General features: G+C 43.5%; 1 protein-coding gene across 4 annotated transcripts; it reads right to left on the bottom strand.

Moving 5' to 3' along the window:
- Positions 1-32867: 32867 nt before the first annotated feature.
- On the bottom strand, positions 32868-118715 carry UCK2 (uridine-cytidine kinase 2). 4 transcript variants are annotated; one of them, XM_068541186.1, is made up of 8 exons: positions 118313-118402; positions 115813-116197; positions 60503-60662; positions 59582-59678; positions 52655-52797; positions 46588-46685; positions 44295-44343; positions 32868-42934 (listed from the first exon to the last, which is right to left on the bottom strand). In XM_068541186.1, the coding sequence occupies exons 2-8, from the start codon at positions 115822-115824 to the stop codon at positions 42795-42797; spliced, it is 699 nt and encodes a 232-aa protein (XP_068397287.1). In that variant the 5' UTR covers positions 115825-116197; positions 118313-118402; the 3' UTR covers positions 32868-42794. The 4 variants fall into 4 exon arrangements, with proteins under 4 accessions (XP_068397287.1, XP_068397288.1, XP_068397285.1 ...); XM_068541187.1 differs by lacking the exon at positions 118313-118402 and adding an exon at positions 118030-118051; XM_068541184.1 differs by lacking the exon at positions 115813-116197 and having other exon boundaries at positions 118313-118713.
- Between the last annotated feature and the right edge of the window lie 25464 nt (positions 118716-144179).

Below are 144179 nucleotides of genomic sequence, written 5' to 3'. Positions count from 1 at the left end.
CCATCTTTCAAAAAATAAACTCATTGGTGTATATAACAAATCTCACTTGAGCATCCAATCTGTGGGCCACTGAGGGACAAGATGAATAAGGCCTGGTCCCTGGGAAATGAACATGGAGCAGACCATTTCAGTGTGATATGGGCAATAAATGGGCATGTGAAGTGGGCACTCAGGAGTTGAAAGCGTCACGTCACTCTCCTGCACAAAAGCTTACAAGCGCTCTGCACATTCTCCGTAATTGCAGCAGTCAAGTGCTCTTTTCACCAGTATCCCTGCTCTCTTCTTTCCAGGTCCAGAGTGGCATTGTCCTTCCCTCCCCTCCCCATGACCGTATGACTTATCTTGACCAACAAAATGTAAGTGAAAGTGACATGTTATTTTTTGGTGGAAGCCTTTAAGTACTGGTGTGCAAATTTCCATATCCTCTTCCTCCTACCATAGCAAATTACAATGTTCTACATGGTGGAAACTCCATCAATATGAGCCCGGATTGAGGAGGACAGGGAACAGGTTCCTTGCTGACCTGAGATGGACTTACAGCATCAGTTAAAATTAAGCTTTGTTGATTTAAGCCTCTGAGATTTCAGTCTGGTTTTTCCTGCAGGATAATAGCCCATCCAGACTCCTTAGGCTGGCCTTCAAGGCCTTTCCATACATCAGAGTACCTACTCTTCTAAGCTTTTGTTTCATAATACTTACATGAATCTATACTCTTAGTCTATTTACCATCTTCCAGCCATATCCAGCACCATCTGACAAGCAGACCTTTTCTCATGCTAGTCTTCTGGCCTGAAATGCCACTCTCCCATCTAAGTCCTATCAGCCTTATAAAATCCAGTTTAGTAACTCTCTCTCCCGAGAGGTCTTCCTTGATGGCCTGAGTTAGAAATGAGTCGTACCGTGAATTCCAATAGTTCTTTTAGTATTCCATTCGTGGGTATTTCCCTTACAATTTTCTAGAATCTTTGGTCACTTATTGTCTGTGTCCCTGCTAGATAGACTGTGAATTCCTTGAGAACAGGGCTTGGGGTCTCATTGGTCTTTGTGACCCACACTCCATTTAACCTGCACTTTGAGTGCCTTATACATCATACCCCATGACCATTATTTGCACAGGCTAGAACACTCCCTAAGCCAGTTTTCATGAGTCCTTTTGTCTTATTCTATATAGAACATATGATGAGCTCTCTCAGTCACATTATAAATCTGAGCCACTACTAAATTCAGCCTCCCAGTCTTTATCTTAAAATTCTATCTTCTAGCCCACTTTCTTAACCCTCTTCATTTTCTTTTCACCTCCATCCTCAACACTAGTTGTTGCTTTCTTCTAGAGGCCATTTTTCACCAAGACACTAAGCTGTTATTTCATGAGTTATGACTTCTGATGGGTTGAGGCACAGGCACTGAGCAGTTCCCCAACCAAGTAGTTCCCTCTGCACCTAGCCTCCAGCACAACACAGATTCAGCCTCTGCAGCACTGCAGATTGCTACACACCACGGACCTCCAGGTTGCTTGAGAATAGCTGAAACTGTAACTGATAAATACTGTAATTCCCAGTTGCAGGGTTTTTTATGAGGGTTAGAGACAAGCCTGGACAATGCCTGCTACACAACAGGCACTCAGTAAGTGACAGCCATTGTTCTACAAGACAGCCTCAGTAAGGCCACACATGGACACTCACAGGTGCCCTAACATAGTGGCCATAGTGAGACCTAAGGCATGGCCAGCAAGGCTTCTTCTTCCTCACAATGCCCCACCAGCCCTGGTTGGTTCTCTCTCTCTTCCTCCCTCCCTCTTTCTCTCTCTCTCTCTCTCACGCACACACACACAGAGACTCCCCCACTCCCTGTATAGTACCTCAAATTCCAACACTAGAAATTCTATCATTTATGTTTGAAAATATTATATCTGTCCAGGAAAGAACCATAGGAAAACTAAAATAGTTTTATGTAGCAATGTAAGCCTTCATCATGCAACATCTCATAGATGATTCCATAACCAGGAGCCAATCCAGGGAGTGGGCCATAAGATCAGGCACACCTCCCACTGTTGGGATAATGGGGAGAGGGAGACCCAGAAATACAGAAAGAGAATCATTGGCCTTCAGATCTAAATCAATCTTGGAAGTCATTTAGGCCAACCCCTCATCACATATATGAGGACACTGAGTCCCAAGGATGTGAAGTGACTGTCCATAGTCCCAGACCCTTAGCAAGAATGCTGGTTCCCCATCCCAGACCTCCTGACCCCCTGTTTGCTGTTCTTTCTACACCATGCATCTCCTGGAGACCAAAGATGGAAGACGATTTTGCTGGGTCCCACCCTTCACCACCATCCTTACCTCCTTCTCTCCCCTGCCCTGGGTGTCCTCATCCTACAGAAGTTCACACACCCACACAGCAATCCCCTTTTCTATACTACCACCATTGACAGAAAATTCCAGCAATTTTTTTTTGAGTTGATGGGGAGTAGAGGAAAGAACCAAAAAAAGGGGTTTCCCACACATATAAAGCCCTGCAGTCCCCAGGGAAACATACAGCTGCTCTAGCTTTTTGATTTGAGCTGTTAGCAAGGATTCCAGAATTTCTGCTGCTAACAGCAGCAATGGAAGTCTTGCCTGCTCAGCCTCCCACATCTGCTCCTGGGCTCCAGAAGGAGGAGAGGAGCCCAGCCTGGGAGGCCTCTGAGCAGATGGCAGCTCTGTTCCCTGCAGATGACTTCACTGGAGTAATTATGACTGATGAGGGGATAGGGAAGCCTCCTTGCTGATGATAATTAGCCAGGATAAATAAACTGAGCCCTGTTCGGAGGTCTGGGAGAACAGGAAATATTAATATTAATGACTACTGATCACAGAGCACCTACTAAGTGCAAGCACTTTGCAAAACTTTTTTTGGTTAATCCCCACTATAAGCCTGTAGGTGTAGGTTTTATGATTTCATTTTACATGGAAAAAAAAAAAGAAACTAAAGTTCAGAAAATACTAAAGCAACAAGCACAAGATCACACAAGCAGTAGGTAACAGCTTCAGGGTTCAGACATGAGTCTGACCAGCAGGGGATCCTATGTTTTTTCTGGGGTGCGACACACATACCCATGATACCACTGGTGATCAAACAATGTGGGTCCCTTTAACCAATATGATTCCAGCCCCTGCTCTGTGACAGATACTAAAATAGCCCTGAGCATCCAAAAACAAGTAAGACACCATCCCTCACCCAGGGGCTCACAGTCAAGAGGAAAAACAAAAAGAGACATCAACAGTAATTACACCACCAAGTGGGAAATGCCTTTGCAGAGTTAGGTAGTCACTTGCATGATTTTTTTTTTAGTCTACTTCTTTTCCAATGTCCTCAGGACCCTAAAGGGTCATAAGGGCCACACATAAATAATAAAATGCTTTTGAGATAAAGGGGAAAAGATGTAATAAATTCAGGAAAGAAAGAAGAGAAAAGAGAATTATATATCTATGTGTTAGAATCCCCAAACTAAGCTAAGAAAATACAATAGGGCACTTGCCACAGTCACTCAGGTCCTAGGAGTGTTGGATACCAATGACCAGTGCCTCCTCCCATGGCTCAAAAACTTTTATAGAAGATAAGAGATCACTCAAATCAGACATCCACCTTTCTTGTTTGAAAACAGACCCTCACCTCATATCTTCCCATCGTTGGTCTTAAAAGGTCATCAGGCCTCCCCATTGCAATCATTTTTCCCCCTGAAAAGTAAGACTGGATGTACAGCAATTCCATACTCATATCAGTTCCTATAAGGATCTAAAGAGGTTGGATGGTCATCTTCCAGGATGGGACAAAAGACTTCCTGCACTGAATTAGTCAGAGAATTAAATAGTCTATAAGACCCCATTCCACTCCAAGGTCCTGTGCTATGTAAGGTGATCCCAGACAAAGAAAAGGATGAGAAAAAATCCAGTTAAGGCTTTGAAGTTATTGGAAGATGACAAAGGACCAAAAATAAAAAGGTGAAGAATGTCATAGGCCATTTTCATTTGTGAGTCTATTTACTGAGCACAATTATTTACCAGGCAGCAGTTCTTATGAGCAGTGGCCAGTATAAACCAGAAATTGTCACCCTCAAGACACACACATTTTAGTGGAAGGAAACAGACAATAGGCACATAAACAAAGAAATGTAATAAGGTAATTTCAGGCACCAGTAAATTCTAAGAAGAAAGTAAATAGGATAATGGGATGTAGAGGTATTGTGAAGCTGCCTAACTAGAAAGCACGGGTAGAGGCTTCCTGAGAAGGTGACATTCAAGTTGGATTATGAATGACGAGAAAGAGGTAGCTCAAAAAAGACCTGGGGGAAGAACATTGCCCAGTGACAGAATAAGGCTGGTGTGTTCAAAACCAATGCTGCTGGATCTAGGGAACCAGGAGGAACATGGAGAGAGAGCTAGGTGGGTGTCAGATAATAAAAGGTCTTACGGGTCATGATAAGGAGTTTTATTTTATTCCCATTACAATGGCAAGTCATTGGAGGTATTTAAGCAGCAGAGTGACATGATCTGATTTATGCTTTAGAAAGATAATTCTGGCTGCTATATGTCATTTGGAGGGAAAGAGTGGAGGCAGAAGGACAAGTTAAACTATTATGAGTGGGACTCTGTACACTAAAAAATCATCTCCAATGTTGAAGCAGTTTATCTCATAAATATAAGGATAGTCCAATACTAAGAAATCTATGAATATACTGTATCACAAGTTACATATGACAAAAGCATATGATTATTTCAATAGGTGTGAAAAGAACATTTAATAAAATTTGAATACACTTCAAATAAACAACATTTTAAGATGTGAGACTAGATGAGTTGTTTCTCAACATGATACAGAGATACTATTTTCAGCTGGCATCATATTTGTGTGTAAAATACTAGAGGCCCAAAACAAAGATGCCCACCATTTCTATTATGGTTTATTATGTTGTTTATAAAGTTCTAGACAATTCAATGAGACATGAAACATAATAAGAAGCATGCATTTGGAGAGCAGAAAATTATCATTATTGATAGAGAGTATGATTTATTTTCCTGCTGAGAATGTAACCCTTGGCATGAGCCTAGGTGCCATGTGCTTCTGATAATTTATCTCAGCAAATCCCACAACACATTAGGGGTGACACCTTTCTTCTCTTTTGATAGGTGAAGATAAGTAATCTTCCTAGCTATTAAGCTGAGATTTGAACATAATTTTGTGATTACAAAGTCTGTGTTCTTACACCATGTTGCCAAAACAAAAAGATAACTCAGAAGCTTCCAGCACTTCCTCTTTCCTGAGGTCCCAGAGCTGTGGAAATTTCAGCCCTGCTCTGGGATCAAGGTAGAAGCTAAAGCTCACCAGCATCTCAGAAGTCCTAGCGCCAGAGAAAGGATGGCTGGCAGCTGCCTCCTTCCCTGCATCCCGTGGGCCATTCCAACTGGGAAGAGGCCCCAGAGCCTCAGCTACTCAGCACAAATAATGCTGAGGAATTTTGCATTTAAGTGTGAGTCTTAGCCCTTCCAGGGAATATTTAAATTTTAAAAGAAGAACGTTTTTCGCCCAGATGAATCTACAATCGCTTGAATTGTGTGAACAATATTTTAACTGTGGGAGGGGTGGGTCTTTGGAGTTTCTCCTGCTTCCTCCAAGCTGCTGCCACAGTCACTTTCCCTTATGCTAGAAGAGGCTAGCACCTTGGCCTACACCTCTGGAAGTGTGCTGACCCTCTGCCCAGAAGTCATGTGTTGTTGCATAAGGTGACTTGAAGGAAGAGGCCAGGCTTTTGAGGTATGACTGCACAACTTGGCTTGTCTCTTCAGATGCAAAGGAGGCTCAACCCCGCATTGAGGGTTGCCAAGACTTGTCCCAAGCCAAGGAACTCTGATATCTGAAGCTCCAAGTTCCTGCCAGGACTATGGAACTTTCTCTTTCCATTCCAGATGATATCAGAATAAAGCATAACTCCTTCCATTTTCAATAAATCCTCAATTCAAAAAATTGAAGCCTATGGACTCTCCAAGACAGATGGAACTGACATCCCTACATTTTCCTTGTTACTCTTGAAATGTGATGTAATGTGTCATGGGCAACAGGCAGTTCAGCAGCTGCCTCATATCTGCCTGAACCCACAGTTTGTAAGTCCAAACTGGCCTCTTCCTAGTTGTCAGACTCCTTGAAGCTTTTCATTTTCCTTTGGATGTTTTCTTTCCTTCCACCATGAACAACACAAAACCCACCTGCAAGCGGCTGCTGCAAGCTGGCCCTTCTCCCATCTCAGCCCTCCATCATGGAACAGGTATGAAGCTTGGATATGGTAGAAAGGAGAGGGGCAGATGGAGAGGACATGAGGAGGGGAGGAAAAGGAGGGAAGAAGGGCCAAGAGGGTGCCAACAGAAGACTGAATCCACAGGGTGACAGCACTTGGCACCAGCCCTGTCTCAGAAGCATGAATCCTAAGGGAAGTTTCTCTGTCATAGCCTGAAGCACCTGTCACCGTACCATGAGGACCAAGCTATTCCCAATTTTCTCAACTCATATTCCAGCCAAGCACTGAGGAATGTAGTGTTTCCCTGCCCTGGATCCTCAGGAAATCTGCCCTCAAGGAGGCCTCCCATTTCCTCCTGGGAAGAAATGGCCAGCATTACCTAACTCTGTTCCCCATCTCAGAACCCTGGACAGCTCCCTGCAGGCTCTGCAGACCCTGCAGCCACGGCAGCCCATTCCTTTCAGAGATTTCCAACAAAACTACAGTCTGCCTCTCTTGTATTCCAGTCCCATAAACAATAGAGAGACAGACAGTCATTAAAAAAATAAATTTGTGGGGTGCTTCCCTGGTGGCGCAGCGGTTGAGAATCCGCCTGCCAATGCAGGAGACATGGGTTCGAGCCCTGGTCCGGGAAGATCCCACATGCCGCAGAGCAGCTAAGCCCGTGAGCCACAACTACTGAGCCTGCGCTCTAGAGCCCATGAGCCACAACTACTGAGCCCACATGCCACAACTACTGAAGCCCGTGTGCCTAGAGCCCGTGCTCCGCAACAAGAGAAGCCACTGCAATGAGAAGCCTGTGCACCGCAACGAAGAGTAGCCCCCGCTCGCCTCAACTAGAGAAAGCCCGCGCGCAGCAACAAAGACCCAACACAGCCAAAAATAAATAAATAAATAAATTTATAATAAATAAATAAATAAATAAATAAATAAATAAATAAATAAATAAATTTGTGGCCACCTAATCCACAGGCAGTGTTGAGTATTCTGCAGAACACCAAGTCTATTTAAACATGGCTCCCATGTCCCCCCCAAGTTGCCCTGTTTATCATTTATGACAAGATGTTTATTAGCAGCAGAGCAGTAAACAGTGAGTGAACATCTGAAAACAGGGTTAAAATGTTCATTGCAGCTCTATTTACAATAGCCAGGACATGGAAGCAACCTAAGTGTCCATCAACAGGTGAATGGATAAAGAAGATGTGGTACATATATACAATGGAATATTACTCAGCCATAAAAAGAAATGAAATTGAGTTATTTGTAGTGAGGTGGATGGACCTAGAGTCTGTCTGTCATACAGAGTGAAGTAAGTCAGAAAGAGAAAAACAAATACCATATGCTAACACATATATATGGAATCTAAAAAAAAAAAAAAAAAAAAAAAAGTCATGAAGAACCTAGGGGCAAGACGGGAATAAAGACTCAGATCTACTAGAGAATGGACCTGAGAATATGAGGAGGGGGAAGGGTAAGCTGGGACAAAGTGAGAGAGTGTCATGGACATATATACACTAACAAATGTAAAATAGATAGCTAGTGGGAAGCAGCCGCATAGCACAGGGAGATCAGCTCGGTGCTTTGTGACCACCTAGAGGGGTGGGATAGGGAGGGTGGGAGGGAGACACAAGAGGGAGGAGATATGGGGATATATGTATATGTATAGCTGATTCACTTTGTTATAAAGCAGAAACTAACACACCATTGTAAAGCAATTATACTCCAATAAAGATGTTAAAAAAACAAAACAATAAAATAAAATCCTGTAAATCACAACTCTGCATAGGCAGCCACCAGCCCTGGGACAATCCCTCCTTTCATGGCTCTGGAAACTGTGGCAGGTATCCATCTGCACTGGAGTCATTTACCCTGCTCAGGTGCTGCATAGTAGGATGTGAAGGGCTTTTTCCTAGGTAGACTCACTTTGTCCCCTCCTCACTTCTTTTGTAGAGTCCCTACTATGTGCCAGATGCTGCACTCAGTGTCAAGATCTGAAAACGGCCCTAGCCTTCAAGGAACTCATGATCCATGAGCAAGAGGCAGGGGACCAACACTGCAGTTGCATTGTTTGCTCTCTGAAGGACCCAGTCCCCCACTTCTTTCTGTGTTTCTGTTTCCTATCATCACCATGCCCCCTAAGCTCATATTTATTACACAGGACCCAGTTTGTATGTGTCCTGAGGTGAGCTTAGCCATGGATGGCTCAACATTAGTGATGACCTTCCAGATTCTTATAGGCCACAGAGAGGAGGGTTTGGCCATAGTTAAAGAACTATTCATTTAACTTCAATACTATCTTCATGGCAAAGGCCACATCACTATAGTGCTTTACCTACATGGCCAACTGGACCCACTGCTACAGCTGCTTCCAGTCTCCCATGTTGCTCAAGGTACAATGTTGCAATGTACCTCACATCTCACATGTCATACCTCCTGCCTCGTGCATCCCACCCCCGACACTGGGGAACCACTGAGCCCCGCTAAACTCCCGTGCATACACACTGGCTGGCCCACAAGATTTCTGCTGCAGGCAGGCAAGGAAGGAAGGTGTGACACTGGCCTATGCCACGACGTATGTCATCAGATCAGGCTTCCCCAGCAGCTGCCCACAGAAGCCAGATAATACAACCTAGGAATACAAAGGAATTAAGGCCCTGTGGGGGAGAAATTTAAGCTATCACAGCAGCAAGATAGGAAAAAATAGCGGATCAATTCTTCTCCCTTCCTCCTCCCAACAGACTATTACCAGACTCAGTATTTCTGTACAACCTCTCCAGAGACCTCCTATTTGATGCATCAATAGCTATGCTTTTTGGTAAACTGTAGCCAGTTTGGTAACACACTTCCTTGTATTTGCTTTCCCTTCCACTTTGCCTCATTTCCCTTTCTCCCTCACTATCACTTCCCTGGGATTGCACTCTTGCACCCTTATAGAGCATGAACTCATAAGTTTTTTTTCAGTCTCTGTTTCCTAGGAAACTCAGGCTAAGACACTTCTCAACCAATCTGGAAGCTAAAAATACCAAGATAAATATGACCTAGATGCTGACTTCAAAAAGCTTTAAGTCTATTCCACGGCACCAACACATTCATAGTTTTAATATGATTTGGTATCATAATAGAAATGCATATTGGGAGCAAAAAGGAGGATATCAGGTCTAGTGGGAATGCTGAGCTAAGCTTTGAAAAATTTGTGAGACTGTCTTATAAGAGAAGGCCATACAGGACAAGGGAATGGCATATGAAAAGGCTTGGAGGGGGAATTCCCTGGTGGTCCAGTGGTTAGGACTCCGCACTTTCACTGCCAAAGGCGTGGGTTCAATCCTTGGTCGGGGAACTAAGATCTCACAAGCCACGCTGTGTGGCCAAAAGGAAAAGAAAAAAGGCTTGGAGAGATTAAACCTTTCTAAAAATCTCCTGCCAAATATTTCTTCAAGTGTTCCTCATTCAGAAGTCCCTTGCTCAATGTCCATCAACAGATGAATGGATAAAGAAGATATGGTACATATATACACAATGGAATATTACTCAGCCATAAAAAGAATGAAATAATGCCATTTGTAGCAACATGGATAGACCTAGAGATTATCACATTAAGTGAAGTAAATCAGACAGAGAAAGACAAATATCATATAGTACCTCTTATATGTGGAATCTAAAAAAAAAAAGGATACAAATGAACTTATTTATGAAACAGAAATAGACTCAGACATAGAAACAAACTTTTGGGTACCAAAGGGGAAAGGGAGGGTATATAAATTAGGAGTTTGGGATTAACAGATACACACTACTATATATAAAATAGATAAACAACAAGGACCTACTGTATAACTTAGGGAACCATATGCAATATCTTTTTTAAATTTTATTTTATTTGTTTATTTTTATACAGCAGGTTCTTATTAGTTATCTATTTTATACATATTAGTGTATACATGTCAATCCCAATCTCCCAATTCATCCCACCACCACCACCCACCACCCACTTTCCCCCCTTGGTGTCCATATGTTTGTTCTCTACATCTGTGTCTCTATTTCTGCCTTGCAAACCGGTTCATCTGTACCATTTTTCTAGATTCCACGTATATGCATTATATATTCAATATCTTGTAATAACCTACATTGGAAACGAATCTGTGTTGGGCGCTCCTTCAGTGCTTAGCCAGGCATTTATTGTTCTGCCTTAGCCTTCACTTCCTGCTTGCATGGATCCTAATGGTCAGCCACAGGTGGAAGCATAGGGTCTTCTCAGGTTTTTCCTGAGCATGTGTCCAGCCATGAGCATGTGGGTGGCCTTCTAGATGCCCCAGTATATACGGAGAGGTTTTCAAAGTCTTTATTCTGCATCTCCTTCCCCAAGCCTCTTCCTTTCAGGATTTCCCATCTGTCTCTGCTTGCCCTGACTGTTCTCCCTTGCCACAGGTGGCTACAGCTAGTATATTCACCTTTACATGCTTTCAACAAACACCACCCAGGGAAGTCACTTCAACCCTGAAAAAGTTCCAAGGCAGGAGAAACAAAGGCAAGCCCTTGAGCCTATTTTCCAGGGAACCACAAGACAGGTCAAAACACACAGCACAGCTCTTTGAAAGAAAGGTCCACGTTGCTCCCTCTGGAACCAGAAAGCTTCTGCAGAAATGCAGATCACCGTCCTCACGGCTGCTGTCCAGCTGAGAAGCGGGGATTTGTAAGTGGGTAACTTAAAACCATAGTGCTCCCTTCCCCAACTTCAGCAGCTTCTTTCTTCATTAAGCATTCCCCTGATGATTGTAAGTTTTTTAGGAGATTCCAGAGTTCTGAAAAAGTTGATTCTGACAGTTTTTGTCAGTTTAATCATTCCTTTAGTGGAGAGACATAGTTTTTCAGTTCCCTACTGTCATTTTTGGTGACATGCTTACTCTGTATATGTTTCAATGTTTCTATAATAAAATGTTTTTGTAAAAGCTTCAGGTAACTCTGATAAATTATAATAACTTCATCCCCTCAACCGAGTTTTCAAAAATCACTAGTTTAAGTGAATGCCGGCTTTCTCTCTTCTCGTCTGAGCAACTTTAACTCACTGCCCCCTTGTGGTCCTTTAGGGTTAACGAACCACCCTTCATCAGTGTCCTCCAAGTCTCCAGACGCTTCATGTTCTTTTCTGTATCTACCAGGGCATCCTGTGTCAGCCATCTCTGTTGGTTCATCTGCAGCCCCTGGAGAATCTAGAAGTGATGAGACATAAGATAGTGTGCCTAGAACAAGACTTACTGGACAGGTGTCACTTTTCGTCCTTCCCCATTGTGAGCAACCTGTCTTCAGTTTTTCTCTGTCCTTGCATCATTTTTTTTTCGTATGATAAGCAGCACACAGAAATGATAATGAGGAAACTGCACCCAGATAAGCACATCTGCAATCTCAAGGACAATGCACTGCTAAACAAGGTTTGGTTTTATTGTTGTTATTTTGTCTTGCTTTTAACCACTGTGGAAGTTACTTAACTCCCACTCCCCAGAATCTTCACTAGACCCTTGGCAGATAGGCACCGAAAGGATTAGGCTTTTCTCTTCTTGAACATATTTCAAGGAAAGCTTTTCTAACAGCCACATACGCTGCTAAGCAGCTGAGTACTTTTGAATGCTTTCTCTGACTTCTCTTTCTCTCTCTCTCTTTTTTTTTTTTTTTTATTTAACCATTTTAGAGGATGTTTCTGGCCACCTAGAGGGAACTCTGAGTAACAAACAGATCTCCATGTGCTTGTTTTTCCTAAAGCAGATGCATGTAGCACCTGGCAGCTGAGTGATTTGAGGAAAACAGCTTCTTGTCACACCTCTCTGCACTCCATCAGCCCTGGGAATCATTAGAGATTTCAGAAACGGTGGCATGGAGCTTGGCATTGCCAGTTCTTACTTTTCACGGAACGATGGGGAATGTGAGCTCCTTTGATTCTTCTTTCTCTTTTCTACAGCTTCCTGGTTTCATCTCAGAAGAACAAGATGGGAGTACATGCCTTCTCCTTTGTTAATATCTTGTTAATGTGTGACTCTATACATCATGCTACTCTGTGCCCAAAAGAAACCAGTGTCTCCTCACTGCCAGCAAATTAAATCCAATATCTTTCCAAGTCTCAAACAACTGAACCTGACCTCTTTTCCTAATCCTATTTCACACTGTCTAGGATGCAATGATCCAGGCAAAATCAAACATCGTCCATTTTCAGAACTTGCCCCTCGTGATCCCCTTTGTGCAACTGCATGCATGTCATCTCCTCCACCTCAAGTACCCTCTCGCCGCATTGTGCCGCTGAGCAGCCCACCAGCTTTCTGGATGCAGCGCAAACCTCAGGCCAACTCAGGGCTCACTTCCCTCTTCCCCAAAGTGGATGCCTAATTTCCTACGTGTCACGTTCTGCTTCGTATTACAGCTATTGGTCAGCTACATCTGTCTCTTCCACTGTGTTAAAAGTTTCTATTAGGTAGGGAAGGTGGTAGAGCCACTTTTGGTGCTGACAATATGTCATAGACACTCAACAATGTTCTCCTGAATGAATGAATGTTAAATAAAAGGAAAAAGAAATAGCATGCCAGTCATTTCTCAGGCTTCCAGCAGCTCCCAAGTAAAGTTAAGCCAATATCTATTTCCTTCCGATACTCTACTGAGTGCCATGGAGACAGTGAGTTTCCCAATCCAAGTCCTAGCCAGCCAGTGTAGTGCTCGTGGAATTGACTGATCAATGCTAAGGGATTGGAAAGACTCCATTCCAGATGCCTTGCCTCTTCTCTTGCTAATTATCTTCAATGTCTCCTGAACAAACTGCTCCATAATCAGTGACTTCATCTTCTGCAGAGAAAGCACCAGGGTCTAACTTAAGATGTCTGAAAAACAGCTCCATCCTTTCCCACCTCCAACAGGGATAAGAGGGCAGTCAACAGGCCTGAGAATGGGGCCTCAACACTAAGTGGGTTTAACACACAGAAAGGAAGCCTGCAAGAGCTCAAAGGAATCTTTATGACTATCTGACCCAATGTTCTCCTTTCACACACAAGGAAAATGAAGACGAAGGATGGGAGGTGGTTCCTTAAGCGTAGAAATGGGACTGGAGCTCTGGAGTCCTGGTTCCCAGGACTGTCCTTACCATTAATTATGCCAGTGTTTTCCCAAATCAACCTGAGCACACAAATCATCTTTGTGTTAAGAATCATCAAAACTTTGTTACCCCTGGGTTATGGGTGATGCAGAAAATGCAGACTAAAAGGTTTCATGCTTAGGGGATTGGAAAAGGAGAGGGGCTTAAACAGAGGAAGGGAAATCACAAGCTGATGGTAGAATTGCAGAGGAGGGTGGAGAGGAGTTCAACTTTAGAAACGTTGACAGCTGCAAACCAAGCACCGAGCTACGCACTGCAGGCAACACAGAAGGGCAGCAAAACGTTTTATGATCTGATTGTTAAAAACTAGACTAGGGGGTGCCACACCAGTGGCTTGGAATTAAGCCCTACTGGCATTTGGAGAAGAGGAAATGACCATGATTACTAAATGATTAGTAAAGGCTTTCTTGGAAGAAGTAGTGCTTGAGTCAGACCTTGAAGAGAGAGCAGGGCTTACACGGTGCTGCAGAGGTGTGAGGAGCTAGAATAGGGGGAGGAGGAGCAAGGTGCAGGGGCGTTTGAGACAAGCCATCATCAATTAAGGGATCAAGGAGATGAGAAAAACTATCAGAGTTAGTTAAGTAAATTATGCCTCCTGGGGCTTCCCTGGTGGCTCAGTAGTTGGGAGTCCGCCTGTCAATACGGGGGACACCGGTTCGAGCCCTGGTCCGGGAAGATCCCACATGCCGCCGAGCGACTGGGCCCATGTGCCACGGCGGCTGGGCCTGCGCTCTGGAGCCCGCGAGCCACAACTACTGAAGCCTGTGCACCTAGAGCCCGTGCTGCACAGCAAGAGAGGCCCCTGCTCACTGCAACTGGAGAAAGCCTGTGCACAGCAACGAAGACACAACACAGCCAAAAATAGATAAATAAATAAATTTATAAAAAAGGAAAAAAAAATAAGAAATACACACCTAGGTATTTATAGATGAAATTATGTGAAAAAAAAAATTATGCATCCCTCCGCTGGTCTCTTTCACTTCCCTCCTCTTGGTGCCCCGTCCACAGCCCTGCATGCTCACTTTCCCACCCGTGTCGCCCAGGGCCTGCTCATGGACAGCACCCCACTTGGATCTGTCCTGCCCTAGACATCTCCCTTATTCTCACCCTTCTCAGCCCCTCTCCCCAACTCCTAGCATAAACCATACCTGTCCCATTGCTGATCACCTGCTGGCCTTTCCAAATGACTGGCTGATGAAACGATTACCAAAGGGTCAATGATAAAAAGTAACTCAAGATATTATTCCAATAATAACAGTTAGTTGACAGTTACCGAAGGTTTACTCTGTGCCAGGGCCTGTGCCCAACAAATGACACATAGCATCTCATTAGTACTCACAGTTTATACTTATATAATAAATAGTGTTATTATTGGCATTTAGCAGAAGAGTAAATGATGGGCTTGGTAGACCAAACAAGGCACCCCCTCCAAATTGCCCACATCCTAATCACCAGAACCTAGCAATATGGTACTTTCCATGGCAAAAAAAAAAAAAAAAAGTTAAAGATCTTGAGATGGAGAGATTATCCTAGATAACCACAAGGGTCCTTCTAAGAGGGAGGTAGAAGCACCAGAGTTGGACTGGAGGCGTGACGGTGGAAACAGAGGGAAGCTTAGTGCACCTTGAAGATGGAGGTAGGGGTCATGAGCCTGGGAACAAGGCAGCCTCTACAAGCTGGAAAAAGCAAGGAATTCCATTCTCCCCTTGAGCCTCCAGAAGGAACGAAAACCTGCCAACACCTTGATTTAACCCATAAGACCCATTTCAGATGTCTGACCTCCAGCCTGAAAGATAATAAATTTGTGTCATTTTGAGCTATAAATTTGTGGTAGTTTGCTACAGCAGCAATAGAAAACCAATACACTGCGTTTTCACAATACTTGCACTTAAACAGAGACCTTTACCATCTTAACTCAGTGCAGTTTCTTCAAACAAAGAAAATTTTGTAAAATCTGGCAGACCAGCAGGGGAGACGTGTATAAGTGTGTGTGTGTGTGTGTGTGTGTGTGTGTGTGTCAGTCTGTCTCGTGGAGTGTGAGCAGGAAAGTGTTATAAGGAGTAGGTGTTGGAGTATCTGGAAAATCGTCCAAATGGCAACAATCTGTCCTCCTGGAGAGAATTCCCTGGGTGGTTAATGTCACACCCAGAACGAGATTCTGATCCAGGGACCTAAAGAGCCCTGGGCAGGATGGACCACGAGGAGTCCTTACTCCTTGTGGGGCTTTCATATCATTCTCGCCGCCTTTGTGCTGGCATTGGTGACTGCCAGCTTTGTTCACCAGGAGGCTGCTGTCAACCTGACTAATTAGGGTGGTGCAAAGATCAAAAATGGGAACCGTAAAAGGAAAACTGCTGAGTAGTTGGCTGCTCATTAGAGAAGGGCTGTGTCTATCACTCCCCATTAATAAAGGAAAGGTGGGACTTTGTGTCAGATCTCAGCTCTAATATTGCCTGACTGGCTTTTATCGGCCATAGGAGACTCTGGGCAGGAGATGCTGGAACTGTTCTAAAGCACTTTACTACACAAGATTTACTTTGCACTCACCAGGGCAAGAGTAAAGTGGCTGTGCTGGTGGTTACCTGGAGTGGAGGCATCTGAGCATTTTTAATCAGTTATTGGGGGGAAGAAGTAAAATCTACCCTGTGATGTGATGAGACGCAAATGACACTTTACCTCTGTGGTTTTCCCCCAAAACTCATATCCCAGACTAGTCCTGAGACAATCATCAGACAAATCCCAATTAAGGGACAGTTTGCAAAATATCTAACCAGGTTTCCTCAAACTACTGCATATACTGGCAGCTACCGAGACTGCCATTCCCCAGAGTGTGTGAAAGCCCTGGCTCCCTGCTATTGGTCCCTTACCACCAAGGCTCCCCCAAAAGCCTTAGGATCCAGGCAGGCAGTTCTCCTAACTTCAGAAATAACCATGATAAGTGAGCACCTAGACTTGCACATTCAGGGCTCAGAAGACAGGAGTCATGACCTTAGGCAAGTTGCCCCCTCTGCAAGGCCATCTCCCCATATGTCAAATGAAGCAGTCGGTTTAGATCAGCACTTGTCAATCTCTAACTGCAGATGCATCATCTGAGGAACTTGTGGAGTATCTGAGGCCCAGAGTCTTCGTTTATAACAAGTGTCTAGATGAGGCCGATGTTACTGGACCATGGACCACATTTTGAGAAGCAAGGGTCTGGATCCATGGTTCTCAAGAAGAGATGATTTTGCCCCATAGGAGACATTTGGTCATGTCTGGAGACACATTTGGGTGTCACAGCTGGAAGGTAAGTACTACTGGCATCTAGTGGAGAAAGACCAGGAATGCTGCTAAACATCCTACAATGCACAACAAAGAATTTTTCAGCCCAAAATGTTAATAGTGCTGAGTTTGAAAAACTCTGGTCTAGATCAGTGTGATCCAGATCATTCTTAGTGTGGGTAAGAATCACCTGGATGACTTGTTAAAACACAGATTGTGGGCCCCTTCCCCGGCGTTTCTGATTCAGTAAATCTGGAGTGGAACCTGAGGCTTTGTACCTAGAACATGTTCCCAGGTGGTGTGATGCTGCTGGCCCCAGCTCGCACTTGGGGAACCACTGGTGTTGATGAAGGCTAAACTCCTTGCAGCTCTAGCATGCCTTGACTCTCCCACTGCCCACACCGAGGAGGCAGCAGCTCCTTACCTAGAAGCCCCACTGCAGTCAGAACTTGTTGATTCCAAGGTAGGAACTGGCATGGCTCCCCTGTGAGAACATTAGATCTAAAGATAAGGCAGCATTAAGAGGGTGGAGGGGGATCAACTCCATCTTGAGGAATATTCCTGAGACAGCTCGCCTCATGTTTTAGGTGGATCCACTTTTCAAAGAAACCAAGGACTGTCCTTGTTTTGAGGCTGAAAACAAAATATCGGGAGGACAGCCTACTTCCAATTTTACTGCCCCATTTTTTGTTGCTCACAAGTGACCCATTAAATGTCAGAACCACGGTATTCAGCTAATAGGCAATGAAAGTTGGCTGGCTATCCATCGAGGAGGACATCTTGGTGGGCCCATGAGATAGCTCACGGTGTCACCAAGCCAACCCAACCCTCCACCCTCTCCCCATAAAACAGCACAGAAAAAGCTATCCCGCTTAATCAGGATGACCTGGGAATGAATATGTGTGCTCTCACCACCCTGTTTGCCCACTTCTCTGTGTGAACTTAGGAGAGTCACTTCTCCTCTCTAAGCCTTGGTTTATGATCTGCAGATGAGAATGACACAAGTACTCCACAGGGCCATGGTGAGGATTCGTGCGTGAGGCAATTGTTATTGATTCCCTATTGTGTGCCGGCACCATTTTAAGCATCGGGGCTACAGCAGTGAACAAAACAGACAAAAAGACCTGCCCTGCTCGGTCACAGTAGGCCCTCAAAACTTTTTTATTGAATTTACCCAAGGAAAATGAATGGGGGCGCCTCTCCCTAGGAGATCTGTCAAATGCAGCCTCCAGTTCACTCACAAAGAAAAGCTCCGACAGGCAAGGCAGCTGAAGCAGAGAAACTGGAGCCCAGTGAGGCCGTCTAACCAGGATGATTTATCTTTAGTTCAATATGGTACAGGGCTGCGGCTCCTGGAGCTTTAAATATTAAGGGTTTCATTATGACTATTTCATTATCCCGAGCAGTGCTTTGGAGGAGACAAAGTAGCTCAGTGTGACCAGGCGGCAGGTGAGGCCCACTGGGGTCAGAAACGGGGTCGTGTTGGGCAGGGAATTGAGAGCTCCGGGCAGCAGGACTGTGTCTCGAGCAGTGATATGGAACAGGCCTCACTTTGTGCCAGCCACTGCCGGGCACGGGGGACATGGTAGCACTCGGGAGGGGTGCAGAGTGTTTGGCCCTGCAGCAGACTGCCAGACCCTGCTCGAGGATGGCTGAGAGCCAGAGTCCTTTCTGGGTGAAGGCTTCTTCTAGAGGACAGCCATGAGCTTCTGGCTGGTCAACACAGCAGATTGGTCCAGAGACTCTGCAGGCCCAAGGTCTGGTTCAGTTCAATGGGGCCAGCAGCCTAAGCAAACCCCCCGCCCTTAGCCTGCCTCCTGCCGTCCCTCACGACTCCCTTTTTAGAGGCCGACCTGGGTTGCTTCTCTTGTTACCTCCTCCCAAGGTAAGATCTCCCCCAGCTGTCTGGGCCTTTCTAGCCACATCTTTTGATACTTACCCAGGCTGTGTCCCTTTCTCTCTGTCCCCACTCCCTGCTATTCATGTCTTACTAGATGTGATCAGCTAGCCCCAGGGCTGGGGTTAGTAGATGCATCTTAACAGGTGTTGACCCTCCTGCAACATTGATTCACTAAGCATAAGTTTAAATATTTTCTACAAATCTTCTGGAGACTCTTAACCCAAGGGGATAACAGATGTGGAAATTTGTGACTATGGAAAAATGCAGGGGGATTAAAGATAAGATCGGAGGGAATTTACTTAGAGCTGCGATGGGCTGCTAAAGTCACAATTACCCTAAGAGACAGATAGTATTGACGCAAATTTTTACAAATGAAGAATCTGTGGATAAGAGAGCTCAAGGGACTTTCTCAAGGGTCACACAGCTAGCAAAAGACCCATCAGGATTTTCTGAGTCTAAAATTGCAAGCCCGGGGCTTCCCTGGTGGCGCAGTGGTTGAGAATCTGCCTGCCAATGCAGGGGACACGGGTTTGAGCCCTGGTCTGGGAAGATCCCACATGCCGCGGAGCAACTAGGCCCATGAGCCACAATTACTGAGCCTGTGCGTCTGGAGCCTGTGCTCCGCAACAAGAGAGGCCGCGATAGTGAGAGGCCCACGCACCGCGATGAAGAGTGGTCCCTGCTTGCCGCAACTAGAGAAAGCCCTCGCACAGAAACGAAGACCCAACACAGTCAAAAATAAATAAATAAATAAAAATTAAAAAAAAAAAATTGCAAGCCCATCACCTACCATGGGAAGAGGGAGAACTAGTGCTGATAAAACGTGGATGGGTGAGCCTGGAGAGACGAGGATTTCCCTTAACATCTGCAATGAATCCACTCTCGTACTATTTTTTTTTTTCTGATAAGGGGTTCATTTTTTTTAAATTTTTATTGAAATATAGTTGATTTACAGTGTTGTGTTACTTTCAGGTGTACAGTAAATTGATTCAGTTATATATATATATATATTTTTTTAATTCTCTTCCATTATTCGTTATTACTACTGCGCTATACCGTAGGCCTGCGTTGTTTTATCTATTTTATATATAGTAGCGTGTACATGTTAATCCCAACCTCCTAATTTATCCCACTCCCCCCCATCCCCACTTTGGTCAACTAAGTTTGTTTTCTATGTCTGTGTGTCTATTTCTGTCTTGTAAATAAGTTCATTTGTATCCTTTTCTTAGATTTCACATCTAAGTGGTATCATATGATATTTGTGTGCTCCCTCACTTTCATCCTAGCTCCCCAAAGCCCTAGACCCTGGGGCGGAGCTGAAGCAGTTAGAAGAGGAGGCCAAGCAGTAGGGCCCAGTCTGTGCCGATGGTGTGGATGAAAACAGTTCAGGTATTCCCTGGATCCAAGCAGCCGCCTCACCTGAGAGCTCAGAAGTCCAAACCAGCCAGTCTGACTCCGGGCAGCTGGCCCTCTGCAGAGCCGCTTCTCCAGCCTCTGCCCTGGGGGCCGACTGAAGCTCCGCTGGCCAGATGAGCAAGCTTCAGCCTAACAGCTGGTGGAGGCTTACAATGTCAGCCCTCCCGACACTGGCATTTTCACAGCCATCTTCACGTTGCCACACTGGAGAGAGGCAGACATGTTTGAGAGAGAAGCAGGGCCTTTCCTAGACCCAGAAAAGTTTTTGATTCCCCGAGCGCTCTTATTTCTTACGTAAGTCTCCCCACCAAGGCTGCTTCTCGTTTCTTCCCTCTGGGTGGGAAGAGCTCGCAAGGCAACTTAGCCTCAGCTGGGGCTCCTAATTAGGCAAGAGGTCTAGCTGATGGGCTCCCCCGGCTCTTCCCCAGCCCAGGCTGGAGTCTGGGAGGGGTCCCTGATGCCCTTTCTGCTGCCTCCCTCCTCCTGACTCGGGGCCACTCTCCTGCACCTCAGCCCCACCTCTCTCCTCCCTCCTCCCCAACCCTGCCTTGGATTTCTATGCCTCAGACCCAGTGCCTCTGACTATTACACTCCTGCCAGCTCCAGAGCAGATTTGCTAATCGTGTCCCCCACGTCCCCTCCCCTGGCATGTGGGATCATCACATCACACCCACACGTGCCCATGGTGAGAAGGAAAGGGCCTCGGGTTCAGAGCTACATGACCCAGGTGTGATCCCAGCTCCACGTGGGATCTTGTTAACTGTGTGGGCTTGCTCAGGACCCGTCATCTCTGAGCCTCAGTTTGCTCACCTGAGAAAGGGGGAGGAAAGTAAGACCTGCCTGTCTCTTAGAGCTCTTGTGAAAGTCAAATAACATCATGCATCTAAGGGGTCAATAAATAATATCCCCATCCTCCCTTCCTGAGCCTAGAACTAGTTAAGAAAAAAAGACAAAACTGAAGCAGAGTGAATTTTTAAAATCAGTTTAGGGGACTTCCCGAGTGGTCCAGTGGTTAAGATTCCACGCTTCTGCTGCAGGGAGAGTGGGTTCAATCCCTTGCTGGGGAACTAAGATCCCACATGCTGTGTGGCACGGCCAACAAATTAAAAATAATAAAATAAAATCAGTTTAATTGGTAGAGCTGAATTGGAGAATGTGGATTGAATTCGTGGCCAATCTGTGGCTAATATATCCCTCCTGCATTTGTGCATGGCACTCTGGGCTAAGGGATGTACCATTTTTATCTCCAAGAATCACCCAGGAGACCTGAGGCAGGTATGACTCTTACCTGTTACAGAAGAGGGACTAAGGCCCAGAGGGATTAGGAATCTTGCCTAAGCTCACACAACTAGTAAGTTGCACAGCTGGGTTCTGAACCTGAGTTAATCGATTGCAAAGCCCAGGCTCTCACCACCAGCCAGCAGGTGAGAGCCTTTCCTGCTACTAGAGGCAGAGGCACTGGACAACGGTCTCGACCTACAGATAACGCTTCCACTTTTCAGGGCGATTTCCCATGCCTTATCCCATTTCATTCATTCACCTATTCATCAAATATGTACTGAGCCTGTCTGTATGCTAGACAATTGGCTGAGGGTTTGGCAGGAAGCAATGCAAAGTCCCTGCCCACAAAAGCGTACATTCTAGTGAGGAGACAGACCCCAAAGAATTATCTATAGAAGGAAAGATAAGTAGGTGGATATAGGCCTAGCCATAGACAATCTCAATGAAATAATTAAATCAGGGTTAAAGGATAGACAGAGGGACAAGGATAGCTGCTCTGAGCGTCACATCCAACAGAATCCAAATGAAGTGAGAGAATGTGAGTATCAGAGGAAGGGCATTCCAGGCAGAAGGAACAGCCAATGCAAAGTTCCCGAGAATGGAGCAGTGCAGTGATCAAGGGCTAGCAAGTAAGACATTGTGTCTGCAAAAGAGCAAGAAGGAGGGTGGTAGGAGGTGAGGTCTTAGGGCTGGGGGCAGGAAGGGGGCTGCGAGGGGAATATGTAGCCTTGTTGGCCACAGGAAAGACTTTGGATTTTTTTTCTTAAATGTGTTGGAACCTGGAGGATTACAGAACAAGTAGGTGTCTTGATTTGATTCACATTCTTAAAATATGGCTGCGGCTTTTCTGGGGAGAACAGGTTATAAAGGGCAAGAGTGGAAGCAGAGTCCTAGCCCAGTTACAATCCTGATCCCAGCCGGGGACCTTGGCATGGGAGGCAGCAGAGCAGCACAGAAGGTCCGGCTAGAGGCTCAGCACCAGCCACAGAACCGTCCTTGGTTCCCTGCCCCTCTTTCGTCAAGATGGCAGGCCAGATGCACCATCTAACGCTTGCTGTGTATTTTTCGAATGACATTTCCCCAGTAGTGAAAACACCGCGTGCCACTTTAATGCAGGATGGTGGGACAAAGGCAGAACGCTGAGGGAGGCGCCTCAATTCGCTCCCATTCAGGGAGCTACGCTGTGTGCCCCACCAAGAGGCTGGGGACGCTTCATTTCAATACATGTTCCTGAGCACCTTCTTGCCAGGTGTTGGCTGGGGCACCAAGCTGCACATTACAGGGTGTTGTGCTCTTAGGCTGGTGGTGGGAGAGAGGCTGGGGGACACAAGAGAAGGAGTGAAGGATGAAGCCAGGAGTAAGGGAGAGGGACCAGGAGAAGGTCTTTAATGTGTGTGCCCTGAACAGGTCTAGGGGATGACCATGTATAAACAGAGGCAGGCAGGTGTGCAGAAGCATGGGCCCCAAGCAGTCCTGTGCAGGGGGAGTCCCTGTGGCCTGGACAACAGGAGCTGTAGCAGAAACAACTAATATTTACTGAGCAATGTGCCAGGCAAGCCGTGCACGAAGAGCTTAAAGGCAATTGCTCACTTGATCCTCCCAACACTGGGAGGCAGGCGGTACCACAGCCATATCATACGGGGTGAGGAAACAGGCTCTGAGGGCTTAAGTGAGTTGACCAAGATTATTTAGTAAGAAGAGGAATTTTAAAAAAAAATATTTTTAAGTTTTTATTGAAGTATAACACACATACAGAAAAGATTACAAATCCTAAGTGTTACAAAACAGAAACAGATTCACAGATTTAGAAAACAAATTTATGGTTACCAAAGGGGAAAGGTAGGGGGGAGGGATAAATTAGGAGTTTGGGATTAACATACACACACTGCTATATTTAAAATAGATAACCAACAAGTACCTACTGGATTTCACAGGGGACTCTACTCAATATTCTGTAATAAACTAAACAGGAAAAGAATTTGAAAAAGAATTGATATATGTATATGTATAATTGAATCACTTTGCTGTACACCTGAAACTAACACAACATTGTAAATCAACTATACTCCAATATAAAATAAAAATTAAAAAAATAAATTAAATTAAAAAAATTTTTTACTGAAGTATAACACACGTACAGAAAAGATTACATATCCTAAGTGTACAGATGGATAAATCATCACAAAGAGAATACACCTAGTAACTACCAGCCAGGTCAAGAAACCGAATCTCACCCTTCCAAAACCTCTCTCCGGCCCGTTCCCCAACTCTTCCTTTCCCTCCTCCCCAAAGGTGAGCACTATCCTGAATTCTGAATCCCTAGATTCGTTTTTGGAGTGGAGATTTGCACCCAGGTCTGCGGGACTCCTGAGGCCAGGGTTTTTTGTAGGCACAGGACTAGGTGGATGGACATCCCCCAGTCTGGCTGGGTCTGCACACCATTGCCAGGACTGTTTCCCTCAACCACATCCCATTCTGTGCCATTCTCCTTGCAGTGTCCTTGGTGGCACCGGAAGGCAGGTGACAGCTCTAAAGCGAACTCTGGAAACAGGTGTGGGAGCTGCCTGCATCCAGGCCAGAGTCCCTCCCTGGGCTCAGTGACAGGGATACGCACTAGACCTTAGGTCAGTGAGGTTGCCCACATCCCTTCTTCAGGAACATATGATTTAATGACAAGTCTGTCCTTTAGGAGAGAGCAAATCGATAGCCCTGAGCAGTGTCCTTGAACAGATATAACCATATTCTCAAAGCTAAGAGTTTTTATTTTGTGAAATGTGAAGAAAACTTGGGGTGGGGGGAGGGGGAATGGGGAGTTAGTGTTTAAGGCAGAGAGTTTCAGTTTAGGAAGGTAAAGGATTTGGGACATGGATGATGGTGAGAGTTGCACAACCATGTGAATGTACTTGGTGCCACTGAACCGTACAGCTGAATATAGTTAAAATGGTATGTTTTATGTTATGTGACTTTTACCACAATAAAAACAACATTAAAAAAAAAAGCTATATAGTCACTGCAGAATAAAATAAAAAGACTCCAGTTTGTCAACAGGACAATAAAACACACCCTCCGTTCCCCCACCTCATCCCCTAGTCTCTGTTCTGGTACAAAAACAAAAAAGAAGCGTAAACTTTGCTGAGATAGTGATTAGCTTGGGTTCTTCTGAAGCCCTGAGTAACACAAGCTCCAACCCATGTGCTGCCCTCTTCACCCCCAAGCATATTTCGGTCAGATCCTTAATACAGAATTCTGTGTTCCACTCCCCTCTTGACAAATCTTATTTTTCTTGTGTCCTTTCACTCAGGACAAGATGAACCCCTGACTTTCTCAGGCAGCACCCATCAAGGCCCTGCTCCCCTTCCCTGGCCGTCCTGACCAGAGGATTTTGGATGGAAACAGTCTAGTGAAGGAATATTCCTCCCCTCTAAGCCATTGTGAGCTCAGGGGGGAGCCACCTGAAGGGAGATGGGCCAAGCCACAGACCCGAGTAAAAGAACTGCGGGTGGAGTTGGAGAGGTCAGTGAAGAGGGACTTTAAAGTGCAGCTGTGATCGATACTGTCCCAAATGAGGATCTTATTGGGAACATGAGGCCCAGGCCAGGTGGCTGAGGTAACCATTTCCTGGTCAGGTGAGCAGGAAAACTAGCTTAGTGGAGAGCAGCGGAGCACTTGTAAAGCTCTCCAGGTGGGGGAGATTGGGAGGCAAGAACCCTGTCTTTGGGACGCAGGACACAGAGGAGGCAGCAGAGTGTAAGGTATAGAGTTGAAGCTCTGCAATCAGAAAAACGTGGGTTCCAATGCCAGCACCTCCATGCATTGCTGACTTGGCATAATTTACTTAACCTCTCCTAAACCTCAGTTCCTTTCATGGAAAGTGGGGTAATATAATCCACCTCATATGTCAAGTGAGATTTAAAATAAAATAATGTATTTCAGCGACAGACACACAGCAGAGCCTAGGTACACGGTTGATCAATGAAACGATTAGGAGAAATTTCAATTACGCCCCCTGGTGGAATTAAGCCTATCACATTGGAAAATGGAAGGAGCATTTAGGAGACGGCGTGTCTATAGGATGTCATGGTTAACACACACACACACACACACACACACACACACGCAGACACACTCACAAGAAAATGTCTGCATGGAAATCTCATTTTAACTAAAGTTTTAAAAACAGTGATTGTGATCAAATTTATTAACACATTGTTTTTAGACTTTTTTTTTTTTTTTTTTTTTATGCCTGTGTTGGGTCTTCGTTTCTATGCGAGGGCTTTCTCTAGTTGTGGCAAGCGGGGGCCACTCTTCATCGCGGTGCGCGGGCCTCTCACTATCGCGGCCTCTCTTGTTGCGGAGCACAGGCTCCAGACGCGCAGGCTCAGTAATTGTGGCTCACGGGCCCAGTCGCTCCGCGGCATGTGGGATCTTCCCAGACCAGGGCTTGAACCCGTGTCCCCTGCATTGGCAGGCAGATTCTCAACTACTGCGCCACCAGGGAAGCCCTAACACATTGTTTTTAAAATAGACTCTGGGGAACTTCCCTGGTGGCGCAGTGGTTAAGAATCCGCCTGCCAATGAAGGGGACACTGGTTCGATCCCTGGTCTGGAAAGATCCCACATGCCACTGAGCAACTAAGCCCCTGCACCGCAACTACTGAGCCTGCACTCTAGAGCCCACAAGCCACAACTACTGAGCCCATGAGCCACAACTACTGAAGCCCATGCACCTAGAGCCCATGCTCCACAAGAGAAGCCACCGTAGTGAGAAGCCCGTGCACTGCAACGAAGAGTAGCCCCCGCTCACCAAAACTAGAGAAAGCCCGTGAACAACAGCAAAGACCCATCACAGCCAAAAATAAATAAATAAAATAAATAAATTTATTAAATTAAGTAATTAAATTAAATAGACTCCGGTGGCAAAGAAATCCAAGAATCCCCACAGGGGTGTTCCTTGATGGGGCAGGAAGATAGCATGGTAACATGTCTCCAGGCTGTCCTCCTCTCCCCTCTTTCCATGGACCATGGGAAGGTAACTTGAGTCTCCCGTTGGCTAGAGGACTTGGTCCCCTTCCCTCAGCTGTGAGTGTGATAGGAAGGCCCGCACTAGCCACAGGTTCCTTTATCACATTTGTCCCGAAAAGTGACAGAGGATTTTCCTTTTGGAGCTTGTTTCAGGGATTAGGACAGAGTCACACTCCACCCACACTGTCCTACTTCCCCCTCGATGTCATCTTCCTCAAGGCCCCTGCGTGGGGAAGGAAAAGAGCCCCTCTCCTCAGGCTGAGGCAGACCCCTCCCACAGAGCCTGAGACAGGAACTCCTGCTACAGGAGACCTCCCTTCTTGGATGTCAGGCTGCATCAGGCCCAGGGAACATCAGAGCACGAGGCTCAGCCCATCACTTCACTGACACTGCTGTTTCCTTGGCTCCGAACCAGCTGGTACACATCAACCAGCTGTGGGCCTCCTTTTCTGGAAGAGCTTACATTCTTTTTTTTTTTTTTTTTCTTTTTTTTTCTTTTGGCTGTATTTGGTCTTTGTTGCTGCACACAGGCTTTCTCTAGTTGTGGCGAGCGGGGCTACTCTTCATTGCAGTGCACAGGTTTCCCATTGCGGTGGCTTTTCTTGTTGTGGAGCAGGGGCTCTAGGGCCCGCAGGCTTCAGTAGTTGTGTCACGTGGGCTCAGTAGTTGTGGCGTACGGACTTCATTGCTCCACGGCATGTGGGATCTTCCCGGATCAGGGCTCGAGCCCGTGTCCCCTTCATTGGCAGGTGGATTCTTAACCACTGCGCCACCAGGGAAGTCCTTACATTCTAATTCATTTAACAAATGCCCAAGTGGGCCTAACCTTCCCTGAAGGAATTTTAGAGAAATTTATATGAACAATTATTTTAATGCCTCCTAAGTTTATGGCACTTATGAATTTTCAAAGCATTTTAACCTTTAATACTTCACTTAAATGTGACACCATTCTGGGAGGTGGTAAGGACCGATATTATGATCCCTAAATGAAATTGAGGCTTAGAGAACAGTTAATCCAGGGTCACATAACTAGTCAACTGCAAAGTGAGGCCTAGGAGGAAAACCTGATGGGAATGATAAGATATATACACACGAAACAACTGTAAGAAGAAGTTGGGTGAGACTGGGAGGGGGTGACACGCTCCTGGAGGCTCCTGTCTCATAAACTGACCAATCTGAGTCCTGCAGGGAAGAGGTCAGTGGTTCCTCCTTCTTAAGACTCCCTGGGTCGGGCTTCCCTGGTGGCGCAGTGGTTAAGAATCCGCCTGCCAATGCAGGGGACACAGGTTCGAGCCCTGGTCTGGGAAGATCCCACATGCCACTGAGCAACTAAGCCTGTGTGCCACAACTACTGAGCCTGCACTCTAGAGCCTGCAAGCCACAACTACTGAGCCCATGTGCCACAACTACTGAAGCTTGTGCACCTAGAGCCCGTGCTCCGCAACAGGAGAAGCCACCACAGTTAGAAACCCGCGCACCACAACGAAGACTCGCTGCAACTAGAGGAAGCCTGTGCGCAGCAACAAAGATCCAACACAGCCAAAAATAAAATAAACAAATAAATTAAAAAAAAAGACTCCCTGGGTCTAGGAACTTGAATGTGCACATACCATTCCGCCTCGGATACATGCTGTGTCTATACGTGAGTGGCCACTGGCCATTTATGAGGTCCCTGAGGGCAGAGAAGGCTTGGCACAGTATCTGGCACATGACAGGCGTTCAATGTTTTTGAATTGACTGCCTTCCAGCTGTTCTGAAGGTTAAAGCAGGACTTGACTTGCTGTGGCTCACTCTTGCCATCTAGTGGCCAGTTCTAAGAGAAACAGACCACAGATGGAGCCGAGTTTCCCAAGCCAGTCTGGCTGCAGCATAGTCACACCTAGTATACAGCCCATTTTTCTGGTCAGGACCAACTCAGACAGATTTCCGTGACACTCTTTAAAAATATGTGTGCATCTCATGCTAACACTGTGCCTGGCTCCAAAACAAAAGTCAAATAAATGGCCAACTATTAGGCACTGATTATGTGGACAAGTATTGTATGTGCAGGAGCACATGAAGGTACGAGAAAAGCACATTTCACAGTTCCTGAACTTAAAGAGCCTACAGTTTAACTTGGAGTAACACACTCCACACCCTAGGCATCCCAGCACACTCACGTACTTAGAACAATGGAAGTTTTGGAACTCCCAGTAAGACTTGATCCTGTAGACAAAGCAGAATTTTTCTGGAGGAAAAAAGTTTGAAAGAAACCAATGGGATACTTTTATTTTTTTCACTATTGTGAGTCAGATAAGCAGAAAACCCTCTTGCTATAAAATACTAGAAATTCTAGATAAAATACCAAAAAATGTCTTGCTTAATGCATAGTGGAGTACATAAGAAAATTAAAAATTTTTACAGGGGCCAAGAATAGAAATTGAAAACATAAGGATAAGATACTGTAGAATATCAACAAGCAGATTTGTAATAAGATGAAATAGTTTTTCTAAAAGCTAAAAATATGGTCAATGAAATTAAAAACTCAATGGATAAGTTTTAGACAACAGACTGAACATGGCTAAAGAGACAATAAGTGAATTGGAAATAGATCTGAGAAACTTTGCAAAAGTCGTTAGAAAAGGAAAAAATAGAATGAGAGTAAGAGACTTAAGAGAAAAGAATAAATGTAATACACGTAACTACAGATCCAGAGGGTTAAAGGTGAGGAGGCACATTAGAAAAGATAATAGCTATGAACTTTCCAGAATATATGAGACACATAGCTCTTGCCAATCAGGAAGCACAAGTAGGATAAATAAAAATAGATCCACGTCTCAACACTTCAAGGCAAATTGCAGAACATCAAAGACAAAGAGAAGTCTTTTTTTAAAAAAAGACAGTAGAAAAATATGTTCCAAATGTTGAGAGGAAATATACAGCTAAATTATCTTTCAAAAGTGAAAGTAAAATAGACAGTTTCCAACAAAGAGCATACCACTAACACCCTTTGTAAAAGTATCACTAAAGGGTGTGCTTTAGAGAAAAAATTGAATCTGGAACTAAGAAGAACAATGCAAAATGAAATAGTGAACAAAGGCATTATAAAACTCTGGGTAAATATAAAACAAGCACTGACAGCATAAAACAGTAGTGATTTTTTAAAAACAATAAATGATAACTAACTTAGGGGATATAAAAGCAAGGTGGATATAATGGAAAAGAATCTGAAAAAGAACATATATATGTATATCTGAATCACTTTGCTGTACACCTGAAACACTGTAAATCAACTATACTTCAGTAAAATGAATACATAAATATTAAAAATAAAAAATTTTAATTTTTCATTAAAAATTAAAAAGCAAGGTAGAAATAAAACTCAGTAATGCTGACATGTAAGCTGGACTGCGTGATCAGAGTTAAAACTTTCTAAAGCTCATATTGTTCAGTAGGAGATTAGAGATTTTTTTCAAGTCAAGTATGCCTGTCAGTTTTAAAAGATAATCACCAAAGTAAGAAAAATATGTGTAATTTCCAAACCTGTAGAGATGATGAAAGTGAATACAGAAATCTCAAGAACTTTTCATTAAATATGGTAGATTAAACCACTGTTATATCTCTGCTAGCTCCTGAAACTACTCTAAACATAGTATTAACATTAATAAATAAGTTTAGCAAGGTTGCAAGATAAAAAACCAGTATACAAAAATCCATAGTATTTCTATATGCTAGCAACAGACAATTGGAAATTAGAATTTTTAAAATACTATTTACAATAGCACCAAAAATTATGAAATACATAGGAAAAAATCTGATAAAAAATGTACAAAATCTGTAAACTGAAAACTACAAAGTATTGCTGAGAGAAATCAAAGAGCAAAATAAGTGGAGAGATATACCTTGTTCATAGGTTATGATGACATATTGAAGATCATTTAAAAATCAAAATGGAGTAACTCTGGTTCAAGCATCCAAAATGGAGCCAGATGGCCACTGTGGATGTGGTTTCAGACATGTTCCTGCATCACTGAGAACTTAAATTTTCTGAACTCTATCAAACTCAAGGATGCCACCAGTTGTTTTCAAAATAGTATTTGCTAGCAGCTTCCAGCTGCAATCTTGTAACTATGTGACCATTTCGGATCCCAATCGATCCTTGCTTAATAAGCACCCTTACTTCTTCCCGGCTCCAATCCCAAGTTTCGACAAACAATTTATATAACTTTGCGGTTTTTGCCTGTATAAGCCTCCCCCATTTTGTAGTCCACAGAATACAAATCAAGTGCTTCTTGAATCTGTGTCTCCCAGGCTATAGTCCTCAGCTTGGCTCAGATAAAACTCTTTTCTATTCCTATCATAGATTGTTTATTGATTATTTGCATTGACAGTCAAAAAACACAACATTGTTAAGATGTCAGTTCTCCCCAAACTAATCTGAGTCTCCAACGCCATCCCAATTAAGGTCCCAGCAGGACATTTTGTGGAAATTGACAAGCTGACTCTAAAATTCATATAGAAATGCAAAGGACCTAGAATAGCCAAAACAATTTTGAAAATGAACAAAACTGAAGGGCTTATACTACCTGATTTCAAGGCTTATTATAAAGCTACAGTCATCAAGACAATGTGGTATTGACATCAAATAGACAAATAGATCAGTGGAGCAGAGAGTCCAGAAACAGACACACAAATATGAACAGCTGATTTTTTGCAAAGGTACAAAGACAATTCAATGGAAGAGAGTCTTCAACAGTGGTGCTGTTGAAAAATGGATGTCACATGCAAAATAATGAACTTCCATCTATACCTCACACCATAAACAAAAATTAACTCAAAATGTATCACAGACCTAAATGTAAAACCTAAAACTGTAAAATTTCTAGAAGACAACCCAGGAGAAAAATTTTGTGACATTGGATTACACAAAAATTTCTTAGATATGACTCGAAAGGTGTAATCAATAAAAATTTTTTGATAAATCAGACCATCAAATTTTTAACATTAGCTCTTGAAATGACACTGTCATAGAACAGACAAACCACAGAATAGGAGAAAATACAATTGACCTTGAATAACACAGGGGTTAGGGGCACCAACCCTCCACGCAGTCAAAAATCCATGTATTGCCTTATAGTCAGCCCTCCACATACAGTGTTCCGTATCTGTGGATTCAACCAACTGGGGAATCTTGTAATACTTTGATATGCATTTATGGGGAAAAAAATCCACGTATAAGTGGACCCGCACAGTTCAAACCCATGTTGTTCAAGGGTCAACTGTACTTACAAAGCACCTATTTAAAAAGGATGTGTATACAAAACATATAAAGAACTGTCAAAATTCAATAAGAAAACAAACAGAAAGGGCAAAAATTTGATATACACAACATGGATCCATATCAAAATTATTCTGAGTGAAAAAGCCAGACCAAAAAAAAAGGAGTACATAGTGTATGACTCCACTTATATAAAATTCTAGAAAATACAAGATAGTCCATAGTGAGAAAGCCAATCAATAGTTACTTGGGGGAAGAGGAGGAAGGACGCTTATGAGGAAACTTCAGGGAATGATGGATATATTTACTATCTTGATTGTGATGATGGTTTCATGAATATATACATATGTCAAATTTTATCTAATGTAAACTTTAAATATGTGCAGTTTCTGTCACTTACAATAAACTTTAAATATGTGCAGCTTATGTCACTTATACCTTCATAACTCTTTTTTAAAAAACAAAACAAAAAATTACATTAACATCTATCATTTATTGAGAACTTGTCGTGTTTGATTGTTTTTTTTGCTTATATTATCTTTGCACATTTCTATTTTACTCAGAGTAGGAATGACTCAGCTAAAAGACCACATTTCTCAATCTCCCTAGCACGCAGATACGGACATAGGCTAAGTTCTGGCCAATGAGATATCAGCTGAAGTGTGTGGTACTTCTGAAAAGTCTTTCTTAACAAGAATAAGCCATGTCCTTCTTTTCCTCCTTCTGTATGGAATGCAAACCTGTTGACTGGAGCTCTAGCAGCCTTTTTGGAACACAAAGTAATCTTGAAAATATAAACCAAGTGCTGATAATAGAAACAGAGGCCTGAGTCCCTGACAACATGATGAAACCACCATGTCTGCCTTGAACTTCCGGTCCCTAGACTTGTTTTGTGAGAAAAATAAACTTCCTTGCTTAAAGCCAATTATTTGGGGTGCTTCGTTAGTTTGTTTTGTTGTTATATGCAACTGAACCTAATCCTAACTGACAGAGCCTCTTTCAATGATGCTTGGTATGTTGGAGCTACTTCTCAGACTTTGGGAAGGTTAGATCCTGTGACAGGTTGACACTTTGACCAGAGGTAAAGAAACAAACATTGTCTTCATGCTTCCTGAAGGTTCACGGACACTGCCCCAAAGCCACGCTCTCTGAGTGGCTGACGCAGGCTTTCACTCCATTAATCCACTTTGCTGTTTTCATCTGCTCTCACCTCCTTTCTGGCTATGTACAGACATCTTATTTTCCTCACCCACACATTGGTCTGAGTCCAGCTTGATCATTTCTTAATACCACTTTGGCCCAGTTACACTTTCCACTGAAAATAAATAACACATTTTATGTTTGTATGACAGCTTTTATTGCTCTAATTCATGTTATAGCTGTTCTTTCACATGATCTACTAAACCATTAAGTTGAGGAGGGCAGAGAGGAGTCTCTCATTTCTCAGATGGAGAGGCCTGGCAGGAGAAGTGATGTGACTTGCCAACATCCCAAGGAAAGAGTGGAAGCTCAGACCAGATGAGGTTCCCTGACTCTGTGCCCATCTTGCACTGCATGCAGAGCTCTCCGCCCTCATTCATTTATTCCCCTTTGTTTTTCAAAAGTTTGTCAAACACCTGCTCTGTGGCAGAACTAAGCCATGTCAAGCATTGGGTTGGGATACTAAGAGTAGCCAGACATGTTCTATGCTCTCAAGGAGCTCCCCATGCAGGAAAGACAACTTTTTACACACGCAGACAGTACCGTGGACAAGCATGCAGCATCTCTACCTAGTGACTGAGCTGAGGTGAAGACAATTCCCTGGTGTCTTCCCTTATCTGTATTCAGGAAAAAAACAGAAGATTCTGGGATTTCCCCCTTTTCTCCTTTCATTACCAGTCATTTCTGCCTTCCATTTCATAATCATCTCCTTTGGACCTCTGTGCGATAAATGGATTTTTTGTGTTCCCATCTATTCAATATCATCTCATAGATTTTGCCTTATATTCCTTTTCACAAGTTTTCTTTTTATTTCCCTCCACTCTGAATTGGTCATTTCATCCTCATCCATTGCTGAACCAACATATGTTCTTCCTGCTGTGAGGTGACCCTCCACTTCTGTCATCACTGAATTCCCCTTGAGCCCTTCACTCCTCTGGGATTTTCTCTCTTTGGCTGTTTTCCTAGCCCTCTTCACGGGCTTTCAGAGGGGGCACTCCCAACACTTAGGTCTCTCCTGAAGAACTCAAGGCCTTCGGGACCCAGGGCTGGAAAAATGTAATCTTTCCTGAAGGGTAACATAAAGGCAGAAGCCCCGCTAGACAAAGGCCTAACCAAGGCCTGGCTCTCTAGTTAACTAGCCATGACCTTGGGCAGGTCACTTCCTCTCTCTGGACCCCAGTACCCACTTTGGTAAAAAGAGAGTATTTAACGGGAGCCTTGCCTGACCCAGACACAATATAATTCTAACTATACTGACCTGCACTGTCCAATAAGGCAGCCACTAGCCATGTAGCCACTGAGCCCTTGAAATGTGCCCAGTCCAAATCAAGATGTGCTGTGAGTGTGTGGTAGACACTAGATAACAAAGACTTTGTACAAAAAGAAAATGCAAAATATCTCATGAGTAATATTTATGTAGATTACACGTTGAAATAATGGTATTTTGGATATACTGGGTTAAATAAAATATAATGTTAAAATTAATTAATTTTTTTTTACTCTTTTAAGTGTGGTTTCAAGAACATTTTCAATTACACTAGGGTTGCTCGTTGTGTGTCCACTGGCCAGCACTCAGACAGCTGTCACACAAGCCCAGTGCCATGGCTGGGTCCTGACTCACTCAACCCAAGACACATAGTAAAAGGGGACAAATTCATCTACCTTAGTCACCAGGTGACCTGGAAGATTTGGATCTAGACCAGTGTTTCTTAATCTGAGGATTAAGGACAGAAGCCTTGGGCAGAATTCAGGTAGTCTATGATCTTTAAAATTTACATCTTTATTTTCACTGGCCTCTACTTGAAATTTTAGCCTTTCCTTCCGTTATGAATGTAGGAAACAAACCACAGGAATGAATATTAGTTGTACTTGGACTTGTTTGTCAGCAATAGAAATCAGAGTTATGTTCCTAACACCTTACAGTTGCCGCAGAATTTCAAAATACGATTTAGTTTCATCACTATGATACCATGTAGTAGTTATTAGACCTGTCACTGAATCTTGTTATTTGATGTGTTAATAAAGAAGCACACGTATCACAGATTTGTTTTTATATTTTGGTAACTGTGTTTCAATATAATTTATTTTCTTAAATTTCTTTGGATGTTATTTCATACGTGTAAAAACATTATTCTGACAGGTGTCCTTAGACTGCTAGAGGGGTCCATGGCACAAAAAAAGACTGAAAAGCCTAATCAAGAAACACAAGGCACGTTCATCGGCTGGAGTACCGGGGGGGACCCCTAACCCTGAAGGGGCTGCTAGGACAACATAGGCTGTCCCACTGGAGAGGCCCAGTGCCCCCTCAGCTTGTTTGCCCCACAGACAGAATCTTCAGCTACAGAACAAGAGAACAAAATATCTGACCCCTTTGTTTTGGTGCCAAGGATTCTGGATATTCACCATTTTGAGGTCCTAAAAAGCACATCATCAAGTATTTGGATCCATTTAAAATAACTAAATGATATGTACAACAGGTATCCTTCCTTATTCCATCCCCGAATCCAACTGCCATCTCTGAGCCTCACACACCCCTGGGAGGTGTCAGGGTCAACAAGAGGGCCAGAAATGGGTGGGTTTCAGCCTGGGAGGCTCATAGCCCTGGGGGCGGGCTAAAGCTCTGAACCTATTGGGTTGGTCTTTGCATCAAAATACCCTATTGTGGTTTTGCTAAACCCTCCTCCGGCAACTCTGAGATTAGCCCTGGGGCAGGGCTCCAGCAGTAGCTACAGAGAAATCTGGTTTAGGAATTATTCCCCAAGCCAGCCAGCCTCTCCCAGATGCCCTGAGCTACTAAGAAAAAGCCTTTTAGGAACTCAGTCTCACCCACTGCAGTCCAATTACTAAGAGTATAAGGACAGCCGCCACTCCCTGGACACTTTACACGCAGGCAGTCCTGCCTGTGTACAAGCTCACATTCAACACTGAGCAAAGCAGGGGTCCTTATCCCTAGAGTACAGCCTGCACAAGACCACACAGCCGTTGCGTGAAAGAGTCAACATTTAAACTAGATCTGTCAGCTCCGCAGTGATTTCGCCCAACAGGCTTGAAGTCTCCCTTTGACTTGAAGCCAGACAACGCTGAAATCATTGAGCAGAAGGTGGAATCCCTTTTACAGAAATCAGCTGACCCCCAACTAACCAAATACAATTTTTAAAAGATGTTCGATTCTCTCTCTTCATTCTCCTGCCTTCCACCCACCCAGGTCCTTCTTCCTGTAGCTGCCAAAAAGAATCAGTCCAATGACAGTGGTCCGCCCCAACTTCTGCCACCAACGCCTGCCCTGGAGAAGCTCTAAAGGACTACAGGAGGAGGAACTTTTGTTTCAAACCCTGAAATCAAGTCCACTGCAGACCTACAGCCCAGTGAGTAGTAGGATCCGGACCCAGTTGTTTTGCCTCTGTGCCTTAGGTTCCTCATCTGTAAAATGAAGGGCTTTGACTTCAATGGCTTCAAAGAAAACCCTGAGGATTCTCAAGGGAGAAGCTGCTTTTCTGCTTTCCACATTAGACTTCAAGGAAGACTTCATGAAGGGCTCCATGACTAAAAGCATGCTTGAAGGCACTGGACTAGATGACTTCTAAAAGCTTGCCCTGCTCCCAGGACATCTTAGGAACTTTCCCAGGGCAGACATGCAGCCGTAGTTTAGTGTCCCCTGGTGCCGGGTTTTGGGGGTGGTGGGGGGTGTCTTACAACCTAAGAGGCAGTGCTGGACTTGAATGAGCTTCTGAGAAGCCTTTAATCCCCCTTTCCAGTCCCCATGCAGGCAGCGAAGGGCTTTAAACAGCACAGATGACATTTCCGGGAGAAATGGGCTCCCCAGTGCTGGTGAACATCACAGATTTAAACGGTCTACGTGATTAAATACACAAGGTCCTGGGTTTTCAACTCTGCCTATGCATCTGACTCACCTGTAGTTTGTTATAAAAGATCCTCTCCCTAGACCTACAGAATCAGAATTCTCAGGAGTGGATCACAGTAGTGTCTTTATCAAGCCCCGGTGATGATGATGGCCAGCTTGGGGAACCACTAGAGTAGACTGCAGCAACAGAGAAACTAAGAAGTAGGAGCTGATGCTCCTACCTGCCCTAGTGAAGGCTTTAATAAAGATCTTCCAGGAAAAAAAAGAAAAAAAAAAAAAAGAAATCACATCAGTAGTTAGACTTCTAGGCCCTCTAACCATTCTCTTCGAAACCGTGATAGCCAAGCAAATAGTATTAGTCCAGCAACCCAAGGCATCCCCCCACCCCCGTTGAGAACTGAGTTCCACCACTAGATGGCAGACACGCACCAGGCAGCCTCCTCCTACAGCATGTCCTACTTCCTAGCTTCCTCGGTAGAACTGGAGCAGGACCACATTCCTTACATACTTTGCAGGACTGTTTGAAGGCTGGAAAAGTCTGATGTGAGTGTTATCAGGAAAGTTGGGAAATTTCAAGAACTGAAAAGAAAGTACACGTTGTACATGGTGCTCACCGATAAAGAGGAATCTGGAAATATCCTCAACTCTAATTCCCTTAGTGAGAGCATCCTGGGCTTGTCAGATAAAACCCCATGAAGCACATGAGCTTGTAAGGCAGAGGCCAGGCTGGCTTTCCCTGGTCCAGGGCAGTCAGCACTTAACACCGTGGTGAACCCCAGGCCATTTTCACCCCCTGCATCACGGGTACCACTGACCTAGTCCCAGCAAATCCTCATTGTAAAAGGGGATGCCAAGCATGGATTGGACTGTGCGAAAAATGAGTTTGTGTAAGGCACAGTTTCATGTTCTCCCACCCTTAAGCTCCATCCGTTCATCTGAGGAGATATGTCTAGATAAATCTTTAGTCCTAGCTCAAATTGATTCAGTTGGCTAGTTTGTTATTTTAGTTCACGGTGTAATTGAAAAGATACATAAGCATATATGCAGGTATAGCCCAAGATTTAGCAGGAAGGGTAACTTCATTCTGGGTTTTAGCAAATGTGTTTAAACTCTGCTTTAAAATAGAAATCTAAACATCCCCCAGCACCAGACGATGACAGAAATCAATCCCTATGGTCCCATCCTCTCAAAGCTTTCCCACATCCTAGGTCTCCTTCTCCACCTCTCGTCTTTAAAACTTTTATGCAGGTCCTAACAGGTTTCTTTCAGTCTGAGCCGATGTGGTTTGATTAAAGCAGCACTCACTGGTCAAAAGGGTGAGTCCAGGATGCAGAGCAGAAAGTGGCTCAAAGGATGCTGTGACAGGCGGGTGGGAGGCAAAGCAAATCGCTCAAGGGCTTCACTGGCCTGCACAACTGTGCCTCAAATTACAACAAGGAAGCAGAACTGAATTCTGAGAAATGAGCAGAGTCCCAAGCAAAGCATCCAACTCCAGACGTGGTCCACAGATAGGGGAAATGTGAGAGCAATGCACAGAGCAAACTGGATCACAGCTAAAGCGGCTTGCACAACCATGACTCACGTCTACATCTGCCTGCAGGTAATAATCGAGCCTGATAATACACACCTAAGTGTTATGTAAAAACACAGCGGCCTTCTGAGGATGGATTCCTCTTAAATCCAAGTTCTTTTGGATCTGAATTCCTTGAAGGATTTGCCTCTGTCCTTGGAACAAGTGGCTGGAAATAGCAGGGCAACTCTGCACATCAATGAGGGTCATTTGGTGCCTGGGAGGCAGCAGGTGAAGGGATGAAAGGGAACCTGAGAAAAGGGGGGGCCGGGGGGAAGGGGTGCTACAAAGAGCACAAAAGCCAATTACTTTAATTATTTTAAAATCCTCGGTGGTGGGTGACCTAGATCTTTCAGTAACAAGAGATAGATGATTATCTGCATTTGATTGATGTATGACTATAAACTAAATAGATATAGTCATCCAGGGTAATCACACACACATATATGTATGTGTATTCAACTTGAAGTTGTTCCCATTGTCATAATGTCAGATTTCCTCCACCCAACCCCAATAAAGTTTTCTTTATTTAGAAGGTTTTGTTCTGGCTTTTATTGTGAAAGCTGAGGAAGGGATGGGGAAGGGAGGGCAGGGAGGGAGGAGACTGCACAAACCGGATGACCTCAGAGGGAGCAGAGCCAGCCAGAGCCAGAGAAGAGAAGCCTCCCAGGGACCTTGACCCAGCTTCAGAAGCAGAGCAGAAACGCACAAGTGCACACATGGTGACCTGGGTGCAGCCCAGGAGGGCAGGCATAGTGACAGCAGGCTGGTGCCCGTATCCACACAGCGAAGGCCTGGAGGCGCTACTTTCCCATCAGCTCGCTGGCCTCAGCCACTGTTCCTCCTGCCCAAGCACCACAAAGAAGGCAAGAGTGGGTTCTTTTCTGTTCAGTCTTTATTTACAGCAAAGTACAGAGTATGTGGTCATTTATGTAACTGCTAACAATAAAGGCAGGGCAGTAGAAAGAAAAGGGGGAAGCGCAAGCATCTAAAAGACAAAAAGAAGCCTACGTCTTTATTTACCTACTCACCCTGTTCCTAAGGCAGGACTGGCTAGGCACTCACTGCCTCTAAGGGTGGCCGGATGCTGACCTGTAACCAGCCCCCTGTCCCAGGAGGGCCGCAGAAGGCCCAGAGACCAAGATCAGAGGGGACTCAGCTCCAGGCTCACCTCGACGGTTTCCCCAGCCTGCTCTCCCTCTCGTTTGCTTGGACACCGAGACTTTCCCCACTCCACCCTGAGGTCAGGGTGAAGGGGAGGAGTGGCAGAGAGGTCCAGTCAGCCCTTCTCAGAAGCCCAGCCCTGGGACCCAGAACCTCCCTAGCCTGCCTCACCCACACGGTTGTGGACAGGCAGGTGGGAGACTCCAGGGCAGAGGACAACACTTCCCTGCAAGAGGCTACTACTTCCCTCCCATAGCCTCGGGCCCTAGTGCAGGTCAAGGATGTTAAATCAGGGAAGCCACACAAGGACAGCAAAGGAGGTGATACACAAACGAGCTGGGCTCCAGTCCCTCCCGCACACAAGCCTTAGCCTGACCTAGTGGCCTCATGAGACTGGCAACCCACCCTGGGCACAGAGACAAGTGTCCAAGCCAGCCCAGGAGAGGCAAGAAGCCAGTGTCCTTGACTGCCCAGCAGCCAAGACCACAGTGGGTTGCCGCAGAGACAACAGGTTCTGAAGGGTGAACCGGAGACCTTTCCCTGCCACCCTCCCCAGCCTGTTCTTCAGAGACCACTGCCTCTTTGAGGGCCTACCCTATCCATTCCAAATCAAAGGACACCTGAGGTCACAACACTGCATCTTCCGTACACACACTGCCATCTCTCTGCTCCTATTGGTCTCAGGCTGCCCAAGAACAAGAAACCCAGGGCAGCAGAAGCTCCACTGGGGTGAAGGAGCATGGGACCAGGCCTTCCCACGACACAATGCCTGTTCCCTAAACACATGGTCCTCGGACAACACCTGCACAGCTGGGAGAAGCAAGCACCACCGGGTATGTCTGAAGCCAGGGAACTCCTATGTACACACGACCAACACTGCCCCACTCTGCTCATCCATATCGCCTCCCCGGACAGCAAAGAGTACCCAGATGACTCACATCATGATTTCTGGCCTAATGACTCTATCTGACTCTCCAATGGAATCAGAGATCCAGTGACTCTTAAAATACCAAGTCCGGGACTTGCCACATAGAAAGCTCAAATTCAGATACTCAGTTGGCTAAACGCTGGGGTCACCACACAAAGGCAGAGCTTCCTGTCCCCTCCTTGCCCCAGACGTACTATGTCACAGAACCAGAGGAGTCGTCAGCACGGCCCAGTGAGCCCCCAACCAAGACACCAAGAATTGGTAATGGTTTTACCCAGAGGCAGGGCAGCCCTAGAGCTGCTTCCAGCGAGGACAGGGCTTCTCGGAGACACTGGACGCTTGGTCCCAACACCATGAGTAGATGAGGAAGCGGCTAAGTGAGTCAAGGCTCAGAGATGAGAAGAATCCATCTTCCGAGGCAGTGGGATAGACAGCCAAGGCACTGAATGGTTTGGCACCTGGGAGCTTCAAGTAAAGTTGACCATGCTACCATCGAAGGGCCGAGGCTCTCCCAGACAGGGACGGGCTTCCCCTGAGCACAGACAGGCCCCACCCAACAAGGCAGGAGACCCTTGGGTCCTCAGGATCCTAATCCAGGCCTGCCATCTACCCTTCATCTCAGAACCGCACAAGGCATGACTGGAAAGATAACCAATACTGACTCGGAAACACGCACTCCAGAGCTTGGCCATCCCGCCAGGTACCGGCCTTCAGAGCAGGCACCCCGGGAGCCTCCCCTTCTCCAACCAGGCAGCTGCTGCCCTTGGGGGGCTCCCTCAGAGCCTGCAGCACAGTCTCCAGAAGGTCTCAGGGGTGGCAAAGCCCTGCTGGGGATTAGCCTTGACTTTTTGACACAGCCCAACAGAGTTAAGAGTCAAATGGAGTCCAGAAAAGGGGAAGCAAACTGCATGGTGTTGTTTGCTTCCGTGTGACTAGAGTTAACTGCATCAGTTTATCTGAATGGCTCAAGGGGCTATGAAAGCAATGGAAGGAGAAGGGTTCCCCAGAATGTTTCAGGCTGTGGCAGTCACAAGGGAATAACTAAGGGCATAGCCTACCGAGCACTGAGATGGTCCACACTGAGGTGACAAGGTTCTGGCTCTTCTGCAGTTAAAAGGTGACGCTTTAGGCCTCTATAATCACACCTCTTCCTTCTCGCTTGGTCCCCTGCTTCCTCCACCCCTCCCCACCAGGAATCTTCAGGAATCTGTACTTCTTGCAAAGAAGGAAGTTTTCACCAAGAGGGAGCCCTCGGAAAAGCTGGAATTCTCCACCCCAAACGTTTTCAGCCTAAGACTCCAACTTGTGACTTAAAAACGCCACTCCCCTTCCCCACCCCTCGTGCCCGGCAGCTGCCATGTGACACGGCAGCCTGGTAAATAAGTCAATCAATGTGGCTGTGATGCTGCCAGTGACGGTCCCTGTTATCCCCACCTCGCTGCAAATCCCCACGCTTCGGGGAACAAAAGCTACAGGCTCCCTACACGGCAGAGCTCTCTTGCCACCCTGAGAGGGGCAGGCTGCCAGCAGAGGTCCTCAACCAAAGCCCAGACTGCAAGGTCCACTGTGCACTCCACAGCTTGGAGGACAGCCCAAGGAATCTCATGGGTGACCTCCCTGGGAAGCACCAGCATCTCAGACGATACGACAGGCATAGTCCCACTCCCTCCTTCCCCACTCAATCAGGAAGCGACCCCATCACATCCCCACCAGGGAAGGAGAGCGAGGCAGCTCTGGCTTTCGGAGAGACTGAGAAGCGGTTGAGTCAGGAAGGAAGCGTGGAGCTACCAGAGCAGCCAGAGGTGGGCAGGGGCAAGAAGAAAACGCAGAAGACTCGTTCCCCTCAGTGGGCCCCTTCCCTGAGTTTGATTTTTGAGTTGAGGTCTTGCCTAATTTCAACTCAAAAAAAAAAACAGAAAAGAAAAGAGGATCTCTCATCAACATTATCCTGAAGCTCCAGCACCAAGAAGGTGGCATCTGGCCAAGGGAAGCGATCAAAAAGTTCCAAACTCCACTTCCAACGAGTCCCACAGACAGTGAGAGCCGCGAGCCGTGAGCCTCCCTCCCAGATGCCTGAGCCTGCCCCACCTGGAACCCACCAGGCAACTTCCCTTTGGTGAAACTCCAGCTCCAGCCCCCAAAACACTCAAGTACAGGCCCTCCTGCAGAATACTTACGGCAAACAGCTGTACAGTATTTGTACATTTACACAAAAATAGATCCTTTTCTATATATATATATATATATATATATATATATATATGTATTTATAACTGGTTACACGTTGAAGTCATAATTAGGCATCACCAGTAGTAGTTGGCACAGTTTGTCATTTAAGCTCAGGGTCAAGTTCTGTTTCATTTCGCTGCTCCGAAGTACCAAAAACAAAAAACAAAAAAACAAAAGGCATTTCATCCCCATGGTGTTTTCTTAAATACAGCAATGTCATAGGAAACCATATGTATAGATGCACAGTGCCTCCTGCCCCCTCCTCCTGTCCCTTGGAGATCGGGGCCAGGGGCTGAGGAGACGGGGGTCAGTGCGGCCGGCTGCTGGACTCCGAGGCCAGCCTCTTGCGTGAAGGGGTATAGCCATTGAGATAGCCGTTGGTCTGCCGTTTGGAGATCCCTCCGTTCAGGATGTCCTGGATGTGCTGCACGATGAGGTTGATGGCCACTGTGGGGCAGAGACCAGCAGAGTGTTAGGGACACGGGGAGGGTGGGAGCACGTCTGTGGGGCCGTATGTCTGTTTGGGTGGACGGCACTCAGGAACCAAAGGCTAAAAACTGTTCCAGGAAGCTGGCTCTGCCGCTTGCGAGCAGGTCATGCCACCTCCCCAAACCTCCATCAGGGCTAATATGACCCCCGCAGGGGCATTCTCGGAGTAGGACAATGTAGGACGTGATCAGAGGCACGGAGTGGATGAAAGCAATCGACCCAAATTCTGGACATGAGGTCTGGCCTTCGCTCTGACACCATCAATTAGCCGTGAGACCCTTCCACTGGGTCCCCATCCCATGCAGCTCCCCATCCCAAGGACAGGGACCCCACAGAAGGCCCTCTCCTCCAAAGGTCAAATGGGACTCTCTTTCCTTAGCCTTGGAAATAAATCATATGCTTCAAGTAAATGATCAATGTTAACATCACCAAAAATGGGATGAACATCAAGTGCTCTCTGAGGTGATGCCCCAAGAACACCCCTCCCCCAGGGTATTCTCCAGACTACATAAGCTGAAGCTAATCATGAGGACACAAAGGCAAACCCAAGCTGAGTGCCATTCTACAAAACAATGGGCCTGTACTCCTCAAAAATATCAGTGTCAGAAAAAACAAAGAAAGGCTGAGGAAAGTTAAGGAGATTAAGTCAATATTAATTGTCCTGGATGTGATGGGTGCACTGTGGCTATGTAAATGAAAATGGCTTTGTCTTTAAGAAATATACAGTGAAATTTTCACTGCTGTGACTAACTCCCAAAAGGCTCGGCAAAAAATTAACTTTTAAACAGAGGAAAACTGAAATAAATGATAAAGAGAATGAGAAGACAGGGTCTTCTCACAATTCAACTCTGCCCCATTATGCCTAAGTCCAGGGATAGTCCTAATTTCTAGACAAGTCAAAGCTAACGCATAAATGCACTAGTGGTAGAAATCCCTTTCCCTTTAGGAAAGGCTACCTTAGTGGCAGGTCATTCTAAATTAGATTAAGAAGGAAATCTGCTTTTGCTAAAAAATGGCCTCAGATACAAGGCAGCCAGGTATCATCACTGGAAATGAGAGTAGAAGGTAATCTATTGCCCTCTGATTGTTGCCAGAGAAGCACAAGTTCATGTCTGTCCCCATTTATGTACGTGCATATTCACAGGGGCCTGTCCCCGAGGCCAGACGCATAGGTATAAATACCTTTCTGGCTCACAGCAGCAGCCAGTGGCTCACCCACATCTATAGAGCCTTGTTTGGTTACCACATCCTACCCCAAGGTATAACTGACAAAGGGTAGAAGTTATGCCCCAGGGGATGGCACCCCATGAGGACTCACCTAGATTATCTGCACCTCTAGGAATGATCACATCCGCATATTTCTTTGTCTGTGGAGAAAGATATTTACAATGCATTAAATGCATTACAATGCGTTAAAGAGAGAAGCTGGCCCAAGCCACTCTCTAAGGGAATGTGGGGAAAGGGCCAGCCTTCTCCAACCAATCCCAGAGAGCAGCAGCTTGTGGCTTTAAACCTAATACATTTTATCCACTTTATCTAATTTATAATAAATTGGCTTTTCCCTGAGTTCTCATTAGCATTTAACATTGTTTCAGCTTACAATCTGCACAGAGAACATGGTCTTTGAAACCAAATATATAATTGCCTCTTCACCACTAGGAAAACCATCGGTTAGTAAAACCAAACTCAAAGGGGAGCAATTCACCTTGGATTTCTATACACAGTTTATCTAGCACGAGGGTAAACCCAAAAAAAAGTAATCACCATTGATGACCATTTTCCCTGGCTCTGTTATGACACAGCCTTAAAAAAAAGAAAGAAAGAAAGAAAAAAAAGCCCACAGACTCTCTTTTTTTTTGTAAAGTTTACTGACATTTTGTGGACCATTTTACAAATAACTTGTGCCCTGGTGAGACCACATAAACGATGCCTTAGGACACGGGCATCTTTACTCTGTGCAGCTTCCACGCCACAACTGCTGAATCGCGACTGAGGCCCAACTTGAACCAGGCAGTTTATCAGGCCCAAGTTCCTGGTTGATGCGGGAATGAGCTGCTCTTCCCTGAGCTGAGTGGCTGGACGGGAGAAACAGGTAGAACAACCTAGAAAATATTTATGTAAAATTCTTAGCTCCATTACAACTAAGTTAAACAGCAGAAAGTTGGCAGTAAACTCTAATCTATGTCCAGTAATCAGTTTCCTTTGTATTCTTATTATTAAGTTAAAAAGAGCAGGAGAGGTCCTCAGATGGATGGATAGAATTGCACAGCTCCGCAGCCACCTCTGCCCTCTTCCCAGAAACCTAATCCTGTGACCCAATCCTCTCCAGGGGAATGAACAGGGCATCAGCGTTACTCAGGCTGACTCAAAGTCTGCCTGGTTCCTGACTGAAACAAATGTCAAGTCTGTTTTGATGCAAAACCTACTAACAGACTTAAAGAAACAAAGAGGCCCCCGGGGTGGGGAGATGGGTGGGGGAGGGGTGCGGATGAACTGGGAGATTGGGACTGACGTATATACACTACCATGTGTAAAACAGATGGCTAGTGGGAACCTGCTGCAAGGCACAGGGAGCTCAGCTCGGTGCTCTGTGGTGACCTAGATGGCTGGGATGGTGGGGAGGTCTAAGAGGGAGGGGATATAGGTATACGTATAGCTGATTCACTTCATTGTACAGCAGAAACTAACACAACATTGTAAAGCGATTATACTCCAATAAAAATAAAAAAAGAAAGAAAGAAAGACGGTTTAGGATCATATTTTTCCACGAGAGGAAAAATAAGTTAATTATTAGGAGAAGCAGAGAAATCCCCACACTCGGCCACACTCTACACCTCTCATCTCCCTGAAGGCATCACCCAAGAGCAGACGAAGACCCAACCTCTCTCGCTTTCTCTCAGAACTTAACCTCACCACTCCAAACCTCATGTCCCTGAGGCCTTCCCTCAACGTTCGCCTGTCTTTCATGAGGAAGCTGGGGTGTTTCCTAGGCTGAGGGCTGATTCGCTAAAAGCTGAGAATTCCCCCGCCCTCACCCTTCCTTCTCTGAAAGCCAGCTCACTAGAGAGTTCCCAGCTGCCGTGGGGAGGCCTGACAGAGCCTGTGCTAGGGCAGAAGTACAGAAGCCTGTTCCAATATGGCGAACCTCCCAAATGGGAACTTACACAGGGACCAATGACAAGCTCGAAACGGGGCTCAGATGTAGTGGCAGAAGAGATTCAGAAGGGAATACCTTGTAGCTGAGGCCTCCTACACCAGTACTCCAACCATCACAGACCTTCTGAAGACCCAAGTGGCTGAGTCTATCCTTGGATACTGATGCACCCTCGATAAAGGGTCTCACACCATGAGCCTACCAAGCAAGAAGTGTACAGCTTGCTGGACTCAGACAGCAGGATCCTGAAGGGGTACCCCAGAAAAAGAGTGGCAGGACAGAGCTCTTGCAGAACACAGTGATAGGAAACAAAGCGCCAAAGGCTGCCCTTTCTTAGGACTTGAAGATAGAGGAGGGAATGAGTGAAGTCTCAGCCAGGGAGCTCAACTTACAGACCTTTATTTGTTTGATTACATTTTAAAGACTAAATTCAATGAAAAACAAGAACACAACTCACTGGCAAGCAGAATTCCTCAAAGGCAGGCTTGACGAATGTAATGTACTGAGATAAAATCTGCTCAAGGTCCCTCCCTCTTTCGCTGATGTCCCTTAATACTAGAAGAGAAGGAAAAACAAGAATAAAGAAAACAGTGCATGAGTCAATGCATGTCCACCTTTCACAAGGCCGACCAGGATCACACAGGCTTCACAATGACTCTGGATGATTCACAAGCCGGATTCCTGAGAGACTTGACCAAGAGCCAGTCAGCAGCAGCTTTGGGAAAAACAAGTTGCATTTTCACGTCTTGCTACGGTCAAATCCAGCTATGCTCTCCAAAGCAAAAGGTTGTCCAGGAAAGGCCAATAGTCTTCTGATTTCAAGCAACATTTGACCCAAATAAAACTTCATTGCGAACCCCAGAAAAAGGCAGGACAAACTCATAATAGGAAGTGGACTGGACCCAGAGAGGTGGTGGGGCTTCCTGGAAAAGGGTGCGGGTTGCCCAGAGACTTCTCCTTTGCCCACCCTGATCCCGTACCCTTACACTTACTTACCTGTGTTCAGGATGGCAACCCTCTGCTGATGTGCCACCCCCGCCTGCCCGGCTCCCACCCACACTTGAGCCCCTACAGGGGGTAGAAGTGGGGCAGAGGGCCCAGCTGTGGCCAGCCACTCCTGCCCACCTCAAGCACAGAGGTCTGCAAAGGGAAGACCTCTTAGTGAAAGATGAGAAAACCATGGTGTAAGAAACCGTGGGCTGGAGCTGTGAAGCTGCCCAGATGGACCCAAACTCACCATCTTCTACCTTCTTCCTCCTGGGGGGGCTGTTATTCGGGGACTTGCAACAAACACTGCTTTTAATACAGTCTTTCATCAAAACATGGAAAAGCATCCAGAATCCTGGTTCTGCCACTGTACACTAACCTCCCTGGGCCTGAGTTTCTCCCAAACTCAGCAAGTGAGTTTGAGTCCCATAATCAAAAACAGCCCCTCCCTACATATGTTTTCAATCTTGGCTATTAACTCTTTCCCTCCCACCCCAAGAGGGTATCAAATCCATCTACAATCATTTGCAAAGGGCTCTCAGCTCCTCTCAATCATTTCTCAGGTAATCGTTTCAGTGTGGGATGAAACTCGCTGTAAACAAACATAGGGAATACTTCTAAGTGAATTTCTGGAAAGCCACGTCTGTAAATAATTCTGTGTTTACACACAGGCGTGCACACAGGAATGCACGCACGTGGGGGAGAGCAGGTAACAGGGAGAGCCTGTGGTTATGGTCCAGGCTGGCATGAAGTCTGCACGATCAGATGGCTAGAAAACTGTCAGGAAGACCCCATTCCAGAAACCCGGGTAATAAATATACTGCTATCACCATTGACTTCTCTACCGGCTCCTCAAATCACAGGGAGTTTTCCCCCGCATGAGCCCTGGCAATAAAACAGTTGGTTGGTCCCTAAACCGTCAGGATTTGCCTCACAAACCCTGCCGCCTGTGCACCCAGCCCAGCCAGGAAATGGTCTTCTCAGGCATTTGGACACGGGGCCCTGCTCCAGCTGCCACCGCCGCTGCTCTGTCAGGGACGCTCGGCCAAGTAGGAGCCCCAACAGGTGCCACGTGGCTCAGCCCCACAGGCCTCCAAGAGCTCGGGCACTCAGGCCAACGGGCTGAGCTCACCAAAACACACAGCCCGTGCGGCCTCCAGCTCTTCACACGTCTCCAGATAAGGTCCAAAGAAAAAAGGAAGCCAGACCAAAAGGGTATCAGAGCTGGGGGGAAAAAAGCAAACACACGCCCGCACTTATTAAGCAGCTTTGACTCAAAAGCCCTGCAAAAGCCTGATGCCGGGTTTGTTTCACAAGACGTGCATTTCACACAACTGCTGACAGCTTCAGCACTGTGGGAACCCCTGTCCTTCCCCCAGAACACACACACACACACACACACACACACACACACACACACTCCCCTTTCACATCGCTCTACCACTGCCCTCAGCCCAGGCCTGCAGCTCTCTTGTGTCTTGCAGACCCGAGAGCATTACCTGTCATGTCACGGGAGACAGGAACGTACCAGGGGGAAAGCAGTGAACGCAGGTGAGTCACACCTGCGTCCGCTGAAGCCCAAAGCCACTTCTTGCCCCATCAGCTACAGCGATGGGGGCAAAACTGACCCAGTTTGAATCCTGACCCCATTAACTACTACCTCTGTGGTCTTAGACAAGTTACTTAACATCTTTGGAGCTCATTTTCCTTAACTGTAAAGCAGAGCCCATAATAGCAACTTCCTCACAAAGCGGTCACTTAGGAAGACAGGGAGATAGATATACATAAAACTCTTCAGCACCGTGGCTGGCACATAGTGTGTATTCAATAAGCCTAAGTTTCTATGATTATGAAGACAACAGGACCTGAGGAAAGCTCCGGGAGAGGGATGGCTCCCTGAGACAGCAGACTATCGGGAGGATGGGAACTGTGAACTCAGGTGAGCAGGCTGGACCCAGTGGGGGTGGAAGTCCCTCAGAGCAGCTGGGAAGGCGGGGGGCAGGGGGCGGGGGCTGCAGTGCAGGAGTCGGGGGCGGACACGTGGAAAGACAGGATGGAGAGGGAGAAACAGGAAGACAGGGAGGAGGCATCCTCCAGCTTCCAGCCTGGAAAAGGAGATGGCAGTGGGTCGGCATGTTGCCCAGACGCTGGGAACACGCAAAACCAGAAGGCATCGCCCACCTCTGCTCCCAAGAGCCTTCCATCGAATTATTACCTTAAACAGACGGGACCCCTCCTGAAGCCAAGGACAACTCGGGGCCAGCCAGTTCACTGCACTGAAACGCCTTCCTCCTCAGAGTCAGGAAACGGGGCCAAGCCAACAACTAAGTCAGAACGAGGTCTGGGCATAAACCGGAAACTCCAGGGACTTAGAACCAGCTTCCTCGTCATCACTCTGACCCTGGCATATTTGCTGGGCTGGTATAGGCCCTCTCAGAGGGGCCCTGCAGGGTAAAGGGCAGGAAACGACAGGTCTACCCTTCCCTGCTTGGCTTCCACTCAGCCCTTCCAAATCAGCTAGTGCTGCTTCGCATCAGCCAAAGCCGAGAACCAAACGTAGAAGGACCCAGAATAAACACAATTCCTCCATGGCTGTCAATTCACTTAAAAAATTCCTTGAGGAGATGTGTTACCCTAGTAAAAGAACACATTGACTATGTCAAGGCTCGCTGCAGCCCTAATTCCGTGTAAACTGGGCACAGAGAGCCATGGCGGGAGAGACTAGGGGTCAGCAGTCCCAGGGCCCCCGCCTCACGTCTTCCCTGTCCCTAATTCAAGGGTTGGTTAAACTCACACAGAGAGCGAAGGCGAAGGCAAGCTCTGCTGGGAGGAAACCAACTCCCTAGAAATACAAGGGGGTCCCTGGGAAGGAAGGAAGTCCTTCCAAGGCTATGAGACTTGATGCAGACCTCCCTCCCACATGAGGGTCAACTTGGAATGTGCCCAGGAGGATGTAACCCACAGACGGGTGAAATCATAGCGCTCACTCAAGTCTCCAGGAATGTTCTTTTGCCCCACAGCTCCCAACTAACCCTCCCTCCCTCTCCCTTACCCACAAAGCACATGCCAGGCATATTTTTTGTCCTAGGTGGACAGAGAGTGAATTTGTAGAAACAGCTTTTGCTGAGAGTGACTAAGCAGTGGGTGACATGACAAGACAGCGGAACGGAAAGAAGGCAGCGACCTGCCCCAGGGGCACCAGGGAAAGCAGGGGGTGAAGAGAACTGACCCTAAGAAATCCCCAGAGAAGGCCACCATCACCTCAGGTCTCTCCCCCATTTCACATAAGGATCTCAGTACAAGAAAAGGAGGGAGACGTTTCTGTTTAATCTACCCTAGGATTATTTGTTTGAGTGAATCAGAGTCCAAGGATGTTGCCACTCCACAAAACGTGGCTCTAATTTCCTGTGCAATTTCTTGCACTTGCTCCTCCCTCAGGCATCACTCCATCCCCTGGGACTTTAGTACCACCTGCTGGACTAATGATGGTACCAGCCCAGGTGTCACCAGCTCCTGAGGACATGACTACTCAGAGGTTCTGACAAGTCCTGAGAGAACACTCGGAAAACATAACATCATAATCTCAGGTGAAGCAGGTTTCTGATCTGCCACATTGATATTTATCAACTAATGCCACCACCAGGCATTTTACCTGCATTACCTCTGATCGGCACAACTATCTCAGGAGTACTAACTAATCCTTACGTGATCAACCAATAGGAAAATAAGGTACAGAGAGATTAAAGCATAATCCGCCCAAGGTCACACATCTACTAAATGGTGAAACCAGGGTTTAAATAATGTCCAGTTTAGGGGGGAAAACCGCGGTGGGGTGGGGATGGTGGTGTGCTGAACTGGGCGATTGGGAGTGACATGTATACACTGATGTGTACAAAATTGATGATGGATATAAACAAACAAACAAACAAACAAATAAAAAGTCCAGTTCATCTGACTCCAATTTTTCCCCCAGTGATGCCTCCCAAATTTGGCAAGCTAATATGGACATCCGAGCAGATCAGCCTAGGTAGGACCTGGGTTTGTGGATGAAGGTGATAAACCAGACCCTGGGGCAGATGCATAAGTGATTGTCAGGCTCAAGCCTCAATTCTCTGTCAAAAAAGATCACGCAATTCTTTTTTTTTTTTTTTTTTTGCAATTCTTATCTGGCCTGTGTAACCCTAAAACACAGGCCTGTCCCCTTCATATTACCCATTTAAATAAAAAAACCCATGCCTGGGAGGTCACAAGAACCACCAAAGTCACAGAGTTAGCAAGGGGTTCTGCTGGGACTAGAATTCTCCTTTTTTCCATCAGGTTACTCCCCCTGCCCAACACCACCGGGGAGGGGAAGTACAACTCCCCTGACTTAATAGAGTGTGACTCCTATTACTTCTTAGGAGGGCAAAACCCAGGGAGTCATTTCTCTAGATTCTGCCATTTCCACTTATAGTTCTTGTGACAAGAGTACTGAACTGGATAAACTAAAAATCTGTTTCATGAACCGGAAAAGAGGAAACTTCACAGACTTTGAGGTCAGAAGGCTCTGGGCTGGAGCTTATGAAATTTGACTCTGCCAACGACTTGCTCTGCGACTAGGAGCTAACCCTGGCGTTTCCTGTGTCACTCCTCTTCCGCACGATGGGGACTCAAACCTTAAGTCAGCTTTCATCCCCCTCCTCAGTCACCCACACCCCACTGCCTTGGTTGGGGTCCCGTCAGCTCTAACTCTGCTAGGAACCTTTCTCATCTCTCCCCAACTCTCCATTGCCCCTCACACCACCCAGCCCTACCTGTTGTCCAGATCAGCAAGACAGTCCTAACAAGCCATGGTGTCTCTGTTTGCGGTACATGCCTTCCTGGGCTGCCCACGCCATCACCCCGCCACATCCAAGTCCAGAACCCACTTCCCCCACAAAGCCTCCCAAGCTCTCTGGTGGAAGCAAGCCCTCTGCTTCGTGTCCCGCAGAGCTGAATTCACAGGCTCCGCTCTCCCACCAGCAAGCAGTTTGGTGTCTTCAGCACACGCAGAAGGAAGGCCTGTAGAGAGAACAACTGACTTTGCTCCCAAGCTGGGTGGACAGAGTGACCAAACCTCCACAGAACTTTCCAGAAAGCGAAGGGCGAGAGAAGCGGGCAGGTGGGACCAGCTGCCCAGAGTTGCAGGCAGAGGGTGTTCCTGCCCCCCGCCAGATGTCCTACAGTGAGTTCCCATCTTGATTCTGACACCTGTGGGGAAATCATAAGGACCTGAGCATTTAACCAAACTTTTCCCCAGCAAAACCAAAATGTAAACTTCTTATGTCATCTCTGTGACCTCACGAGCCTTTCGTTACCTGAAACAATAAGTGACTAATCCCTTCTCAGATGTCACCAAATGTTTGGGCAGCAGGCCATCCCTGGGACTAGACTGACTCAGTTGGGCTGGGCCACGCAGCCACGAGGCTGCCTCGGGGAAGGCACGGGCCCCAGAATCGGGGAGGGCAGGGGCCTGTCACAGGCCACCGACAGGGCCATCAGAGGCTTTTGGAACGCACCTCTGCGGGAGAGCCGGGTGTCCGCATCTGTGTCCACGAAAAGCTTCATCTGGAACAGGTCTCGCACTTCCTGGGAGTAGAAAGCCAGGATCCCTTCGAAGAGCACCACGTCCGCAGGGTAGACGGTAACCGTCTCCTCCTTCCTGCAAACCAGAGCAGATGATGGGCCGAGCCAGGCGGGGGGAGCCCGGGAGGAGGAAACAAGAGAAGCTGTCTGGGAGTCTGGGGTCCCAGCCCCTTGACTGAAAGGGCGCTGAGAGGGTTTAGCTAACACAACCTTACAGAGCCCTCACACCACCACGGGAGACCCAAGAATGAGCGCCAGGACGGCTGGAGCAAAGGTCTCCTGTGACCAGTTCTTCTGAGCTTTCGCCATAAAGCAGATGGGTAGACATCCTTCTCCTTGGAATAAAAAACCTGCTGTTGGGACCTCCCTGGCGGTCCAGTGGTTAAGACTCTACGTTTCCAATGCAGGACACGCAGGTTCGGTCCCTGGTCGGGGAACTAAGATCCCACATGCCACACAGCACGGTCAAAAAAACAAAAAAACAAAAAAACCTGCTGTTGAATGAAGAATAAAGGCAGACAAAAGAAGATGTGATCACTTTTTTTTTTTTTTTCCCCTCTGAAGGCGTCTCCAGGAATGCTCTCAGTCCTGGCATTTATGGAACCTAACACTCTGAACTTTCAAAAACAGAAACTCACAGTTTTCTCCCAACAACTCCACCCCCTCCCCCAGTGCTGAGGCAACTGGGAGGAAGAAGGAAGGGGCAGATGGAGGGAGGGGAAAAGAAAGCTTTAGGTAAGAGGGTGGGAAGGGGAAAGGATTTCTGTGGAGGGAAAGAGTCCCAGTCCTGCCAGGTTTGGCTCTGCCCGGCTCCTACAACTGTCTTCCTTATCAGTAAAGCAGGGACATACATTACCTCATCCATCTACCCACAGGATTGGGAAGCCCAAGGCAGACACTACTGTCAACACGACTTTTCAAAAGCCAGGGGAGTGAAACCAAATGGATAACTGGGGTCTGCTGGGGTCCAGCTCCTCCCTGTCTCAACTTTCACTGCAATCTTATCTTTTGCTTCTGTCGGAAAACCACCTTGCACTTCACCTCAAAATTCACTAAAAGGGAAGTAATGACGCCACTCCAAGGTTTACCACTCACCCTAACTAGCAGACATTTGTGAAGAAACATTTGTGAAGAAAACCAAACAGTTATTTCAGAAGTTCCTTAAGATGATAGGTTTTATCTGTGCAAACACAGCGAAGTCAGCAGCAGCTGGCCACTAAGGAGGGACTTCCTTCCCATAAATATGCTTTGATTCTTTATTGGCTCAGTCCCTTGGGTTCCTGTCTAAATTCTAAGGCAGCACTGCTGGAGCAACTACCAAGGTGGCAGAATATGGAGCATAAAAGACAGCAGAAAAGCACCAGGTTAGTGCAATTAGGAGACTCTCTAGGAAGGTGGTATTAATTCTGGATGCACACAGAACCATCTGGGGAGCTTTTAAAAATATTTATACCTGGACCCTACTCCCCTGGTGCTCTGATTTCATTAGTCTGGGGTGGAGCTAGAGCATGGATATTTTTTAAAAGCTCCCCAGGTATTTCTTTTCTTTTTTTCTTTTTTTAAGTCATGAAACTTTATTTACTTAACAGCAGAGGTTCGAAGTATATTGAGCGGATAAAAATACCAGGAGAAACTGCATCCACGTTGGTATTGGAGAGACGCCTAACTTCTGTATTTTAGAAACTGACAGATGAAGTAGCAATAAAGAAGGAAATGGAAAGTATGAATAACACAATTAGCAAGCATGTATGTTTGTGCGTGCACACAACTTTGTACAAAACTTGGAAATACAACTGCAGCAGGCACAAAAATTAACTGTTAGGCCACAATGGAATATTAACCAATTCCAAAAAGTAGAACTCACTTGTGTATTTCTTTTTATTTATCCTGCTTGGGATTTGCTGGGCTTCTTGAATCTGTGGATTTAGTGAGTTTCATTAGTTCTGGGGAAAATTAAGCTACTGTCTCTTCAGATATTGCCTTTATTCTCTTTCTTTCCTTCTTATTAAATATTTTTCAGGTCTTTTCACTGTCTTTCATGTCTCTTAATCTCTCTTCTGTTTTTTTTTTTCTGTCTTTTTCTTTCCTTAATGCATTAATGAATGATTTCTTCAGATCAATCCCCTAGTGTTTGAATTGGGTTTTTTTAGGTCCATTTTGCTGCTAAATATGTCTACTGAGTTTTAAAAATGTGCCATTGTGTTTTCCATTTCTAGAAGCAATGTTTGTTCTTTTCCCATATTTGATACATTATTTTTAATTTTTTTTCTTTTTTTTTAAATTTACATTTTCTTCTCCCAGTTTCATTGAGATATAATTGACATAAAGCACTGTATAAGTTTAAGGTGTACAACATAATGATTTGACTTACATGCATCATGAAATGATTACCACAATAATGGTAATAATGTTTAGTGAACATCTATCATCTCATATAAATGAAATATTTAAAGAAACATTAAAAGAAATATTAAAGAAATAGAAAATTTTTTGTGAAGAAACTCAGGATTTAGTCTCTTAACAGCTTTCATATATAACGTACAACAGTGATAATTATCTTTATCATGTTGTACATTACATCCCTAGTACTTATTTATCTTATAGCTAGAGTATATACCTTTTGACTATCTAGTTCTCCCTCCCCCTGCAAGCCCATCTCCCCATTTCCCCACCTCCCCCAACTCCCCACACTGGTAGCAATAAGTTTGATCACTTTTTCTATGAGTTTGTTTTTGAAGTATAATTGACATACAATACTACATTAGTTGCTGGTACACAACACAGTGATTTCATATTTCTATACATTTCCAAATCATTACCATGGTAAGTCTAGTTGTCATCTGTCACCATACAAAGATATTACATTATTATTATTGAGTATATTCCCCACATCGTACACTTCATACCTGTGATTCATTTATTTCGTAGCTGGAAGTCTGTACCTCCTAATCTCCCTCACCATTTCTTCTTCCCTTACCCCCTTCCCCTCTGGCAACCACCCGTTTGTTCTCTGTATCTATGATGCTGTTTCTGTTTTCTTGTTTGTTCATTTGTTTTTAGATTCCACATAATACGTGAAATCATATAGTATTTGTCTTTCTCTGTCTGACTGATTTCACTTAGCATAATACCCTCTAAGTCCACCCACATTGTCGCAAATGACAAGATGTCAGCCCTTTTTTAAAAATGTTCCCCAGGTATGTCTACTGTGCAGCCAGGGTTGAGACACGCCAACCCTAGCAGAATGTCAGGTACCGGAAAACAGGGTGCTCATTGTGGTTTAGGATAAGGAACCAAACTGGGCAGAGTTCAGAAGCAAGATGGATAGAAAAAAGGATCAACAAGTGAGTGAAATAATGAGTCACTCTAGGCAGCTGCCCTGGGCCAAGAAGAGGGCAGAAAGGCTCTGCTGGGAAACAAAACACGTGTGTGGGATTCCTAGGGCTCCATTTGGAATACACAGAGTGAGTGCAATGACCATGCTAATTTACCCAGACTGGCACTGTGTGGCAGTGCTGATCAGCTTGCCTAACTGATAAACACTAAAAAGGAACAGGTGGTTTTCCAACTCAACAGTCATGCCTCTTCAGTCCTGGGACAGTAAGGATAACAAACTGCCTGCTCTGTGGGTGGTGCCCCAAAAAGTTGAAATCAATCACTTCCCAAGTCCACATGTAGGTCTAGGTGGGAGAAAATTTAGAAATAGCTTAGAGCTAAAAACAACATTTATTGAGCACCTACTAGCCCAGGATGTGCCAGGAACCTATGGTGCAATATTCTGTTTAGGAATTTAGAGATGGGCTGGGAGGTTCACATAAGAAACCTGGAGTATTAGAGCATTTGGGATTACCTAGCCCAACCTTCTCATTTGACAATTATTCCTTACGATAAAGAAGGGGAAGACCAGAGAAAGGTATTTACAGAGAATAGGTGACTTCTCAGTTTCAGCCCAACATTTGTTTGTAGTCACCATGAAAGACCCATGGGAGGGTTGGGATCAGTTAACCCTGGACAGCTGGGTCCCTCACAAGTGGCCCTTAAGAGTTGGGGGGGACTGCTGTGGTCTTAGGTGGTCACAAAGCTTCATGCAAGAGATGGGCTCTGGGCCACTAAAGAACAGGATTTTAAAATAAAAGGTATGAGAGAGGAATCTGGAGAAAAAAGGGAAACACAGCTGGATGGGCAACTCTGCAGGGTTTTTTTTGTTGTTAATACGTGAACTGGATGGAGCTCGTGCTGCACAAGTTACTCTTCTTCACCTCCTGCCCCCCGACTACACTGGTCAGGCCCTGACTCCTGCCAAGTGCCCTCACTCCACTCCCTTCCATCGGCCCCATATCAGTCTCTCACCTGGGCCACTCCAAGGGCTGCATAAACAGCATTGTGAATCCTCGTTCCTGCCACCAGAATGACCTCTCCATTCCTACATAACTGCCATCTATGGCTCCCTACTGCCAACACGTTTGTCCTCTGGCCCTGGGGTCCATGGTCCTTCCTGATCTGAGGCCTGCCTGCCTCCCAGCCTCCTCCACCTCCTGCCGCTCTCCCCACACACTGACCCCCATCCCTCCACACCTAACCTACTGCAATTCCCCACCAAGCTTGCCCCTGAAATGCCTCCCTACCCATCACCTTGGAAATCCCTTTCCCAACAACTTCTCATGCTTTCCAATGCACAGCTTAAATATCATCTCCTTTACACAACCTGCACTAAATACTCCAGTCCTTCCTCCCTCCTACTCCTCCACATCCCCGTGCCTCAGTCGTCAGGCTGCACTGTAATTCTGTAGCAGTACCCCATCCAGGACTGGAGAGGTGGTGGGCTAGACTGTCTCTTGTCAACTTGACATCACCACCACTCCCCCAAGGCTAGAAACTACAATTCCCAGAATCCCTTTCCCTATATGGTCCCAGCTACTTTGCCAATGGAAAACCTAGAAGATGAAAGTGATTAACACAACACTGTAAATCAACTATACATGAATAAATTTTTAAAATTAAATTTAAAAAGAAAATGAAAGTGAAACAAAATCTGTAATTTTTAGGAGATCACAATAGCTAGACAAGGAAACTGCAGACACTCCATAAGTTCCCATTCAGAGGCTGTGGGCCCGGATGGATGCAGCAGATTCTTGGACTTTGCATGAACCTAGCTTCTTCTCCAGATGGCAGCTCAGGCTGCCATCATTGGGGACGAATGTCTCTGATTCTCTGGCTGCGGCCTCCCAGATCTTTGCTCTCCCAGCCCCCTCATTATTCATGTTAGCTCCAGTTCCCTATTCTAAACACCCCTTTATTCCTGCACAGTCTGTAGAGGTTTGATATAGGAGGCATATCTTGTTCTTTGAATGTCCTGCACAGCAGAATTGGGTCCATAGTAGGAAGTACTTCAGTAGCTACCAGTGAGGGATGAAGGTGAGAACCAAAGCAGCCCGGCTTTCCATCACAATGTGCTCTCTCTTTTCTCCTCCTCCAACCGAATCTTTGCCACACCCTCAAGTTCTGAGAAAGTTCATGAGAAGAGCACAGAACATGTGAGCTAACTGCATTAAAGGCTGAGATGTGTCCTAAAGGAACACACAGGGAGATGAAGATTGGGCTTTCTTTTTCTTTTTTTAAAATTTTTATTTATTTATTTATTTATTTTTGGCTGTGTTGGTTGGGTCTTCTTTTCTGTGCGAGGGCTTTCTCTAGTTGCGGCAAGCGGGGGCCACTCTTCATCGCGGTGCGCGGGCCTCTCACTATCGCGGCCTCTCTTGTTGCGGAGCACAGGCTCCAGACGCGCAGGCTCAGTAGTTGTGGCTCACGGGCCTAGTCGCTCCGCGGCACGCGGGATCCTCCCAGACCAGGGCTCGAACTCCTGTACCCTGCATTGGCAGGCGAATTCTCAACCACTGCGCCACCAGGGAAGCCCCGGGCTTTTAATTATAGAAACATTTGGTAGTAGAAACATTTTAATTATAGAAACATTTGTTTTTAATTATAGAAATATTTGGTATGAAATCTAATTTCCCATTTTTAAAAAATCAACTCAAGAGAGAGTGGGATAAAGAAACCAAGAAGGAAAATGAAAAGCGGGAGGGAGAAACTTTCAAAAGAGCCCAGAACTAAAAACAACACTTACTGAGCCACTACTACGGAGCTACACGTGGTGTGACACACCATTTAGGAGTGTCGAGTGTGCCTGGGAGGTCCCCCGAAGGAGACAAAGTGAGCAGAGAGCTCTGTGTAGCTCTGAAGGAGCTCGGGGTCTGGCTAGCAGGAGGGAAGTCCCCCAGAAGCCCCTTCCCACCACTCAAGAGGGAAGGAGGCTGTAATGGAGGTCAAGCCACTCTGCTATTCCTTATTAGGAGCATGAAAATCGACAAATGGAAAGGACAGGTCTGACGTGATTGAGAAGCTCTCTGGTGGGTCTAGTCTTTGGTGACCCCAGTGCCCTCACACCTCCCCACACAGCTCGATCCCAAGTAAACCAGGAGAGCAGAAAGAACAGCTTCCTTTCTTCTTCTTCCTGTTTTTCCTCTACCACACCCCCTTGCGTTTGTTCCAGGAACAACAGCTTGGGCATGTGGATGAGGACGAATGCGCAGTCCCTCACCTGAGTCCAAATTCACAAATCTATCCCTTCAGAGTTAACAGAGCATGATGATCAGGATTGGACTGTTCCAGGAAGCACCTGGATGAATTCCTGACGCCGTGCACCTACAGGCATGCTGATGCCACCGCCCTGTCACTGACAGGCTGCAGTGGGCACTAGGCACATGGGGGCGGCGGGGGTGCGGGCGGGAAGAAGCCTGGAACTTCTGGGATGCTCTGGGGAGCAACAGGTAACAATCCCCAGCCCAGAGCAGCTCACTTACCGGGAATGGGAGACAAAGTCATACACAGGAATCTGGACTGTTTTCCCTTCGGTGATTTCTTTGAGTGTCTTGAAGATGAGTTCATTGTCAAAGGCATCTGAAGGAAATCAAACTATTAAGATGTTTCTTAATTGTAAAATGATTTCTCCTATAATGATGAACAGGGCATCCCTATAAACCTATTATTTCACATATGTGTATCACACTCTAGAGAAGCATCCCCTCCCCGCAAAAAAGCCAGATTTCTACCCAAAGCAGAATGCGAATTCCCTGCATCTCAAACCAAAGTGTATAAATGAGTTCTGAAAAGTGGATTCTTTTTTTTTTTGGCTTGCCATTCCATCTCTGGCCTCAGACATCTCTCTCCTCTCTCTAAATCCAGCATATGATAACCTGGAAAGCATACTCACAACTAGGGGACTGCAGCAGGCATCACACCAAGTTTTGACTTCCACAGTTATAAGAACTCCAAACCAGCTAAAGGGGCAGTGTGCTCATCTGGGACCGTCAGGGCAAAAACCATTCAGGCCGCCATCCTGGACCCTCCACCCCACTCTGCCAGTCGGTGAGTTTAACACACGAGCCATGTACACGCACGTGCTGGGTGCTGGCGGGAGAGTGTGACACAGGCTGCTGAGGATCAGGAGGCGGGAGAACCAGCTGTGTGTGTGTGCTAACCTGTGTCTGGCCCACCTGGAGTAATAGGCTTCTCCAAGAGTCACCCTTGTTCAGACACAGATTCTATCAGTATTTAAGGCGCCAAGCACCAGAGGATGCGTTGCAAAGTGCTTCTTTCCTATAAGCCCCACCGCAACCCCGCAAGGTACCTATCAGTCCTCCATTTTGTGGATGGGAAACAGAGAGGTTAAGCAACTTCTTCAACCAATCCCCCCCCACACGCCCTTCAATGCCCCGACTCACCCGGGTGATCAAAATTGAACTGGCCCTTCAAGGCTTTGGCCTTCTGCTCTGAAGTGAGGACACGGTAGAAGCTATCCTGGCTCAGGATGACCACCTGCTTCTGGTGATAGTCCACCTCATTCTGTCCCAGGAGCTGCACAATCTTAGCACAAACGGAAGACTGTAAGGAGAGAAGGGAACACCACGGAATAAGGGAGGTCCAGTCACTGAGCTGATGTGTGCGCCCTGAGCAAGGGGGCCTTTGGAAGGAAGAACCCCAAGGCTACCATATCTTGGATGATGCAATAGGGGAAGGGAGGAAACGTCTGCTGAGAAGGAATTCAGGGGCCCCGAAAGTCTCTTCCTCTCTTTCCTTAACACAATTTACTACGCTCAGGTATCACAGTGAAGGCAGGGGGAGGAGGGCAGTAATCTCTAACTCCTCTTCCATAAAGCCTTCCCCAAAGCTACTAATAAAAGGTGACACTATTTTATTCTTCCTTGCTTGCACCCTGGGATAGATACACAAAAAAGACAGCAGAAAGTGGGGAAAGGGCACACTGAGGCTGTGCTGATGGGCCAAAGGGCCTCTGGGTCATGAAGTGACTGGGCATTTGCTAGACATCTCACAGCCCCTGCACATCTCTTTATGCCAAAGGAATCTCATAGCAGAGAGCTTGACTGGTTGGCGGTAAGGCCAAGGTCATGGCTTCCATCCTACTTCTGTTTGTTTCTTTTGCTCTGGTCCAGAGCCGTGGACTTCATCGCCCTCACAGTACCCCGGGCAGCCTTGTCACACATGTGTGCCCCTGCTTTTAGAGCTGGAGACATAAACATAACCAATACCTGAAACAACCTAGGGGTATCCCAACTAAGAGTACGGACGCCAGTTCCAGATGAACTCAAACCTACGTGCTTTGTGTTGTGTTGCTAGTAATACACATATCTGACTCCTTTTCTCTCCAGTAACATACGCTCTTTGTAAAAGGAAAATTATAAAACCAAGTGCATTCAAAAGAATGAGATAGTGAAAGATTGTATTTACCAAATAACTCTTTTCTTTTTTTTTTTTCATTTGATACAAAGATTATTTGAAAAATAAGAATGTCTACATTACAAAACCTCTAGAAGCTGTAACTCAAGCCCCCTCTGGAACTGGGTGACCTAATTACAAGCGATGAAAAAATGAGCAGTTAGAGGTTTCTTGGGCTCAGCCTTAGAAGCCTTACTATTGAACTTATTTTACCAACTGATTTTACAGGGAAAAACCAGGAAACTTTTAAAAATTCTTATGAAGAATGTATTTGATTTGTCCAAGCATAAGGAAAACTGGTCATTCCTGTTGTACTAGCAAGTGTAAATTAAAACTATTTTGAATTATACTCCAATAAAGATGTTAAAAAACAAAAACTATTTTGCACAATATGTCCTGTTGTACACGTGGTGAAACACACTGCCATATTATAAGGATCTGTGGGGGAAAAATATTTTGACTCAACTGTTAATTATTAGAAAATTATTTTATGACACTTTTACACATTAACACACAAAAAAGCATTTAAAACTACTTAGGATTTTTGGAACTACAGATGTGCCAAAAGAAAAAAAAAAAAAAAAGAATCACAGGAAGGCATAAAGCTTGCACATGACTTAAACTACATTCAAAAATGAAAATGCTACAACAGAATCAAAGGTTCTATGCAATCAAAACCTCTAAGTTTTTAAACATGTATAGGCCCATAATTTCCTTTTCCTAGCTTCCATCTGCTTCTTACATCACAAGGCTATGAGAGGGCAACGTTTATACCTGCAGCCTTCACTAGTAGATAGAATTCCTTCCAGAAGTCCAAAGAACAGAAATGAAAACAGGGATTCATGGAGCCAGATATATATAATCTATCAGGTTATTCAAATAATGGTATTTTTTTATTTGTAGCTAAAACACATTAAATGTGTGTTTTTTTTTACTAAGAATAGTAATCCCACCACTGCCAGGAAAGCATATAAGGAAGTTACACTGCTTAATTTCACAGATAAACCATCATTTCCCTTAACCCAGGCACAACCTAGGACAGAACCTATCCAATGGCCAATAAAACTGGTTAATGAACATACAATAGGTACAATTCTAGAACATCAGTGCTCATTACACTCTCTATCAAGAGTAAAGATGGCTGGGGAATTCCCTGGTGGTCCAGTAGTTAGGACTCAGCGCTTTCACTGCCGGGGCCTGGGTTCGATCCCTGGTCGGGGAACTAAGATCCTGAAAGCCATGTGGCGTGGCCAAAGCAAAGCAAACAAACAAACAAAAAAAGAGAGTAAAGATGGCTGTTTTGTTGGTCCACAGCTGCTTGTCTCAGCTCTATGTTTTCAAGGACTGAGCTGGTGATCGTTCTTTCCACAAACATACCACAACCAACTGCTAACATTTTAACTGATTATTGGTTAGGTGTCAGGCCCTAGGCCAAGTGCTCCATTACAGCTACCCCCAGAAGTCACAAGTGTTACCCTTCACAGATGTGGACACCAAATTAAAGGACTTGGCTACAGTCATACAATCCTGGTTCCTTTCCTCTTCAACTTAAAAGTAGTCAGGGACTTCCCTGGTGGCGCAGTGGTTAAGAATCCGCCTGCCAATGCAGGGGACACGGGTTCGAGCCCTGGTCCAGGAAGATCCCACATGCCATGGATGCAACTAAGCCCGTGTGCCACAACTACTGAGCCTGCTCTCTAGAGCCTGCGAGTCACAACTACTGAGCCCGTGTGCCACAACTACTGAAGCCCGTGTGCCTAGAGCCCGTGCTCCGCAACAAGAGAAGCCACCAAAATGAGAAGCCCGCGTGAACAATGAAGAGTAGTTCCCACTCGCTGCAACTAGAGAAAGCCTACACGCAACAACAAAGACCCAATGCAGCCCAAAATAAATATAAATAAAATAAATAAATTTATTAAAAAAAAAAAAAAGTAGCCAGAAGTGGGGGGTGGGATAAATTAGAAGTTTGGGATTAACATATATACACTATTACATATAAAATAGACAAATGACAAGGATTTACTGTATAGCACAAGCAACTATATATATTCAATATCTTGTAATACCTATAATGGAAAAGAATCTGAAAAATAGATATAGATATATGTATAAGTGAATCACTTTGCTGCACACCTGGAACTAACACGACACTGTAAGTCAACTATGCTTCAAAAGAAAAAAAAAAAAAAAGGTAGTCAGAAGTTCCAAGCAGAAGAAACCCTTTTATCATTCAGGAGATAAACACCACTGCATGAACAAGCAAAGAAACACTTGCCTGTAGGTTAATTTAGATTTTTCTAGTATTTTCTTCTTTCTGGAACTTGTTAAAGCTGGGCCCAAAATATCTAGATAACTGTCAAATTGGGGCGACAGATACTTGGGGAGGGGTTCATTGCTTCTACTGGTTCTTAGGTTTGAATCTTCACACAATCAGGAGGAAGAAGTCCTACAGAGGACGTCTGCAATGAGTGAATGGTTTTTTCCTTACTGAAGGTCCTCCTTTTATGTCTCCTTCACTTTAATTTCCCTTTTCTCTAACCCTACCCTTTTCAAAAGGATGAAATGGAGCTGCAAGGTGTCTTGTTCCCTCAAGAAAGGAAGTAAGTCATTAATGACTAGGGTTTGAGAAGAAGGCAGGCAATCATGAGCTTGTAGAATGCTAAAAATGGGAGACAGCGCAATTGCTGTGGTGAGCTAAGACTTATTAAATAATTATAGTCACAAAACCACAAGTACCATATGATCCCACTCAGGAGGTATGTAGAGTAGCCAAACTCATAGAAACAGAAGGTAGAATGGAGGTTGCCAGGGGCTGGGGGAGGCGGGGTAGTGGGGAGCTGTGTAATGGATATAGTTTCAGTGTTACATGATGAAAAAGTTCTGGAGATTGGGTGTCCAACAATGTGAATATACTTAACACTACTGAAACGTACACTTAAACATGGTTTAAGATGGTAAATTTTATGTTATGTATATTTTACCACAATTAAAAATAATAATTATTATTATAAGAAGAGTCCACATTTAAGGGGCAGTTTCTCGCTATGTGCTGATACTGGGCTCAACATTTTTAAATCATCCCATTTACTTATTACAACCGTGTGTGCTGGCCATTATTATTATACCCACTCTACTTACGGTGAAGCCTGAGGTGAAGTGACTTCCCCAAGTCAAGTGGCAGTGGAGCCAGGATTCCAACGCGAGGAGTCCAACCCCAGAGCCCACCCTCCTTCCAGCTGCACCTCCCAGGCAAACTGGTACCACCCGTGGGGCTGGAGGTAAACTCAGTTTTGCATGGTATCTCCACATGAACCGCGATGTATCCAGAATGTCTTCTGTCCCTGCCACTTCTACTATACTATTTTAAAAGAAGAGGGGGTGGGGTACAGGACACACAGCCACAAGCCAGCTGGGGTTGCTGTCTGAATACAAAGTTAAGATCAATGAGGTTAGCTTTAGAAAAGGAAAAAAAGAAATCATATGGAAGACTCAGGGAAGGTGATTTACAATTTCTTCACTCCTGTGCCATTTTGAAGATATTATCTCAATTGTTTTACAACAAGATACTATTTTACCTTTTTTTTTTCTTAATGAGAAAACTGAAGCTTAGAGATTTCAATCAAGCTAAATGACTTGCTCAAGGTCATGGAGCCTAATCTCAAGCCACAGATCTTCTAATTGCAAAGGCACAATTCTTTTCACTATTCCAAACTGAAGCAGTTTTGGCATCAGCCCCAATACTCTCTGTAAGTTTACTCCACTTCCAGAGAACAGGGAGGGAACTGGTTAGAAACGTAATTCTGTTTTGTCCCACTGTATCATTAAAGTCAACTTTCATAGAATTTCATGTGACTCAAGGCAGGCAAGTGATATCAAAAAGAAGCTAAAAGTACACACACACACACACACACACGCTCAAGGTATTTGGAACCTAAATTTGGATTATATTCAACAAATCCAGCTGTTAGGAGCCAGAAATTTGGAGGGCCCGGAAAATTCTCTGAAGAAAAATCTGTAGGACTAAATCTCACAAACAACTACAGTGATGGAGAACAACTCACAGTGACTTTAAGATTCTTTCCCACATTGTAATTCCAAGAACATGTCAACACTGGACTTCATCATTAGGCCAGTCCACCAGATGTGCTAACCAATATGGCGGACTCCCTTCTCGGGGACACTTCCCATTCATTCGAGAAGACCCAGGAGCAGTCAGTCAACAGCCAATCAACAGGCCCTTCAAGCTAGCGGTTTCCAACAGGGCAGCTGGTGAGTCTGCACAGGTTCCCATATTGCTATAGGAAGTACAGCAATTCTCTAAACTGATTCTCACGTAGGAGGTGGCTCAGACAGCCTAGACACCACCTTAGTGTGCCATTTCTAGCGTGTGTGTGTCTTCTAAGATCTTCCTTAAGATCCTCTTGTCCAATCCCAATATTGCCAAATGAGGAAAACAAACGGAACAAACAGAGCAAATGAGCTCTGGTGGCCTTTTTGTTGGGTGAACCACCAACCACCCCAACACATAACCTGGATGGAGCCCAAGATGGTCAGCTCAGAGCAACATAGCTCAGCCCTACAGAGGGCTTCAGGCTGGGTGTGTCCCCAGGGGACGGGGTTGGTATTTCTCATGCGCAACCTTACAGAAGAGTACAGGCTGAGGGTTATGCTGCCCAACACGCAAGAATCGCATCAAGCTGTCTGTCCCGCTCAGAGTGAGCTGCTTCATTATCAGAGGGAGCGCTGCTGAGATGGAGGAAAACCTAGCAACCACACAGCACGCAGCTTAAAATAGTCAGCCAGCTCCAGGTGAGGCACCTGACTCATCACTCCCTCCCCACCCTTCAGAATGGGTTGTGGGCATCAGTTAACACCTGCCCTGAAGGCACCACCCAGCAGCTAAGAGTGCAAGAAGGCCAGATGCTTAGCCTCCTCAGGCAGGAAGACCCCATCTAACTCCGTCACTCTGGGACTGTGTACAAGTCACCTCGATAACTCTTAAAAGCAACTTTCCCTGTCACTATCATCAAGTAAGAAACACACCGCTGGAACCTCCCTGGTGGTGCAGTGGTTAAGAATCTGCCTGCCAATGCAGGGGACACGGGTTTGATCCCTGGTCCGGGAAGATCCCACATGCCGCGGAGCAACTAAGCCCGTGCGCCACAACTACTGAGCCTGCGCTCTAGAGCCCACGAGCCACAACTACTGAAGCCCGTGCGCCTAGAGTCCGTGCTCTGTAACGAGAGAAGCCACCGCAATGAGAAGTCTGCACACTGCAATGAAGACCCAACACAGCCAAAAATAAATTAAGTTTAAAAAAAAAAAAGAAAAAGAAAAAAGAAACACACCACTAACTTATATGGTGCTCAGCACGGCCCCCAGACATTACATCACACCTTTGGGGGCTGGGGTTGCTCCCCATGTAGCTCAGAAGCTCTAATGTACAAGTATGAGAAAACCAAAACCCCAGTAATTTGCCCTGAGACAGAACAGAGCTCAAATCTGCTGACTCAATTCCTGGTCAAGCCAACTATATGGAAGCAATAGGCAGGTGTCACTCAATGCTTCCCTGGGAATATCGGTAAGGCCAACCAGCCTTGGGTCCATAGATGACCCCAGAACCCATGCACTGCTAAATGGGTTCTCCTAGCTACAACTACAATACCACCACCACATACACATACACACACAAATAAATAAGATCTAAATCAGAAACTCACTAAGTTGTTATGTGATAAAAAGGGTCTTAGACATCAAGAGGTGGCCACAGATCAGTTCAATCACTAAGAGGCATTGGTGAGCATAGCTGCCTTACAGTAACTAAGAGCTCCTGGAACACAGGAACCAGTTACGACTCAGCTTTTATTCCCAGGGCCTGGCAGGCCTTGGCACCTGGGGGGCTCACTCAAATGTAGTTAAATGGATGACCACAGGAAATGTCTGAATTGACGGCCCAACAGTTTTCTTTTTCCTTCAGACCTGGAATTTCAAAAATATAGTTTGCCCTGCTCATCCTTAACATCAGCCTTGATTCCATCCTAAAACATATCACATACTCAGGTAGAGAGACAACTAGTTGTGTACCCAAATCTTAGCCCCCGAGTTTTAGCTGCGCACATGACTACATTTCCCAGCCTCCCTTACAGCCTGTGACTGTACTAAGTTCTGACCAATTAGACCAATTGTGAAATGGAAGCTTCTAGAATCTCCTAAAAGGATAAGGGTCCCCCTTTTGACTCTCTCTTTCCTGTTGGCTGGAATGAAGACTTGATTGCTGGAGCTCAAGTGGCCACACTGTAGGATTGATATCATGCTAACTAAGGGTAGTGAAGCAGCTAAATAAAGGAGCCACAGACTCAAAGGATCATGGAACTAAGATAGGAATGAGGTAAATTATCTTGTTTAAACCCTGTTGTTTGAAGTTTTCTGTCTCTTTCAACTTAAATAATCCTAATGTAAACACCCACATGCCCAGTATACCTTAGTGTAAATGTCCTCTTGAAAGCTGCAGCAATTCTCCTGTCCTGGGCCAAGAGTCTGCCTTATTCATCACAGGCGCCACAAGCATCCCCTCAGACAAGTAATTTCTTTGTGAGTTTTAAAAGGTGAGGTGAGGAGCATTTTGCCTGGACCAATGTTCCCAGACTACTGCGCACCTCTCTGCCACCTGCCAGTCTCTTTCTCTGTATTTACCCTGATGTGTCAGAGTGGAGTTAAACATCCTCCTCATCTTTTAGCACATTACTTGTGCTGCAGGCCAAGCACTCCATAGAGGAAGCTGCAGCTGGGAGGGGGGAAACCAGATTATAAACAGTACTAGATGAAAACGCCCCACAATGGAAGCTCTCACCTGTGTGTGTGTGTGTGTGTGTGTGTGTGTGTGTTTAAATTGGAGTATTAATTGCTTTACGATGTTGTATTAGTTTCTGCTGTACAACAAAATGAATCAGCTATATGTATACATATGTCCTCTCCCTCTTGGACCCCCCTCCCCCGCCGCATCCCACCCATCTAGGTCATCACAGAGCACAGTTTTAATTCCTGATCCGTGTTGGTACTGCAAAGGTAGTCCAGCCTAGAAAATCCCAGGTATTAGCCTGCAGCTGAGAAAAATTCTAGCTGATCAACAGTCACCAATATAAACATATTCCCAGGACTTTTCAGTGAATTGTCCATCTAAGCTCTATTCCTAGCAAAGACATTTAAAATAATTCACTTCTGGGTTTGTAAAATTACCTAGTTGGCTCTGTTCTCTTTGGAGTCACGAGCCCCTGCAGAGAAACCCCCTCAAAGAACACTCACTCATGAAATTAAACTTGTTTAGAATCAACTGAGGGATGATGAACAATAGCTAACAAACAGACGCCAGGAACTGTTCTAAGGACTTTACATTTACTACGTTATTTAATCCTCAAACCAACTCTATGAGGTGCGTGGTCTTACTGTGCCCATCTTACATACAGGAAATGGAGGTACAGAGGTAGATTAAGTGACTTGGCCCAAGATCACACAGCGAGAGAGCAGCTGAGCCGGTCTTCACATTCAGGCAGGCTGGCTTCAGGACGCCGGCTCTTAACAACCACACACACTGCCTGCCTTGCCACTGCATCAGAAGGGGACAGAAACCTCTTCTCTTCCCGAGATCCACAGTGACCCTACAACACAGGTGCAGTGTCCACAACAAAAAATACAGGAGCTGCCAGGAACAGAACACTTTCAGCATGGCTCTGTAATTTCCTCCCCTCGGGCTCCAAAGCACAGGCTTGCTGGACTTCCTTAGAAGTTAGTTTTCCTGAGAAATATTTTACTAGGAAAAGAGTAAGACAAGTCACTTCTGATCTCCCACTTTGTTGTATACTTGAAACTAACACAACACTGTAAAATAACTATACTTCAGTTAAAAAAACTCAGGCAAAACATCAGGCAAGGGGCTTCCCTGGTGGCGCAGTTGTTAAGAATCCGCCTGCCAATGCAGGGGACACGGGTTCGAGCCTTGGTCCCGGAAGATCCCACATGCCGTGGAGCAGCTGGGCCCGTGAGCCACAACTACTGAGCCTGCGCGTCTGGAGCCTGTGCTCCACAACGAGAGGCCGCGATAGTGAGAGGCCCGCGCACCACGATGAAGAGTCGCCCCCGCTTGCCGCAACTAGAGAAAGCCCTCGCACAGAAACGAAGACCCAACACAGCCATAAATAAATAAATAAATAAAATTTAAAAAGAGATAAGCAAAACATTCTCTCTATAAATTTGATCTTTAAAAAAAAAACATCAGGCAAGACAGGACTGTGCTTGTGCTCAAGTGGCGATGCAGGCCTCACCACCGGGTTACAATTATTCGGTATAAAACAATGATTGATTTCAGCCTCCTCTTGCTGATTCTGAGCCTGAATATGGAATCTGTGGACACTTCTTTGTATTCCCCACAGGACAAACACAAAAGGCACCACCACCACTCTCCCCACTCCTAAAAAAATGGAATGCATCTAGGCTTATTGCTAGCTTCGATGAATTTGCTCCTTATGAAGCCCTCTGCAAAAGGTAGAAGCAAGAGGAGGCATGCTGGAGGGTCAATTCTCACTGCCTCATGGGTGCAAGTGAGGCTGGATCTCTTTCCTTCCCCTTTTACTTGAGGGGCAGGAGGCAAGCTGAGATGGTAAAACCTAGCCAACCGAACCCCCTGTCCGAGGAAAAGCTGAGCACGTCTCTTTGGACGAGGGGTGCCAAAGCCCACCCACTTCGTACAGTTTGGCTTACGAAGCAAGGATAATATGCCTATTACAGAAATTATGGCCCAGGACTTGAAGTCCTTCTGGAGAGAGGCACAAAAAAGAAAGCTGACTCCCCCCTGTTTTTAAAAAATGAATGGATAAAAAGGCGAGGACAATGTGCCAGTTGGATCCTTGGCTGAATCTTTGCAAATTGAAGGCCACACATGGGTAAACGTTTAACGTGGACTAAACAGCACAAGACTGCTTTGTTGTACAAAGCATATTTGAGTTAACTCTTCCTTTCCAGTAATCCTTATCCAAATTGTGGAAAACCAGAAGTTAGACTATCTGGCGGTCAAAAGATTTTTTTTTTTTTTTTTTTAATTTTCTCTTTAGGGTTCCTCTAGCACCTGCGTCTAACTGCAGCACAGCAGGGAGAGGAAACCAAAAGCGTGAGCCACGCACCCACTTCTCCTTCCTTTTGGAAAGTCTCTTTCACTGTCCTTGAAAACCAAACTTCCCACTTATTCCTCATAGTGTCTGAAGAAAGGGGTTCAAATCCTCTATTAAGAGATTCAATTGCCTCAAGTTATCCCTTCCAGATTTTGATGGATTCATCATTCATCAACTACCTCCTTGGACCCCAAACTCCTCTGGAATCCAAAAATAAATAAATAAAAGAATTCCCAAAGCTACACACCATGTTACTCTACAAAGTATGGTGAGTTTACCACAATGTAAATCATCATAAGTCATCAGGGCTAATCTACTGTTGGCAGATAAGAGGCGTTAAAGCACATATCCTTTGCAGAGAATGATTTTCTTTTATTAATTTGTGAAACTGAAGCAACTGTCAGTAGACACAGGCCAAACTTTTGTTTTAGACTCACACAAATAAGTCCACTTGCTTGACAGAGGAAGGACAGTCTTTTCCAGAAATAGTGCTGGACCAACTGGACATTTATTGGCAAAAAAAATGAACCTTGACCTAAACCTCATACCTGATATACAAATTAACTCAAAACGTATCACGGGCTTATGTAAAACAGAAAACTTATTAGGGGGAATTCCCTGATGGTTCAGTGGTTAAGACTTGGTGCTTTCACTGCCAGGGCCCAGGTTCAATCCCTGGTGGGGGAACTAAGATCCTGCAAGCCACGTGGCACAGCCAAAAAAAGAAAGTCTTCAGGATCTAGTGCTTGGCAAAGATTTCTTAGACTTGACACCATAAGCATGACCCATAAAAGGGAAAGCTGATAAACTGAATTTTGTCAAAAGTAAACTTGGCTCTGTGAAACCTCTCTCTTAAGGGGATGAAAAGACAAGCTACAGACTGGGAGAAAAATACTCACAAAGCACATATCAAACAAAAGACTAGTATCTTATATAAAAAATTCTCAAAATTCAACAGTAAAATACAAACACTCCTACTAGAACATGGGCAAAAGACATGAAGAAGCATTTCACCCAAGAGGGTATAGAGATGGCAAATACGCACATGAAAAGATGCTCAATATCATTTAGCCGTTAGGGAAATGTAAATTTAAACCAGGATGACATTTCACTACATACCTATCAGCGCAGCTAAAATAAAAAATAGTGACCACACCAAATGTTGGTGACGGGAAGGAAAGCGACCACTCATACGCTGCTGGTAGACGTGTAAATGGCTCACATCCTCAGGAAAACAATTCGGCACTTTAAAAACTAAACGTGCAACTACGATATGATCCTGCAATTGTACTCCTTCCTGGGCATTTATATAGCCCAGAGAAATGAAAACATGTTCACACAGAGGCTTGTACGCATATGTTCACAGAAGCTTTAGTCATAATAGCCAGAAACTGGAAATCACCCAGAAGTTCTCCAGTGGGTGAATGCTTAAACAAACTGGTGACATACACCAAGGAGCACCAGTGAGCAATGAAAACGAATGAACTCCTACCTACCTGTAGGAATCTCCAGAGAATTATGCTAAAGGCGCGGGGGAGGGGGGGTAATGTATGATTCCATTTATGTAACATTCTAGCAATGACAAAATGATGGAAATGCAGAAGAGGTTACTGGTTGACAGAGATGAGGGACGATGGGGGATCGCAGTGGTGGGAGAAGGCAGGGGTGGCTAATAAAGGGCAACATGAAGGAGGGGTCCTGTGGTGATGAAATGTTCTATATCTTCACTTTATTGAGGTCAGTGCCCTGTAAGATATTACCATTGGGGAAACTGAGTAAAGGGTACATGGGATCTCTCTGCTTTATTTCTTACAACTGTATGTGAATCTACAATTATCTCCCAAAAAAGTTTATCTAAAAAAAAGATCAATGACCATCCAACTTTTGTGATTCAACTTCTGTCGTGGGTTGAATTGTGGCCCCCCAAAAAGATATGACCATGTCCTACACCCTGGAACCTCAGAATGTGACCTTATTTGGCATAAAGGTCTTTGCAAATGTAACTAAGTTTGAGGGTCTCGAGATGAGACCATCCTTGGAATGGATGGGCCCTAAACCCAATGACAAGTGTCCTTGTAGGAAACAGAAAAGGAGGAAATACAGAGACATGAGGGAACACCACGTGAAGATGAAGGCAGAGATTGGAGTGATGTATCTATAAGCCAAGGAACTCCACCAGAAGCTAGGACAGGAGCACAGAACAGATTCTCTTTCAGAGCCTTCGGAAGAAACCAATGCTGCCGAACATCTACATTTTGGACTTCTGGCCTCCAGAAATGTAAGAGAATAAATTTCTGTTGTTTTAAGCCACCAAGTTTGTGACAATTTGTTACTGCAGCCCTAGAAAGCTCATACACCTGTCATTTTTCAATGGGTGAGTTCAATTACTCTCGTTTTTTAAATCACAGAGAATATGAGCACGTTCTTCAACTTCTATTAATGTATACTCTTGGACACAATTTTTTTTTCTTCTTCCAAAGGATATATTCCATAAGGATATGTATCATTTCATTCTATAATCTTTTCCTGCAGAATTTTTCCTGATGTTTTCCATTTGCTCTAAGTGTAAACTATTACTAGCTGGCATATAGGAGTGTCACCTTCATCAAATATTCTGGTTAATAATTATCATACATGCTAAAGAGACTCAACCAATTTTTAAAGATTTCAACTACACTCAAAAGAAACTAGACTGAGCACTAGGCTAAATCTACTGTTTCCTTGGTAACTAAGAAGTTGCTTTTAGATCCAGCAATGTGCTTCAGGGTCTTCAAAATGAGTACCAATTATTAGGCTGCAGATGTGTAAAAAGTGCCATTTTGTATCGTGATAGAAATGCCCTAAGCTTCTGAGCAAGATAGGTTTAAAAGAAAAAGAAAAAAAAAAAAAAAAAAAAAAGGCCGAGATGGACAAAAACTACCACTTAGTGCAAAGTTCTAAAAGGTGAAAAGTGGGTCCTTTTGAATCAGGCTGAGCACACGGGACCTGGCTTGATTCCTGACTTTACCACACCTACACCAGTTATGTGTCAGACAACTCAACCTCTCAGACCATTAACTGTCCTTGTTGCAAATGGTAGGAATGACAGCCATTCCACAAATGGGCTCTAAGTGTTAACAGGTCAATATATATAAGATAGTGGCTAACACAAAATACATGCTCAATAAAAATTATTCTTGTCTCTAAAACCCCTTAAATTTTCATTTATACAAATATATCCTAGAAACAATCTATTGGGAAACTTTTTATTTTGTAACTCAGCTGAAGACTTCATCCTGATTCATGGCCATTCATTTTATTTTCTTCACATCTATGAAACCGTACAGGACTACGTTCTGTCTCCAGCTCAGAATTCTGTCATTTGTCCCTGCTTCATTGTTAAACCTTGGTGATCTAAAACCTGAGCTGAAATTCTAGGTTGTTGTTGGGTTTTTTGGGGTTTTTTTTGTTTTTTTTATTTTTTTAGTTTTTATCTTGGTTTTTCTACTTACATAATCTCTATTACCCTTTTCAAGGCAGTTAGCTTTTTAAGAGGCAATATCTGAAACACGGTACAAAATCTAAAAGGTATGAAACAGCACAAAGTGTGAAGTCTGCCTTCTTCCCACCCCACATCCCAACCACCTTTCTGACTTTCTTGCAGGTGCTGTTTTCGGTTTTCATGTACATCCTTTGAGAGGCGGTCACTGCATATAAAAAACAGAAGTGTGTGCAAACTTTTCAAACAAACACTAACACAATGCTGTACCTTCATTCACTCATATATTTTGAAGATTTTCTCATCAGTGCATTTAAGACCTCTTCCTTTACAAGTGCATACATTCCATTGTATGAATGGAACCGCAGCTAGTCTTCCACTGATAAACATTTCAGTCGTGCCCACCTTTTTCTAAAACAAGCATCATGTATGGGCAAATGTATACACCTGTCAGATACATTTCTAGTAGTGGATCTGCTAGGGCAAAGAATCTGTATTTTTTAAAATTTCCATACATAAGCCCAGATATCCCCCAGCATCAGTGATTTACATACATCTATTTCCTCATACTCTTAGTATCTAACTTAATGTTATCTACCTATTTAATTTACGTTTCCATTTTAGGTGAGGCTAAACATCTTTTATATGCCTAAAAGCCTTTGTTTTTCTTTTTCTGAAACCAGTCTGTTGATATCCTATCCTCACTTCTCTGTTGAGTTACTGATCTTTTCTTTATTGAAAAGCTCTTGATATCCATTAAGAAAACTGACCATTTCTCATTTGTATTACAAATATCCTTTCCAGTGAACTTTTACCCTTAAAAAAGGGTTGTTTCCTGAAGAAAATTTTTATTTGTGTAGTTAAATTGATTAACTTCGTAATGCTTTTATCATGTTGTATTTTAAAAAGACTTCCTCATGCAGAAATTTATAATCAATTCCCCCGAGTTTTCTTCTTCTTAGGGACCCTTTCTTGGCCTTCAACTCCCAAGATCCCAACCAGATCAAAGGAGGACCACAAGAGGGCACCAATCCAGAGGCTCTCTGAACCCTGAACCTACAGGCCAGACACCCAGGGAGCACCGAGGGCAAAAAACTGAAAGGAAATGAGATCTAACAGAGTGGGTTGTAAGGAACTTCCTGTGCACATGCAAAGAGTTACAGAAAAAACTGCTGCTGTGTCCCTCTGGAATTCATCCGGAAAGAGACACAGGATCTGCTTTCAACCCTCTGGTCCACAGCTGCACACATGTTGAGATCAGACTTGTGTTGTGGCACCACTTTTAGGGGAGAAATCTGCAGCAGGTTTAGAGTCCATCACAGATGAAGGCCATGTGCAAAGTTATCTTTCTTTCAAACAAGGTAATATCTTCCCACCAGCATGAAACCCTGTTTCTTCTCTACCGTGACAAATAGCTAAAGTAAGTGCACACATCCCCACTGAAAAACCCCCCACAAACTAAAGACTAACGGGGAATTCCAGTCCAAACAAGCCTCCTATAAAGAATACATATATAACGAAAGATAACAGATTAAGAAGCACATTATATACCATGTGTTTCTCATCTTACCTTGATAATGTCCTTCTCTTTCCCCCCTTCTCACTTGAAATGGCTCCTGCAGATTCCCAGACTTGTGTTGTGGGAATTCCCAGACTTGTGCTGCACAGGAAGTACCCACAGGGAAGCTTCCTGCAGTGTGCTGTCTCTCCATAATGCAGTGAGAGGCTTGAATCTCTTCCTCCTATATCAGTCAAACAGAACCCTCTTGCCAGAGACTGTGGCTCAGTAACTCCTGTGAGTGGCAGCTAAGCATCTTCTTTCATAAATTAAAGTTATCTTTCAACATATTGTATTAGGAAAACTGAATATCCACAGGAAGGGAGGGAGGGAGGAAGGAAGGAAGGAAGGAAGAGGGAGGGAGGAAGGAAGGAAGGAAGGAAGGAAGGGAAGGAGGGAGGAAGAGGGAGGGAGGGAGGGAAGGAAGGAAAAGGAGGAGGAAAGAGGGAGGGAGGGAAGGAAGGAAGAGGAGGGAGGGAGGAAGGAAGGAAGGAAGAGGGAGGGAGGGAGGGAGGGAGGGAAGGGAAAAAAGAACTGGAACCATACCTTATACAATATACAAAAATTAACTCTAAATGGACCAAAGGCCTAAACGTAAGATTTGAAACCACAAAACTCTTAGAAGAAAACACAGGAGGAAAGCATCATGATGTTGGATTTGGCAATTATTTTTTGTTTGGATATGAAACCAAAGGCACAGGCAACAAGAGAAAAAAATAAGATGGACCTCATCAAAAGTAAAACCTTTTGACCATCAAAGGACACTATGAACAGAGTAAAAAAGCAACCTAAGGAATGGGAGAAAATATTTTCAAATCATATATCTGATAAGGGATTGGTACCCAGAATACACAAAGAACTCTTACAATGACAACAACAAAAAAAAACAGATTAAAACATGATCAAGACTTGAGCAGACACTTCTTCTAAGAATATATGAGTGGCCGATAAGCACATGAAAAGATGCTCAACATCACTAATCATTAGGGAAATGAAAACCAATACCACAGTGAGATACCTCTTCACATCCATTAGGATGGCTATTAGCAGAAGAAAATAACAAGTGATGGCAAGGATATAGAGAAACTGGAAACCTGTGCACTGCTGGTGGGACTGTAAAATGGTGCAACCACTGTGGAAGACAGTACAGTGATTCCTCAAAACACTAAACATAGAATTACCATAAGCTCCAACAATTCCAGTTCTAGATACATACCCAAAAGAACTGAAAGAAAGGAACAGATATTTGTACACCCATGTTCAAAGCAGCATTATTCACAATAGCCAAAAGATGGAAGCAGTCCAAGTGTCTACTGATGGATGAATGGATAAACAAAATGTGGTATATAACCATACAATGGAATAGCTATTCACCCTTAAAAAGGAAGCAAATTTTGACACACGCTACAACATGGATGAAACTTAATTCCTGGAAGAATTAAGCCAAATGAAATAAGCCAATCACAAAAGGATAAATACTGTATGATTTGCTTATGAGGTACCTAGAATAATCAAATTCACAGAGACAGAAAGTAGAATGGTGGTTTCCAGGGGCTGGGGGGAGAGGGAAATGAGGAGTCATTGTTTAACAAGTACAGAGTTTTAAGTTGGAGAAGATGGAAAAGTTCTGGAGATGAATGATGGTAAATACATTCACAACAATTTAATGCCGTAGAACTGTACACTTCAAAATGGTTCAAACGGTAAATTTTATGTTATGTGTATTTTGCCGCAATAAAAACTTATCTATTATTTATATTACTAACCTTGTATCACCAAACTAGGGACAAGGGTCTGATCTCATTCATCTTTGTACACCTGTCCCAGTGCCAAGCCCTCAATAAAAGTATACTGAGCCAAAGTCACATTTCTCATGTAGAGTCTAAAACCAAGATGTCTTCCAGCTTCAGGTTCAGAGTACTGAAAAGCAGCCCCTGAAGCCATGATTTGGGGGGAGGGGCGAGACACACACCATGTCTTGTAACCCTTTTCTCAGTTATAGAAATCAATTCTCTCATTAACAAATACTTAACAAAAAAAATTTTTAAATCAATAGTTTGCATTACTAGTTACCAACTTCAAGCCAAGCTCTTAAAAGGTGCTTACTTCCTGGTATATGCCAAAAACACAGCATATACTCTAATCTCTCAGAGTTAACTTCCTCTTCCAAGAAGACTTAAAAGATTGCTCCTTGAAAGTATCTTTGCTCCCCCCTCCTCCTCCTTTTCTTCCTCTCCCTACTCCCCACACTGGCCAACCACTCAGTTTTCTGCAGCCCTTCTTCCGTTTCCAGCCACACACCAACTAACTGCTAAGAAGAAAGCCCAGGTTAGCGAAAAGAGAATTAGATCAGGCTTGGTCTCACACCTACACGGAAGCAAGAATCCTGACGTGAGTCCTGCCATCACTGGTGGAAGTCAAGTCTGACCACAAGCGTGCTCTGTGATTAGTTATCACGGCTGTGGTCACCCTAGTTAACCACCCCCTGGCTTTTCCAAGCTCTCTCATGGGGTCCTCGGCTATGATGGGAGGTCTGCTCCTTTCAGATCACCTCTACTGTCTTCTCATGGTGGACACTCTGAAATGGAATGAACAGTCAGTGGCTCGCTTTTGTACGAGAGAGGGTTTTTTAAAAAAAGAAAAAAAAAAGACAATCTAGTGTGTACATGTCAATCTCAAACTCCCAATCTATCCCTCCCCCACCGGAACCTTAAGTTCTTTCTCTAATCTGTGAGTCTGTTTCTGTTTTGTAAATAAGTTCATTTTTATCATTTTTTTTAGATTCCACATAGAGCCATATCATATGATATTTGTCTTTTGTCTGTCTGACTTGACTTCACTTAGTATGATAATCCTTCTATATTTAAAATAGGTAACCAACAAGGACCTACTGTATAGCACAGGGAACTCTGCTCAATATTCTCTAACAACCTAAATGGGAAAAGAATTTGAGAAAGAATAGATACATGTATATTAAATAAATAAACAGATAGATAAAGGCAATATAATATAGGTCTCTCTTTTTACATGAAAAAATAAGGAATATATAAATAGGGCTGAGTTTTCGAGAAGGAACTCACCCCGCCCCACCCCCAAAAGAAGCAAGAGCAAAAAATGCTAGGAACAATCGGTTTTCTCGTTTTTTCTTCTACGGCTCTCACTGCTGCGCTCACCACGCCTGCTGCAGAGGGTGGGGGAGACCCTTACTGCATTGCCGCCCTGGCGACACACTGCATCTGGGGCCCAGCTGTCCTGGGAAACTACTCACAATGCTGCCAATGGCATGCACAGGGTGGGGGAGACCCTTACTGCATTGCCGCCCTGGCGACACACTGCACCTGGGGCCCAGCTGTCCTGGGAAACTACTCACAATGCTGCCAATGGCATGCACCGAGGATTTTGTTCCCGGCTTGGCAAGAGCATGAAAAACGTTCATCCTTTTAACCTATAATTAGACTTCTAGGAATTTATTCTAAGGAAATAATTAAAGAGGAACAAAAAATTGATGAAGATGTTCACCAATGCAAAAAAGTTAATGACAACCTACTTAGTCAACAATGAGGGGAGTGGGTTTGTTAAATAAATTCTTGTACATTGCACATAAAATATAACACAGGTACCAGGCCATGTTTGCAAAACAATTTTGGTAATATGGGAAAATGCTCAGGATGTATTAAGTTTTTAAAAGCTATGTTTTTCTCAGTTTTGTCCAAAAGCAAAATAAGGTCCATGGATGTATATATATTACAGTTCAGAAAGAAATTTAATAATTTTAACAATGGTTAGGTCTGGGTGAAGCAAGTATAAATCATTTTTCTTCCTCCTTATACTATTTTACTTATTTTTTACACACCAAATGATAAAGTTCAAACAGAAAGAGGTCCAATCCAAAACCCCATACACAAGATGCTGATACCCATACAAATAATAAAATGACATTTGTTTCTGAAATGTTATTTTTAAAAATCAGTCTATTTATTTTAAAAAGACTGCTAAGAGGAAAAGCTGTGCACTCTGGTAAGGTTTACAACCCATTATCATTAGGACAGGTAGAGATGGAAAAAATTCTGTGGTTTCCTATTCTCAGTTGGCACCCTGAGTCTGACCATTACAAAAGAACAAAGAATGCGCAAAAACAGGTGGCAGATCCAGGACCCTGATATGAAGGGTCACTTACCTAGTTGTTGGAAAAATAAGGGGGCAACTATTAAAAAATAAATGACATGACTTTTTATAATACATGTAAGGTGATTGCCGTATTTCACAAAGACATAATGTAACTGATATATACCATATGTGCTTTCTATAGACATTGCAGACAACTTAATTCTTTATTACAGACAAACCAGTTTGCAAACCAGCAATTAGGAAGCACTAGATCATCTCTATGACTCTACTACTAATATTCTGAATTTCTAAACACCCTGTTGGAAGTTATTCAGGCTCAACCATACTACAGTCAAGTCCAAAACTAATTTCGAGCATGCTTTTTTAGCATCTGGTTCCAGTGACTCCCCTTTAACCCACAGAAGGTCCTGACTTGAAAAGAATGTTTCCTTCTTTACAAAATACCCTACAAGCAGTCCCCAACTTACAAACACACTGCCACCCAAAAGTTCACTGGCTGTGCAAAAATGGAACACATTTTTCCACATAAATGAGTGAGGATTAGGTTCCCAGCATAGCTTCTAATGTCATTTAACCCATACTGACGATCAGTCTACAAAACAAGAGAAAGCAATACTGCTGCATTGCTAAAATTTAAGTAGAAAAGAACACCAGTACAACTGAGTAAATGCTGCTGCTTGAGGACATAGACCTATGCTTCTAAAGCTTTTTTCTTCATGCTACTCACAGAAAATGGCCAGCGTGGCTGGTTCTTCAACACATAACCCGTCCACCATCTCTCCGGAGGTCTCTACTCCAAACCTCTTGGCCTCACTAGTTTTCTGTGTCTCCAGAGACGAGCCCTCAAGTGCATAAATCCCCCTTAGGGTCAACCTGCAAAGCACATCTTTAGCATAGCTGGGAACCAGGCACAGGAGAAGGCAGCAGCCTCTAAATGGAGGTCTCAATAGCTGTGCATCTGTTGTCTTGGGGCCCAAAGGCTCACACATAATTACATGTTTCCTAAGTTCCAGATCTGGCTGGGGGCAGTTGGGAACCAGACAGTAAAATTATCACTAAGTAGCCAAATGCCTAGCAAGGTCCCTGATTTAGATAAAGCTCTACTTTTTCTACACAGGGAGATCCTCAATTATAGGTTACTCCTTATTTTTGCCCACAAATCTAAGAAGCTTCCCTTCCAGATTTCAAGTCAAAGGGACACTAACTAACAGTAATTGTTGAGTGCCTCTGTGTGGCACTATTTTATTCTCATTTAAGGGTCTAAGTGTCTTGTCAAGGCCACTCAGCAATGACATCGGACCTGTGACCTGAAACTAGACCCCACCTGGTGGATCTGATGTCCTTGGAGGCAGAGTCAATGCCAGGAGTCAGCAGCCAGCAACAGGTTGAGTGCACTATTATGGTAAGAAAAACAAAAAAACAAAAAAAAACAAAAGCTGACACAAGTCTCAGACTGCAGCAGCTCCATTCACTAATTGCTCCCTGCGGAAACAAAGGGGTGCTTGGGATGTTTTTCGATCACTTCTCCCTAAAATTAAGTTTTCCCAAGTGTTGGTACTTAAAGGGGACTCTCTGAAATGTGCCACCCTCGAGGTTCCGGGGGGCAGGGTTGGGGGCGGGGGTGTTGGGGTTTTTACTCCCCAGGACCTCACACTTCCAGGCATCTCAGGTCGCCATTCCCTGAGCAGCAGAGATGTGGCCAGACTACAACCCTACGGATGCTTTCTGATGCGGATGCGGCCCTGTCCTGGCCCTGGCTGCCTTAGCAAGGGCAACCTCACGCTTCCCTGAGTGTTTTTGAAGCAGCAGGAAGAGACACTTCAGAGCACAGGTGACAGGATTAGCTTCCGAGAATAGTACCATCTGAGACCACTCAAAAGGAAGGGAAAATAGAAAATGAGACTGTGCATAGGAATAAAGAGACCAAAGAGAGCACATACCTGGGGACTTGAATGTTTTCAGTCAAGTATTTAGTAAGGATTTCTACCAAGGCTCCTAAGAGGACTGATGGCTTCCTTTTCAATAAGCAAGGACTTCCAAGTGGGACTCATTAAAGAATAAAAAAAAAAAAAAAATGATGAGGGTCTCCTGTCAGAACGCCTCTCTCCCGAGGGTCACCCAATAATTATCAATCAGTTTACTGAAAATGATAATATAATTTACTGAAACTTAAAAGTGGCTTCATGAAATTGGCATGTATTCCCCTGGAGGCAGAAGAGCATGGTGAAGACAAAACAGGCTTGCATTACACAGATCTGTGCTTGAATCCGGATGTGGATGGGTGACCTTGGGCAAAGTGATTCACCTCCTTTAGCCTCAGTTCCTTCATCCACAGGATGGCCAGGTAGGGGACACCTATCTTATAGGAATGTACAAGCATTCAATAAACCAGAGCTAATTCATTTTACTGGTGCTAAGACGCAAATTATATTTGACAAGTTGTTTTCTTTTCTTTTTCAAAACAAAAAGCAGTTTCAAGCACTTACTTATGCCTGGTAAAGTATGGGGCATTTATGGAAAATCGTGTAGACTTAATCCCTACTCTCTTGGAGTTTATCATCACAATCCCAAGGACACTAACAAACAAGGGATAGTAGATTAGATATTAGATAAGATGAAGAATTTACTCTGTATAAACGTCACGCATAATTGCAGGGAGGTGAGCTAGAGTCCTGCGGTCATAGTACTCTCTTTTAAACAACAGTGAAAAGACTTCAACAGAGAAAAAGGCAGCTCAATGGTGGTGGTGTTGCAGCCTTAGCAACAACTTCAAGGAAGGAGGGGGACAAAGGTGGGGGAAAAGAACAACTAAGAAGTGGATCCTGGACTTCCTTGGTGGCGCCGTGGTTAAGAATCCGCTTGCCAATGCAGGGGACACAGGTTCGAGCCCTGGTCCGGGAAGATCTCACATGCCGCAAAGCAACCAAGCCGATGCACCACAGCTACTGAGCCTGTGCTCTAGAGCCCCCGCGCCACAACTACTGAGCCCACGTGCCATAACTACTGAAGCCCGTGTGCCTACAGCCTGCGCACCGCAACGAAGAGTAGCCCCTGCTAGCCACAACTAGAGAAAGCCCGCACACAGCAACGAAGACCAACACAGCCAAAAAATTAATTAATTAATTAAAAAAAAAAGTTTAATAAAAAAGAAGTGGATCCTAAAAGGCAGGTAGTTAACACTGGAAACAGGGCAAACATCTCAAACCTGCCCTGCAGCGCACCAGGCATGCTTGGAGTTAAGGTACAGATGGGCTTCAGATGAAAGGTCCAGATGAAAGTCCAGAGCTCCCACAGGACGGGAGGGGTCTTTCCTACTGCAAATGCGATGGTGATGTGAGCTGATTCGAAGCTGGGAGCGATGAATACAGACAGCCCCGGCACACAGCAACCTACAAGGAGGCTGGGGAAAGGGGGAGGGCACTGCAGTGGGATGGGAGGGCTACTGTCAAGGGGAGGCAAGGTGGGCAGGGAGGGCGGAGTGTTCACCAGAGAGGGTGAGGGACCCTCCCCGGGATTCGAGTTTGGGAAGGGACTTTCTCTTCACTCCAGTTGAGCCTGCTAACAGGGTGATGTTTGGGTCTGAAATGCAGGGGAAGGTTTATATACATAAATTTATATAGATTTTATTACAGTCCTCCATTCCCTGTGTCATAAATGTCACCACCCAGTGAACTGTCTTATCTTTCTCAGTCTTCAAATCAAATGGCAGGGAGTCAGCACCAGTATCACCTGTAAATCTGTAGAATGGGATTTGAAATGGGACAACTGCCAGTTCAGTAGATTCTGTGACATGTCCAGACACTTCTGCTGCAAGGCCTGGTATAACCCTCCTGGACTCAGCCTTTCCCTCCAGGGACAAGTTCCCAGGCCTATCAGAGCAGCTGCTGCTGGCTTGCTCATCTGTCAGCAAAAATCGAGCTAATGTAGGCAAGGCTGCCAAGGGGGCAGACAGGGAACCACAGCCACTTTCTGCATGGCACCCAGGGCAGCACCACCAGACCCACTGACACCTGCAGCAGGCACAGGGCAAGCAGGAAGAGCTGGACAGACACACGTGTGAATCCCCGGGTCCATCCCTTATTGGCTGAGCAACCTTGGGCAGGCTACTTAACCTCTCTGAGTCTCCGCTTCGTCCCCTGAAACAGAGGACCAGAACCTCACCTCAGGATAGAAGTAAATGGGCAGCTTTCTATCTTTAGGTGCACGCTGCACAGTGGCTAGAACACTCAATAATGCTTGTGGTCTCACAAACCAACCTCATGCACATACCTCATGTACCCTAACTTGAGATTTTTTGTAATGGTCTGGAAAACAAACCTTTCTCTAGTCCTCCTCCCATTCACCTCCCTCACTTTCTCAGAGTGCTGATTCTAGAGGCCAAGATCCAAGATCCTCAGAACTCCTCCTGTACCGCTGTCTCCATCCCTCCAGCAGACACAGACACAGGGAAACAACATAGGGATCACTCCGAGAGGACACAGCTGGCCTGGTGAGAGCCTGTAACCCTTTAATGTGCGAGGCTGACACTGACAGCCTAAGGAAAGAGCTGGGAGGGGTTAAAAAAAAAAAAAAAAAAAGGAGAAAGGAAGGGGAGGGAGGGTGGCCAGAATGACAGTCAGATGACAGCCAGAGCAGCACGTAAAGGACATGTGGGGTACAGTGGCAATGGGACATCATTCAAATGCCTCCGCTTGGCACACAGAGCTGCCAAGCTGGCCTCTACTGGCTGCTCCTGCCTCTCGCTTCTGCCACGTACCCGGTGTGAGCACAAACTGTTGTTCCCAGCCCTCCAGTTCTGTCTGGAACGCCACCCTGCGAGTGTCCCCACCCACCTTTCCAATCTGGCAAACTCCTGCTCATCTTTCCTACTCCAGCTCAGTCACCGTCTCTGCCTTCTCCAACTCCCCACCCCTGCGATGACATCTCCCTCTGGGTGTTCCCACATCATGTCACTTACCCAACTGCACGGCCATCGCTTGTATCAGTTATCTGTCTTCTCCTATTGCCTAACTCGTCTTTGTATGCCAGGTACTAGGGACTCAACAGGCACTCAGTGTTGGCTGGATAAATGGATGACTCAGGTGGTATTCAGTACCATAGCTTGCCTCCTGCTCTGACGCAGCCGCATCAGCTTAGTGGAAACCAGGATTCAGCGAGATGAGGGTTCAAGTACCAGCTCTACCATCTGCTAGCCATATGTGACCGGGCAAGACACTTGGGGAGACACTCATTTCTGAACCTCAGTTTTTCATGTATTAAAAGGAGGGATAAATAATACCGTCCACCTTACATGACTGTGATTGACCTCAGGATCTCGAGAAAGCAGGTAGAAGAGAACTCTGGGAACTGTTCAGGCAAATGCTTTCCCAAGCCCCTAAAAAATGTTCTCTCCGCAGAGAATGAAGCCACATCACCTGTATGAGGCCTTCTCAGTCTCATCTCTGTAGACAGGTTGCCAAATGTTAAAAAGAAAGCCCTGGAGCCCATGAAGGTTGCGTTTAACGCATATTCTTCATTCTCAGGCTCTAAATGCTGGTCCCGGGTGACATCTGAAACTGCCAAAGGAGTGACATTTGACTCTGGAAGTGTTTTCCAATTAATTTATCTATCAAAGCTTTCCAGCTCCCCCTAGGTGAGTCCAAAGCTGAAGAGTTAGGAAGGTTAACAGTTAAATCACCACCTGGCCAACTAAACACAAGCAAAGCTGACACAATCACATGTCACAACTCCTAGTTCACTTACTGAAGTCATTCCAAGTTTCTCTTCCTAGGAGACACGCCTCTGGCCAGTTGCAGGGTATATACACACAGGAATGTCAACTAAGAAATTAAGACTGAGAGGGACTTCCCTGGTGGCACAGTGGTTAAGAATCTGCCTGCCAATGCAGGGGACATGGGTTCGAGCCCTGGTCAGGGAAGATCCCACATGCTGCGGAGCAACTAAGCCCGTGTGCCACAACTACCGAGCCCGCGAGCCACAACTACTAAAGCCCACACGCCTAGAGCCCCTGCTCCACTACAAGAAAAGCCACCACAATGAGAAGCCCGCGCACCGCAACAAAGAGTAGCCCCGGCTCGCCGCAACCAGAGAAAGCCCACGCACAGCAACAAAGACCCAACACAGCCAAAAATAAGTAAATAAATAAAAGAAAAAAAAAAGACTGAGAACCAAGGTTGGAGTAGTTAAAAAGAGGGAAAAAAATTTTAATTTTAAGCCCAATGCTTTTAAAGATCATTACAAGTTACTTAGAGGAAAAAACTGAAATGACAACAAACAAAACTCACTTAACACCTAAAATGCCAGGTATTAGGCATACAGCAGTCACTTAATATTTGCTGAAGAAATTAACCCATCAGATGGTACCTAGTACTATAAGTTGCCTACTGCTTTGATGGACCTTGATTAGCTTAGTATAAACCAGGTTTCAAAAAGAAGATTGAAGTGCTGGCTGTGCCATTCACTAGTTGTACGAGCTTGGGGAAGACACTTATTTCTGAGCCTTAGTTTTATCATCTATAGTAAGTGGGATGGCGTATCTATTTTATATAAAATGTAACATACTGTTTAGAACACATAATACATAATACCTTCTACCCTGGAAAACGCATATCGCCTTATCATGGAGAGTTCTTTAGGGTTTAAAAACATTTTCATACCTATTTTCACCTTTATTCTCGTAACACCTGAGTGCCACAGATAGGGCAGATTCCTTTCTACTTTATAGAGATGATCAAACATCTTGGAAGTTACTCGACCTGCACCAGGACACACCCAGAGGCCGAGCAGAGCGCAGATTCAGAGTATTTTGACTTCTCTACTCTGCGGCTCTTCCCGGGGGCCATGCTGGCCAGGGCAGGGAAACAGAGCTCCAAGTCTCCCAGGACCAGGCTGGCCCCTCTCTTCACCTCTGCCCCCACGTTCTACATCACAGGTACCCTGCCTCCACGTGCCACAGCCTCAGACACGGCGACTCCGGCGCATCACCCAAAGCAAGGTTCAAACAGCACGTGTTCCACCACCCCACCTGTGTTCGGACATCTACGAAAACCGTGGGATGCACAGGCGGACAGAGGTCACGTGGGTCCCAGTTAGACAAGACAGAAGGAGCTTGTGACAGAAAATGCAAAAACTGGGAAGTGACTGAACCCACAAGTGAAAACAGTTTTACTTCCTAACGTGGTGGACTGTGTGCCAGCTGAAATGTGTTTAACTGTGAGCTGTTCTGAAACAAGATGCAAGGAAGTAGGATCTGTTGCTATATATATATATAAGTGACTTACTGGGGGACATCTTTGCTGCAAAGTAAATGGAGATTCAGAGAGATCAGGAATAGACGTTTATGGAATGAATTCAGAAAGCCTGACTCCTTGGAACTAACCTTCACACACTAAGGCCTACAACATGGGGAAAGAGGTCCTGAAGAGAGCTAGTTGGACCCTGCCGATTACAATCTATATCATTCCAGAGATGAAGAATGTCCTTTTCCTTTGTTTTACAAGTGTCCAACTATCCAAGGTAAAACAGTTCAGAACAGGCAGAAAAAAATACAGGTTGGCAAGCATTTCGCACAGGGTGAAAAAGTGGCAATCATCATTTTCTCCAGCAAGATACTTTATTCTGTCCCTTCTCTTTTCATTGTCCCTGTGTGCAAGGTACCTAGCAAACTGTTAATTACACCTTCAGAAGGGACTTACATAACTTTTCAAAACCAGTTAAAATCTTTTCAACTATGTCCTTCTAAAGTAGGGTCCAATAAGTTTTGGGAATCTGTAGGAAAAACAGAAGCATAAAGGAAAGAGTTCGGGGACTGAAATAAAGGAAGTAAGGTATTATTTATGGACTCAAAAAGATACGGTGCAGCCAAATAAAAAAGAGAGAAAAGAAAAGATATGGTCGGGACTTCCCTGGTGGTCCAGTAGTTAAGACTCCACACTCCCAATGCAGCAAGCCTGGGTTCCATCCCTGGTCAGGGAACTAAGATCCCACATAACACATCAAAGCCCGCGTGCTGCAACTGCTGAGCCCACGTGCCACAGCTAGAGAAGCCCCTGAACCACAACGAAGGCCCGGCGCAGCCAAAAATGAATAAATAAATGATTTTTTTTTAATTAACTTAAAAAAAAAAAGATATGGTGAAGTAAGAGCTATGGTGTGGGGGGGGGGGGTGCTTTAGAGTGAAGAGCTGAACAAAAATCAGGACATCAAGAGAGGAAAATACAAATTTCTTTTTTTAAACTATGAAGATTCAAAAGATACATTTTTTTTTTTTGTAGAAGGAGGCTGAGTTAGCAACGTACAGTCTAACTCTAAGAGGTGGGGCTGGGGGAGGGGACACAGGTCACTGAAAAGGCCACTGGCATGCAGCTACACAGCTACACTGGTCGGGTTGGTCATAGGCCTTACACTACCTGTCAGTTCTCTGCATTATTCGAGTGATCAAGTCCTGTAGGGAAACCAGAGAAACCAAAGTTTACTTCCCCATGGGATGCGTGGGAATCACCTGAATGAAGTTATTAGCTAATATCCTAGGACCAGAGCCCCTTGTTCCCCATCCCTCCCTGTGGCATGGGTGGTTTCAGAAGCTAAGCCCCTTCTTCTTGTGTGGGATGGTGTACGCGTTCTCTGGCCTGCCGCCACACTCCATGGTGCCTTGAGGGAAAGCCATTCCAGAATCCACTGCTTGACTGCTTCCTACCTCTCCCTCAGGAACTCTCAGCAGGCATTCTGCCTCACCACTGGAACCCCCAAATGAAGGGAGATACGAATGCGACCCCACCTCCCCCAGTCTTCACACTTCCCTGGGAGCAGGGGATTCTGACAGCTCAGCTCTAGTTGAGAAGGCTGGTGAAAAAGCGGTACCCAAGATTCTATCTAAAACTGCTAAGGAAGAAAGTTTGAAAGATGAGATCTTTACATTTGGATAACTACATACAAGTGCTCCCATAAACGGACATTCCAAGAGCTCTGATGGCTTATCCAGAGCCTTGTGTTTGTGCAAGTTAAGAACACCCAAGGAGATAACTCACTTGTCCCCAGTTGTGAAATACTCATGAAGGGAGACACAACTAGGGCATGGAGATGGAAATGAAAAGTTCCAGAATATCACTAGTACCTTAACCTTGTGTCACCAGGGGCCCAAAATAAATACTTTCCATTATCTTCACAGGTTATAAGCACCAAACAGAGGAGGGAGTAGAGAAGAAAAGCTCTCTGTGAAATGCATTCTGACGGAGGATGACATTCAGGGAGGGAGGTGATTCCTTTTTGGATAAAGACCCTTTCTGCAAACGCCCAGCTGGGGAGGGGAGAGATGGAAAGAGAGCCCACTGGATTTAGCAGGCAGACATGATACTTAGCGTGCTTTAAAAGACATAACTATTTGGTATACTGGCATGCTTGGTTTATTTTTCATGGAGAGACAAAAAATATCTCATAAATATGCCTGACAAGTTCAGGGTTGGAGATGCAATAGGGGAATATCCTTCTCCTTTGACTTTGCAAAAACAGATGGGCATTAAAATCACTGAGATGGTCTGCTTTACACTGAGTTGCTCCCCAGCACCCAGATTTTCCCATCCCGCCCTCCCATCTCTGACCAGATCCAGGAGAGAAAAACTGTCAGTAGGTTGGGCTCTTCCTGGTGCCTCCAGGCGCTAATCCGAAAGCCTGACGGGATTCCATAGCTTTAAAGTCTGTTCTCTATGATTCATGTGGTTCTGCAAAACTCTGGGAAGGTGGCCGCTCAGAGCTCACAGACGCCAGGCTGGAACCCTGATATTCACATGACACATAACTCACAACGAAAGGGACAACTTAGAAGAAAAGAAACCAGAGCCAGGGCCCTGAGAGGGGCACAGCCTGGGGAACAAGAGCCTTGACGAGGGAGACCTCGCTTTGATACTTGAGAGATGTTTGACTCAAAGCCACAGCAAGAGCTGTACCGGCTTGAGTTTGATTCTCATCACTCTGTAAGAGGACTTTCCAGAATGTCCCAGTTAAGCCAGACGGTACCAGGTATCCAGGCTGGGCACGGAGGTCACCCCTAAGAACATCACCCAGACCCAGTTAAAAAAAAAAAACTGGGGCACAAAATGAAAGCTTCCTTCCAAACATTCAAAAGGAAACTAAGACAAAGGAAAGAGACTGAGAATCTGTGTGCTTATGGATGAAGCCAGGAGACAAAAGAATAAACCAGAGAGAAGAACCATCATCACAATGCACCTTTCACAATGTTTCCCCTGGGGGTTGACGGACATGACCGGATCTCAGAGATACCCAGGTGTGCTGGGTCAGCTCCAAAGATGAGACACAGATCACAGAGGGAAAAGAATCTTGTGTTTACCTTCCCAAAGATTCAGACTATGTGACCTGGAAGGGAATTTCAAAGCTGTCTAATCCAGTTCCCCTCAACATGGACCTAAAGAAGGTGTCTGTTCTGGCATATGGAGCAATCTTGGGTTCTTTTCCTGGCTATTCCTTACCATTTCTGGGTCACCCCAGTCAAACCTCTTACCTGTTAATCCAGTCCATCTCTCTGAGTAATGAGTGTTAGTAATTATACCTTCTTGATATAGAAGATGACCAAGTTACAGAGGCTTATGACTTACTATTAACTATTCAGCAAAACCTGGTAAAGGCTGAATGAAAAATGTGGAGGAAGGCACCACACCAAGAACAGAAAGGGAAGAAGAACTACTGTGAACAAGAAAATCCTCTGCTACTCACTCCAAGAGACATGCTTTCCCAGCTAAAACCAGTTTTCCAGTGTGTATAAACCCTCACTACAATTACCCTACAAAACTGGTCACTAACCCCCAACACAAAAAGAGCCAAGAGGGAGGCGATATATGTATACATAGAGCTGATTCACTCTGTCGTACAGCAGAAACTAACACAACATTGTAAAGTAATTATACTGCAAAAAAAAAAAAAAAGGTTAGAGCCAAAGATGAGAAAAGGAACTTTGTCTTAAGCAGGAATTAATCTTGTGTTTCTCGCATCTGATCATTCTGTATAAAACAATCATTAGTACCTGAGCACTGGCTTCCTCCTCTCTCTCCACCTTCCCACCCTCCCCCCACTCCGGCCCTGCCCTGCCCCTTTCCCGCTACATCTCAGAGGCCAGCAAGTCCCAGACCAGGATCCCTTCAGGACTACTTGATTAACTGCAGCTCCAGAGAGAAATTCTGCTTTGGGTCTTGTTGTCCCCCATGCCTGTCCCAAATCCAGAACCCACACTTTCACCATGAACTACACAAAGACAATGTTTTGTCTCCAGTTAGGATTCTCAGAGCAGAGGCACCGCACCACCTGACCTCCTGTCTGGTTCGTTGGTAAACACTTGAGACCCACAAAACCACAACTCCTCCTTTGCCCTTAGCTCCGCCCCTCCCCCCATGCTGGGTAAACTGTACCAAGCATTATAGAAGTAAATCAACATTGACATTCCATCTGTGAGAATCTGCCTAGTCCTTCTGTTGAGTGCACTTTGAAGACTCTGCTCTTCCCTACTGTCATTCGTATTTCCTTTTCATAATCATTAGCAGTTTGCCTTTTCCCACATTGGGCTCATTCCATTCCACACCCACCTAGGCAGTCCCACCTTGTGCTTCCCTGAAACCTGGCATATTTTCTGAAGCCTAAGGATAAGGGCCTGAAGGGCAGCTAGTACCAAAAGCTAACAGACTCACAGACATCCATGTCTGCTCCAAACTCCCAGTCTATCTAAAGCTCAATGTTTCTTCTAGAAATTCAACCTCTACCAATTCTAAGATTCCTGTATGGTTATACGAACGAATGAGGTAAAACTGAACAGCCGAGGAGAAAAATAAGCGAGTCACAAAATACATCTAAGCAGTTAGCAACCGCATGACAACCTTTAACTTCATAACTGAGAGCAAATCAACAATACCCCCTTCATTTTTTTTCAATTCAAAATAGCAGTTGAAATATTCAGTAACACCCAACAGTATCCCACAACTCAGCTATGAACAAAGTTTATATGATCATAATAATGTAAAACACTAAATGTCGCTCTGCATATATACACTACCAAATGAAAAATAGATAGCTAGTGGGAAGCAGCTGCATAGCACAGGGAATCAGCTCGGTGCTTTGTGACCACCTAGAGGGGTGGGATAGGGAGGGTGGGAGGGAGGCTCAAGAGGGAGGGGATATGAGGATATATGTATACATATAGCTGATTCACTGATACAGCAGAAACTAACACAACATTGTATAGCAATTACACTCCAATAAAGATGTAAAAAAAAAACCAAACCTGATTCACTTTGCTGTACAGCAGAAACTAACACAACATTGTAAATCAACTCTACTCCAATAAAAATTAATTAATAAAAAAGAAAATTTATGGGACTTCCCTGGTGGCGCAGTGGTTAAGAATCTGCCTGCCAATTCAGGGGACATGGGTTCGATCCCTGGTCCGGGAAGATCCCACATGCTGTGGAGCAGCTAAGCCTGTGTGCCACAAATACCGAGCCTGCACTCTAGAGCCCATGAGCCACAACTACTGAGCCCACGTGCTGCAACTACTGAAGCCTGCGCGCCTAGAGCCCGTGTTCCGCAACAAGAGAAACCACAGCAATAAGAAGCCCACGCACCGCAATGAAGCGTAGCCCCTGCTCGCCGCAACTAGAGAAAGCCCGCGCACAGCAACGAAGACCCAATGCAGCCAAAAATCAATCAATCAATAAATAAAAATTTTTAAAAAAAGAAAATTTATTTGTTTAACAAGAAATAAATAAATAAATAAATAAACGTCTCTCTAACTGAAACTTGTTATAATTATATTAGAAGAAGAGACATAGGGAAGAGGTGTTAGTTAAAACCTCATCATCTACAACAGGGAGTCAATAAAGAATGTTTAATATTGGGAGAGGAAAAATCAGAAAATAGCAGTGAAAATGTGATTTTTTTGAAATTCGGAAATAGTGAAATAATCAAAAGAACTGAAAGTGTTTGTCTCTGGGAAATGGGATGGAGTGAAGGAGAAAGGACTCCTTATTTAGGGTTATAAGCCTTTCTGCAGAGGTAGTTATCCTTATTGTCATCATCATCTTCCTCAAAGCTAACGTCTATTGGCTGTTTACTATATACCAGTAACATTTCAACTGCCATCTCTGTATTATTTCACCTCTTTTGAGAGGTACATTTTGGTACCCATTTTACAGATGAGGAAAATGAGGCACAGCAAGCAACTTTCCTCAAGCCCATTGCACTAGGCAGGAGCGGAGCAAAGGCAGAACTATTTGTCTTTTTATACCAAATACATTTTTTTAACTTTTACCAAGTAATAACATACAGGTTAAATTTTTAATCAGGTACCTTCACAAAAGCAGCAGCATTTGGAAATAAAAACAGCCAGTTAAATATGAGGGTGTGAGCTATTTCCAGACTACATGATAAAAGGCTCAGATGGGGACGAAAGTGGGCATGACAGTGGTGTCACACCAAAATGTTTATTTAATCTGAACAGGTGCCCCCTGTATACAGGCTGAGCCCACACATTCTCCTCAATTAGTGAGAACCTCTGTGCCCTAATGAGGAAACGTCCAAACTGCCCTCTCTAGAGTTTTACTCACACCCACCTCATTTCCTCAGACTAGAAAAAAGTATTTCCAATCTCTAAATCAAGTCAGCCTCCAGGACCGCTGCAGCCTGAGAATGAGAGTGTGTTAATACCCGTATCAAAAAGGGCTCTTTGTGTCCTCATGCTCCATTCTGGGATGGAAAGCTCCTCCAGCAAAATGTGCACACTTAACAAGATTCTACATAGTTTAAGAAATTGATGGCCCTTCTGGAACACCATCCTAGGGCCCCAGGCTAACCTAAGAGCCCCTGCCCTTCAGGGAAAGCCTCTGCTCCCACTGGAAGGGAAGAGAAGGAAAGACATGACTTAACCACTTCCCAAACGTTATTATAAAAGGTTGTTATTACACAAAGAAAATTTTAAACAGTCTTTTTTTTCTCATCAGCACAATTATAGGAACTAGGAAAAGACCACCGTCAGTAACCAGGATGCTCAGACCTCCAAATAAGGTATATCCTTAGAATTTAGCAACATTAACTTTCTTTACAGGGATGACATCTTCTAGTAAGAATCAACAGAAAATAGATGGCAGCAGCCATCTGGAGGAGCACCCCTCTCCCCAGGATATTGCTGATGAAGCTAAAATGTTCCCCAAATCTCAAGAAGACTGACATTTAGGTAACGTAAAACAATTTCAGTGCCGTTCATTGTTGCACAGCTAAGATAATGTCATAGCTCAAGGGACATGTCCCCAAGGAGTCATGGAGGAAAAGAAATGTTTCCCAAGAGGGGTAACATTTATGTAAAAGGACTCTATCTGTGAATAAGTGTATGCTTGTAACTGAAAAAATCTTTATGAGGAAACCAACCAAATTGTACTGCAGAAGGGTGCTGAAGGAGGACTTCATTTCCACTTTTTGCTTGGTATATTTCATGTTCATTCCACACACCCAGTGCAGAGCACCACACTGGGAGCTGCAGGAAGCAAAGCCACCTGTCCTATCCAGCTTACACTGAGACTCAGCAGAACAGAGTGGGGTTTTGGACTCTGGAGCCAAGCTGCTTGGATTTAAATTTCATTACTACCACATAGTGCTTACGGACTTGAGACAGTTACTTAACTTCTCTGTACTACAATCTCCTCATCTGGAAATCGGGGATAATTACAGTAACGTACCTCTCGGGGCTCTTAGAAGGATTTAAGGAGTTAATAAAACACTTGGAACAGTACACAGTCAGTGCTCAGAAAAATATTAGCTATTATTTGTAAAAGTATTTTGAAAAGAAATAGAAAATCAACATACGTACAAATAATTTCATAAAGCGATGCAAGGAAAATAAAATAAGGCAGTGGAATAGAGTGACTGCAGGCACTCCAACGTGTCATGCTGATGTTTTACAAGAGCATGTGTTACTTCTGATTAAGAAAAAAAAGAAGTGGCAAAAGATGATAAAAGTTGTACTTTCTAATAAATTAAAAGACTGTGCCTGGGAATTTCCTGGCGGTCCAGTGGTTAGGACTCCATGCTTTCATTGCAGGGGGCATGGGTTTGATCCCTGGTCGGGGAACCAAGATCCTGCAAGCCGTGGGGCGTGGCTGGAAAAAAATTAAATTAAATTAAATTTAAAAATTTTAAAAAAGACTGTGCCACCCCTCAAAACACCAGTGACCCAACAACTTCTTGAAATTGAAATATCTACCTAGGAGCTCAACAGAAAAGCAATGGTTTTTCCTATAAATACAGGGTTCATTTAAAGCTGACTTCTTTTTCACACTCATGTATAATAACTTTTGACATGAACTAGCAGTTTATAAATTCAAGAGATGAAAGTTTTCTGCACTAGTCCCATGTTCTAAAACACCAGTGCCCAGTCCATCTGCCATTCCCACGCCTGCCCCTCTCCTTTCACACACCTACACACTCACATGACAGGCACAGCAGAGGGTAAACCAGATGCAACATCAACAAGTGTGGGACTTCCCAGGTGGTGCAGTGGTTAAGAATCCGCCTGGCAATACAGGGGACATGGGTTCGATAACTGGTCTGGGAAGATCCCACATGCCGCAGAGCGACTAAGGCCGTGAACCACAACTACTGAGCCTGTGCTCTAGAGCCTGTGAGCCACAACTACTGAGCCCACGTGCCACAACTACTGAGCCCACACACCTAGAGCCCGTGCTCCACAACAAGAGAAGCCACCGCAATGAGAAGCCCAAACAACACAACAAAGAGTAGCCCCCAGCTCACCGCAACTAGAGAAAGCCCGCATGCAGCAACGAAGATCCAATGCAGCCAAAAATTAATTAATTAATTAATTAATTATTTATTTTTAAAAAGGCCTGCCTATAAATTATTTAAAAAAAAAAACAGTAAAAAACACAAACACATGGAGGCTAAACAATACGTTACTAAATAACCAAGAGATCACTGAAGAAATCAAAGAGGAAATCAAAAAATACCTAGAGACAAATGACAATGAAAACACGATGACCCAAAACCTTGGGATGCAGCAAAAGCAGTTCAAAGAGGGAAGTTTATAGCTATACAAGCCTACCTAAAGAAACAAGAAAAATCTCAAGTAAACAATCTAACCTTACACCTAAAGGAACCAGAGAAAGAAGAACAAACAAAACCCAAAGTTAGTAGAAGGAAAGAAATCATAAAGATCAGAGCAGAAATAAATGAAATTGAAACAAAGAAAACAATAGCAAAGATCAATAAAACTAAAAGCTGGTTCTTTGAGAAGATAAACAAAATTGATAAGCCATTAGCCAGACTCATCAAGAAAAAGAGGGAGAGGACTCAAATCAATAAAATTAGAAATGAAAAAGGAGAAGTTACAACAGACACTGCAGAAATACAAAGCATCCTAAGAGACTACTGCAAGCAATTCTATGCCAATAAAATGGACAACCTGGAAGAAATGGACAAATTCTTAGAAAGGCATACCTTCCAAGACTGAACCAGGAAGAAATAGAAAATATGAACAGACCAATCACAAGTAATGAAATTGAAACTGTGATTAAAAATCTTCCAACAAACAAAAGTCCAGGACCAGATGGTTTCACAGGTGAATTCTATCAAATGTTTAGAGAAGAGCTAACACCCATCCTTCTCAAACTCTTCCAAAAAATTGCAGAGGAAGGAACACTCCCAAACTCATTCTATGAGGCCACCATTACCCTGATACCAAAACCAGACAAAGATACTACAAAAAAAGAAAATTACAGACCAATATCACTGATGAATATAGATGCAAAAATCCTCAAAAAAATACTAGCAAACAGAATCCAACAACACATTAAAAGGATCATAAACTACGATCAAGTGGGATTTATCCCAGGGATGCAAGGATTCTTCAATATATGCAAATCAATCAATGTGATACACCATATTAACAAATTGAAGAATAAAAACCATATGATCATCTCAATAGATGCAGAAAAAGCTTTTGACAAAATTCAACACCCATTTATGATAAAAACTCTCCAGAAAGTGGCCATAGAGGGAACCTACCTCAACATAATAAAGGCCAGATATGACAAACCCACAGCAAACATCATTCTCAACGGTGAAAAACTGAAACCATTTCCTCTAAGATCAGGAACGAGACAAGGATGTCCACTCTCACCACTATTATTCAACATAGTTTTGGAAGTCCTAGCCATGGCAATCAGAGAAGAAAAAGAAATAAAAGGAATACAAATTGGAAAAGAAGAAGTAAAACTGTCACTGTTTGCAGATGACATGATACTATACATAGAGAATCCTAAAAATGCCACCAGAAAACTACTAGAGCTAATCAATGAATTTGGTAATGTTGCAGGATACAAAATTAATGCACAGAAATCTCTTGCATTCCTATACACTAATGATGAAAAATTTGAAAGAGAAATTATGGAAACACTCCCATTTACCGTTGCAACAAAAAGAATAAAATACCTAGGAATAAACCTACCTAGGGAGACAAAAGACCTGTATGCAGAAAACTATAAGACACTGATGAAAGAAATTAAAGATGATACCAGCAGATGGAGAGATATACCATGTTCTTGGATTGGAAGAATCAATATTGTGAAAATGACTATATCACCCAAAGCAATCTACAGATTCAATGCAATCCCTATCAAATTACCAATGGCATTTTTTACGGAACTAGAACAAATCACCTTAAAATTTGTATGGAGACACAAAAGACCCCGAATAGCCAAAGCAGTCTCAGGGAAAAAAACGGAGCTGGAGGAATCAGACTCCCTGACTTCAGACTATACCATAAAGCTACAGTAATCAAGACAATATGGTACTGGCACAAAAACAGAAACATAGATCAATGTAACGAGATAGAAAGCCCAGAGATAAACCCACGCACCTATGGTCAACTAATCTATGACAAAGGAGGCAAAGATATACAATGGAGAAAAGACAGTCTCTTCAATAAGTGGTGCTGGGAAAACTGGACAGCTACCTGTAAAAGAATGAAATTAGAATACTCCCTAACACTATACACAAAAATAAACTCAAAATGGATTTGAGACCTAAATGTAAGACCGGACACTATAAAACCCTTAGAGGAAAACATAGGAAGAACACTCTTTGACATAAATCACAGCAAGATCTTTTTTGATCCACCTCCTAGAGTAATGGAAATAAAAACAAAAATAAACAAATGGGACCTAATGAAACTTCAAAGCTTTTGCACAGCAAAGGAAACCATAAAGAAGACGAAAAGACCATCCTCAGAATGGGAGAAAATATTTGCAAACGAATCAACGGACAAAGGATTAATCTCCAAAATATATAAACAGCTCATTCAGCTCAATATTAAAGAAACAAACAACCCAATCCAAAAATGGGCAGAAGACCTAAACAGACATTTCTCCAAAGAAGACATACAGATGGCCAAGAAGCACATGAAAAGATGCTCAACATCACTAATTATTAGAGAAATGCAAATCAAAACTACAATGAGGTATCACCTCACTCCTGTTAGAATGGGCATCATCAGAAAATCTACAAACAGCAAATGCTGGAGAGGGTGTGGAGAAAAGGGAACCCTCTTGCACTGGTGGTGGGAATGTAAATGGATACAGCCACTACGGAGAACAGTATGGAGGTTCCTTAAAAAACTAAAAATAGATTTACCATATGATCTAGCAATCCCACTACTGGGCATATACCCAGAGAAAACCGTAATTCAAAAAGACACATGCACCCCAATGTTCATTGCAGCACTATTTACAATAGCCAGGTCATGGAAGCAACCTAAATGCCCATCGACAGACGAATGGATAAAGAAGTTGTGGTACATATATACAATGGAATATTACTCAGCCATAAAAAGGAACAAAACTGGGTCATTTGTTGAGACGTGGATGGATCTAGAGACTGTCATACAGAGTGAAGTAAGTCAGAAAGAGAAAAACAAATATCGTATATTAACGCATGTATGTGGAACCTAGAAAAATGGTACAGATGAGCCGGTTTGCAGGGCAGAAGTTGAGACACAGAAGTAGAGAACAGATATATGGACACCAAGGGGGGAAAACTGCGGTGGGGTGGGGATGGTGGTGCGCTGAATTGGGCGATTGGGATTGACATGTATACACTGATGTGTATAAAATTGATGACTAATGAGAACCTGCAGTATAAAAAAACAAACAAGCAAAACAACTAATACTAAACTTTCATTGGGTTATTTGTACGGAAATATGTTAATATAAATGTTTCAGACATTACATGAAATTTCTAAAAATCTTATATGTTCTGGTATAATGTTATGAGTCATAATTCTAGTTATTACTTTAAAATGTATATCTCAGAAATAACTAATAAAAAAATAAAAAAATAAAATAAAATCAACAAGTGTGCCTCCTGCTAGTATACTTCCTACCAACACTAGTTTAATGTTCAGCTCTGCAGAGAGCAACTGCCATGAACATCTGTGCCACATCAACCAAGAACTATATATATGTGAGATTAATTTTTCAGATCTCAAATTCTGATATTAGAATGAAAAAAAAAATTTATCCAGGTGAACCCACACATAACTCAATCCTACACTCGTAGCAAAACAGAAAGCAAAAAACAAAACAAACAAAAAAAACAAAGAAAACCCTCATACCTATGATATTCTAGGCATAGTAGAAATGAAAGACATTGCTCTTAAAACTCAGTCCGCTGGGAAGAAAAATAAGCAAACAGCAAACAGCGTGCTAGAGGGAGGAGAACACAGGATGGGAACCTCAATTCAGAGCACAGTGGACGGCCAGAGAACACCTCCCAGGGTTTTGAAGGGACGGGACAAAAGGGGAGGGGACAACATGTGAAGAAGAAGCAGCCACACGTCCAGAGGTGTGGAGGTGAGCTCTCCAAGATCTGGGAACTGTAAGCTGACATCTGGGTTGGAAAGGACAGGCATGGTGTATGTATGGAGAGAAACAGGAAGTAAGCCTGGAGAGACTAAACCATGGCTTAGGTGGGAGGCAATGCTGACAGCAAGACTGAAGGCAAAGAAGAGCCACTAAAGCATTTTTGGGGAGTGACAGGCATGATCACTCCAGCAACAGTGTGGAGAATGTCTTGAAAGAAGTCCAGATTGGCGGCTGGGAAGTCAGCCACTGGAGAGTTATCCAGGCAAGAAGTGATGGATGCAGGCGAGGGAGGGAGGGGGTAATTCCAAGGGAAATTCAGCAAGTAGAACTGGTGGGACCCCGGGAGCCAGGATGGGTGTGGGGGGATGGAGGAGCGCTGGAGGGAGATGACTTGCGGTTTCTTTCCCATGCATTTGTGCGGAGAGAAAATACGGGTAGTGCAGCACCTGTGGCTGGGAGCAGTTGAGACTGGGTACTAGGGACTAGGCGTCTAGTTCTGAATAAACTTAGTTCATGAACATCAAAGGGCAATGCCCAGGACACAGCTGGATAAGTGGGAAAGGAACCCAGGAACAGGCTCAGGGCAGGAAATCCCCTGGGAGTCATCAGCAAATGGAGGATACAGAGTATGCAGAGGGTGCAAACCAGTGAGCCAAGGAGGGGGTTCTGAGGCATGACACATTCACAGGCAGAAAAAAACCCTCAGAGGTGGAAGAACCATGAGACAGGGAGAAAGTCAGCCTAGAGTGGTGAAATCAAAGAACTTTCCCCAGGGACTTCCTTGGTGGCGCAGTGGTTAAGAATCCGCCTGCCAGTGCAGGGGACACGGGTTCAAGCCCTGGTCTGGGAAGATCCCACATGCCGCAGAGCAACTAAGCCCGTGCACCACAACTACTGAGCCTGCGCTCTACAGCCCGCGAGACACGACTACTGAGCCCACGTGCCACAACTACTGAGCCCACACGCCTAGAGCCCGTGCTCTGCAACAAGCCACCTCAATCAATGACAAGCCTGCACACCGCAACCAAGAGCAGCCCCCGCTGGCGGCAACTAGAGAAAGCCCGCGTGCAGCAACAAAGACCCAACACAGCCAAAAGTAAAAAAATAAATTAATTAAAAAAAAAAACTTTCATCAGAAGAATTGGTCATTGTCAATTGTTACAGAAAAGTAAACTAAGGAATCAACAGCTTTAATGGGCCTTAGGGACTAGGTGATTATTGGTGACTTTAGCAAGAAAAGCTTTACCGTAGCCATTAATATTCTCCAACTCCTCTTAACTTCCGACAACACTTACTGACTGTACCATTTACTCGGCACTTGTCACACCTTCAATAATCAGACCGAAGTCCTTTCTATGCAAGAGGCTAGGAATACAAAGATGCACAACCTGCATTCCAGGATCCTGGAATCTGGAAGTCAGAGGTCTTGGATGGACCTGGAGGGTATCATGCTTAGTGAAATAAGTCAGAGAAAGACAAATACCGTATATTATCACTTATATGTCAAATCTAAAAAATAAAACAAACTAGTGAATATAACAACAACAACAAAAACCCAACTCACAGATATAGAGAACAAACTAGTGGTTACCAGTGGGGAGAGGGAAGCGGGGAGGGATAAGATAGGGGTAGAGGATTAAGAGGTACCAACTGCTATGGATAGAATAAATAAGCTTCAAGGATATATTGTATAGCACAGGGATTACAGCCAATATTTTACAGTAACTATAAATGGAGTATAATCTACAAAAATTTTGAATTGCTATATTGTACACCTGAACTAATATAATACTGTAAGTCAACTATATCTCAAAAATAAATAAATTTTTTTTAAAATACGGGGGAAAAAAGTCAGAGGTCTAACAGCTGAGCACAGTACTACAAAAGGGTAAATGCCATAGGAGAAGAGTAAAGGGATTATATTTAGTTGGGTTTGGAAGACATTTATTAAACACCTACCACGTAGTTAGGTAGTAGGTTAGCACCCGTGAGTCAGACCTAGACATGTGAGCCCCATGAGGTCAAGGGCTTTATCTAATCACTGTTGTAGTCCCAGTACTTAACAGCGTGCCTGGCACTTTGTCAGAAATCAATAAATATTTACAGAATGAACCAATGAATGGAAGACAAGACCTTTTCTCTCAGAGGCAGACAAGGGTGAAAGCTTCAGTGGCTTTATTTTCATATGTATGTATCTCCTATACAAGACCAAGTTCCTAGAGTCCCACAAGTCATACATGGTAACTCTACAGCTATGAAACACTGCCTCGCATCTAGCAGACAATCAAGAGACAACTGAGAGGAGGGTAGTGATGGCAAGGGACTTGCAGTGATGCTGGTCACAATATATTTCTTAACTTGGGCAAGTACCTACACAGGTGCAGTCACTTTGTGATTAATTCACTGAACCACACACTTGTAATTTACACCCATTCCTGTATGTTCTATTTTTAATTAAAAGGGTTTTTTTTTTTTAAGAAAGTAATGTTAGGGAATTCCCTGGTGGTCCAGCAGTTAGGACTCCATGCTTCTACTTCAGGGGGCGCAGGTTTGATCCCTGGTCAGGGAACTAAGTTCCCACAAGCCATGTGGCACAGCCAAAAAAAAAAAGGAATGTTAATTAATTGCTTTTTTTCCCCATAACTACCCTTTATAAAACAAGTCCATCTTAACAGCTACAGAACAGGATCGCTAAGGCCTCCAGCAAGTTGGGGATGAGAAAAAGAACACTGAGAAGTCAACATCTGACTAGTCATGGCCTTATCAGCAAAGAGGACAGGCCATGGCCTCAAGGAGACAGCATCACGGTTAGCAAGTGGGAATCACAATGCCCTAATGGGTCCTCATCACTATCAACACCGCAACGCCTGGACAGCGCCAGGCTCATGTGCTCAGGGAGCCGTGCTGGTCAGAAGTGTCAGCAGGATGGCCAAAGAGCCTGCAGTGACAGCACGGCTGCTGCAGAGCAGGAACCACGGTGCAGGAGAACAGGTCCCCTGTAGACTCCCTGCGATGTATGTACTCCTGCTCCTTCTCATGGAATCCTAGCAACTCTCCAAATGAGACATGATCTCCTTTTCACAGATGGAGAAAGGGGTTCGGAAGAAACAGATGAAGAGTGGTGGAACTGGGACGTTAACACAAGCACGCTGACTCCAAAGCCCATCGAGCTGTCTGGACCTACTGGAGATCCACTGCAATCCCTGCTGCAAGGAGAGACATCATAAAGCTTTGATTCTATCACACCAAGACCCTGAACCCCACAAAGACCTGCAAAAGGAGCCTCATGGCAGGCTGGGGATTAGCTCTTCTCAGATGTACAAAACACAAGCTTTTCCACTTCCAGCATGACGTCCCGTGATCGTGTCCCTCCAGAACCCAAATGATCAATCCAGCACAGCCTCTAGCTTGTGTTCTCCCGAGTCAGACAAGGAGGGCTCTGCCTCCAATGCCTTCAGAAGAGTACTCACTGCCCCTTATTCAATTGCTATGTGTCGCTCAGTCGTCTGCTCCTTATGCTTTCAGAGGTTTACTTTCTCAGGACTTCCTTGGTGGTGCAGTGGTTAAGACTCCATGCTCCCAATGCAGGCGGCCCGGTCCTGGTCAGGGAACTAGATCCCACATGCATGCCACAGCTAAGGAGTCCATGTGTGGCAACTAAGGAGCCTGCCTACCGCAACTAAGACCCAGCACAACCAAAATAAATTAATTAATAAGTAAATATTAAAAAAAAATTTACTTTCTCTACAAGGGGGGTAGAGGAAAATGAAGCCACTGACTAATTAAAATAGCATGTTTTACAACCTAAATGTCTATCGACATATGAATGGATAAAGAAGATGTGGTACGAATATACAATGGAATACCACTCATCCATAAAAAAGAATGAAATAATGCCATTTGCAGCAACATGTATGGACCTAGAGATTATCATGCTAAGTGAAGTCAGACAGAGAAAGACAAATACCATATGATATCACTTACATGTGGAATCTAAAATATGACACAAATGAACTTATTTATGAAACAGAAACAGACTCAAAGACATAGAGAATAGACCTGTGGTTGCCAAGGGGGGTTGGGGGAAGGATAGATTGGGAATTTGAGATCAGCAGATGCAAACTATTATATATAGAATGAATAAACAACAAGGTCTGACTGTATAGCACAGGGAACTCTATTCAATATCCTGTGATAAACCATAATGGAAAACAATATGAAAAAGAATGTATACATATGTATAACTGAATCACTTTGCTGTACAGCAGAAATTAACACAACATTGTGAATCAACTGTACTTCAATAAAATAAAATAAAATAAATTTTTAATGCATGTTTTACCTCATTAGAAAAATCAACAGGTCCCCAGGAAATGCAGCCCACCTGAAACAGCAGGGCTCTTAACCAATCTCCTCACCAAACTCAACTACTGGAGAAATTCTGGAGAAAGTTCGTGCAGACAACCAATATACCATACAACAGAAACAGGTCCTCAGAAACCCTCCACTGGGACTTCCCTGCTGGTGCAGTGGTTAAGAATCTGCTTGCCAATGCAGGGGACACGGGTTTGATCCCTGGTCCGGGAAGATCCCACATGCCACGGAGCAACTAAGCCCGTGCGCCGCAACTACTGAGCCTGCACTCTAGAGCCCGTGAGCCACAACCACGGAGCCCACATGTCACAACTAGTGAAGCCCCTGTGCTCTAGGGCACACATGCTGCAACTACTGAGCCTGTGTGCTGCAACTACTGAAGTCTGTGCGCCTAGAGCCCGTGCTCCGCAACAAGAGAAGCCACCATAATGAGAAGCCCGTGCACCACAACGAAGAGTAGTCCCCACCCGCCGCAACTAGAGAAAGACCCGGCGCGGCAACGAAGACCCAACACAGCCAAAAAAATAAAAATTAAAAAAAAAAAAAAGAAAAGAAACCTTCCACTGAGGCAAAGGGCAGTCACACCACAGCTGCTTTGATAAATGCCACGCTGATTCCAATGCACCTGTTGGCAGAGGTGCTAACCCATCAGCTGCACAGATGGGGCAGGCTACCCGTGGCTCCTGGGTATTTGCCCTGTGTTCCAAGTTCTATTCCTGCACAGAACTACTTATTATCAGTCCTATCATAAATTTACTAGAACAGTGAAGACCATAACTGTTTCAGTTTACAAAGTATCTGCATTTCTTTTGTCAAAAAAAAAGAAAACATTTTAAATAGTAGCATCTCAGATCTTAACACTGCTGTTTTACAGCAGAAACTAAAGTTTGTAATACATATAATTATGTCTCATCCGTGTTGATGAAAGGAAGAACACTAATAACCCCAATGGGACAATACAAAATTACACACATAGCTTCGGACAGTGTCTGTCATGTCGAATCTCTCTAATTCAGTAAGGACATACTCTGTTGCCTACAAGCCACACTAAACTCAAAAGAACCTAAAAAGCTACCATGTTTTCCCACCCTATGGCTCTGCTCAGCACTTCTGCAACTCCAATCCATGCTATGAAAGGCCTATATTCAGAGGAATGCAAGCTGCCCAAAGCAGAGATAGTTTTTCTCAAAAGATGATGCATCTACCTTCCTCTAAGATAGAGAAGATAATCGTTTTGGTTTAAAAGATCTACTCTTCTAGCATTTCTTGAGTTAAAGTAAAAATCTAGTTCATATCAACAAGCATTTCATTAAACAAAATTAGGTGGCATCCCTAATATGAATTTGACAGCAAGATATTAAGGTTCATTATATATTTTTTAAATGTGCCATTAAACAGGCACCTAAGCCATCTAGCATGTACACTGACACCGAGCTCTGTGGGTGGCAATGTGCCCACAATCCTATCCTGGTGAAGTGATGTCCAAGAGGAAGTACAAATGTGACCAGCAAAGGGACAGTGATCTCCCAGCAACAGCCAAAGCAACTGGGTTTAAGTGCTGAAAACTAGTATTAGAAGGGATAACTGAGCAAGGAAATAATGAACTCTTCATCCATTTTCCAACAAATATTTGAGTGCCTACTGGGTGCAATTCTAAATAAGGTGACCAAGGAGGTGAGAGAGTTAACTATTCAGATGTCTGAAGGAAGTGCTGTCCCTGCAGAATGAACAGCCAATGCAAAGGCCCATTTGTAGGACCCTGTGGATCTTTGTAAGGACTTTGGCTTTTATTGAGAGTAAAATGGGAAGCTACTGCAAGGTTGTGAGTAGAAGCAGGGAAACTGCTATCCAACCTTCCTTCATTTTAACAGAATCACTCTGGCTGCTACGATAAGAAGAGAACAGGAAGATAAGAGTAGATCAGGGAGCTCTTAGATAGCCTCAACCACCAGAGGGCAGACAGCAGAAGCAAGAAAAACTACAATCCTGCAGCCTGTGGAACAAAAACCATATTCACAGAAAGACAGACAAGATGAAAAGGCAGAGGGCTATATACCAGATGAAGGGACAAGATAAAGCCCCAGAAAAACAACGAAATGAAGTGGAGACAGGCAACCTTCCAGAAAAAGAATTCAGAATAATGATAGTGAAGATGATCCAGGACCTCGGAATAAGAATGGAGGCAAAGATCGAGAAGATGCAAGAAATGTTTAACAAAGACCTAGAAGAATGAAAGAACAAACAAACAGAGGTGAACAATACAATAACTGAAATGAAAACTACACTAGAAGGAATCAATAGCAGAATAACTGAGGCAGAAGAACGGATAAGTGACCTGGAAGACAGAATGGTGGAATTCACTGCTGCGGAACACACTAAAGAAAAAAGAATGAAAAGAAATGAAGACAGCCTAAGAGACCTCTGGGACAACATTAAACACAACAACATTCGCACTATAGGGGTCCCAGAAGGAGAAGAGAGAAAGGACCAGAGAAAATATTTGAAGAGATTATAGTCGAAAACTTCCCTAACATGGGAAAGGAAATAGCCACCCAAGTCCAGGAAGCGCAGAGTCCCACACAGGATAAACCCAAGGAGAAACACGCCGAGACACATAGTAATCAAAGTGGCAGAAATTAAAGACAAAGAAAAATTATTGAAAGCAGCAAGGGAAAAATGACAAATAACATACAAAGGAGCTCCCATAAGGTTAACAGCTGATTTCTCAGCAGAAACTCTACAAGCCAGAAGGGAGTGGCATGATATACTTAAAGTGATGAAAGGGAAGAACCTACAACCAAGACTACTCTACCCGGCAAGGACCTCATTTAGATTTGATGGAGAAATCAAAAGCTTTACAGACAAGCAAAAGCTAAGAGAATTCAGCACCACCAAACCAGCTCTACAACAAATGCTAAAGGAACTTCTCTAAGTGGGAAACACAAGAGAAGAAAAGGACCTACAAAAACAAACCCAAAACAATTAAGAAAATGGTCATAGGAACATACATATGGATAACTACCTTAAACGTGAATGGATTAAATGCTCCAACCAAAAGACACAGGCTTGCTGAATGTATACAAAAACAAGACTCATATATATGCTGTCTACAAGAGACCCACTTCAGACCTAGGGACACATACAGACTGAAAGTGAGGGGATGGAAAAAGATATTCCATGCAAATGGAAATCAAAAGAAAGCTGGAGTAGCTATACTCATATCAGATAAAACAGACTTTAAAATAAAGAATGTGGGCTTCCCTGGTGGCACAGTGGTTGAGAATCTGCCTGCCAGTGCAGGGGACACGGGTTCGAGCCCTGGTCTGGGAGGATCCCACATGCCGCGGAGCAACTAGGCCCGTGAGCCACAATTGCTGAGCCTGCGCGTCTGGAGCCTGTGCTCCGCAACAAGAGAGGCCGCGATAGTGAGAGGCCCACGCAACGCGATGAAGAGTGGCCCCCGCTTGCCGCAACTAGAGAAAGCCCTCGCACAGAAACGAAGACCCAACACAGCCATAAATGAATGAATAAATAAATAAATAAATAAATAAATAAATAAATAAATAAATAAATTAAATAAAGAATGTTAAAAGAGACAAGGAAGGACACTACATAATGATCAAGGGATCAGTCCAAGAAGAAGATATAACAATTATAAATATATATGCACCCAACATAGGAGCACCTCAATACATAAGGCAACTGCTGACAGCTATAAAAGAGGAGATCGACAGTAACACAATAATAGTGGGGGACTTTAACACCTCACTTACACCAATGGACAGATCATCCAAAATGAAAATGAATAAGGAAACAGAAGCTTTAAATGACACAATAGACCAGTTAGATTTAATTGATATATATAGGACATTCCATCCAAAAACAGCAGATTACACGTTCTTCTCAAGTGCGCACGGAACATTACAGACAAACACATGGAGGCTAAACAATACGTTACTAAATAACCAAGAGATCACTGAAGAAATCAGAGAGGAAATCAAAAAATACCTAGAGACAAATGACAATGAAAACACGACGACCCAAAACCTATGGGATGCAGCAAAAGCAGTTCTAAGAGGGAAGTTTATAGCTATACAAGCCTATCTCAAGAAAGAAGAAAAATCTCAAGTAAACAATCTAATAACCTTACACCTAAAGAAACTAGAGAAAGAAGAACAAACAAAACCCAAAGTTAGCAGAAGGAAAGAAATCATAAAGATCAGAGCAGAAATAAATGAAATTGAAACAAAGAAAACAATAGCAAAGATCAATAAAACTAAAAGGTGGTTCTTTGAGAAGATAAACAAAATTGATAAGCCATTAGCCAGACTCAACAAGAAAAAGAGGGAGAGGACTCAAATCAATAAAATAAAATAAAATAAAAATAAATTAAAAAAAAAGAGTAGATCAGGGAGATGAGTCAGGATTCTACTGCAATGACCCATCTGTGAGATGCTGGTGGCTTGGACCAGAGTGGAAGCAGTGGAGATGAAAAGTGGTCAGATTGTGGACATGTAGGTAAGGAGGTAAGGTCAACAAGATTCCTGAATGGATTGGATACAAGTGAATACAAGAGGAGTCAAGAATGGCTCCAAAGTCTGAGGCCTGAGCAACTAGAAGGCTGAAAATGTCATCAACTGAGATGGGGAAGGCTGCAGGTTGAGCACATTTGAGGGAAGAGCAGGAGTTAAATATTGGACGTATTGAGACTCCTGTTATACATCTAAGTGAAGATGTCCGGGAGTTGAGAAGAGTCCTTAATGTTTGGTTATTTAACAAACACTTATTGAGAACCCACATAGACTGTTTTTAGCCCATTTGTGAGCCTCGCTCAGGCAACAGTAAGGTAAACATAGTCTCTGATGCTGAGAGCTCCATCTAGAGAGGAAGACAGACTAAAGAAGCAAGGACTGCCCTGGGTGGGGGAGAATTTTACAATGGAGGTCTGGTAGGACGCTTTAGCAGCACAGCAGAGGGTCACTCCATCATGCCAGCCTAGGAGGACTGCCTAGGAGACAGAGACACCAATGGAAAGATGAGCAGGGGCTATCCGGGTAAGGAAAAGGAAGGAGGATGGAGGGAGGAAGGGACTCTAGGGAAAAGAAGCAACATCTATCTGTGAGAGAAAGCACACAGGGCCCCAGGACCTCCGAGAAATCCAGTTCAGGTGGGTGTTGGCAAGGGCCAAGAGATGACAGTCCTTCAGAACCCCACCAAAAGATTACAAACGCCAACCGCATCATAGAGGTTCGGAGTTGAAGATTTGAAAAGTACTTGATCTGTGTGACCAGTAGTAAGAAAACAATTATAGGATACTCAAGGCAAGCTGTGGAATTGTGAACCGCTAAGAGCTGTAAGGACCCTCTTCTATAGATGAATATACCTAATAAATAACTGGCAAAGTTGGACCGAAACCCAAGTTTCCTAAATCAGTGGCCATAAACTGATTTGAAGTACTAGTGCCGATACTAAAAAGTGAATGACCTAATGAGTGGGTAACAAATGCTTTTACAATTCTGGAGGCTTCCAGTTTTCTGCTTTCAACAAAATTAAAGGGAGGTGAGTGGCAAGCTGGCTGATTCATAAACACACATCAGGTTCTGACATATAAATAGAAAGATGAAAACTGGGTGACCTTGATATAACAAAAGTTCTTCCATTCCCATCTACTTACATCAACAAGGTTTCTCAAAGTTTACATCTAAACAAGCAAAAAATCTTATTCTAGCATTAAGTAGGAATCATCCCCCAATACATGAAATAATTGGGTGGGGGAGCTCCACCTGTCTCATCAAGTTGCCTTCCGACCTAATTCTACCTTTTGTGTCTAATTACTTATCAAAATGTATATCTACTTGATCTGATTAATTTATGCTAATAACTGTACTGATGCAATCCAAAGGAAATTAACACTGAAGAGACTTATGAGAACAGGAAATAAAGATCATTCCAATGTACATACATATTTTTGTTGCAGAAGGATGACAGAGTGATCGATAAAAAATTTTCAAGCATAAAAATAAATTAACATTTTGCGGAGGAAGTGGAATTGAAATAAGATTTCAAGGAGAAAAAAATGAAAAATTAACATTTCTGATTCAATGAAGAGCTTATTCATGTATTTCTTTTTTTTTTTTTTTATAAATTTATTTATTTATTTATTTATTTATTTTTGGCTGTGTTGGGTCTTCGTTTCTGTGCGAGGGCTTTCCCCAGTTGCGGCGAGCAGGGGCCACTCTTCATCCCCGTGCACGGGCCTCTCACCATCGCGGCCTCTCTTGTTGCGGAGCACAGGCTCCAGACGCGCAGGCTCAGCAGTTGTGGCTCACGGGCCCAGCTGCTCCGCGGCATGCGGGATCCTCCCAGACCAGGGCTCGAACCCGCGTCCCCTGCATTGGCAGGCAGACTCTCAACCACTGCGCCACCAGGGAAGCCCCATGTATTTCTTAAATGGATGGTAATAGGTCAAATTATTACAGTATTTAGAGCACATTTAAGAGAATGAAACAATTATTATTTTAAAACGTCAACATTTACAATATATCAGAAATTACATACTTTGCTACTCTTTACTCATGTGATGAAAAAAACTGATGTCAAAACCATGTGACAGGGATAAAGAATTCTCCAAAATTCTCTTAGCAGAAATGGATGCAAACATGTTTAAAGACCACAGTTCAAAATCACAGGTCAGCACCCTTAGCATCCCATTCTACTACAAGCTCTGTGTAGAGCTTGAGAGAGACTACCAACCTGCACAGACAGAGCTCACCCTCCACCATGCGGGAGGAGGCAACCTTACAGACAACTGCAGAACTCTGGACTTCCTACAGGACAGGCAAACAAACAGAGGATGTTTGCTGAGATATGACAAAACGGCTCTCCAGCTGAGGGGAAGGGAGGTATGGATATCAGACCAGACAGCATACTTACAGCCTGATTAAAGCAATAAAGAAGCACAACCCAACTTCAACAACACACACACAAAATTCTTATGCTTCTACCATGTATGTACCAGGCAAAATTCTTACCTTACCAAAGCTCTACAATAATGTGCCACAAGTCATACAAAAAGCAAGTGGTAGAATCTTCTGTCACTATTATTGCAAAAATGAGTGCTCCACCAAAATGAAATGTGGGATCACACGGGATGGTGGTGGTGTGATGAACTGGGAGACTGGGATTGACATATATACACTAATATGTATAAAATGGATAACTACTAAGAACCTGCTGTATAAAAAAAAAAAAAAAAACGAAAAAGAAAACATTAAATGGAGTATCTTGGTTTGCAAAAATAGCTGATGGACAACAACGAAGATGAAAATTTTCTAGCTGCATAATTGGGGGATGGGACTCTCATGATTTTATAAATACTGCAAATGATGAGTTTCTTGTACTTGGATCATTTTGGGGAATAACTTTTTTAAATACAGTCATGAAATCAAGATTCATGATACTTAACTTAGAACCAAACTTTCAGCCTTATATTATCACTAAGAGTAATATCACCAAGATCATCCAAGATTCATGAATCACCACATTTGAAATAAGATTTTTAAAAATAAAACATTCAGTAAGAACCAAAAGTCTTTATACTGCTAAAGAAACCACAGTTTTTAAGTGTTTATCTCATTTTTCTTATCCTTTCATAATCCCTATTTTTGTTTTTAATTATATTGATTATACTTACATAATTTGCATATTCAGATACATGATACATTACAATAACAAGATGATCAAATGCTTTAATGATAAATTGGTTTAATGATAAAAAGTTTAATGGACAAGAAAGCACATAACACACACACACACACACACACACACACACACACAGAATATACTCTCAAGTGTTTTTATTGATTTAAAAAATTGAGACACATGTCTAAAAGACCTTAGAGATCTTAAGCAATTCCAACAGCACCATCTCAGATCCCACTAGCAAAAAAGGTCAGGTCTTCAGCCATGAAATTCCCAAACACAACCTGTCTCCATCACAGGACCTCATGAGAGCAAGACTCAACAAAGAAATAATATCAACGAAAAGACAACCTACAGTACTTCCCTGGTGGTGCAGTGGATAAGAATCCCCCTGCCAATGCAGGGGACAGGGGTTCGAGCCCTGGTCCAGGAAGATCCCACATGCCGCGGAGCAACTAAGCCCGTGCGCCACAACTGCTGAGCCTGCACCCTAAAGCCCGTGCACCACAACTGCTGAGACTGCACCCTAAAGCCCGCGAGCCACAACTACTGAAGCCCGCATGCCGCAACTACTGAAGCCTGCGTGCCTAGAGCCTGTGCTCCGCAACAAGAGAAGCCACCGCAATAAGAAGCCTGCGCACCGCAACCAAGAGTAGCCCCCGCTCACCACACCTAGAGAAAGCCTGCGCACAGAAATGAAGACCCAACGCAGCCAAAAATAAATAAAATTAAATCTTAAAATAAATAAATAAATATATATATATAAAGCAACATAACTCAAAAGATAATTAAAAAAAAAAAAAGAAAAGACAACCTACAGAATGGGAGAAAATATTTGCAAATGATGCAACTGACAAGGGATTAATTTCTAAAATTATATAAACAGCTCATATAGCTCAATATAAAAAAAAAATCAAAAAATGGGCAGAAAACCTAAATAGACATTTCTCCAAAGAAGACATACAGATAGCCAACAGGCACGTGAAAAGATGCTCAACATCACTAATTATTAGAGAAATGTACATCAAAACTACAATGAGGTATCACACCTCACATTGGTCAGAATGGCCATCATCAAAAAGTCTACAAACAACAAATGCTGGAGAAAAGGGAACCCTCCTACACTGTTGGTGGGAATGTTTAAAAAAAATAAAAAATAAATAATATCAGGCAGAAGACCTAAGCAAATGCTATAGGTACAGTGAGCTGGAGTTAGGTGAGCACAGACAGTGTGCATCAGAAACACACTTCAAAGACTTTCCAACAAGAAATGAGGCAGCAACTGAGGAAAGGCAGCAGCAGCAAGACCTGCTGCTTGGGCTTCATTCTAGCAGGCATGTGCTAGGCACTGGCACAATGAACAAGAGGGAATTTCAGGCAGAGCAAACAGCAAGTGTGAAGAGCCCTGGGCAGGGAGGAAGCATGATGGGCCAAGCTGGGGATGTGGCTGGAATCGAGAGCAAAGGGGAGAGTGGCAGGAGGTCAGCAGGGCCAGATCACGTCAGACCTCCCAGGCAGCAGCTTGAGGCGGTACAAAGCAGACAATGCCAGCTCTGAGAAAACAGCAAAAGAACCAAAGCAGTCCCATGGTTCTGGGAGCACCTGATGGAGGGAGGGTGCAGAATGAGTGATCTGGCTGGATGGGGATGGCTGCCGAGGTTCCAGGAACCCGGCAATGGGAGCCGAGGAGCCAGAGGTCCAGGGAGCATTCCAGAGCGCTCCAAAAGCAGATGCTGACTCATGGTCGGGCCGAGCTGAGGTGACAGCCCCCACCTCTGAGGGGACTGCAATGTCCTCTCTTGGTCTATATTATTCATACACTGTCAGACTGACCTCCCTCAAAATACGTCTGAAGGCTGGTCCCTGCTTGTGGAGAAAGTTCAAAACAGGCATAGATTTAGTAAAGGAAAAACCTGGATTCCAATTCAAGTTCTATCACTTACTAGCTACACATGACCTCAGGCAAGTCAAAAATTCTCCTAACACCTTCCAGTGTTATCCATCAATGGGGAAGACACCTGTCCCACTTCAAAAGGAAGAGATAAGGAAATGCTTTAATGATAAATTGGCTTGATTGAGCTGTTTAAGCAGCTTGTAACTATAAAATACTGACAAAGACTTTCTCTCATATTTCCTTATAACCTGACTTCCTCTTAATACAGTATTCTGCACAATGACATTCAACAAATATTCATTTAGTACATACTAATTAAATGCTAGGCTCTGAATAAGCAATACCAATGCACAGTACTAGGGTTCAGGGTTTTTTTTTACTGCCTAGTCACTGCAACACGAATAGCACAGTTAAATATGGTTTCAACTGTGGCTTCAAAGCCTAATTCAAATAGTCTTATGAATTAAAAGAATAAAAGGATAATTACAAATGATGGTCTACCTAACTCAGTTCAACAAATGCTGTATCAAACACCGTAATGGGCATTAAGGCAGAAATAAATGAGATGCTCTTATAGAACTTTTACTATAGTGGGGGAAGCAGTCAACAAATAACCCCAGCACTAGGCAAAATGTGGTGAAACTATGGAAGCATTAGAGACAAAAAATAATTCTGATTAAGAAAATGGATAACAAAGTTCCCTGTGGGAAGTATTAACAAAACTGAAACCTTGAAAGGATTAGAGGCCATTCCAGAGAGAAGACCAGGAGCAAAAGTATAAATGAAAGCAGTTCCACAGATGTATGTGTGTGCATTTGGGTGTGGGGAAGGGGGACAAGAGTGGACAAATAAATAGTCTGGTGGGACTTCCCTGGTGGCGCAGTGGTTAGAAATCTGCCTGCCAATGCAGGGGACACGGGATTTGAGCCCTGGTCCGGGAAGATCCCACATGCTGCAGAGCAACTAAACCCATGCGCCACAACTACTGAGCCTGTGCTCTATCAGCCCGCGAGCCACAACTACTGAAGCCTGCGCGCCTATAGCCTGTGCTCTGCAACAAGAGAAGCCACCCCAATGAGAAGCCCATACACTGCAACGAAGAGTAGCCTCCGCTTGCCGCAACTAGAGAAAGCCCGCACGCACAGCAAGGAAGACCCAACACAGCCATAGGTAAATAAATAAATATATTTAAAAAAAATTTTTAAATAAATAAATAAATAGTCTGGGACCACATTTGGGGGCCAGGGGCATGTGCACTGTGCTGAAACAGCTGACCTACAGCCTGGGCAATGGAGAAGCATCCAAGGTTTCCAAAAAGGAGAGTGACACAGTCAGAGCTACACTAAGGAAGACCACTCTGACAGCAGTGCAGACCGAGAAGCTATTTCAATTGGCCAAGAAGTCACAGGGCAGTAAACAGCAAAAATAAAGAGGAGAGGGAATGGCACCTAAAGTCATGGATATATATATATATTCAGGTAAAGAAGTTTAAACTGTTTTTCTTCCCCATCCAGTGTTACTTCTTGCTCTCTCTAGACCTGTCCTTTAGGAGGAAATATGAGAATGTGATTTTTAACATAGATCAGAATTACTTTCTCAACCCACCACAATTTTAAGATGAGTTTTTAACAATGATTTGCCATGTCAGCCTAGCAAAGCTTACTCTAGAGCTCTAATTAATCTTCATGTATAAAACAAACTTTAAAAATGTGATGTATGGGACTTCCCTGGCGGTCCAGTGGTTAAGACTCTACGCTTCCAATGCAGGGGGTGTGCGTTCGATCCCTGGTGGGGGAACTAAGATCCCACATGCTGCGTGGCATGGCCAAAACAAACAAAAAAATGTAATATATGGACCACAATCGCTATTTTTGCCTTCTACAACCAAAATAACTTAGGCTAAGATAAAATACTTGTTAACTCAGGGCAGCAACAACATTGAGACAAATTAGAGCTCTCAAGAAAAGCTGAACAGGGAGTTGTTTTCTCTTATAAAGGAGGGGAAAAAGCAATCAAGATCTATATTGCCGGGCCACTGAGTACAAAGCAATCTGCATTTCCATTTCCTTTTGGGTCAAGTACCTCTGAAACCATTCTGTAGCCATTTCCAAGTAGCCCCTTTCCAGGTTGAAGGTGTAAACTTGTGTTCTCCGGGCATGCCTTAGTCAATTCTTCTTAAACAAGGCCAATAGCTGGGACGAATATATGATCTGAATTCATTATTTTTCTCATCCGTAAGTGATGAGATGAAGTGTTGGACTCCAGGGCCTCTGAGGTTCCTTCTAGCTCTAAAACTGTCCTTTTTTGTTGATGTCCTTGGGCCCTTTGCCTTCTCCCAAATTCCTTTAACAGGCACAGAGCAAATATGCAGGGGGTAGAGTATCGACTTTGCTTCCAGGCCCTCCTGTACCACAATGTTCAGACTTGAGGCTTCCAAAGGAGGTCCAGTTTGTTAATGCTGACCATCCTTTAAAACAAAAACAAAAACAAAAACTTCAAATTCCTTGGAGAAAAGGCACTAAGGCCTGGACTAAAGAATCAAGACATAATTGCAGCAAACTGACTGCAGTAAAGAATTTTTGAAGTCCAATGCTCCTTTGGGCTTTTTTTAGTAACAAAAAAATTATAAAATCTTACAATGACAAAGTATTTGTTAATGCCCAAAAGATACAACATGCTTTAAAAACTGCATGAAAATAGACCCTTTCTTGGGAGTGTCTTCCTCCTTGATGAGAAATAGGGACAGCAGAGTTAAGAGATCCCTTAATGGCTCATTCCTAGCTCCTACTTGACACGTTACCAAATAACACATTTATACTGATTATCCACTGAGAAAAGGTGATGATTGAGGAACACACAAGAATAAGAAGCGAGTTAGTTCACCTTTTAGGATCTTAGTTTCCACCTCTGTAGTGACTAAATTATTTAGATGATTACCAAGGTCATTTTGTTCCTAAATGCTACACTCATCTGCCAGTTTCGGTCTCCTTCTCCCTAGGAGGGCTGGATCTCAGGTTAATATTTGGGTCCAACTATGTGCCAGGCATCATTCTAGGAGCGCTGGGAATACGGCCATCAACAACAAAAAAGGCCCCACATAACACGAATATACTATGGAAAGGGCGGGGGGGGGGTGGGGTGCGGAGGGGGACTGAGAAAATTCTAATATAACAGGTACATTTCCTAAAAGAGCTGGCATCCTGGTTTGGCTTTAACTTACTAGTAATAGTACCAATAAAAAAAACATGTAAAAATTTAAAAAGGCATTCAACCAGGGGCAAATTCAACATAAACTTCTGGGACACAAAGCAGGCATATCCCAAGCCCTGGGAGCTACAGCCGAGATTAACTAATCAATAAAGAAGTTCCATAGCGCCAGCTGCCGTGCCTGGGCCCCCTGCGCCAAAGTAGTCCAGACCTGGAGGGAAAAATGTAAAACCAAAATGGAGGAGGGGCTACGGCAGAGTCTGCTCCGGAGCAAAAACCTCGTGGCTCACTTTTCATGGCGCCAACCAGCCTTCCTGCTCCGCTCTCCCTGACCCTAGGAGGCATCATCCCACCTCGCCAAACCCAGCGCGCAGCACCTATCTCTCGCAGGCTCCCCTTGAGGAGCCCGGGCACCAAATGAACTTGTTAAACAGTAGGGAAAACAAGTAGCCACATCTTAAAGGCAGAGGAGCAAAGAAAAACATCTGAGAGGACTCCACCCTTCTCCACCTGCAGAAAAAGCCGCGGGCAAAGCTAAGAAAGCATATCCCTAGTCTCTCCTTGCCTTGCTGAAAAAACAAAGAAAGCAGGCTCCTAGAGGATTCAGACAGCCAGAGGACGACCCCGTTCCGCGGATGCAACACGCGTACGGCCCCAGACATCTAAGAGCATGGGGACAGCACAACTTTCTCATTGAAGCCGACCGCGTTTCCTCTTAAAACCCCCCAAAAAGAGAAGCCCCGACTATGATCATTTCATTGATGTCACCTCGCCTATTAGGCTCTCAGGATTTTACCCGGAAACCCCTGCAATCCCCGGCCCCGGCGTCCAGCCCAAGTGGGGCTCCCCTTCCCCGGGACGCCGCCTCGCACGTTCTCGCAGCCCTCCCGGTCGGGCTACCCGGCTCGCTCCGCCCCTGGCACCGGGGTTGCGTCGCCGGGCGAGCACATCAACGCCAGGCCGAGGGAAGACGGGTGTACCGGGGGTTCGTAGAGGACCCCGCTTAAAGCCCTCTCCCCCACGACGGACTTGCAAAACAATAAGCATCCGTTTTCTCTGCCCCTCCCCCATAGGACCCCGGCCACGAATTACCGCCGCCGGGGAGCGTCCCAGCCCTGTGATCGGTGGCCGGAGTACCCCTGGAACCTCAGATGGCCCGAGTCCCCGGCCGCCCGTCCCCTGCCGCGGCGCCCGGAGTCTGCGCGGGGAAGACTGCACTGGAGCGCGGCCAGCAGCGGAGGCGCGCTGGCCACGCGGTGGCTGCAGGAACTGACATGGCCCGCGGCCGCCGGCCACATGCGGCGCCGCCGGGCCGGGGCCGGGGTGGGGAGAGGTGGGGAGGAGAAGAGAGCGCGGCCCCGGGGCCCCGCCGTACCTTGCCGCTGGCCGTGCCCCCGCTAACGCCGATCAGGAAGGGCTCGCCGCCGTTGGGCTGCTGGTGGTTCTGTAGGGTCTGCTCGCTGTCCCCGGCCATGGCTTGCGCCGCCCCTCCTCCCGCTGCCTGTGCGAACGGACGCACGGTCCCCGCCCGCGCCGGGCTCCCTCCGCTTCCTGCAGCCTCCGCTGGGCGCTGCCCAGGTCGAGGCTGACGCGGCTCCCTGCGCACCGCTTGGATCCCGGTGCTGGAGCTGGCCTTCCCGGAGGAGCCGAGAGCCTTCCTCTGCCGGCTGCGGCCGCCTCGGTTTACATCCCAGGCAGAGGTCAGCGTGATGTTGCTGCTCCAATCCGAGCGGACAGCGCACTGCTATTCGCCGAGGCAGCGGCGGCGAGGCGTCTGCCCCAGCCTCCGCCCCTCCCGGGCCCCGCCGCCGCCGCCGCCTGGGGTCTCTGGGAAAGGTGTGAGCCCGACCCTTCTCCCAACCCGCCTGCTTAACCCTTTCCGCGACGATGACCTGCGGCGGGCCCAAGGGAAAAGAAAGGAGCCTTCTGCGTTTTAATTGGGTATGCTCCCACCTATTTCAAAAGGGATAAAAAGCTAAAAGGACAGATCAAATAATGGAGGAGATGCCTCAGGTTTAAGAAGCAAAATTAAAACGAGCTTGGAAGGTTAAGATGAAACAAAGAGTTAATGTCATTTACCCATTATCCAGACTAAAAACTTGTGTTCCGAAAATGAGATTTTTTTTTTTCCCCTCCCGTTTGCCAAAATAATATGTCAGCCGCTGGCTTTAAATATTTCCTCTCTTGGAAACCCCCAAACACCATCCTCCTTAAACGGCGACTCTCTGGAGTCCTTCCTAGAGAAAGGTAATTTGAGGAGCTCATCTGAGGGAAACCCTCCCTCCTAACATCAACGCCCTTTCTAACCATAGTTCGAAATCCCAAACACTGAGGTTCCTGTGGAGTTAGGGCTGTGGAAACGTTAAAATAATACTTAATGTCACGTTGACTTATTAATACCTTTAAGTGAACTGGTTTTTCAGAGATGGAGAATTAGGCACTTGGTTACAAAGGCAGTAGCTGCTGATGACTCAGAGCAGCGCCACCTCTAGAGCCAGATTTCTGCATTGACGTGCAGTTCCCTGAGCAAGTTACTTAATCTCCCTTGCTCAATGTTCTCATCTGTTAAGTGGGAATAATAATGGCAGTTACATGCTAGGATTATTATATTAAATGAACTATTATATTTAAAGTACTTAACGTAGTACCCTGCACAGGTACAAGACCCTATATAAATGATCTATGAGGAGAAGCCCCTAAAGGGCTGAAACTGGAAAGGGAACCTTCTTTGGGGCACAGGGGAGAAAGGGAGGACTAGACTAGTCACTTACAGCCGCTGCCCCTGTGAACCTGGGACTGGTATAAATGAGCTGATGGGGGTCCTACAGTCTAAAGGAGAGGTTAAGTCTATAGCATCCTCTTTCAAAACTTAGTAAGTTACCTAAAATTCAGAATTATTTTGAAAAAAAAATTACTAAAGAAAATTGAGTATTAGAAAAAACAAATGTTCGTTTCACTTTTTAAATATTTCAGGTAACCATCCAAAACCAAACTCCACAGAAGCTCAGACAGGAAACTAAGCTGGGGAGAGCAGCTACCTGGTACCCAGAGGCAGGCATTTGGGAGAGGTTAGCTAGAAGGATGCCTTATCAAATGCCTGTGGGGTGGGTGAGTTTTAGCTGATTCATGTGTTTGCTTCTCTTCCTCCAAGTTTTTCTCCACTAAAAAGATAAGATCTTCAAGGACTTTTGCAGAGCTCTTCACAGCCCAAGATATGGCCTATTGGAATTTGGAACTTGATGGACTCATAGTTAAGGGAATATTAGGTAGCTGAAAGGAAGAAGAAGAGGATAAAACAATGCCATGTCCTCCATGAACTTTCCCCAACTCTCTGCCTTTTTTATCATTCCTATAACTTTTTTCTACAATATTTTATCATAAAAATTTTCAGACATACAGTTGAAAAATTTTACAGTAAACACTGATGTAGCCACTACCTAGATTCTGCTGTTAACATTGTACTATACTTGTTTTATCACACTAGTTGTCTACCCATCCTTTATCACATTTTTATTATTTTTATTATAGTTTGTTTCCCTTTGTTACTCCAAACTGCTTTATACATTTCTTGCTTTGTCTGTCTATTTTTTTTAATCTTTTTTTTTTAAATTTATTTATTTTATTTATTTATTTTTGGCTGTGTTGGGTCTTTGTTGCTGCGCGCGGGCTTTCTCTAGTTGCGGCAAGCGGGGGCCACTCTTCGCTTCGGTGTGCGAGCTTCTCATTGTGGTGTCTTCTCTTGTTGCAGAGCACGGGATCTAGGCACGAGGGCTTCAGTAGCTGTGGTTCACGGGCTCTAGAGCACAGGCTCTGTGGTTGTGGCGCACGGGCTTAGTTGCTCCACGGCATGTGGGATCTTCCCCAACCAGGGCTCGAACCCATGTCCCCTTCATTGACAGGTGGATTCTTAACCACTGTGCCACCAGGGAAGCCCCTGTTTGTCTGTTTTTAACTACTGTATCCCTAGCACCTAAAACAGTTTCTGAGACATAGTAGGACCTTCATAAATATTTGTTGAATGAATGGACACCATATCTCATTTCTACATTCCCAAGGCCCACAGAGCAGAATAATTGGAAATAGGAAGCACTCAATACATGTTTGTTGAATGAATGGATGAATGAATGAATGAACAAATATGAAAGAGGTAAGAAAATACCAACAAGTAAACTTCACTTCCACCACTTTGGAAGGAAATGTGATTTTCCCCAGATTGCATTTATGTGGTTACTGTTATTTCTGAATGTTTTGTTTTCCTGGCATTCCAAGTAACTGTCTACCTCTAATCCTAGTATGTGCATCTATTAACTAGTTAAACTAACTCATTAACTGAGCTAACTCATTACTCTTATCTGCACCCTGTTTAATAATAATAATATTTGACATGAGTTAATATACATAAAAGTGCTCTGGGTACTTCCTTGGTGGCACAGTGGTTAAGAATCTGCCTGCCAATGCAGGGGACACGGGTTCGAACCCTGGTTGGGGAAGATCCCACATGCCGCGGAGCAACTAAGCCTGTGCGCCACAACTACAGAGCCTGCGCTCTAGAGCCCGTGAACCACAGCTACTGAAGCCCTCGTGCCTAGAGCCCATGCTCTGCAACAAGAGAAGACACCACAATGAGAAGCTCGCACACCGAAGCGAAGAGTGGCCCCCCTTGCCGCAACTAGAGAAAGCCGGAGCGCAGCAACGAAGACCCAACACAGCCAAAAATAAATAAATAAATAACTTAAAAAAAAAAATAGTGCTCTGAAAAAAAAACAAAAGCTATGTATATAAAGGCCTAATCCAGCTGCACTCTGCACTCCGTGTTTTCACTTTGCTGTTTTTTCTCTATTCTGTCTCTAGGGCAGGCTCACCTACACATAAGGAAGTTCCCCTCGTCCATTTAAATTATTAAGAATATTCTCAGCACTGGTGACCTGAACAAGGACTTTTGCATCTTTGCTCTCTGAAAAGCAAGGCAGGCTGTCTGTGCTATTCCCTGTGCTGTGTCATCCTCTCTTGGGAGCCTGGTCACAAAATCCCACAGCTAGGGATGTTCAAATCATGTTTGAGCCTTCTCTAGCAATTACACTGCAGATTCTGGATTAAGTGATTTCCAGATGCCCTCCTTCCCCTCCCACTAAGAAAAAAAATCAAACATTTTCAATAAAATCCAGAGCTAGAACAGATTCAAGGGAACACATTTTCTCAGTATCTGTGAGAATTTTTTTAATACAAATTCAGATTTCAGTCTGATCAAGCTCTGGCCTAGTTAACATTTGGGAATGAAGTCAGCATGAGTGTGCAACTACAGCTGTAGCCAAAGAAGGAGAAAAGACCTTGCTGTTGACAGTCCTCTGTCTGCCTGCCTTCTCTCCTTAAAGCAGCTATAGTTCTGAACTAAACAAGCAACCTTACATTTTGCCTCCAACTGACAAATGCTACCTCTAGGTGCTTCATACACCATAGCTAACTCTCTAATTGCTTATCACATTTCCCAACCAGAAAAAAATGTTCTCACACTTCAGTATGTCTTCTGCAGCATGTTAGTTCCCTGTTTTGCCTTTCCAACTACCTCCTGCCTTTTATCAATCAGCAATTGCTTTGACAGGTCATAAGTACTGTTCTGAAAAGATGACCAGATGATATGAAAGCTACTTCAACATCTGGCTCTGTGATCTTAATCAATCCCGTTCTCGGATACTGTTAAGCAGCAGGATATAGCACAGTCTCAGAAAGAGCAGCATCTGCAGCCTCTGAAGGCAAATCCATGGGCCCCACCCCAGAGGTAGTAAACCTGAAACTCTGTGGAAGGAGCCAAGCAATTTGTCTTTCATAAGCCCTCCACTTGACTCTAGTGCCCACCAAAGTTTGAGAACTACTGATTTAGTGGAACAAAGACAGTGTGAGCTCTAGTCAGAAAAGAAAGTTTTGCATCCTTGCTTTGTTACTAACTTTGTAACCTTTGGCAAGTTACTTACTTTCTATAATCCTGGGTTTCTTCAACTGTTAAATGGTACCTGGCTCATAGGATGGTTGTGAAAATAATGAATCTATATCGGTATACATATAGTGGTTGTTAAATATCATTTCTCTTTCCCTCCTATTTCTGTCACAGGTCCCTGATTATTGCAAGAGTCATACCATTTAGAGATTAGGAATTCCAAAGGTAAGGACTCCTAATCCCCAAGGACACTTTAAACTAAAAATGAAAAGATAATATCCAGAATAGGTAACTACAAGTAGAGCTTGCCTACAGCTAGAGAAGTTGGGGGATAAATAGGGAGTGGTGACTAATGGGTCCAGGATCTCTTTCTTAGGGTAATGGAAATGTTCTAAAATTAATTGTCATGATGGCTGCACAACTTTTGCCTAAGAACCATTGAATCATTAAGTTGGTGAATTGTATGGTATGTAAATTATATCTCAAAGCAGTTTCAAAAAATAGGTCTCAACCTGCAGTCTAGGAGGGGGAAGAGATTTTTCAGAATTGGGAACAGAAATGGCAAAGACACAGAAAAAAAGACTGAGAACTAAAAAGACAATGGTCAGGGGCTTCCCTGGTGGCGCAGTGGTTGAGAATCTGCCTGCCAATGCAGGGGACACGGGTTCGACCCCTGGTCTGGGAGGATCCCACATGCCGTGGAGCAACTGGGCCCGTGAGCCACGATTACTGAGCCTGCGCGTCTGGAGCCTGTGCTCCGCTACAAGAGAGGCCGCGATGGTGAGAGGCCCGCGCACCGCGATGAAGAGTGGCCCCCGCTTGCCACAGCTGGAGAAAGCCCTCGTACAGAAATGAAGACCCAATGCAGCCAAAAAAAAAAAAACAAAAGAACAAAACAAAACAAAAAAGACAATGGTCAGAGGACTTTGTAACCTATAAAACAGTATCCAAATGCAAGTCGTTAATTTTGTTAAATTCAATATATTGATTTTTGCACATATGCTCTTCCCCTTCCTCAGAAAGATAATAGTCATACAAGGGCCCTTAAATTTTAGCTGGCCCAACTTCAGAAATCCCACATGCCCGCAGAAGTCTTCCCAGACTTTGAAAACGTTAACATATAGATTTTAGTTCTATAGGGATTTTCTGATTTTCTCTCCCTACCTTATAACAGGATTTTCTAGTGTGATTCTATGAAAATAAGACTTTAAATAAAGTAAGGAGTTCAGTTGTCTTGCCCAGCCAGCTCCCATCATCACTATTTTGTTCACTCTCCATGTTCTAAGCCATTTAGCTTCATTTTGTTCCCAGGTCTTATCCCAGACCTGCATCTGACCCTTTGCTTCTTTTCCTATCACCAGATTACCACCCTGCCCATCCCACTTTTCTACAATGACTTCCTTCACCTTCCTCAATTAGCTACAAGGTCACTTTCTCTGTAATTCATCTACTTCTACTTCTACCCCTCCCCCTCCACCCTGGGGCTGATGCTCTGTCCATTACATCATAATGGATGCATTGTGGTTGGTGATGTACAGTGCTGGGGACTAGGGTGACACAAGGGAGACCTCTAGGGTGCAAAATGTAAGGAGGCTCTGACTCTTGGATGGAGGAAGTGCTAGCGTAGGGTGGGCCTTAAAAAGAAGTCTTCTTTATGTGTTTTCTCTAGACGCCTTCCTTGCCTCACCCCAGTCCCAGCCCTGGTAATTGTCAACAGGAGAAGCAGAGGACAGTACAGCTAATGGCATCAACCTCAGAGCAGTAGCTACATTTGGTCTGGTGGCTTGGCTTGTATTTAGACTGGTGGCCAAGGATGGCAGGTTTGACTGTCCTCAGGGTGATGGACTGAGGTGCTAATTGGTGTTGGAAGCTAAATGAGATCGCAGATTTAGCAGATTAGTTTTTGCTCAGGGTTCAAATGGTATGTTGCTGAAAAGTTACTTTGGTATCTCGAAGCAACCTCTCCCCAGATCATTAAGAGAGAAAATTAGTTCAAATCTGCTTCATAATGAAATTACAGCTGTTTCTGGTGGCAAAGAGGCCTAAGGCTTTGAGTGATGGAACCTAGTGTTTCAGAAATATTTTTAGTCAGAGACTGAGAAAACTAAAAAAAGCAACCGATTCCCCAGGAACACACACACATACACACACAAGTAGAATTTTTTTTTTTTTAGTGGAGAGAATGCTATTTTTATTTATTTATTTATTTATTTATTTATTTATTTGGCTGTGTTGGGTCTTCGTTTCTATGCGAGGGCTTTCTCTAGTTGTGGCAAGCGGGGGCCACTTTTCATCGCGGTGCGCGGGCTTTTCACTGTCGCGGCCTCTCTTGTTGTAGGGCACAGGCTCCAGACGCGCAGGCTCAGTAGTTGTGGCTCACGGGCCTAGTTGCTCCACGGCATGTGGGATCTTCCCAGATCAGGGCTCGAACCCGTGTCCCCTGCACTGGCAGGCAGATTCTCAACCACTGCGCCACCGGGGAAGCCCACAAGTAGAATTTTGAGTATAATTTACTCAGGGCTGACATAGCCCCAGTTTTCATCCTGGTGGCCAGGGGAGGTGGTGGGGGTGAGGACAGCTTCTGAGGAGAGCACCTATTGCCAGCACAATGGAAGTGTTAATCTCTTTTTAAGGAACATGGGCCGCCTCTGCGAGCACAGAGGACCCAGGGGCATGGTGGTTGCCTAGGCAATATCCTCAAAGGCACCCATCCAGATGTCCCCACCCATATTTTAGGATCCTAGGTTTTTATCACCAAGGCCCTGACATTTTCCTACCAGTCCCGCCTTGGCTGACCAGCGTAAACAACTATTGATCTCTGAGCCTCTAACAATTAGGTCTTCAGCCTGCTGTTCAAATGTGCCTGCACTTCCACTGCAAAAGATCAGGACCTCTTTGTAAGCTACCAGAGGTTCTCTGACTCTCACACTTAACCATTAACTGCTTGCTAACAATAGCATGTCACAACTTAGCAGCAGCCAGCCAGCTCCGGTCTTTGTAGGCATTGGTCCCCCATATTTTTTGAGAGGCCTGAAACATTGCTCCTGCCACAGCTTTCTCCGCCACCAGGACATTTTCACAGGCCACCACCAGTGAAACCTTTAGCAACTGAGCCACCATCTTGTGCCACGTCCCACCCCCCAACCAGGACAGCATCTTCTTCCTCTGCTGGGCAGTAAGTGAGCCAGTCCAAATCTCTGTCTGACCACCTATTTTCTTGGACCACTCTTGGTACCAGTGGTGCTAATCTGGGTCCTCTAAAAAGCAGATGCCAAGATGGGACTAAACACATGAAGATTAGGGGAAATGACTGTGAGAGGAAAGAGGGAGCTGGAAAAACGTGGAAGAGACCTCAGACTGCAATACAGACCTGGCCCTGAGTGAAGGAGAGAGGTAAGGAAGATTGGGCAGAAGCATGCTAGACTACTGTGCAGACTAAGAAAGGTTCAGCCAAGCTGTTGGGAGTCCTCAAGTTAAAGTTAACAATCAGAAGAGCCTCATCTCTCCTAGGAATGGACCTGCCTTAGTATTCCAGTGACATGGAGTATTCCAATTGGCTGACAGTAGCCAATGGGAAGCACAGTCAGGGAGCAAATGCAGCACATTAGCTGAGGCTCTTGGTCAGTTCTGTTCCTTGTGCGTGGAGTTCTTTGAGGCATTTCTCCTGGCCACCACATATGGAGAGCGAAGTGTTGAAATCTCTAACTAAAATTGTTGAATTATCTATTTTTCCTTTCAGTTATATCACTTTTTGCTACATGTATGTTGGGGCTCTTCTGTTAAGTACATATAAATTTATGAGTGGTCATATATATATAGATATATATAAAGGATATACATATCCTTTTCCATTACAAAATGTCCCTATTTATCTCTAGGAATATTCTATGCCCTAAAGCCTATTTTGTCTGACATTAATAAGCCACTCCAGCTCTCTTATGATTACTATTTGTATGGTATATCATTTTCCATCTTTTAGTTTTAACTTCTTTGTGTCTGTGAATCTGAAGTGTGTGTCTTGTGAACAGTATATAGTTGGATCTTGCTTCTTTATATAGCCTGACAATCTGTAGTAGATCTAACAGTATAATATAATAAGTCTGCTAGTAACATCTTCTCTCAGTTTTTGCTTGTCTGGTAATATCTTTATCTCAATTTCTTTCTCAAAGAATGGTTTTACTGGATATAGAATTCTTGGTTAAGAGGATGGTATTTTTTCCCCAGCCCTTTTTTTTTTAACATCTTTATTGGAGTATAATTGCTTTACAATGGCGTGTTAGTTTCTGCTTTATAACAAAGTGAATCAGCTATACATATACATATATCCCCATATCTCCTCCATCTTGCATCTCCCTCCCACCCTCCTTATCCCACACTTCTAGGTGGTCACAAAGCACTGAGCTGACCTCCCTGTGCTATAAGGTTGCTTCCCACTAGCTTTCTATTTTACATTTGGTAGTGTATATATGTCCATGCCACTCTCTCACTTCGTCCCAGCTTACCCTTCCCCCTCCCCGTGTCCTCAAGTCCGTTCTCTACGTCTTCCCCAGCCCTTTTAATAAGTCATCCCACTGTCTTTCTGGCCTTCATTATTTCTAGTGAGAAGTTAGTTAGTTAATTGTTTTCCCCCTATATATGATGAGTCATTTTCTCTTGCTGCTTTCAAGATTTTTCTCTTTGTCCCTGGCTTTCAGAAATTTGCCTCATATGTCTAGGTGTGGTTTTCTTTTAGTTTATCCTATTCAAGTTTCATTGAGCTTTTGGATGTGTAAGTTAAAGTTTTTCATTAAATTTGGGAAGTTTTCAGCCATTATTTCTTGGAATATTTTTTCTACTCCTTTCTCTCTCCCCATCTTGGGACTCCCATTACATTTAAGTTGCAATGTTTGACTCCAAGGTTTCTAAGACCCTGTTTATTTTTCTTCAATCCTCTTTTTTCTCTGTTCTTTGGAGTGGATAATTTCTATTAGTCTATCTTCAGATTCACTGATTATTTCTTCTGTCATCTCAAATCTGCTGCTGGGACCATCTAGTGAATTTTTCATTTGAGTTATTATGCTTTTCAAATCTAGAATTTCCATTTGCTTCTTTTTTATACTGTTTCCTTATTGAGATTTGCTTTGTGTTGATTCATTGTTAGCATTTCTAAAATTATTTGAACATATTTATAATAGCTGCTTTGGAGTGTTTCCCTGCTAAAGCTAAAAGCTGGGCCCACTCATAGTTTCTTCTACCTGCTTTTTCCTCTGTATATGGGTAGAACTTTTCTGGGTTTTTTTGCATATCTAGTAGTTTTTGATTTAAAAAAATGGACATTTTAGATAATATATTGTAGCTACTCTGAGTTCCATTTTATATTTTTGAGGGTTGTTGGATTTTTTGATTTTTTGTTTAATAACATGCCTAGATTTAAATTGCAGAATCTGTCTCCCTGGTGTGCAGCCACTGATGTCTCTGCTGTTTTATTTTTGTTTGTTAGTTTGTTATGTTTGCTTAAACTGGCTCGCTAGTGATTTCCTCTGTGACTGCATAGCTTACTGCTCAGTCAAGGCTTTGGGCAGAGGTTGTACTCAAACATCTTGAGCCAGTTAGGCTCCTACCCTCTGCTGACTCATATGTGTGTGGATTGGGGAATGCATTCAAAGTTTCAGCCTGTGCTCAAGTCTCCCTCATCTTTTACTTTTTGCTGGGCTCTCCGAGGTCTCTTGGATCTTCTCTAACCATGTGTAGTGTCTCAGTCAGCCAAGGGTGTATGAGGAGGTTATCTCAGCTATTCTATGCCTGTCTCATTTCCAGAATTACCCTGTTAAATTTCTGTCTGCTTCACCACTTGCTCTGAACCTGAACCTCATCTTCAAGCTGGCAGAGCTGCTTGAAGCATTTTCCTTGTGCTCAACTAAGTCCACTGCTTATTGCTGGCAAGGCTGTGGGACTGTGGCCACTACACTGGATGGGATCTGACTCCTCTTGCAGAAGTGAGATTCTCTTGCAAAACTGAAAACTATCGAGTGAACTAAAACACAGCAAGATAAAATTCCAGGCTCTGATACTTTCATTAGTGAATTATACCAAACATTCAAAGGAGAGTTAATACCAAGATTTCACAAGCTCTACCAGAGAGAAGAAAAAAGATGGAACACTTAACAACTCATTTTATGAGACCAGCAGAACTTTAACACCAAAACCTGACAACATGTTACAAGAATGGAAAACTAAAGGTTAGTCTCTCTTATAAGCGTAATATATAAAAATCCTGAACATAAACCACAATTTTAAATCCATCAATACATAAAAAGGACAATCCATCACAAACAAGTTTTGTTTATTTAAAAAAAATGTAAGGTTAGTTTAATATTGGAAAAATCTGTACCTTCAATATTCTAGATCTGGCTCAAAAATGACATGCAACAAACAGGGTAACTTTATTTTTTTTAATTAATTTTTATTGGAGTATAGTTAATTTACAACATTGTGTTAGTTTCTGCTGTACAGCCAAGTGAATCAGTTATACATATGCCTATGTCTACTCTTTTTTAGATTCTTTTCCCATATAGGTCATTACAGAGTATTGAGTAGAGTTCCCTGTGCTATACAGTAGGTTCTTATTAGTTGTTTATTTTATATATAGTAGTTTGTATATGTCAGTCCCAATCTCCCAATTTATCCCTTCCGCCCCCTTTCTCCCTTGATAACCATAAGTTAGTTTTCTACATCTGTGACTCTATTTCTGTTTTGTAAATAAGTTCACTTGTACCATTTTTTTAGATTCTACATGTAAGCGATATCATATATTTGTCTTTCTCTGTCTGACTTACTTCACTCAGTAAGGGTATCTTTATATATGGATAAATCCTGTGATAAATAAGAAGGGGTAGGGTCCTTCATTACCTATCACTATGAAATGAACTCTTTCTTGAACACCTACAGCAGTGTTTCCCAAAATATGTGCCTTGGAACCGTAGTTCTGGGAGGAACAAAGGTATTGGGAACAAATTACACAAGTTTGGAAAAACCTGTGTAATACCCTCTGTTCCCACTTGTGCATTAGCATATTAAACACCCTGAGAAATACTGCAGTGAAGAAACTTATTTATGTTTGTTTAAACCAGTGTTTTACCAAAGTTACCAAAGCACAGAATCCTTTTTTTTCTGTATGCCTATTACTAAGGGGCAGAGCTAGTATTTTGTGGAGCTCACCCTAAGAAATGCTTGTCTATAGTAACCAAGGGTCCATACAGCAAATTATCTCCTACCAGGAACTAAACAGTATTTTGCTAGCTTGGAAGTGGTCCTAAGAGACCTATTTACATTGAGAAAGATATTTATTGACTTCAGCTTTCTATTAGCTCAATATCTCATGTTTAATATTCAGTTATTAATAATTTATTATAATTGTGTTCTCACTTAAGTTATAGATGTTTAGTGTATAAAAATCAAGCAATGCAGAAAAGTTTTATATAGAATGCTAAAGTTCTCCTTAATCCCCTCCTTTAGAGATCATCATTATTAGCAGTTTAGTGTTATTATTCAGTTTTTAAAGTTCATATTTTTTGCAAAGTTTTTTTACAATAATTGCTCACTAGCAGAGGATTTGGTCAGTTTTTCCTATCTAATGAAAATGCACACATTAATACCATTAAAACCTGTAAGCTTTCAAATAGATATGAAAATATCAGAGTTTAAAAATATATGTACAAAAGATGAACATTAAAAGTTAAATACAAAAGGGAAAATAAAAGAAGGAAAAAACCCTAGGAAAAGAAAGCCGATGACTGTGACATCTGATTAACTTGAAGCAAGAAATGGAACACACCAAAGATGGGAAACAAAGGGATAATTTATTTATTTCTGGATACACAAAACACTTATCTTTTGAATGCTCTGACAGTTTCATAAAAAACAGTTTTCACTATGGCTATTACAAATCAAGGCATACTTACACAGGAAAATATTCACAGGCATGAAATTACTGTTTACGCCAACAAGAGAAAATGGATAAAAGACATCAGTAGTTGACAGTTATGATTGATGGGGAGAAGGTGTCTCTCATTCACAATAATCCAGGATTTGGAATGAAATGAAGGTCAACAGAGGAGGGGCTCCAAGTAAGTGTCATCCTGTTGACACCTGAAGTACCACTGTCACCAAGGGAAACAACTAGGCATTCATTGTCCCCTTTCCATTGGTGGCGTTTCTAGGGATCAAGTGGGAATTGAAATGACAAGAAAAAGGGTTTTGTAAATAAGGCCATAGTAATTATCATACTGGATCAGTCTTATGGGTCATTTAATTCATGACAACATCTGACAATGGTGTCCAGGGGCTATTTTGTGGAAGGGTCTCATTTTCCTCTATGCTGACAACTTCAAACGTTTCAGGTCCAGTTCCAACAATTATTTTCTTTTAAGGGCTCAGGCTGAAATGTCAGAGTGTTTATATCCTATTTTTCCAACTCTCAGATCAGTTTCATTTCCTCCTGTGGTTCTTTCTCTAGCTTTAATGTATCTTTCCTCTGGTGTGGACACAGAACTACATACTGTATTCTGGATGTGAATTCTTCTGTTTCCTTTACAATGCCATTCCTAATGACCCCACATTTTTGTTGCTCTTTGTGGCTGAAGAACCAGTCTGGACCAGCGTGTTCAATAAACAAGATGATAGTCTCTGACCACCCCCCTTTCCTTGGTTTAGATGTTAGTCAATCCTTCTTTAGGTTTGGTGGAAACAGCAAGTCAGGAGTCCTTGCCCATGGTCTGGTATTATCAATAATGAGCTATGTGACCTTATAAGTTATTTAATTTATTCATATATTAAATGAAAGGATTGACATTTAGGTGCTTTAAGTTCCCTCCCAGCTCTGAATTTATATAATTATGATATTGTAGCTTATCTACCATTTTTCTCTACATTCTTACACCTCATAGGAACTTTTAGCAGTATATTTCTATCTTGGCATTTCATTTACTGCAGTTGGTTAGTGTCAACTACAGATGTAAATATTTTACCTTAAAATCTCAAATCTTAATGTAACATACACTTCTCCATCAGTGTGTAAGTAACCATCTCCATTGTGCTTTTTAAAACCCCAACCCTTTATTTCCTAGCTGTAAATCACAACCCTAATGGCCATCATCAAAAAAACCTACAAACAATAAATGCTGGAGAGGGTGGGAGAAAAGAGAACCCTGCTACACTGTTGGTGAGAATGTAAATTGGTACAGCCACTATGGAGAACAGAATGGAGGTTCCTTAAAAAACTAAAAATAGAACTACCATACGACCCAGCAATCCCACTACTGGGCGTATACCCTCAGAAAACCATAATTCAAAAAGATATGTGCAGACGAGGCAAGATAGCGGAAGAGTAAGACGCGGAGATCACCTTCCTTTCCACAGATACAGTAGAAATACATCTACACGTGGAACTGCTCCTACAGAACACCCACTGAACGCTGGCAGAAGACGTCAGACCTCCCAAAAGACGCCCTCAGGCGACCTACATGCAGAGGCGGGTCCAAATCCAAAGCTGAACCCTGGGAGCTGTATGAACAAAGAAGAGAAAGGGAAATCTCTCCCAGCAGCCTCAGAAGCAGCGGATTAAAGCTCCACAAACAACTTGATGTGCCTGCATCTGTTGAATACCTGAATAGACAACGAATCATCCCAAATTCAGGAGGTGGACTTTGGGAGCAGGATATATTAATTTTTCCCCTTTTCCTTTTTTTGTGGGTGTATATGTGTATGCTTCTGGGTGAGATTTTGTCTGTATAGCTTTGCTTTCACCATTAGTCCTAGGGTTAGGTCCGTCCTTTTTTTTTTTTTTTCTTTTTTTACTTAAAAAATTTTTTTTTCCTAATAAATGTTTTTCTTAATAATTTTTTTGTTATTTCCTATTTTTAGAAATTAAAAAAAAATTTTAATAAGTTTTTTCATATTTTTTATTTTTAAAAATTAAAATTTTTTTCTTAATAAATTTTTTCTTAATTTTTTCTTATTTTTTATTATAAAAAATTAATCTATTTTTAAAAATTATAAAAAAAATTTTTCTTAATAAATTTATTCTTAATTTTTTCCTTATTTTTTATTATAATAGTTTTATTTTATTTTATTTTATTCTCTTTCTTTTTTTTTTTTTAATGTCTGAAACATTTATATTATCATATTTCCATACAAAAAACCCAATGAAAGTATAGTATTAGTTGTTTTGTTTGTTTTTTTATACTGCAGGTTCTTATTAGGCATCAATTTTATACACATCAGTGTATACATGTCAATCCCAATCGCCCAATTCAGCACACCACCATCCCCACCTCACCGCAGTTTTCCCCCCTTGGTGTCCATATGTCCATTCTCTACATCTGTGTCTCAACTTCTGCCCTGCAAACTGGCTCATCTGTACCATTTTTCTAGGTTCCACATACATGCATTAATATACGATATTTGTTTTTCTCTTTCTGACTTACTTCACTCTGTATGACAGTCTCTAGATCCATCCACGTCTCAACAAATGACTCAATTTCGTTCCTTTTTATGGCTGAGTAATATTCCATTGTATATATGTACCACAACTTCTTTATCCATTCGTCTGCTGATGGGCATTTAGGTTGCTTCCATGACCTGGCTATTGTAAATAGTGCTGCAATGAACATTCGGGTGCATGTGTCTTTTTGAATTACGGTTTTCTCTGGGTATATGCCCAGTAGTGGGATTGCTGGGTCATATGGTAATTCTATTTTTAGTTTTTTAAGGAACCTCCATATTGTTCTCCATAGTGGCTGTATCAATTTACATTCCCACCAACAGCGCAAGAGGGTTCCCTTTTCTCCACACCCTCTCCAGCATTTGCTGTTTGTAGATTTTCTGATGATGCCCATTCTAACAGGAGTGAGGTGATACCTCATTGTAGTTTTGATTTGCATTTCTCTAATAATTAGTGATGTTGAGCATCTTTTCATGTGCTTCGTGGCCGTCTGTATGTCTTCTTTGGAGAAATGTCTATTTAGGTCTTCTGCCCATTTTTGGATTGGGGTGTTTGTTTCTTTGATATTGAGCTGAATGAGCTGTTTATATATTTTGGAGATTAATCCTTTGTCCGTTGATTCATTTGCAAATATTTTCTCCCATTCTGAGGGTTGTCTTTTCGTCTTGTTTATGGTTTCCTTTGCTGTGCAAAAGCTTTCAAGTTTCATTAGGTCCCACTTCTTTATTTTTGTTTTTATTTCCATTACTCTAGGAGGTGGATCAAAAAAGATCTTGCTGTGATTTATGTCAAAGAGTGTTCTTCCTATGTTTTCCTCTGAGAGTTTTATAGTGTCCAGTCTTATATTTAGGTCTCTAATCCATTTTGAGTTTATTTTTGTGTATGGTGTTAGGGAGTATTCTAATTTCATTCTTTTACATGTAGCTGTCCAGTTTTCCCAGCACCACTTATTGAAGAGACTGTCCTTTCTCCATTGTATATCTTTGCCTCCTTTGTCATAGATTAGTTGACCATAGGTGCGTGGGTTAATCTCTGGGCTTTCTATCTTGTTCCATTGATCTATGTTTCTGTTTTTGTGCCAGTACCATATTGTCTTGATTACTGTAGCTTTGTAGTATAGTCTGAAGTCAGGGAGTCTGATTCCTCCAGCTCCATTTTTTTCCCTCAAGACTGCTTTGGCTATTCGGGGTCTTTTGTGTTTCCATACAAATTTTAAGATGATTTGTTCTAGCTCCGTAAAAAAATGCCATTGTTAATTTGATAGGGATTGCATTGAATCTGTAGATTGCTTTGGGTAGTATACTCATTTTCACAATGTTGATTCTTCCAAGCCAAGAACATGGTATATCTCTCCATCTGTTGGTATCATCTTTAATTTCTTTCATCAGTGTCTTATAGTTTTCTGCATACAGGTCTTTTGTCTCCCTAGGTAGGTTTATTCCTAAGTATTTTATTCTTTTTGTTGCAATGGTAAATGGAAGTGTTTCCATAATTTCTCTTTCAGATTTTTCATCATTAGTGTATAGGAATGCAAGAGATTTCTGTGCATTAATTTTGTATCCTGCAACTTTACCATATTCATTAATTAGCTCTAGCAGTTTTCTGGTGGCAGTTTTAGGATTCTCTATGTATAGTATCATGTCAGCCGCAAACAGTGACAGTTTTACTTCTTCCTTTCCAATTTGTATTCCTTTTATTTCTTTTTCTTCTCTGATTGCCGTGGCTAGGACTTCCAGAACTATGTTGAATAATAGTGGTGAGAGTGGACATCCTTGTCTCGTTCCTGATCTTAGAGGAAATGCTTTCAGTTTTTCACCATTGAGAATGATGTTTGCTGTGGGTTTGTCATATCTGGCCTTTATTATGTTGAGGTAGGTTCCCTCTATGCCCACTTTCTGGAGAGTTTTTATCATAAATGGGTGTTGAATTTTGTCAAAAGCTTTTTCTGCATCTATTGAGATGATCATATGGTTTTTCTCCTTCAATTTGTTAATATGGTGTATCACATTGATTGATTTGCATATATTGAAGAATCCTTGCATCCCTGGGATAAATCCCACTTGATCGTGGTGTATGATCCTTTTAATGTGTTGTTGGATTCTGTTTGCTAGTATTTTGTTGAGGATTTTTGCATCTATATTCATCAGTGATATTGGCCTGTAATTTTCTTTTTTTGTAGTGTCTTTGTCTGGTTTTGGTATCAGGGTGATGGTGGCCTCATAGAATGAGTTTGGGAGTGTTCCTTCCTCTGCAATTTTTTGGAAGAGTTTGAGAAGGATGGGTGTTAGCTCTTCTCTAAATGTTTGATAGAATTCACCTGTGAAGCCATCTGGTCCTGTACTTTTGTTTGTTGGAAGATTTTTAATCACAGTTTCAATTTCATTACTTGTGATTGGTCTGTTCATAGTTTCTGTTTCTTCCTGATTCAGTCTTGGAAGGTTATACCTTTCTAAGAATTTGTCCATTTCTTCCAGGTTGTCCATTTTATTGGCATAAAGTTGCTTGTAGTAGTCTCTTAGGATGCTTTGTATTTCTGCGGTGTCTGTTGTAACTTCTCCTTTTTCATTTCTGATTTTATTGATTTGAGTCCTCTCCCTCTTTTTCTTGATGAGTCTGGCTAATGGCTTATCAATTTTGTTTATCTTCTCAAAGAACCAACTTTTAGTTTTATTGATCTTTGCTATTGTTTTCTTTGTTTCTATTTCATTTATTTCTGCTCTGATCCTTATGATTTCTTTCCTTCTGCTAACTTTGGGTTTTGTTTGTTCTTCTTTCTCTAGTTTCTTTAGGTGTAAGGTTAGATTGTTTACTTGAGATTTTTCTTGTTTCTTGAGGTAGGCTTGTATAGCTATAAACTTCCCTCTTAGAACCGCTTTTGCTGCATCCCATAGGTTTTGGGTCGTCGTGTTTTCATTGTCATTTGTCTCTAAGTATTTTTTTATTTCCTCTTTGATTTCTTCAGTGATCTCTTGGCTATTTAGTAACGTATTGTTTAGCCTCCATTTGTTTGTCTTTTTTACGTTTTTTTCCCTGTAATTCATTTCTAATCTCATAGCGTTGTGGTCAGAAAAGATGCTTGATATGATTTCAATTTTCTTAAATTTACTGAGGCTTGATTTGTGACCCAAGATGTGATCTATCCTGGAGAATGTTCCGTGCGCACTTGAGAAGAACGTGTAATCTGCTGTTTTTGGATGGAATGTCCTATATATATCAATTAAATCTATCTGGTCTATTGTGTCATTTAAAGCTTCTGTTTCCTTATTTATTTTCATTTTGGATGATCTGTCCAGTGGTGTAAGTGAAGTGTTAAAGTCCCCCACTATTATTGTGCTACTGTCGATTTCCTCTTTTATAGCTGTTAGCAGTTGCCTTATGTATTGAGGTGCTCCTATGTTGGGTGCATATATATTTATAATTGTTATATCTTCTTCTTGGATTGATCCCTGGATCATTATGTAGTGTCCTTCCTTGTCTCTTGTAACATTCTTTATTTTAAAGTCTATTTTATCTGATATGAGAATAGCTACTCCAGCTTTCTTTTGATTTGCATTTGCATGGAATATCTTTTTCCATCCCCTCACTTTCAGTCTGTATGTGTCCCTAGGTCTAAAATGGGTCTCTTGTAGACAGCATATATATGGGTCTTGTTTTTGTATCCATTCAGCCAGTCTACGTCTTTTGGTTGGGGCATTTAATCCATTCACGTTTAAGGTAATTATCGATATGTATGTTCCTATGACCATTTTCTTAATTGTTTTGGGTTTGTTTTTGTAGGTCCTTTTCTTCTCTTGTGTTTCCCACTTAGAGAAGTTCCTTTAGCATTTGTTGTAGAGCTGGTTTGGTGGTGCTGAATTCTCTTAGCTTTTGCTTGTCTGTAAAGCTTTTGATTTCTCCATCAAATCTAAATGAGATCCTTGCCGGGTAGAGTAGTCTTGGTTGTAGGTTCTTCCCTTTCATCACTTTAAGTATATCATGCCACTCCCTTCTGGCTTGCAGAGTTTCTGCTGAGAAATCAGCTGTTAACCTTATGGGAGTTCCCTTGTATGTTATTTGTCGTTTTTCCCTTGCTGCTTTCAATAATTTTTCTTTGTCTTTAATTTTTGCCACTTTGATTACTATGTGTCTCGGCGTGTTTCTCCTTGGGTTTATTCTGTATGGCACTCTCTGCGCTTCCTGGACTTGGGTGGCTATTTCCTTTCCCATGTTAGGGAAGTTTTCGACTATAATCTCTTCAAATATTTTCTCGGGTCCTTTCTCTCTCTCTTCTCCTTCTGGGACCCCTATAATGCGAATGTTGTTGCGTTTAATGTTGTCCCAGAGGTGTCTTAGGCTGTCTTCATTTCTTTTCATTCTTTTTTCTTTAGTGTGTTCCGCAGCAGTGAATTCCACCATTCTGTCTTCCAGGTCACTTATCCGTTCTTCTGCCTCAGTTATTCTGCTATTGATTCCTTCTAGTGTAGTTTTCATTTCAGTTATTGTATTGGTCATCTCTGTTTGTTTGTTCTTTAATTCTTCTAGGTCTTTGTTAATCATTTCTTGCATCTTCTCAATCTTTGCCTCCATTCTTATTCCGAGGTCCTGGATCATCTTCACTATCATTATTCTGAATTCTTTTTCTGGAAGGTTGCCTATCTCCACTTCATTTAGTTGTTTTTCTCGGGTTTTTTCTTGTTCCTTCATCTGGTACATAGCCCTCTGCCTTTTCATCTTCTCTATCTTTCTGTAACTGTGGTTTTTGGTCCAAAGGCTGCAGGATTGTAGTTTTTCTTGCTTCTGTTGTCTGCCCTCTGGTGGTTGAGGCTATCTAAGAGGCTTGATGGGGAGGCTCTCTTCTCTTTCTTTCTTTCTATTTTTTTCTCCCTTTTATTCTGAGCCGTGTGGATGAAAGGCTCTTGGTGCTCCAGCCAGGCATCAGGGCTGTGCCTCTGAGGTGGGAGAGCCAACTTCAGAACACTGGTCCACAAGAGACCTTCCAGCTCCACGTAATACCAAACGGCGAAAATCTCTCAGAGATATCCATCTCAACATCAAGGCCCAGCTTCATTCAACGACCAGCAAGCTACAGTGCTGGACACCCTATGCCAAACAACTAGCAAGACAGGAACACAGACCCATCCATTAGCAGAGAGGCTGCCTAAAATCATAATAAGGCCACAGACACCCCAAAACACACCACCAGACGTGGACGTGCCCACCAGAAAGACAAGATCCAGCCTCATCCACCAGAACACAGACACTAGGCCCCTCCACCAGGAAGCCTACACAACCCACTGAACCAACCTTAGCCACTGGGGACAGATACCAAAAACAATGGGAACTACGAACCTGCAGCCTGTGAAAAGGAGACCCCAAACACAGTAAGATAAGCAAAATGAGAAGACAAAAAAACACACAGCAGGTGAAGGAGCAGGGTCAAAACACACCAGACCTAACAAATGAAGAGGAAATAGGCAGTCTACCTGAAAAAGAATTCAGAATAATGATAGTAAAGATGATCCAAAATCTTGGAAATAGAATACACAAAATGCAAGAAACATTTAACAAGGATGTAGAAGAACTAAAGAGGAACCAAGCAATGATGAACAACACAATAAATGAAATTTAAAATACTCTAGACGGGATCAATAGCAGAATAACTGAGGCAGAAGAACGGATAAGTGACCTGGAAGATAAAATAGTGGAAATAACTACTGCAGAGCAGAATAAAGAAAAAAGAATGAAAAGAACTGAGGACAGTCTCAGAGACCTCTGGGACAACATTAAACGCACCAACATTCGAATTATAGGGGTCCCAGAAGAAGAAGAGAAAAAGAAAGGGACTGAGAAAATATTTGAAGAGATTATAGTTGAAAACTTCCCTCATATGGGAAAGGAAATAGTTAATCAAGTCCTGGAAGCACAGAGAGTCCCATACAGGATAAATCCAAGGAGAAACACGCCAAGACACATATTAATCAAACTATCAAAAATTAAATATAAAGAAAACATATTAAAAGCAGCAAGGGAAAAACAACAAATAACACACAAGGGAATCCCCATAAGGTTAACAGCTGATCTTTCAGCAGAAACTCTGAAAGCCAGAAGGGAGTGGCAGGATATACTTAAAGTGACAAAGAAGAAAAACCTACAACCAAGGTTACTCTACCCAGCAAGGATCTCATTCAGATTTGATGGAGAAATTAAAACCTTTACAGACAAGCAAAAGCTGAGAGAGTTCAGCACCACCAAACCAGCTTTACAACAAATGCTAAAGGAACTTCTCTAGGCAAGAAACACAAGAGAAGGAAAACACCTACAATAACAAACCCAAAATATTTAACAAAATGGGAATAGGAACATACATATCGATAATTACCTTAAATGTAAATGGATTAAATGCTCCCACCAAAAGACACAGACTGGCTGAATGGATACAAAAACAAGACCCATATATATGCTGTCTACAAGAGACCCACTTCAGACCTAGAGACACATACAGACTGAAAGTGAGGGGATGGAAAAAGATATTCCATGCAAATGGAAATCAAAAGAAAGCTGGAGTAGCAATTCTCATATCAGACAAAATAGACTTTAAAATAAAGACTATTACAAGAGACAAAGAAGGACACTATATAATGATCAAGGGATCGATCCAAGAGGAAGGTATAACAATTGTAAATATTTATGCCCCCAACATAGGAGCACCTCAATACATAAGGCAAATACTAACAGCCATAAAAGGGGAAATCGACAGTAACACAATCATAGCAGGGGACTTTAACACCCCACTTTCACCAATGGACAGATCATCCAAAATGAAAATAAATAAGGAAACACAAGCTTTAAATGATACATTAAACAAGATGGACTTAATTGATATTTATAGGACATTCCACCCAAAAACAACAGAATACACATTTTTCTCAAGTGCTCATGGAACATTCTCCAGGACAGATCATATCTTGGGTCACAAATCAAGCCTTGGTAAATTTAAGAAAATTGAAATCGTATCAAGTATCTTTTCCGACCACAATGCTATAAGACTAGATATCAATTACAGGAAAAGATCTGTAAAAAATACAAACACATGGAAGCTACACAATACACTACTTAATAATGAAGTGATCACTGAAGAAATCAAAGGGGAAATCAAAAAATACCTAGAAACAAATGACAATGGAGACACGACGACCCAAAACCTATGGGATGCAGCAAAAGCAGTTCTAAGAGGGAAGTTTATAGCAATACAAGCCTACATCAAGAAACAGGAAACATCTCGAATAAACAACCTAACCTTGCACCTAAAGCAATTAGAGAAAGAAGAGCAAAAAAACCCCAAATTTAGCAGAAGGAAAGAAATCATAAAGATCAGATCAGAAATAAATGAAAAATAAATGAAGGAAACAATAGCAAAAATCAATGAAACTAAAAGCTGGTTCTTCGAGAAGATAAACAAAATAGATAAACCATTAGCCAGACTCATCAAGAAAAAAAGGGAGAAGACTCAAATCAATAGAATTAGAAATGAAAAAGGAGAAGTAACCCACTGACACTGCAGAAATACAAACGATCATGAGAGATTACTACAAGCAACTCTATGCCAATAAAATGGACAACCTGGAAGAAATGGACAGATTCTTAGAAATGCACAACGTGCCGAGACTGAACCGGGAAGAAATTGAAAATATGAACAGACCAATCACAAGCACTGAAATTGAAACTGTGATTAAAAACCTTCCAACAAACAAAAGCCCAGGACCAGATGGCTTCACAGGTGAATTCTATCAAACATTTAGAGAAGAGCTAACACCTATCCTTCTCAAACTCTTCCAAAATATTGCAGAGGGAGGAACACTCCCCAGCTCATTCTACGAGGCCACCATCACCCTGATACCAAAACCAGGCAAAGATATCACAAAGAAAGAAAACTACAGGCCAATATCACTGATGAACATAGATGCAAAAATCCTCAACAAAATACTAGCAAGCAGAATCCAACAGCACATTAAAAGGATTATACACCATGATCAAGTGGGGTTTATTCCAGGAATGCAAGGATTCTTCAATATACGCAAATCAATCAACGTGATACATCATATTAACAAATTGAAGGAGAAAAACCATATGATCATCTCAATAGATGCAGAGAAAGCTTTCAACAAAATTCAACACCCATTTATGATAAAAGCCCTGCAGAAAGTAGGCATAGAGGGAACTTTCCTCAACATAATAAAGGCCATATATGACAAACCCACAGCCAACATTGTCCTCAATGGTGAAAAACTGAAACCATTTCCAATAAGATCAGGAACAAGACAAGGTTGCCCACTCTCACCACTATTATTCAACATAGTTTTGGAAGTGTTAGCCAAAGCAATCAGAGAAGAAAAAGAAATAAAAGGAATCCAAATCAGAAAAGAAGAAGTAAAGCTGTCACTGTTTGCAGATGACATGATACTATACATAGAGAATCCTAAAGATGCTACCAGAAAACTACTAGAGCTAATCAATGAATTTGGTAAAGTAGCAGGATACAAAATGAATGCACAGAAATCTCTTGCATTCCTATACACTAATGATGAAAAATCTGAAAGTGAAATTAAGAAAACACTCCCGTTTACCATTGCAACAAAAAGAATAAAATATCTAGGAATAAACCTACCTAAGGAGACAAAAGACCTGTATGCAGAAAATTATAGGACACTGATGAAAGAAATTAAAGATGATACAAATAGATGGAGAGATATAGCATGTTCTTGGATTGGAAGAATCAACATTGTGAAAATGACTCTACTACCCAAAGCAATCTACAGATCCAATGCAATCCCTATCAAACTACCACTGGCATTTTTCACAGAACTAGAACAAAAAATTTCACAATTTGTATGGAGACACAAAAGACCCCGAATAGCCAAAGCAATCTTGAGAAAGAAAAACGGAGCTGGAGGAATCAGGCTCCCTGACTTCAGACTATATTACAAAGCTACAGTAATCAAGACAGTTTGGTACTGGCACAAAAACAGAAATATAGATCAATGGAACAGGATAGAAAGCCCAGAGATAAACCCACGCACATATGGTCACCTTATCTTTGATAAAGGAGGCAAGCATATACAGTGGAGAAAAGACAGCCTCTTCAATAAGTGGTGCTGGGAAAATTGGACAGGTACATGTAAAAGTATGAAATTAGAACACTCCCTGACACCATACACAAAAATAAACTCAAAATGGATTAAAGACCTAAGTGTAAGGCCAGACACTATCAAACTCTTAGAGGAAAACATAGGCAGAACACTCTATGACATAAATCACAGCAAGATCATTTTTGACCCAGCCCCTAGAGAAATGGAAATAAAAACACAAATAAACAAATGGGACCTAATGAAACTTAAAAGCTTTTGCACAGCAAAGGAAACCATAAACAAGACCAAAAGACAACCCTCAGAATGGGAGAAAATATTTGCAAATGAAGCAACTGACAAAGGATTAATCTCCAAGATTTACAAGCAGCTCATGCAGCTCAATAACAAAAAAGCAAACAACCCAATCCAAAAATGGGCAGAAGACCTAAATAGACATTTCTCCAAAGAAGATACACAGATGGCCAACAGACACATGAAAGAATGCTCAACATCATTAATCATTAGAGAAATGCAAATCCAAACTACAATGAGGTATCATTTCACACCAGTCAGAATGGCCATCATCAAAAAATCTAGAAACAATAAATGCTGGAGAGGGTGTGGAGAAAAGGGAACCCTCTTGCACTGTTGGTGGGAATATAAATTGATACAGCCACTATGGAGAACAGTATGGAGGTTCCTTAAAAAACTAAAAATAGAACTACCATATGACCCAGCAATCCCACTACTGGGCATATACCCTGAGAAAACCATAATTCAAAAAGAGTCATGTACCAAAATGTTCATTGCAGCTCTATTTACAATAGCCAGGACATGGAAGCAACCTAAGTGTCCATCATTGGATGAATGGATATAGAAGATGTGGCATATATATACAATGGAATATTACTCAGCCATAAAAAGAAATGAAATTGAGGTATTTGTAATGATGTGGATGGAGTTAGAGTCTGTCATACAGAGTGAAGTAAGTCAGAAAGAGAAAAACAGATACAGTATGTTAACAGATATATATGGAATCTAAGGGAAAAAAAAAGGTCATGAAGAACTTAGTGGCAAGATGGGAATAAAGACACAGACCTACTAAAGAATGGACTTGAGGATATGGGGAGGGGGAAGGGTAAGCTGTGACAAAGTGAGAGAGTGGCATGGACATATATACACTACCAAATGTAAAATAGATAGCTAGTGGGAAGCAGCCGCATAGCAGAGGGAGATCAGCTCGGTGCTTTGTGACCACCTAGAGGGGTGGGATAGGGAGGGTGGGAGGGAGGGAGATGCAAGAGTGAAGAGATATGGGAACATATGTATATGTATAACTGATTCACTTTGTTTTAAAGCAGAAACTAACACACCATTGTAAAGCAATTATACTCCAATAAAGATGTTTAAAAAAAAAAAAAGATACGTACACCCCAATGTTCATTGCAGCACTATTTACAATAGCCAGAACATGGAAGCAATCTAAATGTCCATCAACAGAGGAATGGATAAAGAAGATGTGGTACATATATGCAATGGAATATTACTCAGCCATAAAAAAGAATGAAATAATGCCATTTGCAGCGACATGGATGGACCTAGAGATTGTCATACTGAGTGAAGTAAGTCAGACAGAGAAAGGCAAATATCATCTGATATTGCTTATATGTGGAATCTAGAAAAATGGTACAAATGAACTTATTTACAAAACAGAAATAGAGTCGCA

The sequence above is a fragment of the Eschrichtius robustus genome, chromosome 3 (assembly GCF_028021215.1).
Source record: "Eschrichtius robustus isolate mEscRob2 chromosome 3, mEscRob2.pri, whole genome shotgun sequence".
Lineage (NCBI taxonomy): Eukaryota > Metazoa > Chordata > Mammalia > Artiodactyla > Eschrichtiidae > Eschrichtius > Eschrichtius robustus.
This window is presented reverse-complemented; position numbering and strand designations above follow the sequence as displayed.

Bases quoted from the DNA above. Each gene is read 5' to 3' on its own strand.
- UCK2 (XM_068541184.1), bottom strand. From the start codon at position 118,411: ATGGCCGGGGACAGCGAGCAGACCCTACAGAACCACCAGCAGCCCAAC. The intron at 59,679-60,502 runs GTGAGTCGGGGC...GATTTCCTTCAG, and splicing joins GTTCAATTTTGATCACCCGG to ATGCCTTTGACAATGAACTC. The intron at 44,344-46,587 runs GTGAGTTGTGTT...CTTTCTCCACAG, and splicing joins TTGAGGAATTCTGCTTGCCA to ACAAAGAAATATGCGGATGT.